This window comes from Enhydra lutris, unplaced genomic scaffold (assembly GCF_002288905.1).
Source record: "Enhydra lutris kenyoni isolate GAN:26980312 unplaced genomic scaffold, ASM228890v2 scaffoldscaffold13, whole genome shotgun sequence".
Classification (NCBI taxonomy): domain Eukaryota; kingdom Metazoa; phylum Chordata; class Mammalia; order Carnivora; family Mustelidae; genus Enhydra; species Enhydra lutris.
In genome coordinates, this window is record NW_019154097.1 from 23,956,126 (window position 1) to 24,100,304 (window position 144,179).

A 144,179-nucleotide genomic window follows, 5' to 3' on the forward strand; every position below is an offset into this window, starting at 1 on the left:
TAATTTCAATTAGAAAGGTTGGCTACTGAGTCCCTAGCTCAAGACATTGCTCAAAATAGATTTTCCCAAAATACTTACTTATTCAATAACTAAATCCTTTTTATGGGGGTCCATTAAGATCACCAAGCTGAAAGGTAATGGAACTACTAAAACAATCCCTCCAGAGGATTAATGGTTTCTTATGACTTTTAGAATCTTTAACCCATTTACTCTTCCTAATAATAATCATTGTATTTCCATGGAACAAAAGATAACTGGGTGGGTGCCTGGGTAGCTCAGTAAGTTAGGCATTTGACTCTTGGTTTTGACTCAGGTAAAGATCTCAGGTTTATGAGATGGAGCTCCATGTCAGACTCCACTCTCAGTGCAGAATCTTCTTGGGATTCCTTCCATCCACCTCTCCTGCTACCTCTCTCCCTGCTCAGTCTCTCTCTCTCTCAAGTTGATAAATAAAATCTTAAAAAAAATAACCAGCTGGGTGACTGGGTAGGCAGGTATGGGAGACAGTGCACTCATGGAATGGCCTGGGCTATTAGAAAGAAAGTAAATTTGAATAAGAAAAAAAATCAATCTCAGAAACTTTAAAAGTGTTTAAGTGTTTTTCAGATAAGGGGGAAAATAAGTTTACTAAAATATCCTAAGGTGGATGTACACATAATCAGCTCTCAAAGTTCTAGAAACATCATCTTACTCAAACTCCCTCCTTTAGGATGTTTAAAGACCATTCAAAAAACAGCTTTCAGGACTACAGAATGTCACAGCTGGACACTAGATTTAGAGTTAAGGTAACCTGCCCACCCATGTGTCAGATGAAAAACAAGAAAGAATAAATAAGCTTCTAAGGGCTTTTTCTACCAGATGATAAAAAAAAAAAAAAGTAAGTTTTTCAACATATACTGCTGTTTTGATACCATATTTTATAAAAAGGAGCCATTTTGGCAGGAGCTGACCCAAGAAAATAAACAGAAAACAGCTTTATTTTTCCTCCACAGACCATTCAAACACAATCCATGGACATAACCCTACCCCCACTTCTTGTATGCAATTTGGGGAAGGTACCAGATTTTTCATCCTTTTTTTTTTTTTTTAAGAAAATAGAGTAGTCCTTTGGTAACTTTCAGTTGCAAAATTAATCTACTTTCAGTAAAATCTACAGCTCAACGCAATAATCCCAAAGCTGCCAAATCTTAATTAATTTAGAAATTTTCCCTGTGAAATTTTATTATTTTATTTATACACACACACACACACACACACACACACACACACTCACACAGGTTTTCAGCTTATACACCTATAGTAGGCAACAGCATTGTGGTCAACCGATTCTCCTCTTTGCTGCTTCTCATCTTTCTCTTTAAAGCCTTGGTTTTTGATCCCTCTGTAGTAAACCTCAGGAAAACAATGAAAGCATGGTTTTTTGGTGGCCAGGTCCATTGTAATCTGTTCTTGGCTGATACTGAGAGCTGTCTTTTTCGTTCATGGGGAGTTTTAGGACCTCTAGTTGGAAACTTCTTCTACAACTGGTCCATAGTTGAGAGTTGCAGGGATTGGGAGGGACAGGTAAATACATATAACAATAATTCTCAATAAATTCATCCTTTGGGGTCTCTTTGGTCTAAGTACTTGTAGAAGCCAGAGTTGGTAACACTAGCATGAAAAAAACTCATAATCTTTTAGCATTCCCCCCAGTTGGTCCACTATTTCTCTTTGAAATGTGAGGATTCTGGGCACCTGTAGGTAAGTTCTCTGATCCTTAGCAAGTCAGATGAAACTGAGATAAGGAACAAGAACTCCTAAGAAGTCCTAATAAGAGTGGACATGCTGTGAGTATTTTGAAGATCTATTATGGTCTATTATAAGGTTTGTAAATGGATTTTAAGGAGGACATTTAGGTCATCACTCTCCTTTTTGAATAAATAGTTATGAAATCCATGCTTTTTTACTTATTTAGAGTTCAGGCATCTCTTTTGAGAAAGTGATAAAAACCATGGGTCTATACCCTGGGTCAGCAAACATAAGTACTGGTTTTTCAGAAAATTCCAGAGGTATGGTATATAATACAACTCCTCAAGGTCTATCCATAGACACTGGGAAAAAAAAAAAAATCTATGACTTGGCTGCTATTCTTTCCCTTCATCTCCCCCCCTCCTTCCCTCCTTCCCTCCCCCCCTCCTTACCTCCCTTCCCTTCCTTCCTTCCTAAATAACTTGTTAAATGTCATTAGCAGTGGTAGCTGGGCAGAGGAGTAGAGTCCCAGTGAATACCACACAGGGCAGTGGCCCAGTGGATTTAGGATTAATCAAATAAATAAATATATTGAACATAATGGGGGTCATGTTTCTAAGTGCTGGAAAGGGAGTTACAAATATGGAAAGGGGGAATTATAATAATCCCTGTGATATTGGATTAGAAATGAGTAGAATCAGTATAAGCTATTATATTACTTGTCTATTATTGCTGTAACAAATTATACAACCTCACTAGCTTAAAACAATGCAAATTTATTATCTTATACTTCTATAAGTAGGAAGTCCATCATGAGTTCTCATTGGGCAAAAATTAAGGTGTCTGTAGAAGTAGGTTTCTTCTGGAGCTTCGAGGGGGAATTACTTCCCCTACCTTTTCCAACTACTAGAGAACACCAACATTCTTTGGATTATGGCCTCTATTCTTCACCTTCTAAGCCAGCATCTGTGGGTCAAGTCTTTACTCTGCTTCAATTCCACCTTCTGTTGTTACATCTCCTTCTAACTTCCACCTTCTGCCTCCAACTTCCATTTTTAAGAATCCTTGTTACTGAAGGAGAGGCTGGGAATATGGCAGAGTAGAAGGACCCTAAGCTCACCTCCTCTGAAGGATAAAACTAAGTAACACTCACATTAGTTTAAATAACCTAGAAAATGATCCAAAGACTGGCAAAACAAACTCCACAACTAGAGGTAGAGAAGATGCCGCATTGAAGAAGGTAGGAATGGTGGAGACAAAGTTGGGAGTGAAGGGGAGCAGGCTGTAGGCTATCAGGAGTGAGCAGGGGTGTGGAGCATGGTGAAGGGCAAATACAGACTATCAGACTGTAGAGCCTACAAGGGAAAGACAAATCTCCAAAATACATGGCTTAAGATAGAATCTTGTGAGTTCTTACAACTAGTGGGACTTAAAACCTAGAATTCAAAGATCAGTAGGTTCAGCTCTGAGAGAGCCTCAGGGGCTTTAGGAAGTTGAGTCTTCATTCTTAAGGAGCTAACATGACAAGCAGGTAGCAGAAATACAGCCTAGAGGTAGTTGTTTCGAAAATGCCTGGGGCACATAGGAGGGAGAGTTATTTACTCATCTCAGACCATGTCCCAGAAAGGCATGTATTGCATGAAGACCTCTTCAGGAACAAAGCAGCTAGCAGGCATCATTTCCATCCCCTGCCCCCAAGTATGAACACAAATACATGTGCAGGAATGAGTAAAGGGTCAACACTCCCTACCTAATTTACTTACACAAAGCCCTGTCCTTCCCTCCCACACAGAAAAAAAAGGGGGGCAGAAAATTGATTTGGAGAATTAATAGCTGAAACCTCCCCTAATCTGGGGAAAGAAACAGACATCCAGATCCAGAAAATAGAGAGATCCACCACCAAAATCAGCCCAAGGAGGGGAACACCAAGACACATACTAATTAAAATGGTAGATAGTACTAATAAAGAAAAAAAATTAAAAGCAGCAAGATAAAAGAAGACAGTTACATACATGGAAACCCCATAAGCTATCAACAGATTTTTCAGAAGAAACTTCACAGCCCAGAAGAACAAGGCATTATATATTCAACACGGTGAAGGGGGAAAAATCTGCAGTCGAGAATACTCTATTCTTCAAGGCTAACATTCAGAATAAAAGGAGAGATAAAAAGTTTCTCAGACAAACAAAAACTAGGGGAGATGAAGACCACTAAACCAGCTCCAAAAGAAATATTAAAGGGTAATCTTTGAGAGGAAAGGAAAGATTGTGAGAGTATGAAAACTAGGAAATAGAAAAGCAATACAAATAAGTATATCTGTAAATATCAGTCAACAGATTCACAAAATAAAAAGATGTAAAATATGACTACATATACCTAAAACATATGGGAAGAGAAGTAAAGCATGGGTTCAAGCTTAAGTGACCATTGCCTTAATATAGATTACTATATACAGAGGATGTTATATATGAACCTAATTGTTACCTAATGGTAACAAATCAAAAACCCAGTAATAGATATGCACAGAGTAAAGAGAAAGGAACCCAAACATCACCAAAGAAAGCAAGCAAACCATGAAAGAGAGCAAGAAAGGATCAGAGAAAAACTACAAATACAACCACAAAACAAGTAACAAAATGGCAATAAGTATATATCTAACAATAATTACTTTGTCGTTTTTTAAAATAATTTATTATTTATTTACTTATTTATTTTGGGAGAGAGAGCATTGAGTAGGGAGGGGCATAGGGAGAGGTAGAGAGAGAAACTTAAGCAGGCTCCATACTCAGCACTGAGCCTCATGTAGGGCTTAATCTCATAACCTTGAGATCATGACTTAAATCAAAATCAAGAGCTGGATAGCTTAACTGACTGAGCCACCCAGGCACCCCTAGCAATAATTATTCTAAATGTAAATGGATTGAACACTTTAGTCAAAAGACATAGGGTGACAGAATAGATTAAAAACAAGACCGATCTATAGGCTGGCCTACAAGTGACCAATTTCAGACCTAGAGACACCTGTAGATTCAAAGTGAGGAGATGGAGAAACATTTATCTTTCAAATTTATGTCAAAAGAAAGCCAGAGTAATAATACTTATCAGAAAAAACAGACTTTAAAACAAAGACTGTAACAACAGATAAAGAAGGGCACTATATAATAATAAAAGGGACAATCCAAAAGGAAGATATGAAAATTATAAATATTTATGCACCCAATATGGGAACACCAAAATACATAACATACTTAATAACAAACATAAAGTAACTAATTGATAGTAATACAATAATATTAGGAGACTTTAATACCCTACTTAAATCAATAGACAGATCATCCAAACAGAAAATCAACAAGGAAACGATGGCTTTGAATGACACACTGGATCAGATAAATCTAATAGATTTATTCAGAACATTCTACCCCAGAACAGCAGGATACACATTCTTTCAAGTGTACATAGAACATTCTCCGAATAGATGACATATTAGGCCATAAAACAAGTCTCAAAAATTAAAAAAAAATATTGTCATACCATGCATCTTTTCTGATCACAATGCTATGAAACTAGAAATCAACCACAAGGGGAAAAAAAAAATCTAGAAAGAGCAAAAATACATGAAGGTTAAATAACATGCTATTAAACAACGAATAAGTCAACTAAGAAATCAAAGAAGAAACTTAAAAAAATTACATGGAAACAAATGAAAATGAAAATGCAATGATCAAAAACCTTTGGGAGGCAGCAAAAGGGGTTCTAAGAGGGAATTTTAGAACAGTACAGCAAGAAGAAAGAAACACCACAAACAGCCTCACCTTAAACCTAAAGGAACTAGAAAAAGAACAACAGCAGCAGCAACAAACCCTAAGCCAGAAGAAGGAAGGAAATAATAAAAATTACAATAGAAATTGATAAACCTCTAGCTGAGGGAGGGGTAGAAGAAGGGGGAGGAGGAGAAGGAGATAAAGTAGTAGTAGCAGTAGTAGTAGTAATAGTAGTCATAACAGCAGATAAATTCCTAGAAACATATACCTACTGAACGGAATCAGGAAGAAACAGAAAATTTGAACAGACTGATTATAAGCAATAAGATTGAATCAATAATCAAAAAAAAAAAAAAAAAAAACCAAACAAAAGTCCAGGGCCAGATGGTTTCACATTTACTTTATTTATTTTTAAAGATTTTATTTATTTATTTAATTGAGAGAAGGAAGTGGGGCACGAGCTAGGGGTAGGGGCCGAGGGAGAGTGAGAAGCAGACTCCCCACTGAGCTTTGACCCAAAGTTGGGATTGATCCCGGGGCCTCGAGAGCATGACCTGAGCTGAAGATAGAAACTTAAATGAGTGAGTCACCCAAGAACCTCTCTACCAAACATTTAAAGAGGAGTTAATACCCATTTTTCTCAAGCTATTTTAAAAAGTAAAATAGGAAGGAAAACCAATTTTATCAACATAGTGCTAGAAGTCCCAGCTGTGGCAACTGGACAACAAAAAGACATAAAATGCATCCAAACTAGTAAAGAAGGAGTAAAAATTTCACTATTTGCAGATGACATGATACTATATATAGAAAACCCTAAAGAATCCACCGAAAAACTACTATAAATGATAAATGAATTCAGTAAATCAAGTAGAGAAATACGTTACATTTCTATACATTAATAATGAAGCAACAGAAAGAGAAATTAAGAAACCAATCCCATGGGGTGCCTGGGTGGCTCAGTGGTTAAAGCCTCTGTCTTCGGCTCAGGTCATGATCCCAGGGTCCTGGGATCGAGTCCCCCCTGGGATCGGGCTCTCTGCTCAGCAGGGATCCTGCCTCCTCCTCCTCTCTCTCTCTGCCTGCCTCTCTGCCTACTTGTGATCTGTCTGTCAAATTAATTAAAAAAAAAAAAAAGAAACCAATCCCATTTACAATTGACCCTGAAAAATTTTTTTTTTACCTAGGAATAAACTTAACTGAAGAGGTGAAAGACTTGTATCTGAAAACTAAAACATTAATGAAAGAAATTGAAGATGACGCAAAGAAACAGAAAGACATTCTAAGACATTCTATGCTCATGGCTGAAAGAACAAATATTGTTAAAATGTCTGTACTACACAAAGCTATCTACAGATTTAATGCAATCCCTATCAAAATACCAACAACATTTTTCACAGAATTAGAATGAGCAATCCTAAAATTTGTATAGAATCACAAAAGACCCTGAATAACCAAAGCTATCTTGAAAAAAGAAAAAAAAAATTGGAGGTATCACTATTCTAGACTGCGAGTTATATTGTGAAGTGGTAGTAATTAAAACAGTAATGGCACGGGAATGCAACCAGACACAATAGATACATAGATCAATGAAACAGAATAAAAATCCCAGAAATAAATCCACAGTTATATGGTTAATTAATCTTCAACAAAGATTAGAAAAATGAACATGCTAAAGAATGAACCTGGACCACTTCTTTCACCATACAAAAAAAATTAAACTCAAAATGGATTAAAGACCTAAACTGGGACCTGAAACCATAAAATCCTAGAAGAGAACACAAGCAGTAATTTCTTTAACATTGACTGTAGTAACATTTTTCTAGATATATCTCCTAAGGCAAAGGAAACAAAAGCAAAAAGAAACTACTGAGACTACATTAAAATAAAAAGCTCTGCACAACAAAGGAAACAACTGTCAAAACTAAAAAGGCAACACACTGAATGAGAGAATGTATTTGCAAATGACATATCCGATAAAGGGTTAGTATCCAAAACATAAAGAACTGATATAACTCAATATCCCCAAAACAAAACCCAACTAAAATACCGAAAGAACACAAAACAGACACTTCTCCAAAGAAGACATCCAGATAGCCAAGGAACACATGAAAAGATACTCAACATCACTCATCATCAGGGAAACGTTAAATCAAGACTTCAATGAGTTACTACCTCACACCTGTCAAAATGGCTAACGTCAGCAACACAAGAGACAGTGCTGGTGAAGATGTGGAGAAAAAGGAACCCTCGTGCGCTATTAGTGGAATATGAGCTGGTACAGACACTGTGGAAAACAGTAGGGAGTTTCCTCAAAAGGCAAAAATAGAACTACCATACAATACAGTAATAGCACTATTGGCTACTTACCCCCCAAATACAAAAAATACTAAGGGATACATAATCCTTAGGTTTGTCACAGCATTATTTACAGCCCAAGCATCCATTACAGATGAATGGATAAAGAAGATGTGGTATATATACACAGTGGCATATTATTTAGTGATTAAAAAAATTAAATCTTGCCATTTGCAACGCATAAGTCAGTCAGAGGAAGAGAAATACCACATGATTTCTCTCATATGTGGAATATAAGAAACAAAACAAATGAACAAAGGAAAAAGAGAGACAAATCAAACAGATTCTTAACTGTAGAGAACAGATGGTTACCAGAGGGTAGGTGGGTGGGAGAATGTGTGGAATAGGTGATGGTGATTAAAGAGTACACTTATCAAGTTGAACCCTGAGTTATGTGTAAAATTGCTGGACCACTATATTGTACACCTGAAACTAATTTAACCCAATATGTTAAATTATGGGAATTAGAATAAAAAACTTAAAAAAAAAAACAAAAACACCTGAATTGTTACTACATTGGGTCTACCCAGATTCTCCAGGTTAACATCCCCATTTTAAGATCAGCCAAATAGCAATTTTAATTTTTCTACGATCTTAATTCCCCTTTGCCATATAACCTAACATATTTATAGTTTCCAGAAATATGGATTTCTTTGGAGGGCCATTTTCTCCTTACCACATTTGTGATGTTCAATATAGAGATAATATAAAGAGAGAGAGCTAAACATATACACAGAGGAAATGCATACACATATTTCCGAGCTCTGTCCATTAAGAGGGCATGAGCACGGTGACATCCCACACCTCCTAGGGTTGTATTCCCTAGAAAGCAGACTTTGAAATAGGACATTTAGAAGGGAGTGCTTTGAGAAATCACACTTGTGAAAGGAAGGGAAAAGCAAAACTGGACAAAGAAAGAAGTTAACCTAGTATGCAGACTCAACGAAGGCTTTAGCTAGCCTCACAGAAGCTCTGGAACTGAGATCATAATTCAGAATATTCCTGACTTGAAGCATACTGTGGGGGTATCTCTAATAGTTAAATGACTTTGGGCAAGATAGCTTTCTTCAGGTGGTCTCCGAAGGGGATTGAGAGTCAAGGGTTATTTGAGTGCAGCATTTCTACAGCAGCTGTATCACATCACCCAGCACAATAAGTGCATCTTATATCCAGATCTTGGTTTCAAACTACTACCCCCAACTAAAAAGGAGGAGGAATCTTTGAAAAATTGGCTGACTCCAAAGCTGGGGTCCAAGAAGTACAAGAAGTGCCTAGAATGTCTTACTGTGCCAACAGTAAAGTAGGCCCAGAAAACCTTGGAAACATATTAAAAACAAAATCAAAAACAAAAACAGAGGAGAATCCATCTCAAGGAGGTCTTACTAGCCAAATCCAATATAAGTCAAATAAAATAACTGATTATTACACTTTGAATACAATAGGGATCAATAAGTTCATACTGATAGAACTTAAATGAACAAACTAGAAGACAAGAAAGCTTTTCTTTACAGTAAAATGCCAAGTAATAGACTTCAAATAAATGATAGAATTTCAAAAAACACTACTTAAAGCATTCTTGTAATAATGAAGTCAGGCAAATAAAAATAAATGAATGCTAAAACTGGATAAAATTCTGAAAATAAATGGGATATTTACACATCTTAAATATCTCTGCACAAATATTTATTTTAAAGAGGAAACGAATAATTCTGCAGAAGAGAAATTTGGCAAAAATCACATTAATCAATGGTTCAAATTGAAACTGTGTACCACCCAACAGAAAGCAATAAGAGCACATTAATTCTGTCATATCTCTGTCTCTTTCCCCCAAACTAAAAGGGCTTAATTTAAATCTAAGTATTTGAAAAGATCAGACAAATCCAAATTGAGGGATGTTCCATGAAACAACTGACTTTGTTCTTCAAAACTACCAAGATTATAAAAGTCAAAGGAAGACTGAATGGTTCCACATTGAAGGGACACGTGGGTTGAATGGAACATGTGATCCTACACTGAATTCTTCTGCTACAAAACATGTCACTGGGGCAACTGACACACATCTAATGTGTTTTGTATATTCAACAGTAGGAAGCAGACCGTATCGGTATTAACTTCTTAATGTTGATAGCCATACCTTGACCATATTTGAAGGAAGACATCTTGAAGTATTGGGCAGTAATTGGACACCACGTCTCGAACTTGCTTTCACTTGATTCAGGGTGGGGGTGGGAGGGATAGTTGGGAGAAAAGCTCTTTGTTGTGCAAGTTTCAAAAATACTTCAAAATAAAAAGTAAAAAAAGAAAAAAATGGACTTAAGTATTTCTAAGTAAATAAAAAATGGTCATTTCTGATGATTTTGAAGAGGTTGTTATGAATGTTAACATCTCTGTATAAATAATGGGGCCACCAAGTTGCAAAGATTGGTAACTAGTTCTTGGAAGACATGGAATTGTCTAATACTTTAAGACTTCTCTGTCAGGCATTAGCAAGTCAAAAATAAGAAGGAAAAAAAGGGTAAAGGAATAAGAATAAACTACTCTAATATCTAATATTCTAACATCTTTAGCCTAATATTAAAAATGACATGTTTATTTTGTGATAGCTTTCCAGGTATGTTCAAGTACAATGATAAAGAAAAGGCACTGATGAAATGGGAAAGTATTTAGTAACAGTGTTTGATTCATGCATCACCTCACCCCCCATACTATAGATGGAAGGGTAATTATAGCCCATTACCAAATTACTTACAGTTATCCCTTGATCTTGTAGTTAATACAGTGAACCTTCATTTGCATAAATGTTATTAGCATATTTCACACCACATTCTGATCTTTTTTAGGAGAAACTGTTGCCTAGTTAAAGCATATCAACTTGTTTTTGTTGTTGTTGCTGTTGTTTTTGCTTCCTTCTTGCCATTCCTGGGCAAATTTTGACTTTCAAATCTGGTAGACAATTCAGAAAGAGAAAGGTATTATAGCAATGTAGAGTATGAGCTGCTAAACTATGAGCTTTTTGAGTGTCGAAAGTGACTTTCATTTATTTCTCTATTGACAGAACATAGCATAGCTCTTGGCAGGCATTTCTGGTGCATTATGTTTGTCATGTTCAGCTGGAAATCTCAGTGACATCTAATTGACATTGTATTGGTCCAATACTAACTCGTTATTTTTCCAAGTCCAAAGCCTTCTCTTCTTTGCGAGGAAACTACCATCAACCTATATCTTCTAATGCAAACCCTGGAAGTCATCCTCCAAAGCATCTTTCGCTCTTACCAACCACTTACCATCATATCCTATTAATCCGAACTCCTGGATATCTCTCAAATCCATTCAATCCTCCCCATCTCTCTACAAACCAACTTAGTCTATGCTATCATTTCACATGTGAACTCATTTAGTAATATTCCAACCAAATTCCCTATGTATTATTTTTCTTCCTTTCTTCATATGGTACAGTTATCCTTTTGTAACACAGATCTATTCTAGCCGATTCACAGATTCTCAGTATACTCCAGATAAGATATGAATTTTTAATCACATCCCTGTGTAATATGGCCCCAGCCTATTCCTTCAACTTATACTTCTTTCTCCCTTGTTCTTATTTCCTTTGCCACACCTGAATATTTTGAGGTATTCTTGTATGGTATTTGTACTTCTCTAATGTCTTTATTCATACTTTCTATATTTTAATTCACACATGTGAATCCTATTTATCCTTCAAATCTCAGATCATCAATTATTTATCTTTCTCCAGCTATCTTAGGTCAGTTCCCATAGTTTGTTCTCACTGCAAACTCATCTTGTTTTTTGTAGAACTTACAGCAACTCAAATTAATTATGTAAATATGTCTGTCTCATTCTCTCGATTAAAATATACTGAAAGAAAGAAATATCATTCATGACTTATTCCTAGTGTCTAGAAGAGTTCTTGGCAAGTGGATTTCAATAACTATCTAATAAATCTATGAATAAACTAAACATTGCAGATATAGTCACCAGAAAACTAAAGTTCTGGTCCTGAATGTGTCTATAATTTTTTAATGACATTGGGAGATCACACCCTCCATTATTGTGGGATCATCTATAAAAGGGTACTAGGGTATAATCATGGAATTTGAGATCTGGAAAGTCAGAGGATAATATGAAAGTCTCCCTCCCTAAATATACTAACATACCTGCTTCTATATCCATGTATGTTCTTTTATTTTCAGTTCTAATAGTCTAGCTGTGCTTTTCCCATCTTAGGTTAACCCTTCGTGGCTTACTCACCAAAGGACATAACTTCCTCATTGTCATATTTTTCCTTTCTACTAGGGCCTTCCCATCAGTATACAGTCATGCTGTGATATGAGTTAAAACAAGGGGCGCCTAGTGGCTCAGTCGGTTAAGCGGCTGCCTTTAGCTCAGGTCATGATCCCAGGGTCCTGGGATTGAGCCCCGTGTTGGGCTCCCTGCTCAGCAGGAAGCCTGCTTCCCCCTCTCCCACTCCCCCTGCTTGTGTTCCCTCTCTCACTGTGTCTCTCTGTCAAATGAATAAATAAAATCTTTAAAAATAAATAAATTTTTTTTTTAAAAATGAGAACAAAATTTAAGAATAAAACCCTTCCTCACAAGAATTGTTCATAATTTCCCCGTCTTCTAGCTTCACTGTTCTAGCCACTCTGTTCAAACTTCATTCACCAAAATGCACTGTAACCACTTCCGTCAAGTCTTCTAAGAACATCCACATGACTACTAAATGACATAGTAATTTCTCAATCTTTGTCTTATTCTTTTACCTGGACAGAGTTGATCACTTTTTCCTTTTGATATATGTTTTCCCTTTGGATTCTGGAGCATTGCTTTCTCTTGTTTCCCACCTATCTCACTGGCCATTTCTTTTTTAGTTTCCTTTTTGCCCTGATCAGGAAATATTAGAGTTACCCATGGTTCAGGCCTTAAACTTTTCTCTGCATTGTTTACCATATTCTGTACATATGTATATTTTTAAGCATTTTGTAGTTTTAAATGCTGAAGTTCCACATATATTTGTATATTGTATACATTCAAGTCTTATTAAGATAAGAGATGCATACAGGTGATAGCCTTTGGGGCAAAGAAAACTCATCCACCAGTAAAGTATGGCTCAGTAAAAGCCCTGAACTCTGATCAATCAAATCAGCACTTCCTTCTCTCTTTGAAAAGGAGATGACTATTACAAGGATAGGAACAACAAAAATGAGAATAGGAGCAATGAGGCACCCTCCATATGACAGTAATATCTCAGAACCAACAACCTTGGAACTTGTGTGCGTAATCATTCCCATCCTCTCATTTTTTATGAGACTATGCAATCTAACACTTTTTGTGTTGGTAATGGGTCTAAGTCATTAACTGGGAAAAAGGAAGAAAAGTTGTGATGGAGATGAGAAAGAAAGATGAGAAAAAGAAATAGAAGAAGGCTTGACCTTCAGTGGAACTAAGATGTTTTTCCTTCCTTGGTTCACAGATTGCAGAGGCTTTTGAAGGGCTTTCCCCATGTATAAATTTTTCTTGCTCATATGGTTCTTTTTCTGATGAAAATGTACTACCCTAGTTTTCTCATCCTCTGTAGTGCAACCTGATAGATCGGTTCAAGCTAATAAGTTGGTAACTGTAGTCGTCAGATCTCAAAGTGGACAGTGAGCAGGTCCTGCACTAGGACCTGAGCTTATGTTCCAACTGAAGATCAAAGTTAGGACTCATACTAGGTTAAGTCATCAGATCTCTCCAAGCTTTGGTTTCTCATTCCTAAAATGGGAATAATATTCCTAGCTATTTCTGTAAACACCAAATGAAATAATAACTCATGTTAAATTGCTTTGCAGTCTGCTATAGGCTTCTATAAGTTCTAAACCCTAGCTACAAATAAGACTCACATAGGGAGCTTTTAAAAATACACAATTTTGAGCCTCACCCCGGAAATTCTCTACAGATGGTATGTGGAAATCTATATTTTTAAAACAAATCTCCCAGGTTAGTGAGCTGTGTCTGGCCTGTCAAATTTGTTGTTTTTAAAGAGGATTTTAAAAAGTGCATTATAACGCTTGAGAGATGAGGTTATTTGAGGATAATAGCATGCAAGTTTGTTTCTTCTCCAGCTGATATCTTTATAAGGGATTCTTAAGTTCAGGAGAGCAGGCTTCTTATCTCAAAAGAAGTGACACTCCAAGGCCTGCTGTCATTCCACAGGGTCATTCTGGAGGTCCTGATCTGGAGACTTGGGCTGAAAGCACCAGCTTGTCCTGACTGTAGAGCGAGCCACAGGATTGATGTTGTCTTGTATAGTGTCCCCAGCTTTGAGAGAAGCTGTAAGACTTTTAATGGACTTAAAAGCTTGGCTCTGATAAAGTACCACTTAACACAAATTAACAGGACAGATGAATGATCTCAGAGAAACAGCCTCTTCACTAGGCTTTTGATAGACTCAGAAGTTGAGAAACATGAACAAGGAATTTCAAGGGGGAAGAGGTCAGCTGAGATAAGACTCTAATCCAGTTGTTCCTGTTCTAACTTGTCTCTCTGATAAGAGTTCACAGTCATTCACTCAACAAACACTCACTGTGACTTGAATCTAATCAAGCCATGCTTTTCACTACTGAAGGCTTATTCCTTGTCCTCAAATTGCTTACAAGCCAGACGGGGTGATGAGGCATGTGCATACATACTCTTAACCAACCTTAAAAAGTGATAAGTATTCTAAAAGGGTGGTGCAAAGCAAAAGATCACATCCGTTTGGATGGATGGAAAGCAGGAAAGTTTAGTCAAAAAGTAGAAATCTGAGCTCTTCTTTGAAAGAATAGTACATTTTATAAAACTACCAAATCTGGCTCAAACAAAATGCAAGGACTTGTTAATACAGAGCTATGGAAATATACTCCCCAGGGCAGGGAGAAAAGAAAAGCTACTGGTTTATGGGTAGGAGGTGATGGGGGTAGGCTGTGGTGGTTGGGGGGTGGAGGGATCTGAAGAAGCCTCAGAAAGAGTTTTAAAGTAACAATGAAATAAGTTTAGTTAGAACTCAAGAATGGGAGTGAGATAAAAGCAGAAGAATTTTGTTTATTTTTGGTAGAGAGGGCATGTGGAGGAAAACTGGAGATGGAGAAAAGATAGGTATCACTATAATTTTTCACAGGCTAGAGGTTATGGTTTGAAGAACGACTTTTATATTGAAGTATACCTGTGTAAGAAATTTTAGTATGGCTTTGCTTATCTTCATGATGCAGAAATCTTTGTTTAAAAAAAAAAATGCATGATTTTAACAAATGTGCCCTTTGAGGAAAATCTCCTGCTATTTCCCTCACTATCATGGAGTTGGTAGACTAAATAAACAGGAACATTTTTTTTTCTTTTTAACAATCTTAAAATATCTTTGTCTAAATGGCCTAGGGTAGGTATCTGAGCCAATGAGAAGATGTGCCATGAACAATGGTGACCTGGTAACTGAACTAGGAGGAGTGTTTCTCCAGCATGGCTAGGAGACTAGGGAAAGTAAAGAGCACATTGATTGTGCTGCAGGTATTAGGAAAGCTGACTATTTTCAGAGTTGCTTTGGTAGAAAGGGAAATGGGAAAGATACATGGAGTAAGGTGGAGCAAGGGAGGCAACCGCATGGCCTAAGCATTGTAGGCTGGGCCATTTTGGAAGGACTTCACAAATTATGAGCACTATCAGCTTCAGAGATTAAATGACAAAACTAAAAAGTCAAAAAGCTAGATAACCATATACGCTAAACCAGGACCAAGGGCTAGATCCTCTGTCTCCAACATTCTTTCTACTCTGGGTTATATGAGAGGAATCAGGTAGAGGAAAACAGGACCATTCTTAGGAGATTTAGAAGGTCAGGGCCAGCTTCATGGACATGTGACTCGTGCAGGTGCACAGGACCCCACATTCAAAAGCCTCTCATGCTATGTTTAATGCCCCATCGTTGCTCCGGTGACATTCTCAGTGATTCTGTAACTATGTGCCTTGCATTTTTATTTTTCTTTGGATCCTGCAAATTATGCTGCTGGACCTGCCTGATCTACCATTTTGACTTTATGGGATTCAGCATGCTGAACCAATAGGAGATAGCTCCAGCACACTGTTGACCGTAAATACATGCACCTGGCCCCTACAGATTAGGAAAGTGGGGAGGCAGCAAGGCTGAGGCTTATTCCTAACTTAGAAAAGATCTGTCCATTTTATCACAGTCTTGAATGGGTATTCACGGCTGAACACTGCTTAGAAAAAGCTTTGAGCGGGAGCATCAAAAGATCTATCCTACTGAGATTCTGCTGAATAATTTTGTACAAAATAAATTAACCTTCTGATCCAGAGTTGGTTTTTGTTGTTTGAGGGTTGGTTTTTGTTGTTTTATAAAAGACATAATTAAGAAAAAAACAACAACAACAACAACAACAGTTGCAATGAAAATAAAAAGGCAACCATCTTGTAAGCTATAGCATATAACAAAATTATCACCAAATCATCCCATTATTAATATTTCTGTGGAATTGTGAAACTTGACAGTTAACATAGTCATTAAGGGCATAGGACTCAGGGGCAAAGAAACACAAGTTCAAATACAGACTCTGTCATCTAATCACTGTGACCTTGGGTTAATACCCAAGCAGCCTGAGTCTCATTTAGTTGATTCGCTGGTAAAATGGGAATACAAGTTACTACCCAGAAAGGTTATTTTTAAGAATTAAAATGAAATAGTTTATGTCAAGTGCTTGGCTTGGTCCTAACTCATAGTAAGAATCTATGAAATGATAGCCATATGACTAATAGTAAATTGGCATTTGATCTTGATTCATCTCCTAAGTATTGGAATTCAAAACCCCTTCATCCAGGAGGCTTATTCCTGGCCTCTGAAATATTCCTCAGACTTTCTACAAGGATTGGTAAGCATTTTGAGTAGAGTGAAGAGAGGAACAGAACATTTATTTCCACCAAGTGGGAGCATTCTCCTTTCAGATCCAGGATTTTGCCCAGCAAGACCTGCTATGCATATTCACAGCACCCAACAGCTTGTTCTGTCATGCCCAAAAGATGAATTATTATACAGGCCCCTGACATTCCACTTGCAAGCTGTCCATTCCTATACAAAAACCTGATTGGGACTGTGGCAGAAGGTGTGGGGGGATGTTTAGAATTGGGGGAGGCAGGGATGAAAACAGATGGTGGTTTGGCAGAGTGATTAAAACACTAGATATCTGTTTTAATGAACTGGCCACCCAGCAGATAAAATACTGCAATAGTGAATTCCCATCTTTGCAGCTAGTAACTGGTCTTATTTACAGGGTGTTTTTGCTGCTGGTAAAGCCATGCATTTTCCGCTGTCTCCTTGAATGTCATGGGATGCAGAATTATAAGGGCAGAGAAGAGATACTTAGATAAGCAGAAGAAATAGATGGACCAGTTCCTTCTAAAGCTTGCACCAATGTGGAAGATCCACAGAACAGTCAGATTTTCTGTGTGACCTTTGGTGAGTCACTTAACCTCTCTGGGCTTCTTTTCCCATGTTAGAAAAATGCAGTTGATAATCTGGTCTCCTAGCTACCTCATAGGTAAGCAAAAATGAAAAATTAAAGTTCAGGTCATAATTCACTTTGGAAGAAAGGTACTATGTTAACCATTACACCATGCTGTAGTGACCAGCAGGAAACCAAAACAATCTGATATGCAACTGTTGACCTTCAGGCTTCGAAAGATTTTTATGCATTCGGGAGCTAATATTTCCACCTGCAAATTAGGAACTATTATGTGTAATAATGATTTAATGTCCTCCACTTAGCAGGAGGACAAGAAGAAACCCGCTGACATTTCCCTGCCTGCAAAAGCTAATTTGGAGTTGTATATTAATTAACTGTATTGATGCAGAACAAACCAATTGGAATTAAGAATCCCAGGTTAATGCTAGTTTTTCTGATTTGGTAGCTGAGGTAATTCTCCCTGGATTTGTATGTTTCTAATTTTTTCTCTTTCTTTTCTAGGTGCAATAACCTTAGAATGATAAAATTGCTAATAAGCACAATTTCTCTTATCTCCTGCATTTCCTTTACGATTCTCAGCTTCTTTATCTGTAAAATGGGAATTGCTGAGCACATTACAGGATTATTGAGGATCAAGTGTAACAGGCATGAAAATACTTGGTGAATTATAAAGCACTAAAGCAAGACTAGTTATCTGGTCATTTTATTTTTATAATTACTATCAGATTTTGGGGTGAATTTTAAATGGGATTGAGTGAAAGCCAAGGATTAAATAACTATGTTGATATTTGAAGGTACTTTTAAATTATGACTTTATAAAGACAGAACCCCACAAATATTATGTGATAAGTGAATAAATCAATCTCCTAAATGATCATATTGTGGCACGCTAGTGAGACTTGATCTGTTGTGAAGAGTATTTGTGTCTTAAATATAATAATTAAACTATAAAAGTTTGCAATAGCTTACTTTTTATGATCATGTACATTTATGTTTATGCGTTACCACTGTCACTTACTTGAATTCTGATATGCTTTTCTCAGTGAGGAAGAGGTGGATTTATAGTTAATTGGGTGGCAATTTCACACAACCTTGAGTAAGATCTCAAGAATCTGTTTCATGTTAACATTCAGAACTCATGATCTAGTCAGTTAAGTGAGTTATATAACTTTGAAGATTATTAGTTTCAATTATAACACTATAAAAAATCTAATGGGTCTATTAGGCTGATAGGCAGGTTTTGTCCGAGAATAGTTTTCATGTCCCCTTCTGCATAACAATAGTTTCAGAAGAGAAGTAACTTCTAGCTTACAAATAATAATAGCCCTAAGTCACAATTCCTATTTAAGATGATTTCATGGTATTTAGACAGATTTAGTATTTAGTATTTACATAGATCAACTTCACAAAATTTGGTTAAACAAAACACCAAACTTAGGTCAAATGATGGGAACCGCACTTTCGTGTCATTGATTTGTAGCTGTGTGACCTGAAGTTACTGATCTGAGGTCACTGAGCCTTACCACTCTTGATTATAAAATGTAGATTATGGATTTGGGTTCAAATTAAATATGAGAGTATGGGACACTGCAAAATGTTATGGAGTATTACTATCTTTCCAATAGCATCAGTGTTTTTCAGAGACATTTTCCATGAATTGGGCTTAACTAAGGGAAGCAAAGTTAGAGGGTTTTGTGGGAGAAGAGGTTTTGATAGTTATTAGATGGGGAGGTAATTTAGAGTGAGGGTATGTCATTCAGTGCTGCTCTGTGCAGGTGGAATTCAAAGTGTGTTTGTAGACATTTCTCATTTTAGGTGGTCATAGTCTTTTCTCAAAGTACAATTGCTCTCATAGGTTCTATTAAGCAATAAGTCTTCATCCAGCCATTCCTGGAAAGGTTTGAAGGTGGATAAGAGAAGTTCAAGTATCCTGACCTATTGCTGTTATGATGTTCTCTTATTCCTTTCTAAGCTCCAAGTAGAGGGGATTTGGTTTAAATAGTATCTACTTGGTTATAATAAATCATCTGCCTTGATCATAAGCACTTTTTTCCCCCCAGATATTTCCCCAACCAGATAATCACTCCCTTCCCTGTGACATATTTCTAATATATACTTATTATAATATAATTGCCTATTAACATAACTGTCCTCTCTATTAGACTATAAGCTCCTTGAGGCATGAGCCATAATTTAATTTTCTTCAATGCCTACAATATATAACACATGTATTATAATAGACACCCAAATCTTATTTGATGAATGCAAATTTATGGGGTTCATTTGTTAGCTGTCACTCAAAGATCACTGGCATTTTGTGGCAGACACAAATAAGAGACCTAAATGAAATAATTCAAACATTGAATATTGGCTGCAATGTCTCCTGATATCCTTAAATTGAAAATAAAATTAGCTTGCTCTAGCTACAGATTTAAAAGCTAAAATTATTTCCCACTTTTCCAGGAAGAGAAACATAATCTTATATACTGTGCGTTCAAAACAATGTTCACTAAATATGTCAGTGAAAACCATGAGATAAGAATAATAGGTATATAAGAATTTACCAGCATTTGTTATCAAGTCAGATGTAATGGGGAAAATATTTTTAAAAGGACCCCCAGGTCAAATTCATTTGTGAAATGCTAAATAAGAGTGTTTCAACTTCTTAGAGAATCCAGATGCACATTAAAGACCCGGTGACTGCATTTCCTGCATTTCCTAAGCATTTTTTACTGCTACATCAGTTTTTTTTCAAGTAATAGACCAAGGAGTTTCACAAACCATGCTTAATAATGAGAAAAAAAATCAAGGCAACCATAAGTAATGTGCCCATTGATATTCATGCTAGTGAGGTACATGGGTAACACACACATGTGTGCATACATGTGTGTGCTATGTTACAGAAGGTGAAATTTCTAGATTAAATGAATTTGGGGATTCATTCTTTCCTTGCATAAGTCACAAGACTGATGAACAGAAACATTTCAATAGGTCTAGGGTGATGTTTCTGAAAGTTGGAAAACACGTTTTGGACCTAGAGCACACGGTCAACCCTTCCTGTGGAGACACAAGGTAAATAAAGTTCTCCACAGTGCCAGCTCTAGCACCTTCATTCTATTGTTAGGGGCCTATCACAGCATTTCGTCAGTCACAGCAACTCAAGAAATATTTGTGGAATGAATGAAGATATACATTAGGGCCATTGTATTCTGTGGTCACAAAGTTGCCCACTTATCGCCAAACAAAAGCTTAATTGTCTTCTAAGACCCAGGTCCAAAATCACATTCCCTAAGTACAGTAGAGAAAACCAACAAATATCTTTAGCGTGATGAAAAGAATAGTAGAAATGTGTATGGATACTGTTTATTGAGCCACTAATATGTGTCAGACTTTCTAATACAGTCACTTTAATTCGTACGACATCCTTAAAACAGATTCTGTTCTCCAGTTTCCCTTTTCGGAAAACACGCATCCCACAAAGGTAAATGATACGTCCACATTTACATAGCTAATAACTGATAGATCCAGGATTGGGAAATGGTTTTTCTGCTTCCGGACTGTACTTTTCCAACTATGCCATCCTGCTTCCCACAGGTTGAAAAGCAATGTAATACACTATTTTATCTTATTTTTTATTATCTTTTAAAAGAGTTTATTTATTTGTTTGACAGAGATTCCAAGTAGGCAGAGAGAGAGAGGAAGAAGCAGGCTCCCTGCTGAGCAGAGAGCCTGATGTGGGGCTCAATCCCAGGACCCTGGGATCATGACCTGAGCCAAAGGCAAAGGCTTTAACCCACTGAGCCACCCAGGCACCCTAAGTAATACACTATTTTAAATAGGCATCATTTGCATTATTGAGTAGCTTTGTGGCTCTCCAAATTGATTTGTCTTCCAGGCTGCATGGAAAATAGTATCTAATCCATATTAATTATAAATACATAGCCCTGTGTTTTTAAATACTGGCTAGTTGATGAGTAGTGCTGAGCTGATTTTTTAGTAAGTGATAAAGGTTAGACCTTTGACAGGCAATCATCTCTTAGCAAAATGTCCAATATTAATACTGTGGTATTTAAAATCTTGAAGGGACCATAAAAATACTTGGCCCCGTGTTACTTAGAGGCTGTTTGAGGTTTGGGCAAGAATGACCTCTGTTGTGTAGGTCTGAAAAGGGACTAATATTTAGAGTCCTTGCCATTCCTCCTCTCTCAAGGGGAGGAATTACAGCATTACAGTCGGTCATTACAGCAACCAGAAATGCTCATGTGAAAGTGAGTCTACCGCGCATTTGAGATGTCCCCGGCTGACTGTCTAACTCCATCCTGTGTGTATCCCGTGGTGTCAGAGATTATTGGTGATTTGCAAGATTATTGGCGTCTGTGCAAGACCACACTGTAGGGAGCCGAGCCAGGACGATTCCATGTAATAACGACATCTACTGTTTCCTGAGGAATTGTGTGCCAGGCCCTATACTAAGAGGCTTACATTACCACCTTCTTTGTTCCTCATAACCGCACAATGAGCACGAAAGCACCTCACAGTGATTTAAAGCACGAGCTCTGAATTTAGATGGCCCAGTACGGTCTCTGCCACTTACTAGCTATGTAAACTTGGGTTAGTTGCTTTCCCTGTGCATCATTTTTTCTGTAATAGAAAGATAACATCCTAGGGTTGCTGGGATTACACTTGTCAATCTTGAAAAGTGCTCCGACTAAAATCTAGCACAGGGTCAGTGCACAGTACTTCTGGCTTCAGACAACCATGTTTTCCCAGAACAGGATTGGGAAGACACAGAACAGAGAAGCAGCAGAAGAAAGAGCTCATATCTTGAGCTTACATTCTGGTTGGAAAAACAGTTAAGAAAATAGTTTCTTACTAAAACTGTAAGTGCTCACCTGATGAGACAGTTGATTTTGAGTCAGCTGTGTTGAGATGACAGCTATCAATAGGGGCTAGAGAGGTCAGCTCTTTAAAAAAAAAAAAAAAAGAGTGGGGCGCCTCGGTGGCTCAGTGGGTTAAAGCCTCTGCTTTCAGCTCAGGTCATGATCCCAGGGTCCTGGGATCGATCCCCGCATCGGGCTCTCTTGGCAGGGAGCCTGCTTCCCTTCCTCTCTCTCTCTGCCTGCCTCTCTGCCTACTTGGGATCTCTGTCAAATAAATAAATCAATTAATTAATTAAAAAAAAAGGAGCTGGAATCTTACCTGCTTTGAAAATATGGGTGAGAAGGATGCTAATGAAAAAAGGAAAGGGGGTAGTGGATACATAGCAAGAGCAAAGGAATTTAAAATCAATGTACTGTAAGTTAGGGGTGAGTGTGAAATGGAGCGGCAGGTGGAAGACAGGTAATGTTCATAGGAAAGCAAAACGTAACTGGACAATGGAACATGAGCAAATATCAGAATGTACAACAGATATGGGGCTGACTTGGGGGAATTTCATTTGCTTCCTTGGAGAAAAGAGTTTACCCATTCATGGCCCTTTAACCACAATCCCAAGAATAGTTAAGAGTGAAACTAATCCCAAGATACTGAAGAGACGCTAATTGTTTGAGTCATTGTAGCTGATAATTTGGGGGTATGCTCAAAGGATTGGATTCCTTAAGAAAAAGAAAAGAACAATGTTTGTAGAGATTAAAGCAATAGGGAGGGGAAAAAATCTGGGTGAATTATACTGGAGACAAGACAGTGTGGAGTAAAGAAGGTAGGGAGGGAAGGTAGGGAAAAGAAGGGGGGGCATATAGATATACATGTAGGAGATGAACAAAAGGGGTGGGGAGAGAGGGGTTGATGGAGCCTGGCATTGAGCATATATTTCTTTGTGCACAGCACAGTAGCAATTGTCCCTAGAAACAGGGAATGTATAGAATGATGTAGATGTGGGTCTCCATTCTTAAGAAGCTTACATTCTTATAAAGTCTAAATAAAGATGTAAATAAATCACTTGAAGTGACAACTGTACTGGTAGCTTACTGGAGGGAAAAATTGCACCCAGCTGGTCAGAATACACTGTAGGTCATCTGCCCATTGAAGAGAAACAGCACTGTTTAAGAATATATTAAATATGCATTCATATCCCAGTTCATTCGGAGCTCCTACAGCAGATACATAGCAGTGTGTCCCTTCTCCATAACCCAGTGATTTAGTGTTGAGTTTCTGATACTCTGTTGTTTTGATCTCAGGTTACACATTAGCATCACTTAGGGAGCCTTTAAAAACAACAATATGGAGCCTTATTCCAGATCAATTAAATGAAGATTGTAGTAAACTGGGCTCAGGCATGGGTACTTTTATAAAAAGCTTCCCAAGTGATTCTAAGGAGCCACAGGTTTGTGAACACTGTGTTGTAGTTTGCTTGCTAAGGTGGCACAGAAGTCAAGCTACATGATGTTTAAAGTCACAACTAGTTCCTAAATTTTATCGCTCTGTTAATTTTTTTTTGCAGATTCCTCTATCCTTTTACAGGTGAAGATGCTGAGATTTAGGTAGGGACTGTGACCTCCCTAAAGGCAAGCAAGCCACATGACTACAGGGTGACAGAGTCTGAATGGGGACTTGCCTCCTGCTAACTCTGCCTTCCTCCTCCAACACTTCGCCAGTCATTCCCCCTGATGGATTCTGAGATTGTTACTGAGGGGAGGGGTTTGGGTAAAGGCTTAGTTTGTGAAAGCAAAATGCATGTTTTCAGCTCTTTAGAGCTGAAATTTTGCATCAGTGGTAGCAGTTTTAGGGTTATCAAAGGGACAACCCAAACAGCACGGTGTTTCTCCCATTCAGCCCTTCTCCCAGGTTTTGCCCTATTTGAAGAGGCAATCAGGCACCCTTCAACGCAGCTGGGACTAAGCAAACAGAGAAACGTCTTGCTGATTCTCTGGTTGAACAGCGGAGGGAGACAAACCTCAGAGATTGCCCTAATGGGCTTTTTGACCACTTAGGTCTAGTTTTCATTTTCTCTGAAATATTGTTTTTATGAAAAATATCTGTAAATGACCCTCACCTCAGTGTTACAAAAAAGATTAGATTAAAAATGCCTCAGGGAGACGTGGGTGAGCGATCCCAGAGTAACTAAGTTTGGGAAGGGAGGAGGAAAAAGGAGACTGGAGACCCAGCAGGGAACGGGCACAAAGGCTATTGGGGTGTCCACCAGTCACCAAAAGTGAGCCCATGAAGGTATGTGTGCCCCCAAGTAAAAGGGGTGAGAAGGCTCTAATATGGGAGGTGAACTGGTATTGATGAATATGGGGTAACATCTGACTTCAAGTTTTTGGTCTAAGAGTAGAGTGTTTCATGGGACTGAAGTCATTCTGATTTTTCTTTACCCTCTGCTAGCTTTCCTCAAGGGAATTTCTTATTAAGTGTGCACTAAATACAGAGTCGTGTGTTTCAAGAGGGCTGGGTGTGCCCACTTGCCTATCAGCCCAGGAGCCCTCTCTTTTTAAAACTGCCTCAATATTTATATGCCCCATCGTTACAGGAAAGCAAATTATATATTTGCCTCTATGATAACAGAGCTTCTTCACAGTCCTCATGGTGTGGAGTTCTCCTATGGTGCTTTTTGTTCTTGCTACTTGTCTGATGCTGATCTCTGCTCAGGGTGCCTTTCATGGTCTGTGATCCTGCAGTGTTTTAATCTAAAGAAATCACCTTAATATGGAGGGCACGTATTGCATGGAGCACTGGGTGTGGTGCATAAACAATGAATTTTGGAACACTGTAAAGAAAATAAAATGAAATAAAAAAAAAAAAAAGAAATCACCTTTATTCTAGGCAACCATGGTTCCCAGATATATTGCCAGTCTTTCTGCCAATTTGTGTTAATTTTCACAGCCTCTAAACAACTGGCAAAATAACTGCTGACCCAGCAGCTGCTGTAATGCTCCCAGGTAGTTCAGGCACTTCTACATGTTACTGATGCCATCTGAGCTATAAACAGTCTGTAATAATGGATACACTACATTTCTTTCATGCATTCATTCAACAAACATTGATTGCCAGATGCATCTGAATATTTAAACTTACTTTCCCATTAGAAAAATACTGCCTCTTAAAAACATGACTTATAAGATATGAAATGGTCACTGATAGAGAATCCTTCTCTGAACAATTAGTGGGAGGCTCTGCATGAGACCAGGATTATGTAGTTTTTGCTTGTTTATTGATTGGTTTCTGTTTTGTTTTGCTTTACCTAGGAGAGGATGGTGACAGAAAGTCAACACAGTTATATTTATAAGAATAAAATCATTTTGAGTTCATGAAAGCAGCATTCTCCCAATCTCCCCACATACAACACCTTAGAGAGGTCTGAACAGCCCCTAGGAGGATGTGTGTGGATTCCTATTATCTGAGAAAGGGGATGAAACAGGACTGTTAGGATTTCAAGGGTTGGAAAGGTGATACATCACAAGTCCTGCTGTGTGGACCCCCCGGGGAAAAATGGGGAAGTATTTCTTAGTTTGCAAGGGATGAAGACAGAAACCAATTAGGACATCATTATTGAGAAGACCAGGCTTCCAAGGCATGAGTGCATATGCGAGTGAAAGAAGCAAATACAAGATGTGCAGATCTAAGAACTCTAGTGAGGGGTCCCCATAGTTGGTTGTAGCACTGAAGGATTAAGTAGAACGAGCCTTCCTTGAAAGTCTGAGAATCTGCTCAGGGAACTGGATCAGCAGTTGACGGACATCATTTGTGGGGCTGAGTCTCTTTATTCTTACAAGACTGTATGTGGTAGTGACTGGAACTGGCAGTGGTTGACTTTCTGCTCAGGAAGTTAGACTTTTCTTTTGAGCTGTGTGGGTCTCTACATTTCCTCCACAATCCAGGTGAAGTCAGAAAGCTCTGAACAGAAAATATGGAACTTGCTGCCAATTTTCAATAGGGGTCTCAGTCTATTTATTTGAAAATTAAAAGTGATTTCCACACATTGGAATCCTGAGTCTATAGAAAAGTTCTTACTGGATATAGGCAAACGTTCAGGCAATTTAGGTAAATTTAAATTTGTATTAATGAGGGTCTCAATGACCTTGTCCTTAGAATCATGTTCCTCAGATATTGCCAATCTTGTCACCATTTTATCTGCAAGTCCTCCTCTTACTTCACTTCCTCCTCTTGTTTGTTGTTGCTGATGACATTCTCCTTGATGAAATATTTTCACTCTTTGATTCCTAGGACATTAAACTCTCTTGATTGCTAGTTTCCCTTTCTTGCCTCTCCTTATTTTGCATTATGATTCTTTGGCTTCTATCCAATTTTGAAGTCATCTATGATCATCTGACTTGGTTTGGCCAACACAATCTGAATGGATGTGACTCGTATATCTTGTAGCAAGCAGCTTTTAACACCCTGCCATAGCAGTGGGCAAAATCCAGGCAGCAGTGTCCATCATACTAAGACTTGGATTGAGGGGGGCATGGAATTGAGCCCTTAGGTGACCTGAGGTGGACATGGAAAATGAATGAAAATAAGTTTCTGGCTTAATTCACTGTGAGTTTTATATTGTTGATTCCTGAAGCACAACTTACCTCATCCTGACTGATGTAGCAGAGGGTATCTAGAAACCAGACACTCCTGCAATGAAACTCTGAAATATGGGGCACTGGCCTGACCTAGTAATTGTCTGATAGGTGGCAAGAAAAATGATCAGCTTTTCAAAGGCAAAACATTTGGCTTAAAAAAAAAAAATCTGTGGTAACTTGGGGGAAAAAAAATCATGTATCTTATGAACTCGTGAGTTTAAGAGAACTAGCCATGAGAAAGAATTTAGTACTTCTGAATCCATCTGGTGATGTATTAATAAAGAGATGGTTTCAGAAAAGTATCGCCCAGCTTGTAGGTGAAAATAGAAGGGAATAGAGAGAATTCATTAATTCAGGGATTTTTATTTTATTTTTTTTTAAATATTTTATTTATTTATTTGACAGAGAGAGATCACAAGTAGACAGAGAGGCAGGCAGAGAGAGAGGGAAGCAAACTCCCCGCTGAGCAGAGAGCCCGATGTGGGACTCGATCCCAGGACCCTGAGATCATGACCTGAGCCAGAGGCAGCGGCTTAACCCACTGAGCCACCCAGGTGCCCAATTCAGGGATTTTTAGAACTGGAAAAGGAAATTACTTCTCAATACCAAATGGCAAAGAATAAAATTGAGAAGGCTTTTGAGTAGTAAAGGCTGATTAAAACTCAGACTTGCAGCAAGGATAAAAACGAAAGATATGACCTTTGTACCCATTAATATAACCTCTGAAAGGATGAAATGTTTGAAAGGTTTAGAACCTAGTAAAGATGTTATACAGAGTAAATTCATTCAACTACATGAACACAATGGCTTGGGGAAGAGTATGACTCTAAGAGGCCCAGAGCACACATGATTAAGCTGAGAGAGAGACAGAGGGGCTGGGAGAGGAGAAAGAGGACAATATGGAAGTGAGACAATAAAGAAGAAGATTGTATTTAATAAGTGTGTCTAGAAGAAAAATGTGTATGTTGCTACTGGTACATAGAACCGGTGGTGGGTATTATGGAGGGCAGTATTTCATGGAGCACTGGGTGTGGTGCATAAACAATGATTTTGGAACACTGAAAAATTTTTAAATAAAATTTATTTTAAAAAAAGGAACTGGCAGAATCAAATAAATTAAAAACAAACAAGCAAACCAGTTTTTAGTTTTTGAAAGGGCTGTGATATCACAATGAGTCACAGGCCTAGAAAACAATCTCAAGATTATGTTACTTAATAAACCAGTTGAGGAAGCTTAAAATGTTAAGCTTAAAGAAGACTAGGTACAATATGATATATATTTCAGATACATTAAGAACTGAAATTTAAAGGAAATACCGTGTGTTGAAATGGAGTCTAGAGTCTATTTTCCATAGAACAGGGAGTACCTATAAGCACTAGCATATTTAAACTCATTGTAGGAAGGCCATTCCTAATGAGTGCTCTCCAGCAACTGAGTAAGTTGCCCTAGAAGAATGAAGCCATCTATCTTTGGCTTGGCCAAACCAATGCCGACTGCATAGCTTTGGGAGATGGAGAGGGGTAGTGTACAGTATAATTCACTAGATGAAACTTTAGCAGAGTTATTTGTACCTTCCATAGATTAATACCAGCCAGGCACAGAGCTAAATGATTTCACATACATAATTATCATAGCTCACAGCAAATTCATGAGATTCCTATCTACTTCATATAACTAGCAATATTCAGAGCTAGGGTTTGAAGCTGGCTTTATTTGAAATCTTCCAGCTTATGGCATCCATGAGTCCCTTATTCATAGCTTCTGTGTGTTGATGTTTTCCAATTGTTTGTTTTAATGAAATGGCATAAAGGATTCTTATTCCTCATTAGACAAGGCTTCTCAGCAAAAATGTGGATGGATCTAGTAGAAGGAATTTTGGAATCCAAATCAGAAATCTTAACATTCTTGGGCCTACCATGTTTTACTGGCTGGCCACAGGCTGAAATGTGAACCTGTTCTCTGTTTCTTAATTTGTAGGAGAGAGTCTACCATCTATTTCTGCCTTTCTCACAAGTTTCCAGTGAAGAAAGGATCACATTTCGTGAACAGACTCTTGAAAAAGAGAATGTGATCTGCTGGCAGAGGTTTCAATTAAAATTTTCATAGATCACAATGGAAATATTTTAAAAGAAGTACTTATGGTCTAAATTCTGTGTCTGCCATATTTTAACAGACCACTTCTCTCGTTTCTTTTTGGCAAAGCGAGGCGCAACCTGCAAGTCTTCTCAGCTAAGGAAGAGGACCCTTCTTTTGTTTCTTAGTGTAATACCTTCTTTACATTCTTCCTTCAGCAATATCTGCCAAGATTTTCCCCTCTTCCAAGTTCTCAACTATGTTCTTAACCAACATAGGAGAAATTGGCCCTAAAATATTCCATTACCATTTTATTAAGCAGTTAGGTACCGGGCATGTTGATAGATTTGAGCAAATCAGTCCCTTGAGTTAATCCTCACAGTAAGTATATAAATTGGGTATTATTTTACAAAAGAAGAAACCAGAGAGATTAATAACTCCTCCAGAGTCCCACCACTAGTAAGGATCAATCAGACCCCAAAGCCTGAGTTATTTCCACTACAGATGGACCACTTTCTCTTCTTCAACCAACCCACATCTATAGCTTCATTTTCTATGATCACTTTCAGAGGTCATATCATTATAAGGCACATTCTTCCCTGCACCGTTACTCTAGTTAGGAAAATCTCTATTGATTCCCATGGCCCATTAGCAGGTTTTAAGAATAGCACTAATGGGTCACCATGAAATTCAAACTTAGGCTGGAATGGAAGGTTTTCCAATTGTCCAACTCTAGTATAATTCCACACAACTACTCTTTAATTCATTCTCTGCTTTAGCTGAATGGAACTGCAAGTTCTCTTCCAACTAGAATGCAAATGCCATGAGAGCTCAGAGACCTTTGCCTGTCTTATTCATTACTGAATCCCCTAGCAACTGTCTCAGAGTAGACATTCAACCACTGCGGGAGAAGTGAGTAAATGAATATGCTGTTCTATCCTACCTCTGGACATCATCTGGAATGCCTTACATTCATCTGTACCTAAATGACTCCTACTTAATATTCAAGGTCCAGTTAAAAAGCCATTCAATTCTTAAATTATCAGCCTGAAGCGATCAATACTGTGTTAGTGTCTTAGTCCATTTGGGCTACAATAACAAAAATTCCAAAGCCTAAATGGTTTAAATATTTCTTTGCCATAGTTCGTCAGGATCACAATAGCTGTATTCTCACTGTGTTGTCACATGACAAAAGGTTAGAGAGCTCTCTGGGGTCTCTTTTATAAGGGCACTAATCCCATTCATGAGGGTTTTACCCTCATGACCTAATCATTTCCCAAATTCCCCACCTTCTCATACCATCATACTGGGAGTTAGGCCTTCAACATAAGTTTTGCGGGATGCAAACATTTAATCCAAGATGTCTAGCAAACATATAAAATTTCTGATATTAGATTGGCTTCTACGGGTTTGGAGGTAGGAAGTCGCAACACATACGCAACGTATCTCTCACCAGTGAATTCCCCTCTTTAGCTTTGTAGGTTGACAACTTGGAGGCCGCCAGGAGACACTGTCCCAAGGCCACATAGACTGCAGACAGTCACTGGCAGGGACGGAAAGAAATTCAGAATTCTGCCCTCAATCCAAGTTCAGGACTCCTTCCCACTTACCGAAAGAGTAATGAATTATAAAGCTTCAACACTTTTGAGTGCTAAAGGCGAATCATTATGTTTAAATGCATATGAAGATACAACCATATGGTCTATTTCCATAGGTCACCATGTAAGAAAGTGCAAGTGGGAAGGAGCTTAGATAGTTCATTGGAAAGACAATCTGTCTGTATATGTGATGAGGATGGTAAGAATGCAGCCAACTATAAGCTCCCCCCTTCCCCCACCGCCTTTATTTCCTCCACTGCCTGAAAATCCATGACAGACATGGTCGCTGATAAGGCTAAGGAGCAGTGGGAGTCTGATCCAGCATGTTTGAATGAAAGGATAAAACAAATGAAACTTTTTGAAGCCAGAATAGCTGTAATCCCTCTTGTGTATGCTTTAGTGAATTTGGCCTCCCAGACATAAGTTTGTAAAGAACAAAGTAGCAGACCATGGATGACAATGGGAAAACCGGCTTATAGGCAAAATCTCAGAAGAAAGGTGGGGGAAAGGAAGAGCAGGGATTCAGTGTGGAGGATGGTTTGGGTTATCTGTAGTTCATGGTTTCTGTTTCCTTACACACACACAATTCTATTGTTCTGACAATATATTGTTAGAAGAATGATCCTATATTTCATATGAAAATGAGAGGTTACAAACTACAACTTTTAAAAAAGATGACAGTATCTTACCTGTGAAAATGTACAGGCTACAGAGTGCTATTTTTAAGTTACAACCATTATCTCATTTGATTCTCACCAATACCATGAGGAAGGTGTTACCCATTTTTGGGGAGGGTCAGTGGGTGAAGTTTTAAACTTATTCTGATGCTATAATGAAGGAAACTGAGGAAGCAATGTGGCCACCATAGTTGGGCAAGCATAGCCATACAATTTCAAGTCTTATAACTATGCTATGACATGAGACCAGCACAGTGGTTCCCAGATCTGACCTTGTAACAGACAAGTGTTAACTGGTTCCAAAAATGTAAACTTGACCATTGCCTTGTTCCCTTCTATCCCTTACTTCCTGACTCCCCTCCTGCTTTTCTCTTCCCTCACATTCTCTTGCACAGGAGCATTCTGGCTTCCTTTCCATCTATGTTATTCTCTCTTCTCAGTCTTTCTGTCTCCACTGGGAGAAATGAATTAATTTAATTAATTATGTAGAGAGGGCAGAGGGGCTGAGAGAGGGGGAGAGCAAGAATCTTAAGCAGGCTCCATGCCCCAGTGCAGAGCTCAGTGTCAAGCTTGATCTAACGACCCTGATATCAAGACCCGGGCTGAGATCAAGAGTCCAACGCTTAACCAACTGATCCATCCAGGTGTGCCTTCCATTGGGAGAAATTAAAGTACAAGATTTTTTAAAATCCAACTTTATACGCTATGATTTGGAAATTTTAAAAGGTTAATGATGTTTCTTCTAGCAGTCCAGAAAAAAAAAAAAAATCCAGATCTCTAGATGTATTTACATCCTATAATATGTGACCACCATGATGTTTTATTTTCATGTCATGATTAATCAAGAAAAATTGGTATGATAAATACAAAAGCTACTTGTACAAACTCTATTCAGAGGTTGGAGTGATTGTGAGAGGATGACATAATGAGTCCCAAAGAAATAAAGTGAAAAAGACTCTGAGAAAGCATTGAGGCCTGAAATATAAATGGACATTCACCAAAAAACATTTCTCCTATCGAGTCCTTTAGGTTATTGCTAATAAAGCATGTACTGTGTTTCTGCAACTGTAGGTTCCTATTGATATTTTGATCAGTCAGAATGGCATCAAGAGCTGAATTTAGTGCATAGTCCTGAAGTTCCTTATAAGGTAAGCAGAAGATCAAAGAACTCTGGCCTGCCCATAGAACTAAAAGGACAACAAAGAGATAAAAACAAATGCACTATAGGGTAGCACTTATACTAGAGATCTAAAGAAAAGTCCATTCATAGTAACAGGGTCGAGAAGTGGTAGCCAAGACCTAGGAGGTGGGAGAAAGAGCTGGTGGTAAAAAGGTATAAGCTTTCCGCTATAAGATAAATAAGATCTGAAGTTCTAATGTGTAACATGGTGACTATAGTTAACAATATCATACTGTACCACTGAAATTTGCTAAGAGAGTAGAACCTAAATATTCTCAACAATATTTTTTTATTAAATGTGCCAGTGATTTCTGCTCCTTTTTTGCTTTACCTGGGAAGCTGGGCCACCTTTGGATGCAACTATCCAGAGCTTTAAAATCCAGTCATGCATTTGTAAGGTCACAGACTTTAAACCGCTAAGAGATAAAGTTTGTAATTCTTGGCCCAAGAACAAGGAAATGTACTCTCCACTTGTTAACTGTGAAGCAGACAACTTGGAGCTCTCTTCTTTAATCCCTGGAGAGAGACAGAGAGAGAGAGAGAGTGTGTGTGTGTGTGTGTGTATGTGTGTGTGTGGTGTTGCTGTTGCTGTTGCTATTATGGCTCCTGTCTGGAGAAAAGGAAAGGCAGCAGCTGGAGGACACTTTTCCCCAGTTATGAGACCATCTTAAGCTCAAATGCCATTTGCAAATCGAACTCACATATACCAAACTTGTGAGCGAAAAGATGTGTCTACAACATTTGGGAATTTGACACAAATTCACAGGATAGGAACAAAGTAGCACAGACAAGAATCTAATGCTTCATGGTCTAACAGAATCTCCAAAAGCAGTAGATACTGTTTATTAGTGGAATCCATGGGTCACCAGATATGGTATCTTCAGTTTCTACTCATTTTCTCCGTCATTGGTATGCAAGGTATTTTGGCGTGGCGGTTTCATGCATGCCATTTTATGAGTTATCAGAGCCAGCTTCTTTTTCCTCTCTGTACTGTCTACAACCTGGAACAAATGCAAGTAAGAACACACTGTGTCTAAGGAAAGCGCTCCAACCAAGCTAGAAGTGTGTGGACAAGATCGCAACCTGAACTTTGGGAGCTGTTTTTATTTCACAAGCTGCTGTTGTCTTAAGCACTTATGATGTGGCCTGGAAAAGACAAATAGTCTTCTGAAAATATCTCTACAGGAAGAGCCTTCTCCCCAGTACCTATAAAACATTCATAACACCTTCATTGTGCTGTAAATCCTTAGCAGGAGTTGATAACAGTGCATGAATTTTTAATGTAACATTTATAAATGGTTATTAAAACTATCCTTAAAGTAAAGTGTCAGTTTATTTTTAATTAACTGTTGGCTATTTAAGCTCCCAGATGGCCTGGGGAAAGACCAATAGGCCCACATGTCAATTATCCTCCCTGATGCTCCATCTTTAACACATTGTGGTCTGCTGTCATGAGGAACAATGCATGTAAGCTCTAAGGACTTAAATAAACTGTAGATGCGGTCTTGGGAACACTGTATTTCTTATAAAATAGTCCTGGAATATCTGTCAGCTACCATGGCTACCACAAAACCATGAGGTAAACACTACTTGTTCTGAATGCTCATGGGCCAAACCCACCTCCACATACCTATACCAGCAAGAGAGGAAATCAGGGCAAAGAAGAATGGTGCCTAGATTCTAGAACACCAGACCCGAGACTGAGGATTCTAACTCTGGTTCAGTGGCATTCTGCTTTCACAATATTGAGCACATGCTGGCTTCTTGGAATGTACTTCTCTATCTGTAAAGGTAGGGATGGATCAAACTGCTCTGCTTTTCTCAAGAGGTTGTACGCGTCAAATTAAAAGCTAGGTATGGAAATATTTTCAAACCATAATAAGCAGTCCACACACATGGTCTCCTCTATATTGTCTTTCAATTATTGATCACTGTCCTCAAGGACTCCTAGTATGGATTCCCAAATTCTGAGTTTGCCACTTCCTTCTAGAACCCAGAAATCAGGGAAACCCATTGTGTCCATATTAGAACATTAGAGTTCTAATCTTTCCTATGGCTGGAAAGATTATTTCACCCAGGGTACAAATTCTTTCTGGATTATCCCCTGACAATGACGGTGCAGCTTCTGATCACAGTTCCAGGGGCAAAGAGCTTACCACACATTATAATTAGAAAATCCAATTGTTAGTGAGATCACTGTGGCTCCTTTGGGCCTCAGATTCCCCAGACGTTATGTCTTCTGCCAATTTCCTCCAAGGTGCTTGGAATAGACTCCACTGCCAGTCTTCCTGGCTGTGACAGTTGGCCTATGTTATATCACATGCCCCAAGAAGCACAACACCCAACATTTCAGTCTTTCCTTCATTTGCCTCAGAATATGGCAAATTAACCCAGTCCAGTCATGGGAAATATAAAAATTGGATCTCATAAGGTACATGTGAAGGCATGAGTGTATGAACACAAGTGTATGTGTCAATAGAAATATTCAAGTTTCCAATGTTAGACTGAAGGATACGCTTTAGTGAATGGAAAATTAAATCTGGGCATGCACCCAAATGCCTTAGAATAATATTCAAAGCCCTTTATAGTCTAGACTGGGATGCACCTCTAGTTTCCTCTCCCATCACCCCAACTCTGCCACTTGGGGCTCTATGAGGACTGAATTATTATTTCTCTTAGTGAACCACACTTGCTTTATGCTTCCTAGAATTTTTACATACTACCTGTTCTGCCAAGAGTTGTTCTCATGTCCTTCAATACCTGGAGAAGTTCTAATAATTCTTTAATATTCTACTCAGGTGCTGTCTTCTGGGAAGTCTCCCCTACCTGTGTAGCCTCTTGTGCTCACTTCTATTATGGCATTTGTCACATTACATGGTAATTTCTTGCTTACATTTTTGTTTCCTTAAGAGAGCATGAGTTCTGTGAGAGCAGAATGAACGTCTTATGTGTCCATTAGCCAGGTTTAACACAGTGCTAGACACAAAGGAGACACTCAGTAGTCACTTGTTGAGTAAGAGTGCAAATTACGTTCGAATTCAGACTTTGCAAGTTCTACTGATCACATTTAAAGGCAAAATGACTAATTCTCATTTGGATTATGCTGCTGAATATTAACCAAGAGTTTATTTTGTGGTCAGAAATTTAGACAGTACACGGAGTGTTGCAAAAACAGTGAGTTCTGCTTAGAAGACATTTTGTATATAGAACTGGTTTGTGCTGTGACTGTATATGCAAGTCTTCTCTGGGCATAAAATGACTAAATGCTCATGAAAAGGAAAAAGAACATGGGAGAGAAAACTGCAGCCTTGGAGTTAAACATAGTAGTAAATTGAACTTTCCCCACTCTAACTGAAATGATGTGACTGACCAAAAAATAACTAAATCTGTGGAATCAATGGAATAAAAAAGAATGAGAAGAGCTGGTAAATAATGAGGAATGTCAATAAAATTACATTCATTGAATAACAAAAAGTAGAAGTGCATGGATAAGTAGTAACTGACTTGGCCCGCCAGGGGAATTCTGAGGGACTGGCATCATGGAAACCTGGAGGGAGTCAGGAACTGGAGGTATCATGTAGCAGTAAAGTTGGGGATGAATGGTAGGACTGGTAATTTAGAAGGCTGGCTGAAAGTGTGTAAGGAGCAATTAGACCCTTAGACAAACTCCTCCAAAAACCTGAGTCTTTTCCAAAATTTAGTCCCTTAAAAATTGAATCAGAAAGACTCTAGTCTCAGGGACACCGGGCACAGGTGAGAGTAGGCAAAAGGCAATCCATGGGAAGCAGAAGTACTGACTGGAAGTCTACCCTCCTTGGCTTCCAGGATGCTGGGATTGCAGCTTATGTCTCCCAGACATTCGCCTCCAATAAAGTGACTGGTCCAACAGAAATAAAATCTATGTGAGCAGACATCTGTCGAGGCTAGCTCCTGCCCCAACCACCTCTCAGTGAAGCCCAATAGGTTGGCAGGCTGCTCCACACACAGTGCTCTAAAAAAATTCGTAGTGAGATAAATAGAGCTATAAAATTAAAGCTTATATGAAAAAAAATCAAAACAAATTTCAAAGAAAAAAACAAACTCCAAGGAAACAGAAATAACGTAGAGAACAAAAAGAAATGTCTAGAAAAATACAATTGCTCCTTTGAGAAAAAAAGACATTTGATCATTGAAACAAAAAATAAGGTTGTAAAAATGTTATGGAGAAGAAAAAAAGAGATCTCAAAACTCAAAAAATGGTAGCAAAAATTAAACACATTTATAATTCAAATGAAGGATACATTAGGGTCACAAAAATCCCCCAGAAAGTAACTATAAAAATAAATAGAAAATAAGAGCTAACATAGAATATTAATACAGCAAGTCTAATATCTGACTAAAGTAAGTTACAAATAACAGACAAATGGAAGAAAGGTATTTACCAAAGAAATAATTCAACAAAGGCTCGTGGAGTAACCGGCATATCAAAGCATATCATTATAGGATTTCAGAACATGACAAATAAATCAAATATTCCTAAAGCTTCAAAGAGATATAAAACAGCTCATATACAAAGGACTGGGAATCAGAATGGCATTAGGCTTTCTAAAGACAATATTGGAACCTGTCAGTAGAACGATACTTTAGAAATTCTGAAAGAAACTGATTTCAAACATGGAATTCTATACACAAATCATTATGGAATATTAGTAATATTTCAGACATGAAGGAAGTGACTCACATACTTAACCCCTATGTACACTTTCTGAGGAGGATGGGGGTTGCATGCCTCCTAAAGGAGGGAGCAATCCCTGAAAGAAGAAGATGCAGGAAACAGGAAATAAGCAATCCCTCATGCAAAAGGTGAAAGTGAGTCTCAGTACAATGGCTGAGGAGAGTCCTGGGTTAAAACCAGGGACCAACAGTGCTGACTAGAAGAGATGCGAGGCTCCTGGTGGATTGCTTCAACACAAAGGGAAGGTAAAGGAAACAATGCATTAGTATTACCTGATGCATTTCACCATATTGAAAAGAACATTTGAAATGCAATTACTGATAAGAACATGGAAAAGGAAGCCAGTGGAAAAACACAAGTCGCTTGTTAATTTTAGGAGAATATATATATGTGTATATTCATGTACACACACGCACACAATTGGAATATGCTGTATGCTTCAGCTGTGGTTTATACTTATCCTGTCATAATACAAGCTATGAACATAAATTTAGCATAAAATTGATAAAACTATATTGGGAAGATGGAGAAAAGAATTTTAATTGATGGCTCAGCTAAGAGAACCAAATTCTTTTCTTTCAGAGGATGATTTCAAGACAGCTACACTTTTTATAAACAGAACCCCAACCCAATGTTTTAGAGATGAGATAAATACTTGAAGAAACCATTAAAAAACGTTGAAAGAAGTTCATTCAGGAGAGAAATGAGGGAAGGGTAGAAGACTATTTTTTTTTTAAACTTGAATTATTGACTTTAGAAACAAATATTTTGTTTAAAGGCATTAATAAAGAGGGGAAAGAAACATCTAGAAAGATGAAGGTATTACCAGAAGGTAAACACAGAATCATAAACAAACATTCTTATAATATGGGAGGAAAACATGTGGGGAGGGAGATCCACGGTGGAAAGGGCTTTTGAGATCCAAGTCCAGTGAGGACTAAACAAACACTGAATTTGGCTACTAAAAGTTCATCCTCCGCTGTCAGGAAGGTCGCCTGGAGCTGCTTCAGATTCCGTTGGGAAGGGTTTTCAGATAAATCACTGATGGAACCCCTCCCTTCTCCCACCCTTCTGCTCTCACAACACCATTCACCAGAGCAGCTCAGCCACAGTCTCTGAGAATGTTCAGATCTTGCAGGCAAACAAAAGAGAGACAGGAGTCGGTCATACTCAGGTGAGGGAATTGCTGGTTCTCCCAGGGATCAATCCATCAACAGTGTTTATTTAGTGCTCTGTGTACTGGCTGCAGGAAAAGGAAAAACAAGACCAGAAACAAACATGGTTTTCGCCCTCATGGGACATATGCTCTATTTAGAACAGAATGGCACACTCTCAGACGAAATAAAAGAACACAAAGGGCATGAAGAGTCAAGTGATAAAATGTGTAATGCTGACTGGACCTGCTATAAAGGCTCATGGGAGCTGACACAGCTGGGAAGCTCACAAAGGAAGTCTAGTTTTGAACAGAGACTTGGGGGTACCATGGAGTGACAAAGGGCATTGGGGAATGAGGGCAGGGAGAGAGTTGCTGCAGGAGATAAGGCTGGATATGTCTGTCTGCAAACACTGCAGTGTTCAGATAACAAACTCCTTTCTGGGTGAATGTGAACCTCTCCTGTCTCAGCGCTGGCCCTGCAGTAACAGGAGTTTCAGCGAAGCCAACTTGCCTAGGTTTCAAGGCAGTAATTACACACGCCTGCCTTAGGTGATGGCACTGAGGACTACATCATATAGGGAAAGGGAATTTTTGAATTGTAAATTGGTGCCAAAAAAAAGCAAGCTGTGATGGAACTTGGGTGTTGGGAGTCTGTGACTATACTGCTCATTTATTCATTTGATTCATTCAACACATGCAGGTTAGGTGCTCAGGCTTTGGAAGGGAGTAAGACACTGTACTGAGGCTGACACTGTACAGCTAATTACACAATTAATTGCGTAGTCCCATAGCATGGTCCATTGGGGTTGGCATTATCTGGTTTCCAACAGCTTCACACTCTCATGAGCCGGGGCTCATGTGGAGTCATCACACGGACCTTCTCTCATTCCATGAACACACGCTGCTTCCTTCCTGCCCAGAGACTTTGTGCCCCTCCCTCTGTTCCTGTTCCTCTTCACTCCTCATTTTCCTTCACATCTTAGTGAAAATGTCCATACACTGGGGATGCTTTTCTTGATATCCCAGCTGAGGTCAGGTCACCCTGCTATCATCACAGCATCTTAGGACTCTAGTGCAGCAATCAGAAAAAGTGTAAACACAAACTAAATATGTGGTTTAAACTCTACAGTTCCTTGACGGAATGCATACTTTATGAGCAGAAATCTTTTCATTTTTACCACCGTAACCCAAGGACTTGTTATGATGTCTGGCTGTCACAAGGCTTCGACACACATTTTTCAGACTGACTGGTCAGACATATGTAGAAGCCATTTTCAAATGTTGGTCATGGAAAGCAATTTATTCTCATGAATCTCTAACTTTCTTTAACAACCTGTTACAGACCCATCTTCTGCAGGTTTATCCAGCCATCCCTGATTCTATTTTTATGTACTTGTAAGTTCTTTAAGTTATCTCAGAAATGCCAGACTCAGAATCAAATTACATAATCTTTGTCCACTGTCACCAGGAATCAAAGCCTTTTCTTTTCCTGTTTTTCAATTTACTTGTAAAATCAGGGGGTGAGAGGAAGGCTACTCAAATAGGGACATTTATTGCAGTATAGAAATAACTGATAATTATGCTCTCCAAATGAACTTGACTCTATGGCTGGTGTCAGGTTTTGCTAAGTGCCCTGGGCCCAACTGAGACTAATTAGGCTTGCATTAAATATTAAAGCTTTCTGACACCCAGGTTTTGATGGTGACAGAAGAAAAGAAATCCTGTAACCTAATCTGCACCCGACAGGAGTAATTTATGTTCACTTCTTATGACAAAAGAAAATCCAATCACGAAGATGGCTGGAAGATATATTTAAGGGAGAAGTTAATGTAAAAAAAAAAATTGCATAAACACACAGAGTACATAAAATAACACAAAAATGTCAACCGATAGTTCCTGTTTGCCACCAACTACATCAAATGCCTGTTGATTTTTCTCCTATAAACTTATGCTTGCATGGGAGATAGCTTTTTGCCTATAAATGTGCTTAATATAGCATAGGGGCATGGAGTCAGCATGGACCTTTAGATGGCGAAACTAGGATAATGTCATTTCCACATAGGAAATGTCTATTGTATATAGAGTTCATTTACAATCTATCATATGACCATAACTTTTTGTTCCTTCAGTTATTGAACTTATAAAGGGCAACTTGCTTTTTCTTCTAGATGAGGGACCGCTCAAGGTTAGGAAATGTGGTCTATGTCCCAGGTTGTCTCTAGCTGAACACGTGGTCTTAGACAAATCATAGAGTCCTCTGTGCCCTTTGGTGACACCCATCTCTGAGAGTGTTAGCCACAAATGAGAAAGCACAGTGGTTTTCACCATCACAAGCTCCAAACTTTACTGTGTGTGTACAGAAACAAAATCAAACCAGCGGGCAGTATTTCATCGGTACAAATAAAGTTTATAAACTTTATTTGTTTATAAAGCTCTTTACCTGTCTGGGAGCTCCTCAGGAGTGAGAAAAAACTGTTTTTAATGAAATGTTTTTATAAATGGAAGAGTTGAAACATATAAAGATAGAAGCCATGGAACAATAATCCCTGAGGTGCTCACCACCAGATTTAATAATCATCAACTCATGGCCAATGTCATGTCATTTCCCCTCCCTGACACCCCAGAGTTAGCAGATCTCCCCTCACTATATATTGTCTTTCATAAACATTTCAAATTTACACTGAAAATAGGAGGACTTCATTAAAAAACTGATGTCAAATGAAAAATTAACATTAATTCCTAAGTAAAAATGGGGTTATTTTCATGAATTAAAAAAATATAGGAATGGGAGACTTGAAGAAGTCATTATTACTGGGTCAACATCAGAATCCTATTTGATTTTTAATGTGAGAATGGAAAATTCTGATAGCATAGAAAAGTAATTTTAAATAGTAACAATCTTTCCAGCAATGCACCTGACAATAAATATCAAGCATATCTTTTAAGTGACCAAGATTGAGGAAAGAACTTTCAAACAAGTTAACTGAACAGCTAAGGTTAAAAATCAAAGTCTTCTTATTTTGTTAAAATGTGGCTTATAACACTGGAGGTGCATGTTATTAGTTTTGTTGTTGTTATACTTCTCACTAGGCTACTAGGTGTTTTATAGAGGCCTTGTATAGGACTCTGTGCAGAGTATGCCCTCAGTAAGTATTTATTCATTGAAAAAAATTAATAAAAATATTTTAGTTAAATTATCTGTGCAACACTGAGACTTCTATTGATAATTCTTGACAGTGAGTTTTTTAAACCACTGGAATCAGGAATACTTGGCTAGCTCGGTCAGTGGAGCATGTAGCTCTTAATCTCAGGGTTGTGAGTTTGAGCCCTACACTGGGTGCAGAAGTTACTTTTTTTTTTTTAATCTAAAACAACAACAACAAAACAAACCACCAGAATCAGAGATGAGCAAAAAGTCTCAACAGTGAAATGAATAAATCTATGATATCTCATTATTATTTCATTGTTATTAGAGTTAGATTACTGGATGTACGCTACTACCCATTATATTTACCGAAGAATATTGTATTATAAATCAGGAGACCTGAGTGTCCAGACCCTCCTTGGCCATTATTGACCTTAGTTATCTTGGATGGTCATTTCCATCTAGAGGACCTAGTAATATAACACAATTAACAGCTGAACAAGATAACTGCCCTTGCCTCTTATGATTCTCAGTTCTATGATTGTTAGTATAAGAATTTTGAGGCTTGAGGAAGGTTCATAATTTGGAAAAATAACTTTCCAGTGGTATTCTAAGAACCTATCTCAGAAATTGGGGACAACTTAGAGTTGGTGTTGGCCTGTCTCTCCAAATCGCGCTACCACACTCATGTTAAACATAACTAGAATTCGGGTAGTCCTAGAGCTCTTTCAAAGGGCAAAGCAAGGAGGGCCTTTCTAAATTTATTGGAAGAGAGCGTAATTTTCCTGTGAAAGGCAGTATAATCAACTTGGAGAATATTACAACCCTTTATTGCCTGCCATGAGTACAACAGATTTAGAGACAGACTTATTTATTTATTTTCCCATTTTTTTCCCCTGCCCCCTCCACTGAAGTACATTATGCAATTATGGAAAAACCATTTTCTAGCCAAAGGCAGCTGGTTGCCACGGGTTACAAGAGCCTTATCAGTCCCCAGGGTGATTTGCTGACTGATACCATTGCAGGAGGGAGGGGCCAAAGAAGAGAGGCAGAGGGATACAGGCCAGACCTAATCCTGCACACCTGTACCCTTCTCTCCTCCAGAGTGGGTCTCAAACCAGCTTGGGATGGAATGGGAACTTGCCTGGGGCAAGGTAGTTGGAGGGACACAGGGTAAGGGAGTGGTCTATGTGGTGCCTAGAGAGGTGCTTTGATGATGAGTTGATTAAGAACATGTTGGAAGATGGAAAGCAGTTCATTAAAGACTGGATATCTCTCTTTCTGCCCCCTGCCCTTTAAAATACTAGCAAATCAGAGTTGAAAGTCACTGTAGTTTTTTATCTGATACTGAATTTCTTCCACATCCCCCTACATCCATTGATCTCTCTTTGAATTCTTAGACTCACAGAGAACTCATGCCTTCTTAGCCACTATGTTGTAATAAGATTATTTGCATTAATAGTAATGGCATCTAATACTTAATGGCTTCTACATCTTAGGGTCTGGACTAACTGCTTTCATTTAATCTTAACAATTAATGAAGTTGATATACCTGTTTCTCAGATGAGAAAACCAAGGCACAGTTTATATATCCAAAAACTAGAGGGACTTGAATTTAAATTAATGTTTGTCAAATTCTAAGCCTAGAATCTTTTGATTGTGCATGCTTCATTTTCTCTCTCTCTCTTTTAAGATCTCTATCTACATTATACCAGTTTTATGTTTTCATTTCCCTTACCATCCTGGGACCTCCTGTGTCTCACTCTGCAAATATGTTCCTTAGGTTAGCATGTCCTGAAGTGTTTATTTAATCTATATTGTCTGATCACACATGTTCTCCATATTCTACTTCTGTTAGTTCGTTCCAAAACAAATATGCTTTTTCTGATCTCCACATGCATTATATTCCTGAAACCTGAGTCAGCTTAAAGTCTGGAGCCTATTTCGCCCATGCTGAGTTTAACTTATGTACTTCCCATCTTCTATACTTTTTAAGTGAATACTGGCAGGTGTTGTTTGCATTTCTTCATGTGAAATTCCATTTAGTTGGTTACTTTTATCAATCCAGGTTATGGAAACCTCTTTAGATACGAATCTTTTCCTGTAGCCTATTTGATTCGACCAACTATGACTTAGTCCATGCTACAAATTAAAATATAATGATAATGATAAAGAACGTAGACAAGAATGTAGTCTCACATACAGAAATCTGAAATCGGCAGGGGTCATACACTTCTCCATCCAGATTAGCAAAGAAAAGGATATTGGGAACAGGTCACTGAAAGAAGATGTGCTGTGGGGAGAAGAATGGCTAAGAAAACCATCTGTTTCCAACAACATCGTTGCTGGTGGTAAGAAGGGTAGAGGAAGTCATCCTGAGCTCCTGAGCTCTAAACCAAAACTACAAAGATCAGAACCTCTACAGACACCTACTCTGCTTACGTAACACCAAGTCTATTTTAAAATTACTTTAGAAATCAGATAAACATTAACTGAAGCTGGCAAACAAAAGTACCTCTCAGGTAGGTATTCAAGAGGGTTTTTTTTTTGTTTTTTTGAATCATCAATTCATTCCACATTTATCGTCATAGGTGTTGCACTGCCCTCATGCAGCTCACGGTCTAATGACGGGATAAAAGCAGATCCACAAACTGACTGTGATAAGTACTATTAACTAACATAATTGGGTTTTTAGAGAGACAAGAGGACAAGTGGAAAATTTAGATAATTACAGACTGCTTCTCTGAAGGAACAAGTTTTGAAGTGAGACTTAGAGGACACATAGCTTTATTTGGATGGGGTGGGGAGGGTTGATTCTGGTAGAATGCTTTGAGGAAAAAACAAACTTTAAACAACTAAAAGAGGACCAAAACAGCTGACAGGTGAGCTGTAAGGTATGAAACGCAGACGGGACCAGGTCACCCTGGGCTTTGCCTAAGGAGGGTACATTTCATTCTAAGTCTAATGAGAACCTACGGAAGGGTTTAAGGAAAAGATACAACTTCATTAGGTTCCTTTTTAAAGAAGGTAGTTTTGCCTGTGAGGTAGAAATAAGTGAAGGCAGTTAGGAATGAAAACAAGGAGATCAGTGAAAGGACACTGCAGGGCCAGAGATCAAGGGAGAGAGGGACTGCTTACATTGGAGCAGTACAGTTGAAAAGTGGGCGATACGGAGAACTAGTTTGCAAGTAGATTCTATGGCATTTGGCTTTGGATTGTGTGTGGATGGTGAGTAAAATGTCAAAAATCATAAAACTCCAATAATTACATTTTTTTCCCTTAAAAATTTATAGCCTTAGCAGGGAGGGAATAGGTTCACAAGTAAGAGACAAATGTAAAAGGGTTTGGAGGGTAAAGAAGAGGCCTAGTTTGTACTGGAAGATCTCGAGGAAGGATTCAAGAAGTGATGATATGTGAGGCAGTTCCTCACCTATGGCTATGTCAGGATGTAGAGTAAACACAATTATAACTGGTCAGATATGGGAGTACTTCCACTTCTATAGACTTATGTCATCATGTATTTGGTGCAATATACTGAATGCCTACAAGAATTTTATACATTTTATAAAGAATTCTACCAAGAATTTTATACATTTCACCCAACTTTCAGTGTGCAAGTAGGTATTTGTTTTTAACCATTTTATAAAAGAGACAGTTACAAAGTTTAAGTAAGGTACTCAGTAGTGCATGACCCGTACAAATGATTGAGCCTGTTTTGAATCTAATTTTGCTGGACTTAAAAATTTTAAATTTATAATTGCTGCATCTATCCCCCCCATTCAGATGCCTTTTTCTTCACACTACTTATACTATCCAACATAATACATATCATTTATTCGCTTTTATTTGCTTCTATTGTAAGCCCTGTTGTAAAGGCCAAAATGTTCCTGTTTTATTCACCACTGGATCCTCAGCACCTAGGTAGAGACTATACTCCAGTTATTCAGAGGAATGAATCTGAAAAATGGATGATTCTGAGCCTATTTCCCTCCGACTAACCAAGGTCTTCCATTAAAGTATATCAGTTTTTAATGTTATTGATCTAGTTTTACTAACTCAATCCATATTTGATGTTATCCTTTCTTTTTACTACACACCAGTCAGTCAAAACTAATTTACTGACCCATATGCTAGGCTCCAGGGTGACTATGAAGACATACAGGACAGACTGTGCCCTCAGGGAGCATATGATATATTTGAAGACACATGACATAATCTTTTGAAAGGTTAAGTAATACTAACACAGTGATATAATCAATATCACAAGACTGCATCAAGACCAAATTGAAGTGCCAAAGAGAACAATAAGGATAATAAATATTATGGGAGATAAGAAGACATTATTGAGGATTGAGTTGATCTATTTTTGTTTCATAGAAGAAAAGAACTTTGACCAAGATATTAAAGACGGGTAAGATCTTCTTAAAGAGAAGATACTAGGATTAGCCAGGTATTAGGCAGAAACCTATAGGTGAACTGAAATAAATTGGAGGGCCAATGTATAGAAAGAGCTGGCTGGTTCAGAGAATGAGAGAACATGAGTTTCCAGGATACTAAGCCCCACTGTGAGATCTGAAACTGCTAAAATGAGGTTTCCAAAAACAGATCATTATCACATCCTGACTTGCGATGACCTCTCCGTTTTACTTCTGAGCAGCTTCATTACGGCAAGGTAGGTGAAGACACTACCTCAACATCAAACATTAAGGGATGAGGGGCAGATTTTAGCATGGAAACTTACAACCTGAAGGTCAGAAAGATCTGCTGTTCTGTAAACATCATGCAGAGAAGGGTCTTGCACCTGAATAGTTTGCTGGAAATATAATTGGTTTGAGTCTTAGGGCAAAGGGCTTGTTCTCTTACTACTATACAGTATGAGAGAGGACAGTTTTGAACAAGAGCTGCCCCACGGGCATTCTGGGTCCAATGGCAGCTGTGCAGGAACTTGAGAAGGGCAACCCCCAGCCCCTATGACCTTGGTAAACATAGATTTGAGTCACTGGGCAAAAGGTGCTCCCTGTTCCCTTGGGAAACTGGAATCAGGCACCTATTTCCAAGTAATCTGAGTCTTTAGGGATAGTCCCCAAGGAAACCCTACATCTCTCACCAACATGTTGATGAATTCAGCATCTCAGACAGGCTCTCTTGACTTAAAAGAATGTTGATTGATACACTTCTTTATTCAAAAATGTGTATGTTGTACTTCAGTGTAAAAGCATTGTGACTACTATGTGACAAGCACTAAGAGATAGGCATCAGGTACACGTCAGTGAATGAGGTAGGACCTCTGCTCAGGGATGATAATGAAGTGTGGCAGGGTGGGGATGGTCTAATGACTGACGAGGAGGAGGGCCAGGAGATGTTCACATGCTGGACACTGCGACAGGTTGAGGAAGGTACATCTTGTCTGAACTATAAAGAGGAGCTGGGGATGGACTATGGGAAGAAAGGGCTTTCCAGGTGGAGAAACTGGCATGAGCAAAGGTCCAGAGCCCGTTCACACAGCTGCAAGTGACTCAGTGCAGGAGGGGCATAGGGAGAGATGAAGATGCAAATGAGGCCCATATCCAAAAATGCTCAGGTCATGCTAGGAAATTTGACCCCTGTCCTAGGGAAACATTGAAGTGCTCCAGTCAGGGGAAGAGAATGGCCAGATTATGTTTTTAAAGAGTCTGCCTAACAGTGCTCTTCAATAAAAATAGAATATGAACCAAAATGTGAGTGACATTTTTAATTTTATATGTTCTAGTAACATTCAAAAAAAGGAGGTAGATTTAAATAATTTTAATATATTTCATGTAATTCAATGTACCTGAAATCTTATTGTTTCAACATGAAATCAACAGAAACATGATTAAGGAATGATTGTACGTTCTTTGGTTTATACTGAGGATTCAATATCTAAGGTGGATTTGACACTCAGGGCACAGCTCGGATTGAACTTTTCAAGTGCTCAATAGCCGCATGTGGCTGGAGGCTACTCTAGGCAGTGTAGGTATGAAAGGTGATCGACTGAAAAAAGTTTGGGATAGAGAATGGCTGAGGGTGGGGTGGGGACAAGACCTAAAGGGATCTGGAAACATGATGCTTATCATGGGACAGACTCAGGCACGAGTGGGTCTGCACAGAGTTGGTTCTGGGCAACAGATCCAGCTAGATGGAAGCAATCCTTTAGGTTGAACTAAGCATTGGGCAGGGACTGAAACCAAAAAGATCCTGAGTAATAACCACTGAAATCTGCTTCCAGAAAGCCCCCATATTCTGTTGTTTGATCTTGAGTAAATTTCAGCCTCTTGGAGTGTTGCCACAGCAGGGAGAGAGGAGAAAGGAGCAGGAGTGAGCTGTGGAAGCAGGAAGGCAGCAGCAAGGTGGAGTGCAAGCCAAGCACAGGACTGGGTCTCAGGACAGGTTGTCACACCCTGGAAGGCAGAGTATGGCAAAACTATACCAGGAATGTCTAGAAGGAAAAGAGAAGGCAAGGCAAGGGGGAAAATTAAAAAAAAAAAAAAAAAAAAAAGAAAAAAAAATATATATATATATATATATATATATATAAAGTTCGAGTACTTATGTGCCAAATAAAGCAGCCAAAACATAAGATCACAACAACCTATGCTGTTATATATGAAAAACCACCACTCCCTCTCCCACACGCAACCCTTCACCCCAATCATCTGTTTACAGTTATGGGTCCCTACTGTATTCCAGCTATTTTGAGTGATAATCAAACCTGAAATCCACCACGCTCACTACCCTCACATTGCAGAAGTGCAAATTCTGATTTCACAGAACCCTGTTTTCAAACCTGTCTTTGCTGTGAAGGGAGAAGAGAACAACCACCCTCCCTCTGTGTTGTTTTGAGTTAGAGGGAAACGCACAGTAAGATCATGCAGCTGGAGGAGTTGGAGCTAATGCAACATCTCCCAGTTGATGAGTACAGCCCTTCCTTCCCAGGGGCACGCCTGCTAACAAGGTGCCTTGGTAAGGAAAGGCTGAGCAGAGTCACAACAAGCACACCTCTCCAACTCATCTTCATTCAGACCCTGTTGCCCAATCTGGTTAATCTCCCTAGATTTTTCCCCTGATGAAGAGAAAAGAAAGCTCTCTCAGAAGATACACAGACCCTCTCTAGGATTTGCCCACTTTAGGTGTGCTGTTTTCCCCACACCCACGGAGAACCGCCAGCTCCCATGCTAATCCCTGGATCCAGCCAGGTGCCGTGTGAATGCAGACTGAAGTAGGACCCTCAATTCCACATGCCAGGAAGGTTTTAACCCCAGTTCTGCTCCAATCAAAATACCTGAATGCAATTTTGTTTGTTTTATTCCACCTTTTCATTTAAGGATGAGAAAACTGAGGTGCAGGACCATTATGTAACATGTCTGATGCAAGAATGTGACAGATGAAGTCTCCCCTACTCCACCGTCCTTTATTTTTCTCTTGGACAACTCTGTCTTGGTATTCGGAACAGATGGAACAAATCAAGGATACAGCAGCAAAAGTGGGGCACACCGTGGTGATAAGGTCCAAAGCTTAGGATTAGAACTGAGTTTCAAAGACAAGACAAAGAGAACATTGAAGGAGGGACTGAATTCTGAGTGTTAGAGTACACCGTTAGAATTCCACAACCATCGTTCTATTACCATGATGTTTAGAAGGATCATGATTTAGTAACACGATGGTTACAATCTCAGCTGGACTGAGTTTGAATCCTGACTCCATCATTTGCAGGGTGTGTGGCTTGGGGTAAAGGACTCAATCTCCTTTTGCCTCAGTTTCCTCACCAGTAAATATGGGAAAAGAGCACCTACCTCATAGAGTTTCAGAATGAACACCTGTTAAAATTTTATTTTAAAAATGTCTAATGCCAGAACAATGGAATTCTGACTTTAATGAGCTGGAGTTACTGCAAAGCTCACAGGCTAAGAGTGGTCTTTCAAGACTGCCCTCACGGCAGACACAGGCCACAGCCACAGTATCAGGGCTTCCCATCCCCCTTACCCTTCTAACCAACTGGCTATAGATTCGGGAGTTTCCACTATTTTGTCGGGTTCAGTATTCCCTAGAGCAACTCACGGAACTCAGGAAGGCACTGTATTTATGATTACTGTTTTTTGTTTTTTTGTTTTTTTTTTAAATAAAGGATACATGTCAGGGCAATCAAATGAAGAGAACATAGAATGAGATCTGAGAGAGTCTCATATGCAAAGTTCTATGTTCTCAGGATGCATTGCCCTCCTGGCAAACCAATGTGTACCTGCAACCGAGAAGCCCATATGCTGGTGTTCCTGGCATGGCCAGTCCCCATCCAAAAGTTGTCCTGGATGCCCCCATAATTCCATCTCGGTAGCAGAAATTCAGTTATGGGCCGAGAGGTTCACCATGAATAAATTCCAAGGGTTTAGAGGCTTTGTCTAAAAAGCCAGAAACAAAGGCCAACAAAATTCTTTATTATACAACAAGCTGATATCCAGTAAATGCTACATGAATATTAATATATACCAAGGGTTGGCAAACATTTCTTTAAAGGGCCAAACAGTAAATACTTTAGGCTTTAAAGACCACGGAGTGTCTGTGACATTCTTGACTTTTTTTTTTTTTTTTTTATAGCCCTAAAAAATGTAACGCTCATTCTTAGCTCAAGGACCATACAAAAACAGGTCATGGGCTGGCTCTGGCCCACTGCCACGGTTGGCTGATCCCTGATATATACCACTGTTAAGTTAATGTAGGCTACTAATAAATACCATATAATAAGTACTTTTATTATTGTCGGATTGATGCTGTTGCTGTCATCATCATCATAATAATTATCATTGAAGCAGGGGCAGGTTTTCAAAGAACATGGCAGAGAAGATTGGGGAATTCAGCCAACTATCTATTTCAACTGTTGAATTCTTGTCATTGTGTGAGGCTGGTGCCATTCCAGCCACATGCAACTCTGGGTCATGTTTTGATAGACTGCCCCAGCTATAGTTTGGAAATAAGATGTGTAAAGAGAAATCATTTCTGTTTCATGCATTGTCTGACATTTTACTTCTTGTTCTATCGTACTGGTTCACTGAGTAACTTCATCTAAAAGGGAATGGCATTCTGCAAGTGCTGTCTGTTGTCAAGAAATGATTTTTGAATTCTCTGGTTACCACTTTGGCTGAGAGAGGCTTCTCTTCTGTCTTTGACATCTCTGAGACTGCCCTCTTCGCACTCATGGTTTCCTTCTGAAAGAATGCTCCATTCCCCGCTTTGCTCAGGTGGAAGAGGAGAACAACCATGAATCAGACACCAGTGTTTCACTCCTATAATTCCCAGGGCTGGAACTGGTGCAATAGGAACATTAGCAATTGCTTACCTCAAGGCTCATGTAAATTAGCATTAATAATGAAGAGGGAGAAAAGGAATGGTCTTTGAAATTCAGGGACTGCTCAAAATTTTGGCACAGGGCTCTTTGCAATATTGACTAATGAGCAAGAACTGGGGAAATCATTTTAAAGATTTAAACCACTTGTTTTTTAATTCATGTGCGCATCGGTCTCATTTCATTCTTAAATATTTGCCCTCCTTCCCAGAAGCCAGATTTGCTTCAGGAGTGGACAAATTATGTGGCATTTGTCTAAAATGATAGGTCTAATTACGGCTCTAAAATTCTGAAATATTTTTGAGCTCCTGCTAAAAAGTCAAATGCAAATAATTCATAATGATTTTAAAATTGATTTGAGGTCCCATCCCTCTATGCTGAATCTGGGAGGGGGAGGATCAAAAACTAAGCAAAAAGGGGAAAAAAAAAAAAAAAAAGGCTTCACCATTGGAGTACCTCCCGAGATTTTTGGGAATTGGACAAGAGTTTGAGAGAATAGAGAAGGCAATACAGAAGACAGAGGACATTAAACACATGCATGTACACAGAAAATGGGTCAGAGTTATTAGACAGGAGATACAGATAGAATTTAAAAATAGGTATTTCTAGAATCTTGATATTTTGTAAATGTAAAATATTTTGTAAATGTAATGTGTTCAATGCAGGTGGGTTCTCCCTTAACCCAAAACATGTTCTTTTACAGAAATGAGAGTCATCATGATTTTATGTCACATCACATGATCCCGGTATCAAGAAGACATCCTATGCTAAACCCTGTGGTGTAATTTCTGTAAAGCAGATGAGTATTTTAAAATGTGCAGAATCAGCTCTATAGTTCCTGTGGTTTGTAAAAATGGCTGTGAAGAAGAGGCTGCTTACCTGAGAAACAGCTGAGCAGTTATCACTAAAGGCAAAGTAGCTAATGTCATCACGGGCTTGGAACCAGGGATGGCATTGTGGATGTAGGTGGTGGTTAAGTCAGAGGCACCTAAGAGCAAGGAGGCTTTCTCAAATCTCTGCGTCTTTACATAAGCTGTTTTTTCTACCGGAAATCTGTTTTCTCTCCACTTCCCCAATCTGTAATGTCCAACATAAGCACACCCTTTAAGACCTATCTCAAGCAATACTACCCTTGCAAGGTATTTCCTGCAGCCTCCAGTTTGATTTTTGTATCTACCTTTCCTTTTTCCTTTTTGCTAGCAGCCATTCCATACCTCTGTCCTAGTGTTTATCACTGTATTGGGTATGTTGATGTCCTTGTCTGTTTCTTCCTTCAGCCTGCTTCAGTGATTTTAACCAAATGTGCTATAGAGTCAATGCTTAATGAATAGTAGATGAGTTAGGTAGGAATGAATGGACTAATGAAGCACTGGATAGATGAAGGGAGTCTTCTACTCCATCAGGTAGTAGTCTGAATCAGGGTAATATAAAAATAACATTTCTACCGATGAGTCCGTGCATATATGAGGAAAGTCTAGCTTGTATCTATTCCCAGGGGAACTGATAACCATAGATATGAAGTTGTGCTTGAACAAACTGAACAGTGATGTAAGAGTTTGTACTCATCACTTCTCCACCCTTATTATCTCTTTTTCATTCCCTCCATATATGTATATTTTTTTATCATTCAGGCCTTCTTTACTCTGTCAATGGCTACTTCTCTTCCAGCCTTACAGAAGAGTCTTGTTTGTAGGAGTCAATATCATAATGTTTTGAAGTTGTTCTTAAAAATTTAGGTCACAGGAGTTTCTTGATCTCCTGAAGCCCATTTGCAGATCCCTAGAGTTCTAGATGTCAAATAAAGAGTACTATAATTTTTAAAAATTAGATTTTTTTCTACAGAGATTTTTAAAAACTATATATTTAAATGTTATATATTTATTACATGTTTCTATATCATGTACATATATATGTATGTATATATATATATGTGTGTGTGTGTATATGCATGTATATATTTCATAATCGGAGAAGAATAGTACCTATTTGCTGAGATAAAAGTATAACAACAATTATCTAGTGGTGGAAGATGATGGAATCAATCTTAGAGATAATTTAAATGTCAAATCTAGGCTGATCACATAGTTAAATTAATCCTGGGTATGGGTGGGTTGCTGGGTACCTGGAAGTATTTTCTGAATTCTTCTCTCTCCAAAAAGAAAGGTAAAAACTGATAGCAGGTGTTTGTACAAAATTAGATGTATGGATATTAGATGGTGGGAGAGTGGTCTTAAACCAATTTAATACTGACACTTGTTTCATTGAATCTCAGTTATCTTATCTACAAAATGGGAACAAATTCCTTTGCCTTGAATAGCCAATAGACCAATGGTGAGATCCAGCGATGAATGTGAAATCATTTTGTAAGCTGCTAGATGCTACCAAGGCTGGTAGAATCATTGACATAAGTTCCTGTTCTCTGCCAAGGAAACAATGACTGAACTTCTGTTCATGTAATAATAGATGTCTGCTGTGTTCATGTAATAACAGATGCCAGGGGGTTCACAAACAATATTGTTCCCAACACTGGACGAGTCATATAGGGCATGTCTGATAAAATTAATGAATCATCAAGAAGGAATGAAATGCTTATAAAGGTAGTGATAGAGATGTAGTAAAGGACCTGCGTTTCATTATTTTGGTGATGTAGAGAGCGAATACAGGAATTAAGCCTGCTTCCAACTCCTGCTTCCTGGTCTCCAAGACACTGAGTAGCGTTGTGTGAGCAGTTTCCACAGCAGGAGGAAATCTAATTGAAAAACCTTGAGAAAATCCTCCAAGTTTCCAAACTCTAAGTTGGGAAAGTGGGAGGAGGTCATAGGATACCACTGAGATTCTGATTAAATTTATGAATGATTTCCACCCTCTCTAATGGTTCTGTACCCAATTCCACCATGGGAAGGGTACCCACACCAACTAGCAATGCTGTGACACCAGCTGGGTTTCCTATAATTCAACTCAATTCTAGCACTATCTACCTGGTGACATCATCTGGACCCACAGGTTAAAGGCTCAGTTCTATAAGCCTGTGCCATTTTCCCTCCACTTCAGATACCAACTGCAAGTCCAGGTTGTCACTTAAACTTCTGACTGGCTATGGCTCACAGGTTACAATGACCTCCTCCTTAGGTTTAATTTGCTAGATCAGCTCACAGAACCCAAAAACATTTTACTTATTAGATTTTTTGGATTATAAAAAGATGTAACTCAGAAACAGCCAGATGGGAGAGATGCATAGGGTATGGGGAAGGAGTGTGGAGCTTCCAGGCCCTGAGGGGACCACTCTCCCAAAATCTCTACATGTTCACCAACCTAGATGTTCTCAGAACCCCATTCTTTTGGATTTTATGGAGGCTTCAATACATAGGCATGGTTGATCAAATCATCAGTCTTTGGTGATTAATTCAACCTCCAGTCCCTCCCGTGTCCCCAAAGGTCGGGGTTGGGACTAAAAGTTTCAACGGTCTAACCACTTAGTAGGTTCCCCTGACAACCAGCTCCCATCCTTAGGTGCTTCCCAGAAGTCATCTCATTCACAGCAAGAAACAACTTGGCCACACTCATCCATTAGGAAATCCCAAAGGTTTTAGGAACTCTGTGCCAGAAATGGGGACAAAGACCAAATATGTGTTTATTATAAATCACAGCATCATACCCTCGAAATGAATCATCATATGCATACATTTTTTTCATATATTTTCAGGCATTTATAGATTCCTTAAGGTCTTTGGAACCCAGATTAATAGTTCTAAATTCCTATAGAGTTTTCACTTCTGATCAATGAAAGCCACACTATATTAAGTGATTCCTATATGTAACACTAAAATACTATACTACACCATACACTGGTTTACATGAGATATAACTTGTAGGTATTATCATTCCCATACCAGCCCTAACTGGTAGGTATTATCATTCCCTCAAATTGCGTACCAGGAGATTGAAGCTCAAAGAAGTACAACGATTTACCCAAGATCACACAGTTGGAAAGGTGGGAATTGAACTAGAACTAGCTGTTTCCAAAGTGAACAAGGCAGAGCTGAGATATTTCTGAGATTATTTTAGAAATCCATGTTGTTACTATATAGAGTGACCCTAAGTGTCCCTGCCTTGGGGAATGAACAGTGGGAGATGAAGCCGGAGGCCTGAGCCGAGCCCTGCCCTTGTTCTCTTTTCCCTCAGCCATGGAAAGAGCTCAGGAACACAAGTAGCTTCATTAGCTGTGCCTCTCTGGGGATGTGTGACAGACCATAGGGTTGTGACTGTGGGTTGGGAGTAACAAAGTAGTCGACCTCTGAATGTGGAGGGGGCATCCCCTGTGTCTCTGAGGGGCCTGCAGGTTGCAGGTGGCACTAATTTCACAGGAAAGAAAGGTGTTTGCCAAAGGAAGGACAGATGGTTCTAGTCACCAGTTATTTATTTCTATAATTAGCTGCATGCTGTGATCTCAGATCATGGAGAAATTACTACTTCCTATGGAATTCCTCCCATCGTTAGGGAAGAAATGGGAATTGGAAGCTAAGGAGGATATCTGTGGGATGGAAACTCCCCACATCTCTGGGCTTGCAGCTAATCTGGAAAGGAGGGTGTGGTCGAGTAATAATCTGAATCATCCAAAAGGATTGAGTTTTGAGTACAACTCTACCATGGTTATGTGTTTTCACAGAGAATTTTCCCTTCCTGGGTTTCGTGTTCTTCATCCAGTAGAGAGGGATATTTTGAGAAGAAAATTTGACCACGGATGTGATAGACTCCTGTTGGCTATATATGACTGGGTCCAAGAAACAGGATCAGACCCTCCCTCCCTTCCTCCACCCCCCAAAAACATTCCTGAATCTAGTATATCAGACAAACCCATGAATCTCAATCAAGGCACCCTACTTACTAGCTAACTAGCTCTGAAGGAGTGGCTTTACATCTCAGACCCTCACTTTCTCTGTAAATGAAATAACTCTGTCTACCTAAGCAGAGGTGTTGTGAGACATGAATGAGAATATACATGACCTATTCTTAAACTAGTGGTTGGTATAAAGTAAGACTCAATAAATGGGCATTAATTTTATTTTAGTGGAGAAGATGGAGATCTAAAAACAAAATATTAATCTTCTTTGACACCGAATAAGTGTCATGCTAAATTGAGCGAGAGACAGTTCATCTAAGATTGTTGAGGGTAAGGAAGGAATCATTAATACTGATAGCATTCTGTGGTCCAGTTTGAACGATAGCTCTTGTTCTCTAGAAATTCTCTTGTAATGATGCAGATTTCTGTGACCAGCCTTGTAGATTGCAACTCTGACACAAACCATCACCGCTTTCAGTATGATCTGGGCTTGCACTCTGCTTGAGAAGTGGGATTAGAGTTTAGAACAAGTCGGGGTCTACACTTCCGATATGCTCCCCAGAGTCCGCACCTCACACATCATCAAATAACAGGGTTTGTACGTGTGGACCTGAATTGAATAAAAAATAACCACCATTTTTATGTAAGCCAAGAAAGAGAAACAAACTCACAAGACAGCAAGCTCCTGTATGCCACTTATTTGTGTATCATAATTGGTATTTTCAAGTCCATTTTCCTCCAAGGAGCTTCAGGCACTCCGCATGTATTTGTTGCAATACCTTCCAATGACTGTGTAGGGCAAGAAAATATTCCTAGTAATAGCACCTTACACATATGGTACTCCATCATGCCATGTCTGTGTCCTTGCTCAAATCACAACAACCCTAAAAAGTGGGTATATGTAGAGTGAAAAGAAAACCAAGGTAACATAGATTATACCTCAAACTCACCAGGACTACGATCTAGCTACCCCTCTCCTACAAAAATCTGATGACCCCTACCACGGTTAACAGAATTCTCATCTATACAGTTGGACAAGCAACACATTTACAGTCTTCCCTGATACCTATCTTTCCACCTATAACCACTCTGGATGTAGTTTGTAGAATGCATTAGAAGGAGGGAAAAGTAAAAGGTGCTGGTATGGAGATAACATAGAAGGATACTGCAAGAGTCTCAACAAAGTGTAATCATGACTTGGCTTTAGGATGTAAGTGATGGACATGAAGAGAAACAGAACTGGGACATACAGAGTTACGTGGTTACATGGCATTGCATTAAGTCCCAAAGCTAGGATAGGACTTAACCTTAGTCCCTTGAACCCCATTCCAGGACAATTTTTTCTCTCTTGACATTCTAAGGCATGTCTTCCAAGTGGAGGAATACTTTGACCAGAGACTGATTTTCAGGTGTTTTATATGTAAAATGAAGCTAATAATGCTACCTAACCCATACGGTCCTTGTGAGGATTAAATCAGATAACATATACAAATGTTTAGCACTTTGCTTAACACATAATAAAAGCTCAAGAAATGTATACATACAAGTGTATCTATGCTTCCGTATCTTACAATTATTAATACACATTAAAAAGATCAAGCAACAGGAGGAAAATTAGCACTGTAAGATTCCTACTGCCCTTTTGCATCTGTCCTTTGCTTTCTCATTTTACTGAAGCCAGAACCCGCCAATCTTAGTCTTCCATCACTGCCTCCCACCTAACACAGAAAAGAGGTTATGAAAGGGCTTTCACTCTGCCCAGTTCTGTGTGTGTGTGTGTGTGTGTGTGTGTGTGTTTCAGATTAATTTTGTGAGACAAGCAGAAGTTGCTGCCTTGATTTGTCCTTGGAAAGAGCCCTGCTTTTCTTGATTAAAGATGTATTTTTACAGCCTAAATGTGCAGGTGAGAGTAATTTTTTGACAGGTAAAATACTTAGCTGTGACTATCCATGAATCTTCTTTTTTTTCCCCCTACATCCCCTTCTCTTGTCCTGTTAATATCTGTTTCCTCATCTTACCGAGGCTCATACCTGTCTATCATTGTCTCTCACTGACCTTCTGTGTGCCTCCTCTCTGCACCTTCTTTGATTCTTATCTTACTGAATGTGGAGTCTGGCTCTGAATTTGCTCTCGGGCCTTGACCTCTTAAGTCCCCGCTTCTTAAATCAAGATATGAGTACCCGCTGGGAGATTTAGGGAGGTGGTGTCACAGTGGGGACTGAAATCACAGGACACTTTACCAACATGTCTTATGACTTTAATTGAATAGTATTTAACTTAAAACATGTACATATCTTCTTTTTTTAATGCAATAAATTCAAGCAAAAAGTCAGCTCTACCATTTACCAGCTTTGTGACCTTGAGATATTTCTTACCCATGCAATTGCAGTATCTAATTCTGCAAAATATCTCCTAGAATTAAATAAATGTATGAAGCACTGATCGTGCTGCCTGGCACAGAGACTTGCTTAATAAGCACTGAATTTTCACTTTAAAAAATCCAAGTTACAGATGAGTAAACTGAGATTCAGGGAGAATTATTTGCCCTAAATCAGAACTGACAAGTGAGAGACTTGAGATTTGAGCATCATGAGGAGCCTGGTTAGTGTAATTCCCAAATTGACAACCCAAACCTGATCCAAATAAACACTATACTTGAGTGGTAGACACTTTGGCCTATGCTCAAGAATCTCCAAGACTATGATTCACTCCTGTTGCCTTTAAGGGTATATGGTCAAGAAGATCTGATCTTAATGCCTCTCTTCCTAGGTAAAACCAACCAGTCATTCAAACAAAAGCTCTGTCAACCTGGAGGATTCCAGAACATAGCTTTTGCAAATCTAACCCTTCCAAGCTTTAGCCGCATCCCCTCCCTCTTGTCCTTCTTCACCACTACTTCCTTTGTAAATCCAACCGCTCCCTTTATATTGCCACCCCCAGTTTCCTTTCTTGTGTCTTCCACTGATTAACAACACATCCAGCTTTCTCTCCTGCAGGAGGCTCCCATTCTATTTTTTTTTTTTTTTTCTAGAACATTCTGAGTGACACCAATTCCTCTGCTTCTCTAGCAAAACTCTGGTACTTTGTATTTCACCATGATACTTCCTCTAGGAAGTCTTCTGTGATTTCTCCCTGCATCCCCACCACAGCCAATACAGAAGCAGGCAGACTTAGATTTGGTGCCTCTCTATAAGCTTATATACCATTGACTCCCTTCCAGCAATTCCCCCTTTGCATTATGTCTGATTACCCATTTTATCCCCAACTAGCTTCTTGAGTCCAGTATTGCATCTTGTTCACATTGGATTGTAGACCACTATCAAAATGCCTGACATAGTGGGTGCTCAGCAAATACTTCTCAATAAATGATTTAAATGTAAATTTAAATGTAAATTTGTCTGCCACGACAGGGTTAAATGTGCAAGAATCTTATTAGGGGAAGTGCCTGTGAGAGAAGATGGAATAATACAGATTATGTTCAGAGAGCTCTCAGACCAAGATACAAATCCAACCTTGAGTGAAGAGAGAGAAGAGGAAGTATCCTGAATTAAGAGAGGCTCAGGAAAGGAGAACTGTGTCTCCCAGGAATGGGCCTGCCTTAGCATCTCTGCTGTGCTCAGTCACTAGCTGGGAGCAGCCCCGGGAAGCATGGCCTGGGCAAGAATGCAGGGAACAGTGTCCAGCACAGCAGCTAGGGCCTCTGTCAGTCACCCTTCCTGAAGGTGGAGCTCTGTGGGCACATTCTTATCGGGCCATGAATACAAAACTGAGGTTATTATCCACTTAGTCACCCTTCCCTTGATTATTCTTTTATTCATTAATATTTACTACATGGATCTCCTATACCAAGACTAACATCATAGACAGATATATGGAAGTAAAGGAAGAAAATACTTAAAAACTCTTAAAAAGTTTACATTCTAGCAAAACAAGACATGCACAGATCACTACAGTGTACTTGCAAGTGCAGGACAGAAGTAACCCAAAATTCTATGAAAACACAGAGGAGGCGTTACCTATGCCAGACCGGTCTTTTAAGACTCTGGAGTTCTGCAGAAGGCAGATGGGGAACGAAGAACATCTGGGTAGAGGAATCAGTGGAACCTCAACCAGTCTGGGTTCCCTAGAGGTTGAACCCGGTGATAATCATAGGCAAGGAGACAATACAAATGGCCAATGGCCAAATTACAAAAGGCCTACCATGATCCACACCCTAAGTTAGGGCTGCAGACACAAAGAGGTCACATTGACCTGAGGCCTCAAGGAAACTCTAAAGAGAGAAGATGGGCAGCTCAGTAACACAGTCTCCCAAAAGTGCAGGAGAGTACTGACCCTGGCCTGAGAGAAAGAGAAGAGAAATCAGGAAGGGTTTGCAGAAATAAGCAGTAAAGCCTCAAATTTTATGTTGTTATTTACGTCCCATTAGGAGACATAAGGCTGTGATCAAGTCCTCATTTATAGAGAGGAGGAAAGGAAGAGATGCAAAGGCCAAGTATCTTTCATGGGGACCCAATCTTATTTGACATTTAAATCATGCTATTCCCAGACTTAAACTCATCACATACAGAAAGACATTCACGCTCCTGATCCTGACCTTGATGGTCATATGTGACCTGCCACTTGCCCGTCAGTCCACCTCATCTCATGCAATTCTCTGCCCCAGCCACACCGGACATCCTAGTACCTCAAACACAGTGCTAACTCTAGAATGCTGACCATGGCTGTTGCCTCTACCTGGGATGAACATCCCCCAGAACTCTACAAGGCTGACTCTTTGGCATTAGGACCTCAGCTTAAATGCAATCTGTCTAGACCACACAATGGAATAGTCATCTGGTTTCTTTTCATTGTATCAGTCCAGTGTATTTTACCATAGCACGCATTACTACCTGGTAGCAGATCTTTAAAAAGAAAAAAAAATTGTGTATTTGATTATTGCCTACTTCCTCCAAAGGTAATCACCTTGAAAATCTCATCTGCCTTGTTCACAGGTATATCTGCAGCATCTCAAATAGCAGCCATCAACATGTATTTATTGAATGGATGAAGGAATAAATATAAGAATAAATGGAGAACTGTTCTCATTTCCCAGGCCCTCTGCTTTTCACGCTGTTTCTATGGGCTGCAGGGAGGAGAAAAGCAATCACCAAAGGGCATGCATGCTCCTGAGAAAAAGCTCGCTTTGAAAAATGAAGTGTTCCTTGTCATTAGCTTTCAGTCAAGCATCACAACAGGGGACTTTTGCATCAGGTGCTGTGATTGGACCTTGAGGGGTCTGTGATGCAGACCTGGCCCTCCTGTGAGCTGGAACAGATGGTTCCTTCACACGCATCTAAATAAAGCTGTAATGGTGTTGGTCTGCAAACAAAGCACAGGCGAACCTTCCTTTACAAAAGAGAAGGTGTTCATGGGCGTTCTGTGAAAATCAGTATCTACAATGCCCCTAATTTCCATTTTAGACACAGTGTATCTTCTTTCAGGGCATCTTGTCAATGGATTGCCATTCTTTCTAGTCTATTCTAATACTAACTAGTCCCCAGGGTTTCTCCCCTCCTGCACCCCCACCAAGATATCTTGCACACTCTTATCAGAGTTATCATCACAGAGCGTCACTCCCATGATGCACTCCTCTCCCTCAATATCTGAGTAATGAGTTGCCTTCGATTATCGGATCAAGATAGAGAATCACACACATGTCTATAATTAGGCTGTGCTCTGATTAGCAAGTTGATGGCATAACCACAGCTGATGCCTTACAGCATAAGAAACATCCTGGAGAAGGAAGCCAGTGGATTGTTACGAAAGCCTACCAGGAAAACCACAGGGTTTTTCACACACAAAAAGGGAGGAGATGGCAGTGCACAAAATTATGATGTATGAAAATAAAATAAGGATGGTTCTTCTCTCTCCCATTCACTCAACTTGTAAGGAATTGGAAGAGTTATTTGCAGTAGCCCCCCAAGGAACCAGGAACACAGGTGAGGACATGTTAGTGTTCAAGTTTGTTTCATTCCCTTTCTTCCTCATGGAGTTGAGAAGCAGGTCTATATTCACTACCATTATGTCCCAATCACCAAGCACAGACAGTAGCACTTAACAAAGTTTCTTGAAATAATAAATAGACGAATAATGGAGGTGGTGCTCCAGTAAGGAGTTGTCTAGTGTCAGAGCTGACAAGAGATCATTAAGGAACAGAAGATGGAGGGCGGTTGGGGAAGGAGCAGCTGGATTCCCACTTTCCCAGCACTGACCACGCCATGAAGGCCTTCCAGAATTAAGACACAGGGGCACAGAGAATCTTAGGTTTCATATTGCACTAGTTAGAAAGGCCCTTTATGTGTTTTTGTTTGTTGTCTGTGAGGTTAGGATTTTAGGGTTTCCTGGTTTATGTTTATACCTCATGGGTGCTAAAGAAACAGCATGTGGAGGTGAGTGGGCTTTGGATGTGAGGATTAAGACTTTATTTCCTGGGGCGCCTGGGTGGCTCAGTGGGTTAAGCCTCTGCCTTCAGCTCAGGTCATGATCTCAGGGTCCTGGGATGGAGCCCCGTATTGGGCTCTCTGCTTGGTGGGGAGCCTGCTTCCCTCTCTCTCTCTGCCTGCCTCCATGCCTACTTGTGATCTCTGTGTCAAATAAATAAACAAAATCTGTAAAAAAAAAAAAAAAGAAGACTTTATTTCATGGCAAATCCCACATTTAGGAAATTTGTGGATAAAAAGAGAACCATAAGCAAGAAAGGAGAAAGAACAACTGCTCTATTAAGTCCCAATTATATGCTATGCCCTGAAGAATGGATTATATCTATCAATCTCAGGCAATTCTCAGAGCAAATTGGACAAGCAGGTGTTTTTTTTTTTTTTAAGATTTTATTTATTTGAGAGAGAGAGAGAGAGAGAGCACAAGAAGTGGAGGGTCAGAGGAAGAAGCAGACTCCCTGCTGAGCAGGGAGCCCATTGCGGGACTTGACCCTGGGACTCCAGGACCATGACCTGAGCCAAAGGCAGTCACTTAAGCAGCTGAGTCTCCCAGGCGCCCCTGGCTGTTTTTCAACAAAGGAATTTGGATTTCAGAAAAGTAAAATAACTCTTCCATAAACAGCACACACAGGTGAGACCTGAGACTAGAATCCAGGTTTCCTTATTCCAGAGAAGTACTATTTTCCTTCTCCACGTTATCCCTAAAATATATTACCAGAAGTGGACTGTAATCTTCTCTTCACACATTACTTACGTAAATCTTTCATGGCTTTTATTTGCCCCAATTTTCCTGTTTCCCAAGGCACAACCAAGGACACTCGGATACAGGAATGGCAAATACCTGGTGCACATGCCATTGCTCCTACTGGAGGACAGACACCACCCATTATGGAGTTACAGAGTCTTTCCCATTGCACTCAGGTTTTCCCATTTGCATTCAGAGCTCCAAATTCAGTAACAAATAAGAATTTGCACACTTGTTGCTGTTCTTGTGTAGATGGTCCTGGGGAGACTGTGAGTGCCTTAGGAAAGGGATCAGACTGGAACTTAGAAAGCCGACACTTCATCATACTGCTCTTGACTTTGGACAAGCCATTCAATTTTCTCTGAACCCCAATTTCCCCATTTCTAAAAAGAAAGCTTTGGGCTAAGTTAATTCTAAGTTCTCTTTCCCACTAAAATTGTGGAGGTGACAGAGGTACTTTAATTCTAGTAAATTAAAAAATAGTTTACTAGTCTTATACTGTATCAAAAGTCTAACTACCTGATAAATTAATTATTGCCAAGGTTTTAATAAGTCCCTTTATTCTATGTGTTCATACCATTATGTAATGGTCTTATATTTCAAAAATGTTTCACAGATATAATGCTTGTACCCAAAAGATGGACTCTGCTGGGGAAATTTCACAGTTTATGGTAAGTGATGCTTTGGAGCAAGGGCACATGGTTCTTTTCTCTCTTATTTCAAACAAATTACTGAGAAGAAGGAGGGTTTCGGGAATTGAGGCACAGGGTACGGATTCCAGTTCCTTATCATGTTTCATAATGTAAGCAAGGATGAAATGGATTCTGTTGACGTTAATGGGCAGAGTTTTGGCTCCAATAATCTCCTCTTAGCCCAAGACTAAGATGACTTTATGCACAGATAAGGAGGTAAGGATAGAGATCACTTCAGGAGGGTCCTATGAGCAGAAATAAACAGTATCAGCAGGGCTTACCCACTTGTAAGTCCAAGCCCCAGGATTAGCATTTATGTCCCCTTTTAGAGTCCTCAACTGCAGCCTGGGCTACTTCCAGACCTGCAAGTCCAATAGAGCAGACAGTGGACACATGTGGCTCTTTAAATTTAATGAAAATTAAAAAAAAAAAAACCTAAAAAATAATTTAAAACTTAAAATTAAAAATTTAGCTTCCCAATTACTCTAGCTATATCACAAGTGCTGAATAGCCAGTGGCTAGTGTCCATCTTATTGGATAGCACAGATAAAAATTTCATCGGTACAGAAAGCTCTGTTGGGCAATGTGTTTCTACATAAAGACGTTATTTGTGATACTCTGGAACATGAAAACTCTGACAATGCTTTTTGTGCTGGCGATATACGAGGTTTGCTTCCCCTCTAAGCTCATGCTCTTCAGTGCTCGCTAAGCACAATCTGGGGTGTACAGTATGGAGGCAGTTTTTGGTGGTGGTGTTCCATTTCACCTTGCTCATGCTCAACAGTGAGATGGAAGAAACCCAAAATATTTCACCTTATATCAACCTTAAAAATGATGCCCTTATAGTGATTATAAAGTCCTGAATGACACTGTTGATTACAGTTTTGCTTCAAATACCATTATTTCTATCAATTATCAATAAATGCCCTTAAGCTTACAAAACATTTTAAGTGAACTCATTATCCAAGGTTTTTAGGGGGCCAATAGAGTAGCATTTCCCACTAAACTAGTTATAAGTTTATCTCATTTCTCTAGGAATGTTTTGATCTAGAAAGACATTTCCTTTCCCTGCCAGGTTTTCTATTGGTGGAACACTGTGGTCACATCACCCTCCCATCTAAATCTCATTTATATTTCTACCCTGGGCCATTTCTCACTCCATTGAGCTCATTCAGAACAGTCTCCCATTTTTCAGGAAAAGTTGTTAATAAAGAAACTGGGAATTGGTTTTGGCAGACATATTTTGGATACCATACTTGATCAGTAGAATCTAAGATTCCTTTACTATTTATTTTCCTTTCTTCTATGCACATTACAGAAGAGAGCAAAATTACAGAACTGTTAAGACTTAAAATGTCTTACTGGCAGATCAGCCTCCTAGTTTTCTCTATACAGTCCTCACCCACCTACCTACCTAATAGGCGTGTTTGTAAGATCCCAAGAAATGGCTAAAAGTGACCCAAATTCAAAAGTAGTCCTGAATTTTATCTGCTATCAGCTACAATACAAGCTCCAGACACAATGTGAAGTTCTAGATGGTGCGATCCTTTGTGCCCATTAACTGCTCAGATTTCAAGAATTTCCTATTTGCTGGTGAATTTCGACACCTCATCACCAGTATCAGTACAGGAGGGAAGTGGGGTGAACTGTACCAATGATTTTCAATTTACTTGAGGGGCAGACTAGCATAGTCATTAAGAGGAATTCTGGCCTTCCAATTCCAGTCTTGTTCATATATAATATATGATCTTGAACGAATTTCTTAAACTCCTTTTCCACAGTTCCCTCATCAGCTAATGGTGATGATATCAATACTATTTACCACATTGGGTTATGAAGATTAAATGAGTGAATACAAAAACTACTTAGAAAAGTTCCTGGTACTTGGTAAATCATCAATATTATTAGCTATTATTATATTACTTGTAATGTGAGAATTCCAGGAAAGAATCCCAGGGAGCTAGGGTAAGATTAGTTGATTCATATCTCCCAAATTTAAATTATTCCACAACTGCAAGATAAAGGAAAAATTCTGACATTAGAATAGACTGAACTAGTATAGCTCTTCCTTTCCACGGTGAAAATCATAAGTACTAAAAAAAAATGGTTTCACTTATTTGTGGAGCAAAACAAATAACATGGAGGACATGGGGAGATGGAGAGGAGAAGGGAGTTGAGGCAAATTGGAAGGGGAGATGAACCATGAGAGACTATGGACTCTGAAAAACAATCTGAGGGTTTTCAAGGGGCGGGGGGTGGGAGGTTGGGGGAGCCAGGTTGTGGGTATTAAGGAGGGCACGTATTGCATGGAGCACTGGGTGTGGTGCATAAACAATGAATTCTGTTACACTGAAAAGAGATAATTAAAAAAAAATTTTAAAGATTGTATTTATTTGGGGGTGGGGAGGGAAAGAGAGAGAGAGAGAGTACAAGAGCAGGCAGAGGGAGAAACAGACTCCCCACTGAGGAGAGAGCCTAACTCCACTCTCTGGAGCCCAGGGCTGGGATCATGACCTGAGCCAAAAGCAGAAGCTTAACCAACTGAGCCACTCAGGTGCCCCACAAAAATGTTTTTAAAGATTAAGCAGAGTTTTATTAGGGGGAATGTGGAGGTGGGGGGTGAGGGAGAAAAAGACAGAAAAATACTTAGTGGGCAGATACAAAGAAATAACTTAAAGCCAATGTAGTAAGCAAGAAAGGCCAGTTTCCCTAGAGTGGTGTTGAATATACAGATGCAGTTTCTAAAGACTGGCAATCAGGACTTACCTTCCCTTTGAAAAAGAAGGGGTAACTTTGCAAAGTTCCAAAAAGTGGCAGAAAGTAAACTGAGACATTCCATAACAATAAAGCCTGCATATATCTTCTCTTTATTATTGAAAGGGGATAAGGAATAGTCTACCTCCCATAGTCTAAGAATCAGACTATTGGAGGAAGAAATTTCCTGAGGTTCTAAATGGGTAGAGGAAATCTGTAATTAATCAAAATTCCAGCTCAAGGTCTTATGTGGACATGGAGTCGAAATTCACATTATCCATATTACATTGGAATCTCAATATCAGAAAAACCAAACCAAAACAAACAAACAAAAAAACTGGCTGAGGATCAGTAAACCCTCAGATCCTTACTCAAATGTAAAACCACTTTATAAAAACACTTCGACGACAAAGGTACATGAGCTTTCATGGTACATGAGCTTTCAGCAACAATTTGCTAAAGATAAGCTCAAATAACAAAGAAAACCACATGTATATTCTGAAGGGAGAGAAAGAAAACACTAAGAGAATTAGAATACCATGAACATGAGATAATAGAAAAATCTGGGGATGATTATAAAATAAGCATAATTAAAATGAACAGAGGTAACAATAGAAACAATTAACAAAAGGGGCACCTGGGTGGCTCAGCGGGTTAAAGCCTCTGCCTTTGGCTCAAGTCATGATCCCAGGGTCCTGGGTTAGAGCCCCACCTTGGGCTCTCTGCTCAGCAGGGTGCCTGCTTCCCTTCCTCTCTCTCTGCCTGCCTGTCTACTTAGGATCTCTGTCAAATATAAAAGAAATTTAAAAAATCTTAAAAAATAAACAATTAACAATAGAAACAATTAACAATTAATAGAAACAATAGAAGAAAAACTGAGGGGCACCTGGGTTGCTCAGTCAGTCAACTGTCTTCAGCTCAGGTCATGGTCTCAGGGTTCTGGGAGGGAGCCCTGCTCTGGGCTCCCTGCTCATCAGGGAATCTGCTTCTTGCTCTCCCTCTGCCTTCCCCCTCGCCCCCAACCACCACTTGTGCTCTCAAATAAATAATAAAGTCTTAAAAAAAAAAAAAAGAAAAAGAAAAATTGATCAGAGAACTCTAACTCAAAAAAAATCTAGTCGCAAAATTATGAAAGCAATATATAGAAAATTATAAGATCAAAAAAAATTTTTGTGGGGGGGAGGGCTGGGAGTGGTGGGGGGGAGAGAGAGAGAGAGAGAGAATCCCAACCAGGCTCCACATCCAGCAAGGAGCTGGACAAGGAGCTCAATCTCACAACCCTGAGATCATGACCTAAGCCAAAACCAAGAGTCGGATACTTAACCAAGACACCCAGGTGCCACTAAATTTATTCAAAATTTAAAAAATTATTTCAGGGCGCCTGGGTGGCTCAGTGGGTTAAAGCCTCTGCCTTCGACTCAGGTCATGATCTCAGGGTCCTGGGATTGAGCCCCGCATCAGGCTCTCTGCTTAACGGGGAGCCTGCTTCCTCCTCTTTCTCTGCCTGCTTCTCTGCCTACTTGTGATCTCTGTCTGTCAAATAAATAAATAAAATCTTTAAAAATAAATAAATAAATAAATAAAAATAAAGTTATTTCAACCTGGAAATATATAGAATAAGTTTTAGCATGTGAACTGCTTTAAGCCTGTTTTCCTCTCCACTTGTAACAACGTTCCATGCACATATGTCTATATATGTGTACACAGACATATGTGAAGTAGCTTTAGAAGTAGTTTTATAATTAAAGTATTGTCTACACTGAAAAACTTCTAACGGCAGTTGATATATCTTCTGATATTTGCTCATACATTTTGGTCATTTGTCTAAAAGCTCACATAACTTATTTGGATTTTCTTGTATCAGTAAGTCATTTCCTCCTCTTGGTATGAAAAATAATACTCCAAAAACTGTATCTGTGCAAATTTTGTGCGGGTGTATGCTTTGCTAGAGGTGAAAATACTGGAAATAGAATAATTGTGTCAAAAACTACATATATTTAAATTTTTGATAAAAATGTACAAATTGGACTAAAAAAAAAAAAGCTACTTAGCCTGCACAAAGAAGCTCTGATCATACCGGTCTTACATTGCTGAATTCTGAAAGAGCTTTTGCTTAATAAAATAAATAAAAATCTGGGGCTCCAAGTAGCTTGAAAAGGTACCAAGTCAATTGAATTTAAGGTCTCTTCCAACTTTGACAGAGTGGACATAGTTGAAGAATGGGGTCAGAAACTCCCTCTTCTCTTTGCAGGTCCATGAAATACTGGTGGGTGAAAAACCACAAAGGGGCTTTTTAGCATCTACAGTTTATTCCATGTGCCTCTTATCTTTGAGCTTCGCTACCACCTCCTGTGCTCAGCTCAGTAAGCTCCAAAGGGCTTGTTCTCCCCCCATAAGCAGCAACACACTGAGTCTTGCACCTGCGTCTCCTTTTTCTGGACACTGGAGACTCCTGCTCGGCCACTGTGCTGCGTGGCTTCCAACCTGTTAAAGCCAGCCAATGTCCCTTGAAGGAGCAGTTCATCTGAAAGTGATTCAGAAACCAAAAAAGATGGCAAATCACTTTATGGAAATCAGCTTTTAATTATTCGTTGGCAATTTGACTGCAATCCGGCAGGTGTCCTGATAGGATGAGGATGACTTGATAAGTGGATTTATTTTTTCCTCTGTAAAACACGTTCAATTACATATCTCTCCCAAAATCCACCTGTAATTTTCCAACTTGAAGAGGCCACGGGGAAGAACCAGTCCATTGCTTCCAGAATGAGTAATTCAGTAAAGATATCATCATTCACTTATTGAATAATTTTTATCATATGCTAATGAATTGTTTGTGGAAGAGACAAGAAAAAGGAATGATTTAAAGAGAAACAACATGAAATAAACTGATGTAAGGTCATTTTTTCACATTTCCTCCACCCATATCCTAAAAAATGGCAGGCAGTGTGGTATTATGGGGGAAAAAATGAATTTTGAATGGATAGACCTGTGTCTGAAGGAAAATGCCCCCAGTCATTGGCTGAATAACCCCAACAAATCAATCTCTGAGCCTCTATTTCCTCATATGCAAATATGAGGGCATTAAAACCTTGAATGAAGAATGAAAATATAACATGTGTGCCTGAAAACTTGTCGGTTTTTATAAACGATAGTGGATATGATCGTTACGCAGCAAACTGTTCTTTGAAGTGTCTCGGAAGGCTAATCTCTAGCTAGCTGGGGCCTGAGGGCATATGGCAGTTTACAAAGTGTCTATAGGCCCATTTACATCTGATTTCATCTGGGAGGTTGGGAGTGTGGAATTCAGAAACTACTCAGTCATCTTTTCAACCTCCCCCTAGTAGCAAAAGGCCTCTTAAATGAATGGCCTATAGATTCAAGCTTTGGAGATAGAAGGAACCTCCCCCATTCCCTTTAATTTTATCATTAGGACCATGGCCATGAACAGAATAAAATAGGGCATGGAAGAAATCTTTCCTAAGCTTTGAATTGTTCTTCAAACATAACAGTGGCATCCTTGGATCTTAAACTTGGTACAGATCTGATTATTACTAATTGTGGAGTGTCCATACATGAGAAGATCAAGACAGGCATTCCTAACTTAACCTCTCTTAATATGTTGGTTTCAATTTATTCCCTAATGAGACTCTTCACTAGCAAAAATCCAGTTCATTCCTGTGATCCTTTCCTCTCTCCCATTTATGCCCTTTTCTTCCTTCTATCCTCTCAGTGCTCCTGGTTCTTTTTCATAGAGTGAAAATTGTTTTGTGAAAATCTAAAAGGGGACAGAAGAGAAAAAATAGTTTGGTCATTTTGGTATATGAAACATTTCACACTTATTTTTGTTCATCATCTAACTCCTTCTTACCTCTCTAGCCTAATCTTTCACTGTTATTTTACTCAGGCCATTTGCTTTGTGAGGATAGAAAGAGTCCCTGATCTATCAAGTTACTTTATTATGGATCTTTCTGAAGCTCTGGAGAACAGACAAGCAATAAACTGCATTCCAGGTTCCCTGAACCCCACCCATGCTTAGTCTGGTGCTATGTGCAAAGTCTAAAGAGGGAAGGCATCTAGTAAGGACCAGAAATCTGATAGGAGGAAAGGTAACATCTATCCCTGAGACATGGAGAACCTATGAGGACTATGCAGTTTTTGTAAGGCAGATGCTCCTGCATATCCCAAAGGGGGAAAGAGGACTGGGACTGAGAATATGTGCTTTCATGTGACTCTCTGCATATCTGGAAACTTTTCCCTCTTTTTCTTGAAGAAAATAAAAGGCCTTGGAATTTTCATAAATAAGACAGAGGTGGGGGGCATCTGGGTGGCTCAGAGGGTTAAGCCTCTGCCTTCGACTCTGGGCATGATTCCCCGCATTGGGCTTTCTGCTCAGTGGGGAACCTGCTTCCCCTCCTCTCTCTGCCTACCTGTTGTGATCGCTCTCTCTCTCTGTCAAATAAATAAATAAAATCTTTAAAAAAAAAAAAACACAGAAGGGGAGGCTAGCCTATTTCTATTAGGAGACAATAAGAAGAAATGGTAAGAAAGAGAAAAGCAGGCAGAGAAAGAAAAAAGGAGAAAGAGCCAGAGAAAAAAGAAAATGGGAAACTGGGAGAGGGACATGTAGAAAGAAATAGAATGAATGAGGAAGAGAAGAATCATGAAAGGTAGATAGAATAAAACAAAACTAAGCAAAAAGAATCATTAAGATTCTTGGGACAGAGGGTAAGTGTTTCAGCAAAGGATCAAGGAAAATAATACTGTGTCAAAGTCAACACCAGATTAAAAAGTTTGGGAGGAAATCGTGGTAAAATTAAGTCTAATAGAATAGAAAGAGGATGGCAAAAAGGAGAGGCACTAGACAGCTGGGGACTGAGGCAGAGAGCACAATGAGGGATTGAGTGGGGGAGAAAAAAAAAGTCAAATGCAAACCCTGGAGGGTGTTTGGGTTTGTTGACAGACAGCATGAGGTTAAGAGGAAGGAGACTCCAACTCAGATCAAGTGTTCTAATTCGTGACCTGTTTGACCTGAGCAAGTTGAGTCAACACTAGGGACCTCTGTGTTTTTATCTGTGAAATATGATGGATGGTCTAGGTAGATGGTGAGGTCCCTCCTAACTCAAAGAAGGTTTTGAAATCTCAAAGCTGAGACCAATGATCCAAGAAGGATGGAAACTCAGGATGATGTTGCAGATGGCATGATAACCTGAGATGTGACAAGAGCCGGACTGTGTGGAAAGCCCTCCTCACAAAGGGCCTCAAGTACAAGCTGACAGTGAGGTAGGAGAAAGAACGGTTAGACTCGCAAGTTTGGTCTCTGCCAGAAACTGTGTGGCCTTGGGCTCTGTTTTCTATGTGCATGATACATATGGATTTGTGTGTTTAGTGTCGGGAGCTGGGAGATAGATGGATTGGACCAACTCCTAAGTAGCCTACGCCATTGCATGCCAGGGACAAAGCAGCCAGGCACTGCAGAGAACCAGGAATGGCGTACCTTGCCTTAAGGCGGGGAGTGGTTGGCACTTGACTTCAACTAATTATACACATGGGTGTGAAAGTCAAGCATTACCAGACCTTCTAATGTTTTCAAAAGAAGTCTGAATTTCTGGTATATGCAAAGAAGTGTAATGGTCAAAAAAACCTTAAGGAGTGGGGTGCCTGGGTGGCTCAATGGGTTAAAGCCTCTGCCTTCAGCTCAGGTCATGATCCCGGTGTCCTGGGATCGAGCCCCGCATCGGGCTCTCTGCATGGCGGGGAGCCTGCTTCCTCCTCTCTGCCTACTTGTGATCTCTGTCAAATAAATAAAATCTTTAAACCCCCCCCCAAAAAAAAACCCAAAAAAAAAAACACCTTAGGGAGGATTTCAGCCTAACAAAATATGAATGGAGTCATCAGCTTGTAGCATGCAACACCTGGAATAAATGCTCTTCTAAAAGGGCTGTTCATGGGTGCCTGGGTGGCTCAGTGGGTTAAACCTCTGTCTTCTGCTCAGATCATGATACCAGGGTCCTGGGATGGAGCTCCGTATCAGGGTCTCTGCTCAGCGGGGAGCCTGCTTCCCCTCTCTCTCTGCCTATCTCTCTGCTTACTTGTGATCTCTCTCATTCTGTCAAATAAATAAATAAAATAAATAAAATCTTTTTTAAAAAGGGCTTGACACACTTAAAAAAAAAGGAATAATAAAACCTCTACTCATTTAAAAATAAATAAAAAATAAATACGCTGTTCCAGGTACTCCAATTCTATGATTCCCTAACATAAGGAAGAGGGAGTCCTTAGATATGAAAATCAAGGGTAAGTTATAGAGGGAGTAGATCAGGAAAGATGCTTAACGCCATTTTCTCTTCTATTCTTTGCTTTTGTCCCCATGATTAATTGGTTTAATCCTCCCATTTCAGTCCAATGCTACCAGTAGCAGGGCTTCTTCCATGCTACTCACGACTCCTTATGTTCTCTACTATCCTTGGCTCTGTCCTTTCCCTCTGACAGCCTCTCCTCCATTTTAAAATACATCCCTGTTTCGCATTCCTGGTCTTTTTCTCTTTGTTGCCTCCATCCCCCTGCTCCTGCCCTTGCTCCCCATGACTCAGAGCCCTGGGGTAGAACCAGCTCTGCTATCTGAAGGCAAGTGAAATTCTGTTATATGGGAAGTTAAAAGTATTTCTGTGGTGGGATATTTAATCATTTGAATCCCTGATAGGGATAGTTCTTTTTATGTCTTCCAGCAATAAATCCAGGCTGTATCTAATCTCTGATCTTAGAGAGAAGAGAATTAACCAGCTGAGAGTGTGACTAGAAATGAAACCCACAGAGAAGGGAGTGAAAAAGAGACTACTTTATCTATGTGTGCGCACAGCATAGTAACATAGAATCTGTGAGCACGGGAGAAAAGCACAATTCTCGAGCGCTCTTTCCTCATCAATCTACAGCACCTCTTAAAATGCCTGAGATTTCCCTTCTTCTAAAATTCTTTTTTTGCCCCTCCATCATCCTTCCTGTACCTGTAAGAAACCCCCTGATTATCATGTTCTACTTACTTAGATGGCCTTAGTCATTTCTTTGTTTTCGCTTTCTGGTTTCTCTCTCAAAAGGTACTGTTTTTGTTTCCCCCACCAGATCATAAACAGTATCTGTCTCACTCAACACTGTATCTTCTTTGTTTATTGTGTGTCTGGGGGGAAATGGGTAGTTACTGGTTTGCATAAAATCTCCCTCTCTCACATAAACACACTACACTGATGTTCTCACCTGACTTTGAGTGGTGTTCATAGTCTCCCAGGATCAAACAGGACTTCCATTGAAAATGCCTTATCTACTGTAACTGGCTCGTCTCTACTGGGATGTTAAAGGGTAGCGACTAACACCTTTATTTCATCCCCTGCCCCAAACACTCCTTCGTTCATTGTAGAGAGTCAGTTTTTTTTTTTTTTTTTAAGATTTTATTTATTTATTTGATAGAGATCACAAGTGGGCAGAGAGGCAGGTAGAGAGAGAGGAGGAAGCGGCTTCCCGCTGAGCAGAGAGCCCGATGTGGGGCTCGATCCCAGGACCCTGAGATCATGACCTGAGCCGAAGGCAGAGGCTTTAACCCACTGAGCCACCCAGGCGCCCCTAGAGAGTCAGTTTTAAAACAAATTTCTTGGGAGTAAAGTGACTTGAATTCTTATACAGTTTGTTCCTCTCCTCATCGACATGAACTTGGCTAACATACTAGAACTCTCTGAGACAGAGTTTTCCCACCACTAACGTGAAGACTTCATGATCTCTCATACCTATTTGCATGTTTTAAAATACAATTTTATTTTGATTTGGTCATTCTATTTGAATATTTTTCTTGTCTGAGTTTTAGAGAATTCCTCCTAATAAATAAAAGCAACAAGGATCTGCGGCTCTGCTCCACTGTTCAAGAGTCATCCCACTTAGGAGCAGGAGGAGAAGAGAAAACAAAGTTAAACACAACAGAAAAGTGATAAAGCCACAGCGATCCTTTCTGTATACATCCTGCTGGGAAGAAATACTGTTCCAAACAGCAGAGCAGGGGGAACTAGGAAGGAGTGTGTGTGAGGAGAGGAAATGAGAGGCCCTGTCTGTGGCCTCTCTCAGTAAGTCTTACTCTTTTTGTAGGGGCTCAGGCTGTTTCAAATGTAAAATGAAGGCTTATAATAAGTGATCTCGGAAATTTTCTCTGGGCTCTGACATTCCAGGATTGGAAAAAAAGCAGTATTAAAGTGAATTATCCTGATACATGCATCATAAAGTACCATGTCGCAAAGGAAACTCCAAGTTGGGGGGCTTTACCAGCCAATGTAGGTGTGCACACTCTGCCCCCCTCCTGATCTGTAAAACTCTTTTTCCATACGTATAGATCCGCTTTTCTTCTCCCTTCCTCTTGTCTTACAGAAAATGACATCTTGTTTACTTCTAATACTTGAAATAATTATTTCAGATGCACATTCTCTTTGTCAGCACACTTAAAAGAACACGTTCAATACATCAAAGGCATCAGCTAATTTAAGAAAAAAATAATACACCAAGCAGACAAAGGTATCTTTCCAGAAATACGTTTTCCTGCTCTGATAAAACAAAAAACAAAACAAACAAAAAAAACCACACTTTAAGTATGCATGGATACATTCCAAAACCCCCATGTCTTTACTTCTACTCTATTTGTATAGAGTTAACATAATATCCATCTCCATATATCTTTTTTTTTAACTGCATTTTTCTTTTCTCTGTTTTCTGTATCTTTTTTTCTAGTTCTTTTCTCCATATGAATTCCTACTCTCTGTATCCTCAGGTACGTAACGAGAAAGATAAATGAACATATAGACATGAGGCAATGAGGCCAACTTCACAGTTGTAACGTAGCTGTGCCTCCATAGACTGAATAATCTACAGCAAAGCTAAGAACATTAAAATCTGGTCCCTCCTGCTGTCTGGTAGAAAACTATACTCATCTCTCTATGATCCAGCAATTAATTCCATACCTGGTTACGTCCTCGACATAAAGACATGCAACTGAAAGTTCACAATGACACTATCTGAGATGGCCAAACAATAGAACCCATCAAAACACTTCTAAAAGGCAAGGTGAAAAGTAGTTTCATGGTCTCACAATGGATTAGGATACAGCAGTTAGAGTAACCAACAAACAACATGGTACAGGACTTTGATTTAAAGCCCTGCAAGACTGTGGGGCCTCACTCTCTTTTCTGGCCTCCCTTGACTCCCCTAACCACTGCAGCACTCAGCAGATGCTGTGGGGAAAAGTAGCCTAGCATTGGGTCACTTCCCAATGTAAACCTCTCATGCCAACCCAGAGAGCTGCCAGAAGTTCCACTTGCTTTCTTTCTGCTCAGCAGTCTATGGCTAGCCTTCTCTCCAGTCTGTGCCTAGACTTGAGAAATGCCCCCAGGAAAGAAAGCAGGGCTTCTGCTAGCCTAGGAAACGTTTTCTTTCCTCTCTGGAATTTAATTTCTTCTATACTTTTTGTCTTGACAGATTTTTTAAATCACATTTTAAAAAGATGCTATCTTGGGGGATGCCTGGGTGGCTCAGTTGGTTAAGTGTCTGCCTTTGGCTCAGGTCATGATCTCAGGGTCCCGGGATCAAGTCCCCATCAGGGTCCTTGCTCAGCAGGGAGCCTGCTTCTCCCTCTGCCTGCCGCTCTCCCTGCTTGTGTATGCTTGTGCTCTCTCTCTGACAAAATCTTTAAAAAATAAAAATAAAAATGTTATTTTTGTGCTTTGTAGGGTTTTTTTTCCCCCTTTCATCATTATGAAAGAGGCATAATTTGCTGCTACCTTCTACCTCTTAGAAGCAGTCTTCTCAAGTTTGAGTTGAGTTCTACTTATTAGCTTTGTAAATTTAGGCAACATCTCTGACTTGGTCCTTCATCTTGGGTGGGGGAAAAAAAAAAACAGATAAAACAAGATCTCCTCCATAGGGCTTGTGGGAAAACTCAATGTGTTAAGACATGAAATATGTTCTAAATGATGCCTGGCATATGATAAGAAGTCTTTTTAAATGGCATCCATAAACTTATCTAGATTTATAGATACTAAAAATTATAGAATTTGGTGGGCCTACTTTAAAACAAGCATACAAAATTACAAACAAAATAAAGAATTCAAAATAGTATTTAGTTAGAAAAGGAAAGAACACATAATAAACTCAAACTTTTTAAAAAAGCCCCAAATCTAGAAAATAATATTTTTTTTTTACAAAATTAACTTTCATATTTCTATAATAATTTTAACTCAAATATTTTTTTTCTTTTGGCTTTATTTGATCATGTCTTTTATGATGATGCTTTTGTAACATTCTCTGTAGAGAGAATAAAAGGTAATTTGACCTTTTCTCTGATAATATTGCTTAAAATCTGTTTTCCATTAAAGATAATTTAGAGAAGTTTCTTTGGGCTTCACTAATTATTGTAATGTCAGGTAAATTTTTAAGATTCTAGTCAAATTTATGAAAACCTTTAGAAAGTTTGTTTCATATAGGAGCTGTCAAATGTAAAAGCATTTGAGATTTTCTTACATGCTTTTTGAACTTACAGCATTAAGAATGTTACTGAAAGCCATTCCTACCCTGGAATGACTAGAAATAACTTCTATGTACACAAAAGTGACTCTGAACCCTGTAAATATATTTCACTCAGACTCACGGAGTATCACCAACTCAGCTTCTCATTACGCAGACTCCAAAGACGCTTACAGCTACCCAGTCACCAATCAACCTCAGAGAAAGCAATACATGATGGAAATTATAGCCATAAAGCTGTTTTAATCAATGACAGTTAACACTTACTGCTGAAAATTTTACAATAAAATATGTGACCATGTGAAAAACTCCCAGAACCTTAGATGAACCCAGGCAAGGGAAAAACACTGGAACTTAAGCTTCACTAGCTTCTCAGTAAACCCACCTGGGTTAGGAGCTGTTATTTATGACTTTTCCTTCTGTGAACAAAGCAAGCAGACCCTGTCCTGCCTGCCTCCACCTGCTTCCCCAGGTCCTGCCAGCTTCTGACGGTTTGCCCAGTTGTTGGTACAGCTGCAGCAGGTTCCTGAAACACTCTCTAGATCTGTGCTGTCTACTAGGGTAGCCACTAGCCACATGTGGCTAAATTTAAATAAGAAATTAATTGATTCACAATTTAAACTCCAGTTCTTCGTCCTACTGAACACTTTTCAAGGACTCAACAGACACCTGTGGCTAGTGGTTACCAGACTGGTCAGAGCAGATAGAGACATGCCTATCCTCACAGAATTTTTTAATTTTTTTTAAAGATTTTGTTTATTTATTTGACAGAGATCACAAGTAGGCAGAGAGACAGGCAGAGAGAGAGAGAGGGGGAAGCAGGCTCCCTGCTGAGCAGAGAACCCGATGTGGGACTCGATCCCAGAACCCCGAGATCATGACCTGAGACGAAGGCAGAGGCTTTAACCCACTGAGCCATCCAGGCACTCAGAATTTTTGTTTTTTTTTTTACACAACTGAATGCTACTTTTATTCCACAAAGCGAATAAAGTCTTGATTCATGCTGTACCACCATGAACTCTGAAAATACTAAATGAAAAAAGCCAGTCACAAAGATCACGTTTCCATGTGTATGAAATGTTCAGAATAGGCAAATCTGTAGAGGGAGAAAGTAGAATCCTGGTGGCCTTAGGACAGAAGGGCAGGGGGTGGAGAAGGATGTGTGGTTAAGGAAAGATGGGAATGGCTGCTAATGGGTACTGTGCTGGGTTGAATAGTGCTCCCCTCCAAATGCAGAAAAAATGTTTTAAGCTGATTGTAGTGAGGGTTGCACAACACATCACAGAAAGTTCTCCGTGGGATGCTGTCACTCTACAGACACCCAGCAGACAGGCGTTCCACTGTCAAGCGGATTTGGGAAGTGCTGTGTAAATATCTTCCTTTGATATCAGTAATATTGAAACATGAAACTCCTGCCATGAAAAAACCCACCTAGTGTGGTTTTTCCCAAAGCTATTGGATGATGGAATTCCCCTTTTGGGGGGCTTTTCAGGTTTTTTTTTTTTTTCTTTTTTGGCACATCTTACTCATATTTCTGGTCTCACAATTTCTACGAATTCAGATAACATAAAAACAAAAGAGACAATTTTTTAAATCATTACCTGACAACAAATCCCTTGCATTCATTATATCTCATATTCCTCATAATTTTACACAGATACATCCATAATTTTATGTCATATATGGGGTAAGAGTGTCTGCTGGGTTAAGAAACTTAATTATGATGACACAACAAATAAGTGATAGAACCAGAACCTGCCCCCTGAGTCCTTCCACTATCCCCCGGGCAGTCTTCTTTCATGTTTGACCAAGTTTCAGAAGAGGCAGGAGGTTGCAGGCCACACAGTGAATCCAGCAGGTGGGAGTGGCTGATTCACAGAATCCCAAAACAGGTTCTGATGGTCTGGTTTTTGGTGGTGGTGGTGGTGGTAAGGTAAACAGGAGAAAAGAGGTCATTCTAGAACAAATTTAATAGTACTAACATCTTCTTAGCTTTCTGTAATGTTTTATGATTTATAAAGTATGGTTTTTCCAAGTTTTTTTTTTTTAGCATTAACTGCTTAACACCAACTCTCAGATTCAAGGATTATTGGTTGCTATCCTTTTACTTCTAGAAAGGGAGGCTCAAGAACAGAATTCTAGTAGAGAACTGGAACTTAAATTCAACAAGTGGTTTTCAGCACTTTTTATTTTTTTAAAGATTTTGGTTATTTATTTGACAGAGAGAGAAAGTGAGAGGGAGCACCAGCAGGGGGAGCTAGAGTGGGAGAAGCAGGCTTCCCGCCGAGCAGGGAGCCCAACGTGGGGCTTGATCCGAAGCAATGTGGGGACCTGGGCCCAAGGCAGATGCTTAATGACTGAGCCACCCAGGTGCCACTTTTGGTAGATATGCAACACATTCTGTTCAAATAAAATTTTCAATTTGAACATAACGGGATGGGGGAGCTGCTGCAGTAAGCCTGGTCTTCTCCCTCCCTCTTGCTCCCAGTTGCTCTGGAACCCTTCAAGGCCTCAGTGACTCACCAGGATTTCACGGAGTTTGGAAACGATTATAAATAGATTCTGTAGCCTCTTTGCTACTTATCCCAGGAAGTGTCCCCAAACAGGCTAAAACTTAGGAAGGAAAAACCTAAGAATAGCAATTCAATTATGTATTCTAAAAAGATATTTTAAAGTTTTTGATGAGTAACCTGAAAACTTTGAAACATTCTTGTCAAACCAATGATTCTTTGGTTACCCACTCAGAGACAGAATATGGGGCAGAATAAAACGTGCAATTTACCCAAGGGATCATGACCTTGATCTCTAGGTCAATGCCTACTTATCAGAACTTTTCAGAACTCCTAGGCCCAGAGGAGATTTATGAAAGGTATATGGTTGAAAGACGATGTTTCTCAGGGTGAGTTCACATGGCAAATAGTGAATCTAAAGGTATATGAGATTAAAAGCCTGAAGACCAGATGTATGTTCTGCATCTAAAAGATCCCAGCTAACTAAATTAGTGGAACTTGGTCAGCCTTTCTGATATTAAATAGAACACCTTGCTCGCTCTTTTTCTCTCAGACACACACACACAATCTTGCTCGCTGCCTCCTCACTCTCTCACGTCCTTCAGGCTTGAACAGCTTATCACTGGAGAGTAAAAGGGGATGGCATGCCTTATAATCTGTAAAGAACTAGATAAAGGTGATCTATCTTTGCTGTCTTCCGGCTCTTTGGTACTAGAACTCAAGTCAACACTGTCAGGAAGGTGGATTGCCTACAGGCAAAAAGTCCTGGTTACACAGGGGTTTGATCTGACCTGTATTTGACACAACTTGCCTTGGGCAGTAAGTTTGGGGATGACCAATGTAGTATATCTTGAAAGCCCAGGAAGGGATTTTTTTTCTTAAAGACAAAGATAGTCCCTTCTGTACCACCTGCCTACAACTGAGGAATTTTGTTGTTTGCAAGGTTATCCAGGGAAATAGGAAATTGCCAGAAAGAAGGCGGCACTGAGAGTGAGGGGTTTTGTGCAAGTCCTGTGAGTATGTGTGTGCACGTGCTTTGACAAGAGGGGGCATTGTGATTCCTTTGTTCTAAAGGGCAGTTCTCCTTAGAAATGGCCAATCAGTCACTGTCACCGGGCAAGGAGGAGGTGCGGGTGCTGGGGGGGAGGACATGCCAAGTTTGCCCAGAATACTCATTGCACAGGACAATCCCCACAGCTGTTGCACACCCAATGTAAATACGGACAGCCCCATTCATCATGGGGCTCCCTTCCGCAGCACATGTCCAAAGTACAGCAATGATTTAGTGCCTGCAGCTGGAACTGCACTAGGTTTCTCCAAAACAGCAGCGTTTAAAAATGAGGAGGTGGAAATTGAGAAGCGGCAGGGGTTACAGAGAGGGAAGGACTAATTTCAGCTTTCTGAGAAGAGGAAAGAAGGGTAACAAGGGTGAGCTCTTCCAGTAGACCACCCCTTTGCTTTAACTTCAGTTTTCTCCCCAAATTCACTGGCTTTGGTGTAACTCAAGCTAAAACTTTTGAATCAGTGTTGCACCTGCCATATTGCTAGCTCTTGGCCCTGATCGTAGGTGCACGGTTGGTACCAGAACCTCTTCTATACAGAGCATTGACCCAGATTTCTTGGCATCTTCTGTGTGGACAAACAATGTATAAACTCAGCAGGACAAGAAGACAAATAGCTTGATTTTTTTTTTTTTAAGATTTTATTTATTTGAGAGAGAGAGTGAGAGAGAGCATGAGCGAGGAAAAGGTCAGAGAGAGAAGCAGACTCCCCGCGGAGCCGGGAGCCCGATGAGGGACTCGATCCCGGGACTCCAGGATCATGACCTGAGCTGAAGGCAGTCGTCCAACCAACTGAGCCATCCAGGCGTCCCATAGCTTGATTTTTTATTAGAAATGTGAATTTCTCATTTGCTCACTCACTTACTCATTCAACAGATAGCTTGTAGCATCTACCATATGCCAGATTCTCTACAGAGCACTACGGAAATTAAAAAAAATAATAATAAACAAACATAAAACCTGATTTTGAGACCTTTATACTTGAGTAAGGGCAACAGATTCAAAATGTATTTTTTTTTATGTCCAGCACATATAGATAGTAAGTGAATCTGAAAGATAAAGAGGTTATCAATTAAAAAAAAAAAAAAGATTTATGAGCAAGAGAGATAGAGGGCTTGCACCAGTGAGGGACGGGGCAGAAGGGAGGAATGTTTAAGCAGACATACCTCTAACTGCACAGCCCAATAAGGGGTTTGATCCCACAACCCTGAGATCATGACCTAAGTAGTGACCAAGTGCCACCCAGGTGGCTGACCAAGCCACCCAGGTGCCCTGAGAAGTTATCAAGTTTTGTAGAAAAAAAATAACTTTTTGAAGATAGAATAACCTTTTTAGAAGAGTTATCTAAGTGAAGATGGAACAAAGTACATTTCAGATTCTCTAAAGTGAAATGTGTCAATACAGTGAAGGAGCCAGGAGAGATTTTGAAAGGTTTTCAAACGAGTTATAACATGATCACAGTGGTTTGTTAGGAAATTAACTAGACTGTAGATGTGAAGGATGAATTCGAGGGGGGGAAAGCAATAGAGAAGTCAGCAGCCTCTGTTTGGACAGTCTGGACAAGAAGATGTTGAGAACCTGCACTGGGGTGAGGTGACAGAAAAACAGAGGAGGGACATTCTAGCACTGAGTCAAAGGAAGACTTTTCATGAGTTGTTGATCCTGTGGATGTGAAAGCTACAGTCTGAGTTCCAAATCTACCTCTTATGATGCTAAGACTGGATTTTGAAATTACATTTTTTTCCGATATCCAGCTTTCTGGAAGGTTCTACCACAATAGAGTACAAAAAGGCATGAGGCAAAAAGAAGGAACTTGCTTGCTTCTTTTTTTGCTTTCTGTTCTTGCTTTCAATGACCCAGAAATTACACTTGATCCTGGCAGCACAACTGGTTTCCAACTCCAGCTTCTTGGCGCATTCACACTATCCCTTCTCAGAGGTAATGGCTTGCCAGCACCTTGCTTTTCGGTGCTCCCCAGAGTTGGGGCTCTGGCCATCTTCTATCTGAGGGCTTAAGTTATAATCATGCCAACCTTTTTTCTTTGTTCTCCTACCCAAAGGGATAATAGAGGATTCCTCCAGCCTTGAATTCGGCTGGCATCTGTACACTTTCACAGTTTTTCTTGACCCCATACCCTTTCTCTCCCTTCTCTCCAGATCCAGCACTTATATAATGAAAACCCTATATTAAATCTCTTTTTAAAAATACCTGGTGTGGTATATGTTTTCCAGACTAAATCTTGACTGATGTAGGAGTCACTGATGATTCCAAGGAGACCAGTGGAGGGGTTTTATGAAATGTGAAGACATTACATTTACATTACATTTATGTTACAAAGATGACACAGGACAGCAGTTTTGTCAAGGCAATGCAACGAATTTGACTTGACATAGTCCTTATGATGGGCACACACATGGGTGTGAAATGGAAGAGAGGTATTATAGTCGGAGAATGATAATACAAGTATATAAAAAATCAAATCTTTAGAATAAAGGAGGATGCCCTGAAAGATGGGTTATTTTGACAACATCATAGAAATGTGGAATAAATATTGAAACCATCTTAACGTAGTGTGTTAAGGCTTCTGACTATGATTTAAATAGTGCAGCAGTATTCCAATATGGAAAAATGAGAAAATTGCCCTCCTATTTTAGAGTGTGTATCTTGAAGGCTTCTAGCTTTATACAAAGTTAATTGATCCCTTCTATAGTCATTCACTCCTATTATTTAGTTCTCTCTGCATCCTGCAGGGAAAGTTTTTCGAGTGTTGCATTCTCCCTTTTACAGTTGAAAACTGAAGTGTCCCATTACATCCAACAGCTAGAACTCCAAATCATATCATCTCTACCTGCATCTAAATAATACAGGTATTTCTCATACAGCAAAGAGACTGATATTCCAGAATGAAATCTCTGGATTAAAAACAGACTTTGAATAACATATGTAGACTTGCAAGATAGGGATGGAGTACAGAGAGACTTCACATCCAATCCAGAGGCTTGGATTCACAGGACCCTGTTGACTCCACCATGGTAGCAGCCTTCCAGAAAGATTAACCCAGCCTTTAGGAGGATGGGATTGTGTGGAGGAAGGAGAGACTTAGAACAGTTGCGCATCGTGACAGGTACGCGGGAGGTCGTTGCAATAACCATAGCCTCCAATAAAGGTGCTCTCTCCATTAATATTGGGAGAGCAGAAATTAAAATCAAGTAGATATATGCGGAATTAAGTGTTGGGATGGCTAGGTGACTCAATGTATGCAGCCTTTAAAGGAGAGAGATTGGTCAGGTATAAATGCAAGGTTTTAATACTAATTAATAGGGAGATTAAAACTACCTTCACCAAGGGTTGCTGGAGGGGAGGTGGGTGGGAGAATGGGGTAACAGCGTGATGGACATTAAGGAGAGCACATGATGTAATGAGCACTGGGTGTTATATAAAACTGATGAATCACTGACCCTACCTCTGAAACTATTATGTTAATTGAATTTAAAATTTAAAAAGTGAAAAAAATAGACATTTTTGATTCAGCCTTTTCTTGTACACAACACTGAAGGAAAACACAACCTATGCTAAGTGTTTCAGGACAAAGAGAAGAATATATACTTTCTTGATTATCGTATTAGATAACTATTCTTTAATGTGTAAAAACATACATTTAGAAATTTTTTCTTAAATTTTTTTATTTTTATTTTTTTTTAAAGATTTTATTTATTTACTTGACAGACAGAGATCACAAGTAGGCAGAGAGGCAGGCAGAGAGAGAGGAGGAAGCAGGCTCCCTGCTGAGCAGAGAGCCCGATGTGGGGCTCGATCCCAGGACCTGGGATCATGAGCTGAGCCGAAGGCAGAGGCTTTAACCCACACTGAGCCACCCAGGCGCCCCTTCTTAAATTTTTTAAATGTATTACAGATTTAAAAGAAATTAGCCAAATGTATAATTCTATAAATCAATAAATGAATCAATAAATATGCCTTTCACTGAGCCTGGAGCTGGTTTGTTAAGAAAGTTTTCAGGGGTGCCTGGGTGGCTCAGTCGTTAAGCAGCTGTCTTCCGCTCAGGTCATGATCCCAGGGTTCTGGGACTGAGCCCCCATGGGGTTTCTTGATCAGCGGGAAGCCTGCTTTTCCCTCTTCCACTTCCCCTGCTTGTTTCCTCTCTCACTATGTCTCTGTCAAATAAATAAATAAAATCTTTAAAAAGAGAGAGAGAGAGAGAGAGAGAGAAACTGGTTTTTCAGAGACAAGCTGAGTTCAGGTTTGCAGATGTAAATTTTGAGTTGGGAAACTGACAGTGCTGCATCACAGTGGCAAAGTTTGATAAGTCATTGGAGATGCCTGAATCCTTTGTTCTTTTTCAAAGGAAACATCTACTTTGTTTCAACCCTTACTCAGGTGCACTGGCAAGAATGTGTGCAATTCCCCAACTTCCTCATTTAGGGTTTGAGATAGTGGGGAGACAGATCCCACTTACAGAACTTTAAGAAAGGAGTTGTTTTAAAGATTTTTACTTTTCCCCCGGAGTGAATCCTATTAGAGATTCCAGTATGTATGACACCAAAGCAGAGCCGTTCTGATTGAAGCGGGGGGGGGGGGGGGGGGGGGCGCGGGGAGAGGAGGCTCCTTGAAGCCCTTTCTGTGCAGCATTAGCAATATACTCTGCTCATTCCCTATCCACTGGACATTGAAAGATGCACTGAGACCTTACGATGGAACCTTTACCTCCCCCAGAACACAGCTGGAAAGCCACTGAGCTAAGTCCAATTTTATAGAAGTTATCAAAATCCAGAGAAATGAAGTCAAGTTGCCGTCATCTGAGTGAATTGGTAAAATCTAAAAAATCTCCAAAGGAGACCCAGCATTTTGACTCAGGGCCATCCCTTTCTGCCACCCAGAATCAAACACGCATATACTGAGTTCTGGGAAAGTGTCATTCTTTGTGTCAGGTGGGTGTGCTCCTGAAAGAGCAGGGTACCTTTCCTCTCCCAGAAAAGCAGTTCTGACCACTTCAAGCCAGTTTATTCCAAGCACCATATCCTCCTACCAGATTCCAGTCAATGGCACGAGTCACCTAAGTCATGATTGCCAAAGCCTCAGTGATCGGGACTGCTTCTCTGGGAAGAATGTTGGCGCTGTTAAATGACTAATGAGGGCCATTTAAAAAAAAATCTATCCGGGTGACTGTCAGACAGATGTTTCCACATATGGTGGCAGAATGGAAAGAGCAGCATGGGATGAAGGAAAGTACACGGAACTAAAAGCTGCAGGACCTGGATTCAATCCCAGCTCTGCCCTTACCATATTAAAAAGAAAAAAAAAAAAAAGCTATGAATAATTAGCTCTCGTGTCATACATGGAAATCTGCACATAAGGTGAATATTAAGATAAATGATCACCGAACACATTTTGTCACCCAAAAGGTTTTGAACTGATGTCAAGCTTCGTATCTTCTTTTAAAGAGCATAGAGCTTGGGAGAAACCTAAAAATGCCACATGATATGATCTATTTGAAATGCCCAGACAGGACGGTCCAAGAGGTGACCAGCCCTAGGTAAGTTTGTGTTTTAGTAAAAGGGCCATAACCAATGTTCTGTTCCTGATGACTTTCCACTCTAGTGCTTAAACCCTGAAAAAGCTAATGACGATGTGCTTTGAGATCCTTCATTTAACTTACATCTTTAATGCTTACCATGTGTAAATTTCTGAGATCCTTGTTACAGAAAAGACAAAGATAAACAAAATCAGATAGGATTCCCCTGATTAAAGTATCAGAAGGCAACACAGCCTAACTTTAAAAAAGTGGGGATTTTGAAAGACTATTGGGTATCTCCTCAAATCCAAACTGTTGAATGACTAAGACTCAGGAGTAGTGGGGAGTGAGGAAGTTAAGATTTAGGGAAAAAGAATACGATTTTCTCTGTGGTATTACCATCAATATGGCTCATCTCTCTCTGCTTTTGAGATTACAGTTTTCAAGAAGAGAGAGTCTGACTGTTCCACAGAGTCAGCTCTTCACTTCAGGATAAGACAGCTATGGCCAGAGGTGTGCAGACAGATAATACAGACATTGCAATTGGGTCTCACACCTAGGAGTTTCCAGAGATTAAAGAATCATTAGGAGCAAGGAAGCTCCTCTCAAAGAGGATCTAGTTCAATACGACAGAGCACCTGCCTTCTAAAAACTTTTTTTTTTTAAAGATTTGAGAGAGAGAGGGAGCACATGCATGCACACATGGCACACACAAGCAGGGGGGAGGGAGGAGCAGAAGCAGACACCCCACTGAGTAGGGAGCCAGATGTGGGGATCCCATGACCCTGAGAACATGATCTGAGCCACAGGTAGATGCTTAACATACTGAGCCACCCAGCAGCGCCTCAGAGCACTTGCCTCTTAAGGAGTTTATTATCTACTCAGGGTGATCAACATGTAAAAAGAACTATAACAGAAGCCAGAAATTAAAAAAAAAAAAAAAGGACTAGATCAGCTCAAAGTGGGGAGAATATTTTTGAAAAAGGAATCAGAATCTTTCATTCACAGATGTCTCTAAAATTTCTCCATTAATCCGAACACCTAGAATGTAGTTCTTTTCAAATGTTCTCTAATTTTCCTTTTAAAAAGAACATGGGGAATTATTTTACATGAGTAACATTTGAGAGCCTGGGCCGAATGAAACAATCCCAATTTGCAACAGCCACATTTACAAAGCTATTTTGAATTAGAAAACCTATCTATCCCTTTAGAGCAATCCAAGAGAAAAATAAAGACAAAAAACAGCACGTGAATAAGACAATAAAGAAACAGGAAGAACCGTTTAGCAGAAAAAGGAGCTGCAGCACAAGCAGAGTGGGTAGCGGACCCGCAGCAGTCTTGAAGGGTACTCTGAAATCACCCTTGTAGTTGGGAGGAACGGTAATTAGCTGGTGTTGGAGATGTGGCCTCAATCTCTGCAATGAAATAAGGTCAATTGTTTAAGAATAAGAGACATGCTGCTCATGTGCTCAAAATCTAAGATTTTGAGATAATGGGTATATAAGTGGAGTTCCTAGTCGGTACTTAAAGCACCCCCTTCCATTCTGATCCAGAACTTTCATTTTCTGTAGGAGTGAGGATCACCACAGTATTTGACTCACCAACATGACTCCATTTTCTCCTACTGGTAGTCCAGACCACTCTTTGAGAAGAATCTGCCTTCCTTTTCAAAGCCTTCCACTGTGCTCTCCATGTTAATGGAGTCCGAATTCCAAAAGCTCTAATAACATGGTTCTTAACTACATTTCTGGTCTTGTTCCCACCACAACGTTCCATGAATACTAAATTCTTGCTGTACTTTGCATTTTCACCCACTTCGATTTTGTTCATGTTGATCTCATGAATGGAAGTACCTTTTTTTTTTTAAGCAATTTTTTAAAAGATTTTTATTTGAGAGATAGTGACAGAGATAGCCAGAGAGAGGAGAAGCAGGTAGGAGAGGGAGAAGCAGGGTCCCGCTGAGCAGGAAGCTTGACAAGGGGCTCAATCCTAGGACCCAGGGATCATAACCTGAGCCGAAGGCAGAAGCTTAAACAACTGAGCCACCCAGGCACCCCAAATGGAAATACCTTTTTATCAAGTTTTGCAACTGTGGTATTATGATTTATAAGAAATATATTTGGGGGCACCTGGGTGGCTCAGTCAGTTGGGTGGCTGACTTTTGTTTTAGGCTCAGGTCATGATCTCAGGGGTTGGACTCCTGCTGGTCATGGAATCCCCCTACCCCACCCTGATGGAGTGCACACACTCTCTCTCTCTCAAAAAAAAAAAAAAAAAAAAAAAAGTGTTTTTATATACTTGGCCTTCATCCTCATTTCTGGCACAGAGCTCCTAAAACCTTTGGAATTTCGTAAGGAAGAAAGTAATCAAGGTGTCTTTTGTTATTTAATGAGGTAGCTTCTGGAAGACAAAATCCCTAGGGTTGGGGGCTGGTTTCCAGGGGACCCAACCTTGTGATTAAAGGGCTGGAATTGTCAGTCCCACGTTCTTCTGGGGAGAGTAGAGGAGCTGTCAGTTGGAGCAACTGCCAATGTCCAGTGATTTAATCAATCATGCCTATGTAATAATAAAGTCTCCATAAAACCCTAAAAGGACAGTCAGTATTCAGAGAACTTCCAGGTTGGTGAACATGTGGGGAGAATGGTGTGCTGGAAGACAGAGCTCAGCAGCCCCAGGCCCTTTTCCAACACTTTGCCCTATATGTCTCCTTGCTGGGGCTCTTCCTGAGTTACAACTTTACATAATCAACTAGTAATCTGGTAAGTAAAATGTTCCCCTGATTTCTGGGAGCCAGTTTAGCAAATGAATCAAACCTGAGGAGGGGAGTCAGAAGTACAAGTAACAACCTGGGTTTGTGACTGGCATGTGAGGGTGGGGGAGGGGTACAGTGTTACTGGATTGAGTGTTTAATCTGTGGAATCTGTTTTTATCTCTGGGTAGTGTCAGGGTTGAATTAAAGGGCAGCCAGCTACTCCCTGGAGAATTACTTGTGCTATGTGGAACCCCCTGTCCCCCACACAGGAACTGGTCTCAGAACCATAAGGACTTAGCGAGGATGCTTCGTCTATGAAATTATTTTATTGTGTCATAGCCATTTGTGGTTGTTCTACTCTGATTGCTTTATTTTGGTCTTTTCTGTTTGTTTGTTTTGTTTTGTTTTTAAATTTCTGGACCTCCAATGAACCTTAATCTCCCTGAGTAGGGACTGGGGACTGTACTGGAAAAAGAGACACGCTTAGACTTGCATCAGGGATTTTCCATTCCCCGGGTGTAGCACCTTTAAAAGGTCACTTAATTTCTCTGAGCTTCCTTCTGTTTCCTTTGCAAAACAGGATAACAGCAGATTCTCAAAGATGAAAAAGTACATATATGATTCCATATGATTTTAATTACATTTTCATATAAATGGAACTATCAAAAAATTTTAAAATTCTTATTTCTATCCTAAGTCTGCTTTGGTTCAAATAGAAGGGAAACAGATCAACTAGCTTAAGGAAAGCTAGTATCATTCAAAAATCCAAGTTTTAAGTAATACAACTATTGAGAGGGAAAAGATGCTCATGAGCCTCAGTTACGATGGGGAACAGATGCAAATTCCACCACAACTTGGTTGGCCTGACTTAAATCAAGTGCTTACTGCTGACCCCCAGTCAACTTTGGCCAACAGAGTGAAAACCCACTTGTCTTGTTCTGCGGAATGGGAACACTTTCTAATAGAAGGATTCTGAGCAAATAATAAAGACCTATCAGACGATCCAAGAGTGTCTTACACAGAAATGTAATAAATACTAGTAGTAACCATGGCAAAACAGGCAAGGTATTTTTTTCGTTTGGTTTTTCATTATTTAGAGGAAAAAATCTCCATAAGAAATAGAAGCCCTCTGAACCTTTTATAATCCTGAATATAATTGTAGCGATGGGGGTCAGACTCATTAAAGAAATTCTCCTTGGAAGAAATGTTGGTCAAAATTTCAGTTATACAAGTTCTGGGAGACTGAATATACAATAATGGGACTATAGTTAGTAATATGGAGTATATACTTGAAATGTGCTAAGAAGATAAATCTTCAGTGTTCTCACCATAATAAAAATAATGCTAATGGGCAGTAGGGGATGGGCAAAATGGGTGAAGGAGATTGGGAAATACGGGCTTCCAGTTATAGAATGAACAAGTCATGCAAAGGCTTGGCATAGGGAATACAGTTAATGATACTGTAATAGCATTGTATGGTGACAGCTGGAACCTACTTGTGTGGTGAGCATAGCATAATGTATAAAGAAGTTGAATTGCTATGTTGTACACCTGACACTAAAGTAACATGTGTCAACAATATTCAGATTGTATAAAAAGGTAATTATATGAAGTGATGTATTATTCATTAGCTTAACTGTGGTTCTTTCCCAAAAATGTGTATATGAAATCATATTGGTCACTATACACACACACACACACACGTATAATTTTAATTGTGAATTGTACCTCAAATTTTGGAGGAAAAAAGGAGTGCATTTACGTGTTCAGTTGCTTTCAGAACAGCTTGGCCTATGCCCTGCCTCTTCCTGAGCCCTTCCCAAGAGAGTCTTGCCTGCTCAAGATCACCTGCTAGGCCGGTTTACAGGTAGACTAAATCTGATGCAGCTGCTTCTCCAATACGCAGTCTGTGGATTTTTGGTTGTCTAGGTTTCTCTTATCCTTATTTACAGTTTCTAGAGGTCTCAGCCATTGCTTCTTTCTTAATTGTACTATCAAAATGTAGTTCTGATAGGGGGTGCCCCAATCACTCTGGTGTAATAATTAAGGACACATTTGGGTTTCAGTTCTAGCTTTGTCACTGATCAGCTTTAGGCTTTTTTTTTTAAATCTTTCCAAAATTCTGGGTCTAACAGATAAGATGATTCTAAAGGCTCATTCTGCTATGGCCTCTTTAGTTTCTAGACTTTATAGTCCTAGAGGAAGATATTATGCATACACCCATTTAAAAATCTATTGAGCATCTCCTATATTCCAAAAAGTTTGAGGCTCTAGAAATACAGAGATAAATAGGAGAAGGTTTGGTTCTGAACAGTCTTTCCATTTTCCTTTGCTTTCTCTCCTTAACAGCTGGCTTACCTCAGGGGCTTGAGAAAAACACCTGGGTTATAAGGTAAAAATCATTCCTGCCTTCACTAAGCACAATCTCAGGGCATGAGCCCTCTGGAGTTGAATAAGTACTCTATTTCTTTCCATTTGTATTTTTTCCATCTGTTCTAATTATATCCCCTCCTTGGGAGTAAGAGAGCTATTACTGTCTGTTGCAATGTAAAGGTGAGAAAGGTTAATTAACAGTGAAGACAGATCCCAATTGCCTTACATCACATCCCTGTCCATATGCATCAGAATGTGAGAGGGTTCCCTCCCTTCTGTGACCCAATACTGCTTGTGCCTGCTCCTCTCAACCTCTTGCATGGCTCCCCTCTTTCTTGAGTTATCTCCAGAGCGTGGCATCCAAAGGCACTCATCCATGTTAATGTGACAAAACACCTTAGTCATAGGGAGGGGAGGATGTCAGGTCTTAGAGTAGAAAGGGCCAAGCCAAACTGACTTCAGCATGCTCAGATCCAATGGACATTAAAGTCTGCAGCCTGAGTGAGTTACAGTCACACAATGGCTTAGAAAGAGACGATGATACCCTCACTTTGCAGACTGAGGTTAAGAGACTGAAGGAGATACAGTGATTTACCTTTGGTCCCACACCAACAAGAGCCAGATTCATACCCAATTCAGTGTACTTTCCATTAAATGATGCTTTTTGTCTGCTTCCAATTCCCCTTTTGTTTTATGCCTATGGTGCCCACCCCTTTTGCCTTCTTCCTTGGTTTCTATTTTCCCACTACTTTCCATTATGAAATGCCCTTGGTTCACGTCTCATAGTCCTTGTTTCTTCCTACATCACATCTTCAAACTTTCTATTAAATATGTTCAATACAAAAACCAACCAACCAACCAACCAAAAAAACCCCTAAACTATAAATGCTGTGAAAACAGGGACTTCATTGTGGTTCGCCACTGAATTCACAGCACCTGGAAGGTACATAATTAACAATTCTTCATCGAGTGTCTTTAATAAAGGCAAACTGTTATGTTATTGATATGAAATGATATTTACTGAGTACATAGAGCACACTGTAAAGAACCAGAGAAGACGTGGCTAAAGGATTTTAAAGTCAACTTAAGAAGATAGCCCAAATATAAAATTTAACTATCAATTATTCTTTAATTTACTTATCAAACATATATTATCCTGTGCTGAGAAATATGGTTTTTGATTGGTCTGAAATAATAAACAAACCCATGTTTTTAATCTTATTTATAGAAAAAGATAACGAAACAGAGTATTAAACTCTGGACAGACAAACGCTAAAGAAGAAGCTATAAATGGGGCTCTGGAAGGAAAGAGCACAGGTGTCAATCCATTATTTCAAAGTCAGAGAAGATATCCTGGAGAAAGATGTGTCTAAGAAGAGGTAGAAGTCAAAGAGGCACAGAAGGGTAAGGGCACAAATCATTTCCAGAAGAAATAACTTGTAATAAGAAGAAATAACCAGAAATGAAAGAAATAACATGAATTATTTAGCATGGCTAGAGGGTAGGGTTTAAAGTGAGGAATCCTAAGAGATGAAAATAGGTAGGTAAGTAGTGATCACTCTGGACTTGCTTTTCCCCATGTGGTCCTAGAACAAGCATCACCAGCATCACCTGGGATCTTGGCAAGTACATCTCAGGCACATCATTTAAGGAGGCCTTCACTCTCAGGCTCATGCCAAGTATAGGATTGGTACCAGCACTGCCCTGATAATGAGTTCCTCCTTAAATCGTTCACCTGTGGGGTTTCAACTAGCCCTAGTCCTGGACCTGCACCTGAGACACACTGGATTAAAATTCTAGTTTAAAAAGATGGCCAGGAGGTGGGTATGCACATTACATTTGAGAAGAACTGCTCTAAAGGCTTTGTAAACCATGCTTATGTTTGGAGATTGTCTTGGGAGTAATGGCTGTTATTTATAGGCATTTGATGGGTGAGATTCCTTGATTTATAAAGGTCGGTGGCTGTGTGGGAAAGCAGCAGCAGCCAGTTAGGAGGCTGTTACAGTAAGTCTTTAACAAATTAAATCTTAAAGATCTGTTCCTTCTAAAATTCTACTGCAATTCTGTAAGTATTATTACAGTGATCCAGGACTGGAGTACTCAGATTTGAGGGTTGTTGGAGCAGATGTGGTGGATGGCTAGAACTGTGGAGGAAGGACGAAGGAGAAATCAAGAGCACCTGGCTCAGGCTGTAGCAAGCACGCGGCGGGAAGTACCACACACTGAGGTAACGAAAGACCAAAGAACGGCATGTGGAGAGAGAATGAGGAGTATACAGGCTTGGAGATGTTAAATTTGATAAATTTTAGATCATACAACATGATAGGTGGGTGTCCAGATCAGGAAGAGATAGGAGGTACAGAGATGGATATTGGAACTATTGTCTCTAAAAATGATAATTAAACCTGTGGGAAGAAATAGGAGTTTTTAGAGTATATAAAAGAGCCTTTTTTTTTTTTTTTTTTTTTTTTTTAGTGTGGAATACTGACATTTAAATAATATCTGAAGGGGCGCCTGGGTGGCTCAGTGGGTTAAGCCTCTGCCTTCGGCTCAGGTCATGATCTTGGGGTCCTGGGATTGAGCCCCACGTCGGGCTCTCTGTTCAGCGGGGAGCCTGCTTCCCCCTCTCTCTCTCTGCCTGCCTCTCTGCCTACTTGTGATCTGTCAAATAAATAAATAAAATCTTAAATTAAATCTGAATAATTATTTTCATTTTGCAAAGTATTTTCACATCCGATGCATCATTCAACTAAACTAACTTTTTTGAGGTGGGGAGGTAGGCAGGGAAAGATTATCATCTTCATTTTTGATGAAGAAACAGATAAAGAAACTGGGGCTTGCAGTCCTGAAGGTGTTTTGTCTAGTAAATCACCGAGCTGCACACACACCGGGAGCAGTTCCAGTTGCATTGCGGGGCATGCAATTAAGAGAGAAACCAAGAAGAACTGACATAGACCACAGTGGTTAGCAAAGACTTCATGGAAGAAGTATCCATTATTTTGCTAAGTGTAACTTATGAGCGCTAGAGCTTTTGCCCAGATAGTTTATGGTGTAATATTTTAACATTTAGTGTTTTTGCTAAATGTTTGAGAGTCTGGAATAACTAGTGGTAAAAGAAAGGTAAGTGCTCCTTTGTCTATCCCAGTATTATTGAAGATTTTACAATGATCTGGGCAAGATATTAAGAACTAGCTGTTTTTAAATCTTGATTGACAAAATCTTGACAGAAACACCCTTAGTCATCCTATCACTTGATGCCAGATTACCTATGATGGTACAAATGTGTACTTTGAGGCAGAACAGCAGCTAATAATTCTACCTACATAGGTAGTTATTTGGATAGGAGAAAGATACAATAACTGATTTATAATGTGAGCCATGATTAAGAGGAAACTTTTGACTATATTAATCTTACCCACAATTCTTAACCTTGGGTGACACAGAATCAACTAGAACAACATTCTGAATTCTTATAAACATTTTCCATGTTAGTCACAGAATTACAACTATACCTTCATCTCTTTTAAGTGACCAAAGGTTCTAGGAAGTATAATAATTGCCATTAACAATTATATAGTTTGTTACATTTTTAAAGTACTCTAATACAGAGTGTTTAATTGGATAATCATTAAAGTCCTATAAGGAAAATGAGATGGAAATGTTATTCCCATGTTTTATTTAAAAGATGGGAGAAAATAAAGTTTATGGAGAATGAGACTTGCTTGGGTTAAAATAATAATAGCAATAGTTTTAATATAAATAATTTATTAAGAGCATAAGATATGCCAGGAATTGAGCCAAGTGCTTCACAATCATTATTTCACTTAATCCTTACAATGAGCTATGTATTATTATCCTCATATTACAAATAATGAACCCAAGTCTTGAACAAGTCAAGAAAGTTGTGCAAAATTGAACAGAATATGTAATGGAATGGGGAAATGAAGCTAATTCTAAGTCACCATTAACACTTGGCTCTTCGAAGTCATTTAATAATCCTGCTGAATATCCATTCCAACAGGGGTACAGTTGGGGACACTGGATATCTATTAGTTTTCAAAAATATATAGGGAATATTAGGATGTTAAATAAAATGAACAGATTCCTTAAAAAATATATAAAATATGACATGTTTCCTTTAAGAACTTACAGTTTGGAGGTCTATAAAAAGATAATTTCAAAAACAATGGGAGTGCTCTAACAAAAACTGGAATGGAGGGGAAACAGACTCACAGATTACATCACAAAGGTCTTACAAAGACAGAGCACAATTTCTTAGTCCACAAAGAGTGAGCGACCAATTCTAGACAGGTCAGCATATAAAGAAAAAAATGCATGTAATTATAAAACTGTAATTCAGAGAAGAAAACGTTTTAAATAATTGCACCATGGTCTTAAGGGTGAAACAACAGGAGATTAGGTTACTGGAACCAGATTATCACACTTGCTTTAGTCAAAGGAAGGGTAAGAGAGACCAAAACAGTAAATGAACATGGAAGTCTGTTTCTTGGAGAGCCAGGTGACTTCTTGGTGTCCGGGAAGCTTAAGAGGGACCTGTTATGGATTGAATGTTTGTGTCCCCACCCCAAATGTCTATGGTGAAATCCTACTCTCCAATGTGATGGTTTAAGGAAGGCGACCCTTTGAAAGGCAATTAAGATCAGACTGGGTCATGAAGGTAGAACACTCATGAATAGGATTATTGCCTGTGAGAGTCACTAGAGAGTTTGCTTCCTCTGCTTTCTACCATGTGAAGATACAAAAAGAAGTAGGCAGTATACAATTCTGAAGAGGGCTATCACCAGAACCTGACCATGTTGGCACTCTAATCTTGGACTTCCAGCCTCCAAAAGTGTAAGAAATTTCTGTTGCTTGTGGTACTTTGTTATAGCAGTCCACACTGACAGGACGGTGCCTGAGAGAGAAGATAAGGGGAGTGGTTTGCTAAGAAGCAATCCAGGAACCAGATAAGGAGGGCCTGACTTAAGGCAGTTGAGTGGGCACAGAATTGAGACTATGTGTTTGGAAAGTCTGGATGAACAGACTTGGGTACCAATTTGCCAGCCTTCCCACAGCAAGGCTCAGTAAATCTAATTCCTACATTATTATGTGCCCACAACTCTTATTTTTATCAATATTTTCCTGGATATTAACGGTTTTTTTTTTTTTTGGAAGCCTCTCTTGATAGCTTTACCAACTAGATTCAACTTCTCATTCTTCTTGTTATTCAAATTTTATACTTCCTCTGGCAAGGTGCTTAGCATGGATTCATTAATTCCCAAGTTATGTTTGTCCATATCTTATCATGACTGGTCTGATTAATCTCAAATCCATCACAAACCTAGCTCCACGTCTGAAGTACAGGTAAATATTAAACACTGGTTGCAAAATGAGCTATTATGCAATTCTTACGCACTCCTCCTAATGATGTCATCTTGAGCTTTACAGGAAACTTAATTCCTGGCTAAATGCATTTGATATCCACTCCCATAATACTTTATAACCCCAATCGTAATACTCATCATTATTAAAATTTATTACTAGACTCTTAATTCTATGATGATACACACATTTCTTACAATGTTTGAAATATCATAAATGCTTAAATAATTATTGAATAAACAAGCCATTAATTATTTTGTCTCATGCGTTATGCATTTTGACTCCCAGATCTTCCATTTGTGCTCTACGTAAGCGTATGTATCTTTGCACTGCCTTTCTGACATCTTCAGCCCTTTAGAACGTAATCAAAAAACACAAAGGAACGCAGAGAGAGCTCTATCCAGTGAAAATGGACATTAAAACATCCATTTTGACCTCTTCCCAAGTTATATTAAGTCTGAAAACACAGCTACCAAAATTGGCATTGCCATCTTAATAAGTTCATTTGACCAGACCACACAGGGTGTCAGTGTCCACCAGAGGTTAGACAAAAGTCTCCAGGCATTTTACCATTCTGGCCCACCAACACATAGGCTGTCCTGAGAATGTCTAGGGAAGTTCAAGTTAAAGAGAAAACTCCCTGCTGTTCGGTTCCTGCTACCTTGAAAACACTACAGACAGGCACATAGTTCTGTGATGTACCAACCAAATTAACACATATATACTGGCACTGGATTTACTTATGAAAATGGGAAAGTTACTTTAAGTGAGGAAGTTGGAATAACAGTCTAAATCCAGGTAAGAGGTCTTTTGGGTCTTCCTTGCCCACTTCACACAGCAATCACACAGTTAATTCCACCACCCGTGTCCTCTTAAGAGCTGTTATCCCAGGTGTTGTCATTCCGCTCAGTGTCACCTTTTACCTTCCATTGTTAAAATGGCATCCTTACTCATCCCTATCGATATAGTGTCTCCTACCCATGACCTGAGAATTCTTTTGAGGTTTTATCTTATTCTTTCCTTTGAAACATACTCATCTGTTTCTCCATTTTGCTTGAATCTCTGTGTTTTTGTTTTTAAGATTTTATTTATTTACTTGACAGACAGAGATCACAAGTAGGCAGAGAGGGGTGGGGGGGAAGGAAGCAGGCTCCCCGTTGAGCAGAGAGTCTGATGCGGGGCTGGATCTCAGGACCCTGGGATCATGACCTGAGCTGAAGGCCGAGGCTTTAACCCACTGAACCGCCCAGGCACCCCATCTGTGTTGGTTTCTATGCACTAGATAAAAGCACCACCTCTCCTGCTCTTATAGGAGTAACCACCTATAGGAGATGGCCCTTACCAGTCCATCCTACCCTAGCTCTTGGTTGTCTCTCAAATCCTTTTGAGTGTCCAAGCAGTGTGTTTTATTTTTAATGGCTCCTAGTAGCTGAGGGTGTGCCAAGACCTGACCGTGTTCCAAAGGGGAGATGCTGTCAGGCAGTAGCTTTTAGGCATGCAAATATACCCAGACCCACGGGACCACAAGCCTAAGCTCCTTTGGTTACCCGTGCCAGGTGATCTACAGGTGTTCCTGGGCACCAGCTGCCAAAACAGGGGCTCCAAAGGAGTGTATAATATAAGCTCCATTCTGGGAGACACAGTCAAATGACACGGAGGCAGAGGGGGACTACAAAGAGGACCACACTAGCTTATGTCCTGTAGACCTCTAGAGTGAGCCAAACCTGAAGCCCACCCCTTAGGCTGCAGGATGAGCAAAAAGACCAGGGAGTGGGGGTGGAGGAGTGTTTCACTCCACCATCTGTGCAGCGCCCTCTGGGAAGATGCAGGCCAACAACTGTCCCTGACTGGTCCTCCCTGCAGGCCCCAGCCCCAAAGACGCAGCGGACTCACGCAGACGGTGCTCCAGAGGCCTTCAGAAAGGATTACAGCCAGCTCTTACATGTTTAATTAGAAGCCTGCCGCTCAGGCTATAGCCACAGTAAGTTTACTGGAACGCACCCAGAGACTGAGCTCTCCTGGCCTCGTGCAGGGCCCTATAGAAGCTCTCTCTCCATTGGTTACAGGCCTGCGGGGAAGCACGGCGAAGCCCCGACGGCGCCCCCTGGCAACAGGGGCAAAACCCCGCACCAGCCTCGCGTAAAACTTCCTGCGCCCCGCGGGCAACTGCGCTCTGGAACCAGGCGAGGGAGAGCGTGGAGATGGCGTCCACGCGGAAAGGAAGGGGTAAAAAATACCGAAAGAAAGAAGGGGGGGGGGGGAGTCTAGAGTTTCGAAAACAAAAAGGTGGTATCCACAGGCTGGCGCTTGGCGAGGGAGCAGGAAGATGGCACCTGCCTGTCTTTGCCCAAGAGGACACCCTCCCCGGCGGCCTCCAGATACTCTTCCAAGCACAGCCTGCCTCTTAGGTCGGCGCTCCAAGACCAGCAAAGGAGCATCCCCCTCACACACAGCTGAGTGCCCTCAGGGCGCCTGGCGCTGGGCCTCGAGGCCGGTGAGTCCCGGGGCCGAAGAGCCCTTCCTCAGAGCGCTGTTGGTAGCTGGGGTCTCAGGGAAGGGAGCCCCGGGGATCTTCAAACCTGGACATTTAGAGGCATGGTTCTCGGGTGCCGGTAGTAAAAGTTGGGGATGCCCAGTGTGGGGTTCAGTCCCTGTACCTCTGAGGGAGAAGCTCTGGGTTTGGAGCTCCCGCTGGACTGTGGGTTGCTCCCCGGCCGCGTGGTGTGGAGTTTCCAGGGGTGGGGGGGGACCTGTGTCCCAGCCTGGCTTACCTGCTGTCACGTGGGCCTTCTCGCCTTCGGGTAGGATGCACAGGAATCATTCAGACAGTTTTTAGATGAGGAACTTATTCCATATTTAGCTGTGGGTTCTGAGTTTGTGGGAGGGACTGAGCCCAGACCCTCTCGGGTCGCCATCTTGAACAGGAACTGGACAGTTTCTTATATAGGCTCCCCTCCCCCCAACCTCCGGATAAGGTTTCTCCTATTTGCATCCAATCAGGCCATACACCTGCTCAGTTGTTTGATCATGGCTCCCTTATACCGTGGCTTAGCATGTGACTTAGCACGTGACTCAGCAGTGCCTCTTGCTACCAAACTGCTTAAAAAAAAAACAACACATTATTTTTGTTTAAAAAACAAAACAAAACAAAACATTATTTTTGCAGACCTTCTTGCCGTTGCAAACAATATTCTCCCTGCCCGAAATAGCCGTCCCTCCGTTTGTTTACACTCAGAAATCTAACTCATTCTCCTCTGCTCAGACATTGCCTCCTTTGTAATGTCTTTCCTTATCAGCTTATAAAATGAGAGGGGTAGACATGCTATTTTCTTAACCATCTATGGTCTGAGGATTGTTCCTGTCTCTGTAACCCCACCCAGATGCTAAGGCACTTAAGTGGGGGAACCCTGTCTTTTCAACTCATACTCCTCTGTGTTCAGATACAAGTGTGAGTCTAGAGTAGAAAACTATTTGCTGAATGATTCTATTCACATCCCTATGTCAAGTGTATCTTCACTTGCACATAGAGCCCCAGTAAGATGTACCTGTGCCAGTTGTCCCCATCTCTAATAGGACAGGTTCTGAGCATCCATTATTCTGTAATTTCTGGGCGGCTCCCATATTTCAGCAGATACAAAGTCAGCCTTCATATAGATGGCACCTCTGCTCTGGTGTGGTCACTAAGAAGCCATAAAAAGGAATTAGTCAGCTTAGGTGGATAATTGATGGATGTCAAGTGTCCCTTTGGATAAAAGACTTGCTTCTAGACTGATTGCCTGAGGGCTCAAGAGGCTCCTAGTAGACAATCCAGATGCCTTCTTTTTATTTCCTGTGAATATCTGCATTTTCATCCAAAATTAAGGCACCAAGGACAGCTTTGAATGAAGTAGTGGCCTCGGGGCTAGTACATTTAATGAGAAATCTTTTCAAGGGTCATCTTCTGATACCTTGTGCTAATGACACAGGGCCTTGAAAGGATGGGATTGCTGTGTACCTACTGTACATTAACAAACAAACAAATAAACAAAAACACCTTACAATTTACTAAGACTTACTAGTTTTAGAGGTTTTTGACAACTTGATATGCTTCCTCTTAATTGTGACAGGCCCCAGCAAGGCTTACTGCTTCTACTCAAAGCTTATGGCTTTGAAATATAGGCTGTAAGCTCAGAGTGGTTAGGAAAAGCATAAACAGGGAAGTAATATGTGTTATCCATAATGAAGGGCTCTTCCCTCCTCCTCTATCATTCAAAGAACTGTAGAAGGTATTTTTTTTTCTCCTATGGCCTGAAAAACAGTCTAGAAGAGTTAGAAGTGCTGTAATCAAATTCACGAGTGATGTTCGTTGCTGAGTGAAGATGACAACCCTTGTTTTTGACTCCTAGTCCAAGGTTCATTTCACAAAACACTATGCTGCCTCTTGCAGAATTCACCTGTTAAAAGTTAAAGGGGATAAAATGCCAGTCTGAAGCTCAATAGAATGACAGGGGAGAAAATAGGCTGAAGAAGCAGCTGAACTTGTTGATTAGTATTGCTTAATGCGGCTACACACCCCCTTACATTCCCCCAGCCCACTGATCAGCATTTTCCTTTTGGGCAGACTTCATAGCCAAGAAATCAATACATCATTAGCCTGCAGCATGTTGTTTTCTGGGTATCAGGCGAGCTCCTGAGAGCATTATTTGAGTCATAATGACAGGGGTTGGGCTATAATGAAAGTCCTGAATTATGCCACATTAAGGATCTTACCCCCATGAAGCTGGTAAGCTGCTCAAATATTCCCATGTGTGGCTCCAGACGCAGCCATCAAATATTTAGCATGGATTTTGGCTAATGTGCCTTCCTTATCCCCAAGATATTCTAAAGCAGGTAGCTGGTATTAATACCCTTTAAGAGGTGAGGAAAGAGAGCCTTGAAGAGATTAACTGGACAAGACTTGCATCCTGGAGTAGCCAAATCAATCCCTTAGACCCCTTTACTATACTAGCCACTCCCTGCTTCCTTTGGCTTTGAGAACCAGCAGGGTTTTGAAAATTTTCTTCACGGACTGTCTCCAGCTGCTCTGTCCCCAGCCAGAGAGCTCATGACCACTGGCTGGCATTAAACTTCATCATTCTCTGCCCTCCGCCGCTGCTGTTCCTGAGTCTGCCCCTTCCCAAGACTCAGAAGTCCCCTCTCACTGGGCCTCCCCCAGCCCTCACCTCCTTCCTCTCCTTCCCCCTGAATGACTCATTTTGTTTACTGAGCAGAGAAGCTAATAGAAGGCAGCAGAATTTAAGCTTCCCTGGGACTTGCTTTACACGCTGACAAAATCATTCTTTTCTCTCTCTGTTAAATATTCATGGCTCTCAGATTTTTAGATACAAAGGTACATTTTGTTTTAAAATGTGCTGATCCAAGACATACTGGTTTGCATTGATTTCCTCCTCTTTGCATTTCTATTGCATTGGAAATAAAGAGGTCCTCATTCACTTCTTCTGAAATATGGACCTGAATTTATCTTTGGTTTTCTTTTTTAATTTGGCTGCTATTTGGCAAAAGGGCTGATGTTGGTAGACATTTTACATGTTTTGTGTGTTTTTCTCTTCTGACATTGAGTGCGGGCGCACACACAGACATGCAGACATGAGGACAGGAAAAAAACACATTCTCTTTTCCAGGCATCACAGTCTAATGTTAATATCATTTGAAAGGGATTTTAACAAAGGTTTGAGCTGTTACAGATTTCAAATATTTACAATTTGGAACAAAAATAAAGTAGAGATAGATTTACAGAGATGAAGAATAGACGCATCCTAGCACAGTTCAGAGATCTACAGAAAATGAAATGGGGTCAAAAGTGCCTCCATCTTAGAAAAAAAAAATGGAGAGAAATTTACTGTGGTGTAAGAATTATGGAAAGAGAATAAATGGGGGTGGGAAGGAGGAGGGATTAAAATCCTGATTAATTCATGTCACTTGACAGGAGTCTTACAATGTATAGTGCAAATGAACAAAAGTAAAAGGCTTTTAGATTCTGGGAGTTACATGTTTTTATTTTTTGTTTGTTTGTTTTTTCCCAAGCTGGTCTCACACATATTGCCATATCAAATGAAAGAGAAAACAACCATTTGATAAGAAAAAGGGCTGAATTTCTTCTTAGAATAGTAAGGGGATGTACTATCTTGGCAGACTCTTTGTAAAGTCTTGGTGTATGGAGGATCAGTTTAGAATTTTTATGAGATTTTGGAGCCTTTTAGTGAAAATATGTGATTGGGATTGGGTAAGGATTCTGATGTAATTGTCTAGGATTGGTGAACACTTTGGTTGGAAGAATCTTATGGGGTCATAATATTATTTAATGCAACGGAAGTGTTTAACCCTTTGATGTTTATTTAAATAATCACTTTTGTAAAGAATCTGGAATGAACAATGAAATTATTTGAGATGTTTATCTTCCTAGGCAACAGTTTCTTGGAATAGTAAAGTCATGTTGATGAAGGCAGTGGGTTAGTAAAGTCATGTTGATAGAGACTATAAGCTGTGTAAGTGTAGGAGATTTGGAATCTTGATTATAAACTCTCATAATTAGGAAACACCTAAAAGCCTATCTGATCTACTCTCAACGTGATTCTTGAATTCCTTTATTACATAACGGCCACCTGCTCATTCAGCCTCTCAGAGACTGAAACCAGTGTAGTGGTGTAGAGACTCTGGCGGAGAGCACTGGTGGATATTTACTCAAGGTTTCCAAAATTAATAAAATTGAGGTATTCTCTGGATCTCTACTTCTCTTTCCTTTTGTTAGTTTACTAAAGACTGGTTTCTTTGTCCTTTACTCTCTCTTTCCTCTCATAGTATGTACTTACTCATAGGACCTCATCCTCATCCTATAACCGCCCCCCCCACCCCCACCATGTTCTACCTCATGGATTTTATAAGCATTTCCATCTTTGCTTCTTCACAGATAGCAATGATGTCCTCCAAGTATTTGCCAGTTCAGAGGCCCAGAGTGGAAGGCTAATTTGTCTGGCTTCTCCTGTATACCAGACCATTTCATGGGCTGCTGACCAGTCTGTATACTGGCCTGTAGAAGGACAGGTGGCCTACTTTGATCAGTCAGTTGTGGCCCTGCTGGCTGGGTTCTGCAGTAGGATACCAGTGTGGTGGCTCCTGGAAAAGACTGTTCTGGGGGAGTTTCTGCAAGGAATACTGTGAGTGGAAAGATTTTATGATATTTTTTAAAGAAAATGAGGAGGATATCAATATCATAGCAAACATATCTAAATCAGAGGAAATTTACCTATTTTGACTGTTGTGAACATTGGTCTTGGAAGACATCATGTTTTCAAAATTTCTGCCATGAACATAGGGGAGATGATCTTCAGCCCAAGGGCTTGGATGCACACTGGGGAATCTGTCAAGACACCTTACAACATTATGTGTATACGTGTTTATTATTATAAAGATTTCTCTTTTTTTTAAAGATTTATTTGAAAGATAGAGCACGCGAGTGTGCTTGTGTGAGCAAGTGGGTGGGGGGGGGGTAGAGGGAGAGAGAGAGAATCCCATGCAGACTCCCCACTAGCTCTGAGCCATGCTGGGCTCAATCCCACAACCCTGAGATTATGACCTGAGCTGAAATCAAGAGATGCATGCTTAACTGATCGAGCCACCGAGATTCCCCTGTTTAAGTGTTTATTAGAAGCACCCGAACAGCTTAGCAGTTGAAACTGAACCCAGAATCTCTGAATACCTTACCTTCTTTTATTTTCAGGTACAATTTTTTTTTTTTTTTTTTTTTTTTAGGCTTCCATGCCACTAAATCCTATGCCATCCTTCATAGCATTTATGAAAATCAGTTCTGTTTGTGGGTTTTTTTCTTCCTATTTTTTATTTGAATTTACCCATAAATTAAGTCCCACTATGGCAAGGACCTTTACTGTCTTGTTTGCTTATTCCCAGTGTATAGATGCCTGTTGAATAAAGCAAAGTAGAATCAAAGAGAGAATACTGAGGGGAGGGGGAAGATAGATTAACGTATGTCCTGGAGGACTTCATTATTCACATATGGTCACCAGGTACAGTCTGTAACTGAAGATGCGAAGTAGGATATTCAGACATAGTATTTTCTACTCTGGCAACTTTTCTTGTTAAGGGTTTAGTGTGGGATTCTTTCCAAAATTGCACTGTTACAGGAACATAGATCATAAATACAAAACTTACTTGTGAAGAAAATAAATAAGGAGAAAAATTCCCTGCTTCCTGATTTCAGAAAATCTTCTCAAGGGGACATTATTTGAATGTTTTTCAGTTAGAGGTGAAACTGAACAACAAATCCTTCAGGAAAAGTAGAAATAACCTACTAATTAGGGGCCGAGATTTTAAAAATAGTTGTGCTTTCAAATCATGGCTCTACCACTCATTATCTGCATGATTGTTCACAGATGGCTTAACCACTCTGACCGTTACCTTCTTCATCTGTAAAATGTGCATCTTACCTACCTTACTAAGAGAGGTAAATGACACAAGAAAACGCCTGATATATGGTGGTAAATAATGGCTACAATTTTATTGTATATTCCGTGTTATTTAATCTTTGCCTCCTTAACCAACTCCAGCGACACTAAAAACATTGTTTTTTTCTTTTTTATGTGAAACACTGAGGTTCAGAAAGTTCAAGCAAGTTGCTTGAATGATACATCTTAGAAAAGACAGTGCAATTTTGTGATTTATAAGAAATATTTATTTGGTCACTCCTAGGACTAAGATATATTTCACATATTTGCTCTTTGATTTTTTATGTTTGATCTCCTCCTACAGTTCCTGGCTCACGGTTCCCAAGACCCTAGGAATTTTCTGAGCAATGGGAACATCAGTTGTTATTATAGTTGGTCTCTTGTCCTCAGTTCCCGAAACTCTTCAGAGCCTTAAAGGTGAAATGGGTGTCTTATCATTCATAACAAACCCCTTTCCACCACAACTGGGTTTATGTTAATGAGGTGACTTTTGGAAAGCACCTCAGGAGGGAGGCTAGTTGTGGAACCAGTTTCATGGAAGGGTGGAACTTTCAGTCCTGCCCTTTGATTTCTGAGGATTGAAGAGAGGCTGGAGTTTAAGTCACTCATCTTTGGCTAGTGATTTAGTCAATCTTGTCTATGTAAAGAGGCCTCCATAAAAACCTCAGGAAGGAGGGAGTTTACAGATCTTCTAGGTTGGTGAGCCAGAATGCTTCCATGCGCCACCTAGCTGAGTTCCCAGACTCCATGAGGGCGGAAGCTTCTTCGTTGCACGCCTCGCACCATGTATTTCTTCATCTGGCTGTTGATTTGTATCCTTTAATAATCTTTGTACGAAACCAGTAATCTGGTGAGTAAACAGGTTTCCTGAGTTTTGTGAGGTGCGCTAGCAAATTAATCGAACTCAAAGAGGGAGTACTGAGAACATCTAACGTCTAACATCCAGCTAGTCTGTCAGAGTTCAGGTAACAATTTGGATTCGGGATTGGCATCCAGAGTGGAGAGAAGTCTTGTAGGATGGAGTGTTTACCCTGTGGACTCTGATGCTGTCTCTGGGTAGATGGTGTCAGAATTCAGTTGAACTGTATGACATCCAGCTGGTGTCTCAGAATTGCTTGGTGGTGTGGCAGGATTCCTGCCCACACTGAAAATTGGGTGAACTCCCAACAAGGAGGGGATTTAAATCTATTATTGATAGGGGTGAGGGGAAGGAGAATGAGGGAAATGAAGGGGTATGTGGTGAGGGTCTCAAATCCAGTGGTTTATAAGTTTTAATAGATAAGTCTTATCTTTGCAACAAATGCAAACATCCATTCCACCAGTTAAATATCTCCAAATCTTAATTTCCACAGAACCTCTGGGTGACTCTGATAACATTTATTCAAGACTTACTCTACCAGGTGTTGTTCTAAATGGTTAAGTGCTTTGCTCAATGTCTCACAGCTGGTAGGTGGCCAAGGCCGGATCCAATTCCAGAGGCCATGTTCTTAACTACTTAGGATACCCGGCTGGCTTCCCTGAATCAGATAGTTGTGCATCACATTTTGAGAAGACATAGAAATGACAGACTGTGGAAGCTCAGAGACTGTGGCTGTTGTGGTGCGTGAAACAAATCAGGCAGCATGTAGCCAAAATTAACATGAAAGGCGGCCATGATCAATGAAACCAAATGCATAACCTAGTACTTGGCACAACATGCTCAATAAATATTTTTTGGATAAATAAATACTTATGAGGATGATAGCAAGCCTTCAGTCTTAGGAAAGACAGACAAAACATTCATTTAGCCATGGGATTACTGAAACTCAGAATAAACTTCAAAAGTCATCAAGACCTAACTCTCCCACCCCATGGATGCTACAACTCTCTCACGATATTTCAGTCCCATTGTCAGTCAGTTAAAGAAAAAGCAGCCTCTGGTTTGCAGTATAAAAATAAGAGAAAAGACCAGAAATATGACCCACAGAGAAGTAAGAGAGCTTTAAATGCCAGAGTCAAATAGAGTTCTGTTTGTAGCCAGCTCTCTGACAGACAAGAGGGAGAGAAGTAAATACTGCAGCAATGATGTCTACAATCACAGAAGCGATTCTCCAACAGCAAAAAGATGCCCGTGGTCCTGGGGGGCCAATGTGAGCCTATTGATTTCTCTCCCAGTTCCTCCTTATTGTTCATCATTTCCTGTTCGTTCATGCAGCCAGGGTCTCAGGGACTGTGGTCCCTTGTGGGCCTGCCAATCTTACTGCTGTTGAGTGACCATGAACTATGAAGGTCCTCGAGCCCTTTAATTGGACAAGCCCCAGGTAATAATGCAGGAGAGGAGCTGAGCTTGGAGTAGGCAGCGGAAGAGGGAAAGACTGAATGAGGAAGGAGACAGAATCCATGAATTCAGTCTTCACAGAGAGAGGGGACCAGAGGGAAAAACAGTCACTACAGAAAACTCCTTCCAAACAACACTGGTGGTAGATTTCACTTGAGGAACATGCTATGCAGGTGGTCAGGGAAATGAACCTCTCCTATCATTTGAGATCAAGATTATCTCGAATCAGGGATTGCTGGTGAGATTGTTCATAAATACAGTCTACTTGATGCTCACCGAGTAGAAAGAACAATTTTATACTGATTATTGAATCCCTGAATTCAAGTGATCAGGTTATCACGCTTCTAGTCAAGAAGTTCTTTTACTTAAAATGTCATTAATTAAAATGTAAAATTAATGTACTGACTGAAGATCAGTCCAAAATATAAAATAGCCATGATCTCCAGAGAGATTGGCTTATTCCTGGTTTAAAATAAACAGAGAAATGGCAGTCATAAAATTTATAACTGAAATATCAGGGTAGTTGAGAGGCGTTTAACACACTTTATTAAAAACAAATAAACCAAAGCTGACATTTAAGAAATTTATTTGCTTAGCTATTTAACAAATGGCAAACATTTACTTCATCTAAAAATGTGCTGTATGCTCAGGGTTCAGTGATGACAAAGGTGGGCACATTCCCTGTCACTGATAAGCATTTGGCTTACTGTGGGGAGGGAAAGAGGAGAGTAAGCAGAAATTTGCTGTATCAGGGGATACGTGTTATGAGAGAGCAAGCATAGTGCCTTATGAGACCACAGAATAGTATCTTAGTCAAATGTAGAGATAATTAAGACTTCTAAGAAGCAGCCTCTTCTAGACAGAGCCGGACAGTGTTAGTGAGTTAGCCAGACAAAACAGGGTGTGGAAGAGCATTCTGGGCAAAGAAAATTTTGTGTCCAGAGACTATGGTACATGTAAGAAAAGTAAAAAATTAATCCATTCTTTTTTTTTTTTTTTTTAAGATTTTATTTATTTTAGAGAATGTGTGTGACAGGAGGCTGGGAGGAGCAGAGGGAGAGGGACAAAGGGACTTCACACTGAGCACAGAGCCCCACACGGGGCTCGATCCCATAACCCTGAGATCATGACCTAAGCTGAAATCAGAAGCTGGTCCATTAACCAACTGAGCCACCCAGGTGCCCCTAAAGTTAATTCATTCTTATGGCAGTATTTTGGACTGAAGGTTTCTGTCCCCATAAAATGTGTATGTTGAATCCCTAATCCTCAATGTGATGGTATTTGGAGGTTGGCCCTCTAGGAATTAATTATGATTTGATCACATCATGAGGGTAGAGCCTCCTTGATGGGATTAGGGCCCTTCCAATAAGATGAAGAGACCAGAGGGCTCAGCCTCTGCAGTTTGAGGATGTAGCAAGAGATAGGAGGAGCGTCTCACCAGAACCGAATCCGGTGTGGCAAATTGATTTTGGAGTTCCAACCTTTAGAACTCTAGGAAATTAATGTTTGTTGTTTAAGCCGGCCAATCTTTGGTTTTTATTATAGTAGTCTGAGCTGACTAAGACAGGTACAGTGAGAGAGATGCAGAGGTGAGGCTGGAGGAGTGACCACAGACCAAAGCCTGAAATTCCTCGTGAGTCCTGCTACGGCATGCCTTTGCAGACCTTCTTAGGCTCTCTTACGTCACTCCCTAATGGCCCCTGTGAGGGACACTTCAGCCCTACTATCAAGACAGCCTTCCTGGGGCCTGGGAATCTAGATGTCTGTTCCATCTAACAGATGGATGTCTGTTTCCATCAAACCCCTATTCCATCTAGTACCTGAGATTCTGCCTTCATTTGAGCAAGGGCCAATAGTGCACCTCTGGCTTACAGTCCCCAGGTCCCAGTTGCCCGTGTTTGGGTTCCAGCCATGAAAAAGTCAGAAGCATCCACCTCAGACTGAGGTTCTCCATTTCTTTTCCTGGACCTAGCAGAAACAGAGTCCTGTTCCTGACTCATGGCCTTGCTGAAGTTTACACCTCTGACTGGTCATTCCCTGCCTACTCCGCCAAATAACCATTTATCACCAACTCACCTTCTTTTTTTTTTTTTTTAAGATTTTATTTATTTATTTGACAGACAGAAATCACAAGTAGGCATAGAGGCAGGCAGAGAGAGAGAGGGAAGCGGGCTCCCTGCCAAGCAGAGAGCTCGATGCGGGGCTGATCCCAGTACCCTGAGATCATGACCTAAGCTGAAGGCAGCAGCTTAACCCACTGAGCCACCCAGGTGCCCCTACTAACTCACCTCCTGACATTGCGTCCCGCCCGCCCATAACACCCATGGGACCACCCGGGTATTGACCATGCTCACCCTTAGCCTTCACTTATCCCTCCATCTACCCATGCCTGCTTTTTCCTCCAGCGCCTGCAGCTGAATCCAACTCTTTCGGCCTTCTGAATGTCCTATCAAGTCTCTGTTTACACTGTCTAGTCTGGCCTGACTACAGTGTTTCTAAATAACTTTTTTTTTTTATAACCTTTTATGAAGCACCACAAGGACAGCTAAAATATTGCCTGAAAATAAGAGTCTTCAAATACCAGACAGGCAAGGAAGGACAGTAAAATAGAGTAGGTTTGGGTAATTCATAATGTTTGTGAATTAAGAGACCGGGTGAATTCTGTTGTGGTCTAGCAGAGAGATGTAGTTGAGACAGTGCTCCCATTTGTTTAATCAGCAGACATTTAGAGGATAACTGCTTTGTACCGGAAACTACTTTAGGTTCTCAGATCTTGGCTGCAAACAAGATAAATTTATGTGGAGATTCTAGTCTAGAGGACAAGGGAAATCTGAACTTTGAATTGTCATCTAGGACGGACTAAGAATGTTCTAGTGCATATCTGCCCAATCTGGCTCTTTAGAAGCCATCCGCTAAACCTGGTCCACAAATGATTTTGAGATTTCAGGCAATCCCCACACCACATGTCCTCTAAGACCCCTTTCAGCTCTGAAAAATCTCTGTCCTGCTGGGTTCTTTTTGCCAGGAATCCTAAGGCAGAAGGCACAGGTCAGAGAAAAAATACCCCCAGAAGAATTGTTCAAGTTGCTTGCTTAGAAATATGATGCCGCAGGTAGAACCAGAAACAACAGCAAGGCAGGGGAGATGGATATAGCAGGAATGTTTCTACTTTATCTGTTGCTCTGTTTGGTGACATCTCATCCCTCATGGAGTCTGTTTTTGTGAAAATTTTCCTCCCATATATATGAAGTAGAGACATTATTCAATGATTGTCAGCAGTGAGAACTGCATGGAGGGATAAAGAAAGGAGTTTGCTTCTCAGTGACAGTGAATAGGGTCTATTTCCTTTATCACAGAATCTGAGCCCTAATGAATGGATCCCATACTGCCTATCCATCATCTGCCCACAAAGCATAACAAGCCCCACTACCTGGTTAGCCAGCTACCTGGACCTTCTCTACTGTAGATGACTGTCCCTTCTTTGCTCCTGTGCCCCAAGTATGTTAGTCTAAACAGAGAGGAGAAGAGGCCTTTGGAGCTGCCAAAATGGTGCAGTGAGGAAGTTTTGGTGCTAACCTGAAAAGGGTCAGCGTTCTCTTCTAGAACATCAACTGAGCTTGTATCCTCAGGCTGGTCGGTCTCTTTATTTTGCTCTTTCGGATCAATCCCCTTCTTCCTCATTTGAATTTAAGAAAAATATTTTTCATGTGTTTATAAAAATAAGTTAATTCCAGATAATAAGGCAGCTGGGAATATTTACTTTAAAAAATTATCAGTATATTCTAAATGATAGATCTTCAGCAAGTGGCTCTCTAAAAGAATATGTTTCTCTAAAGTTGCTACCAATGTGGGAGCGTAGATTAGTATCACCTTCTTGTAGGGTGATTTAAAAACATTCTCAATAATTAAAATATAGATAGGCTTTGTTATTGCAATTCTCTTTCAAGAATATCCTGAAGAATGTTTCTCAGAAATGTGCAAAGATATACTTACAAGAATATCCATGGCAGCATTTACAAAGCAAAATTGGAAATAGCCTAGGTTTTTATCGATAGCTAATTCATTAAACGATAGCTGTTCTGTACAGCCAAATAGTCTGTAACCATTAAAAGAAAATTCTAGATCTATATATGCTGAAATGGAGAGATCACTAAGTTATTTCATTCAGTGAAAAACCATGTCTAGAAGGGAACTTCTGCGATTCTTTTTGTTCTCTTTCTTGGTCTGGATCGAGCTGGTTACATCTGCACACTGAGTTTATAAAAAATCAAGGAGTTACAAACTTAAAATGCATATGTGTTTCTGCATGCATGTTATACTTCAAGAAAAAAAGTTAAAACAATGTACATAATATTATATGTAATGTCTTGTAATTTCAGAACAGTATAAATTTGTATACATTTGACATGTATACAAATTCTAGGAAACAAGATGCTATACAATGATAACTTCTGGAATGGAGAAAGGAAGTGAGAACATGTAGACTTTTACTTCTGGTTTTCTGTCTTTCATGCTTCTTGATTTGTTTCATTTTTTTAAAAAAAGAAAAAAGGTAGTTAATATTATTTTAAATACTGGTACACATTCCTGGAAACAGTAAAATAACACTCTATCTTCACTCAAAGTCAGCTATTGAGCTCTGTGACAGTTTTTCTTTGCTGGACCTTTTTTTTTTTTTTTTAGCATATTAATTTTATTTTATTTATATTTGCTTTACCTTTGCTCCCTACTTCTAGAATTCATCACAATGCATCTGCAATGCCCTGTTCTCTTCTTTGGCCCACTAGCCTGTCTCTCCACATCTTTCAAGGCCTCCATTCCAAATCTGAGTGGGTGAGCATCTGTTAAGCAGCTGCTACGTCCAAATTGAGAAGGGGCCACATTGCAAGCAAGAGGCCAGGGCAAGAATCATTCCGAGTGGAAAATGGCTTGGCAGGGTCCAATGCTCTGGGACCCATCTGAGAGGAAAGATCATTAATGTTAATCTAACTGAGCTCAGGGTGGGAGGAAGCGAAGTTGTAGTTTCTGGAGGAAACGGCTTGAACTAAGGGCTGGTTTCATTTGACAGAGACAATGAGGAATCACTTGCCTGTGTTAAATGGAGACACGATTATCCATAATTGATACATGATTTTCAGCTGCCTTCTTTGTTCTGGTGCAGAGGAACGGGAAAGAACAGTGAGGAAGTAGGGTCACGAAGCTTCAGAATGCCGGAGTCTGTGCCCAGGCATGAGGGTGGGATTTCTGTTTTGGTTGGAGGAATTATAGGGCTGCTTACACAGAGCTGTTTACCTTTAGATTCTTAGGTAGCTCTAAAATCTTATCAGCTGAATACTAGAGATTCCATTACCCATAACCTCTAGTGACTGAGAGCAAGGGATTTAGAATCAGGTTGACTGACTCATGCATAAATCCTGATTTTAACACTGGCTTTGTGACCTTAAGTAAGCATCTGAACTTCAGTATCTTCATCAATAAAAGGAGAATAATATATGTCTCATAAAGTAGTTCTTAGTTATTGACTTTGCTGATGTTAATGTTCCTTACATTTACAAAGTGCTTATATTGTGCCACAGTACCTATGAGGTAGATTTAGTTATAATCATTTTGTATGAGAGAAAATGGAAAATATAAGGCTATGGCTCAGATAGAGCAGGGATGGGATTGAAACACAAGTCTGGCTGATGCAGAATCCAGTGGGCTTTGAACCTTACTTTGTGCTGGGACTGTGTAGGTTAGTCCCATCAAAATGACCATGTTCTGCTGAGATCTCATGAGACCAAATGTGCTTAATGCAGGCCTAAGTCGGCCCCTCGAAACCGTGACATTAACCCCCATTTATAGCTCCATTCAGAATCTCCAATGGCTCAAAACATTAATAAAATTCTCATGGACCAAAAACATTAAGATTGGTCCCCGATGCACTCTCGCATTATTATAATAACACCCAGGTAGGAACAGTTGACACTGACCCATTGTTTAGACTAGACCAGTGCTTCTAGAAGGGTCCTCTGCAAGACAGGGGGCATCATTATCTACCTGGGAGCTTTTAGAAATGCAAATGACAGCCCCACCTCAGACCTACTGAATTCAAATCTAATTTGAAAGTTGGATGGCCGGGATGTGCTTTGGTCAGCTCTGCATGTGATTCTCATACACACTAAGGTTGGAGAAGCACTGGGGCTGAAGCAAGGTGTTAGGGCAAATCACTAGCTATAAAAAGGGAAGGAGAGAGATGAAGTCTGTGTCTACGTTATTAGAAGAGAGAATCTTCTTCCTTAGAGAAACAGCCTGGTCCTTTTCTCTAGGTAATTTCAGCCGTAAACTCTTCCTCTTTTATATGTTTTTTTGGGGGGAATGGAGGGAGGATGCTATGGGCAGGAAGAGGGGGAATTACAGTCAAATGCTTCCTAAAATCTGGAGAGAGTTTTTTTCAAACACCAGTAACACTTTAGATAACCTGAAAAATATTTTTTCTTTTATTTTCTTTTTAAACAAAAACTTTCTGAAAGTGTTCTGTAGAGACAAATGTATGCTCTGGATCTAGAATCAGGAATCTGGGATCCATGATCTATTTTTCTTTCCCTGTCCCATCGCCTTCAGCATCCCAGACCATCTCCTCTCCTCTCCTCAGCGCCTTCTTCTCTTTCTTAATTCCTGTGAAGTCACTGGCCTGTTTGGGGGATTAATTGTGAATACATTAGGCCATACCCCTACCCCGAGGGAGAGTACAGAGTAGTGAAGAGATGGTGAAAAATAAATACGCAAATGTAAACCAGTGTGCTCCCGGGAGTGATCGGAATGAATAAGAAATCTCTTTCCAGAGAAAGGGTTGACTAGAAAAAGCCTTGGGCAGGGGCAAAGAAGTTAAAAGATAAAGAAGGCTTGGGTACCTAGGTGGCTTACTCAGTTAGGCCTCCAACTCCTGATTTTGGCTTAGGTCATGATTCCACAGTTGTAAGACTGAGCCCTGAATTGGGCTCCTTGCCCAGCATGGAGTGTGCTTAGAACTCTCTCTCTATGTACCACCCACCATTGCAAAAAAAAAAAAAAAGAAAAAGAAAGAAAGAAAGAAAAAAAAAAAGAACATACAGTGAATTTTAAGGTCTTTTGGTTTAAATAGAAGAAAGCCATGGTGCTCTTCATATGAAGCCTAGGAAACTAGCAGGGGTTGGAAGTGGGGGGCCTTGAGCAATTAAGAAACCTCCTCTCTCCAGAGATAGATGTCATTTGTGGGATGGGGGAGAAGAATGCTCCTACTCTCCTTGTATTCCCTCCTTCTCAAACTAGGATTCATCAAGGGAAGTCAGTAACAAAGTTTCTGACCCATAGCATTTCTTCTTGACAAGAAAGGAATGCACCTGTAAGAAGTTAAGTGAATTTAGGGGTGCTTCAGTGGCTCAGTTGGTTAAGCATCAGCCTTTGGCTCAAGTTGTGATCCCATGGTCTTGGGATCGAGCCCCACGTAGGGCTCTTTGCTCCTCAGGGATCCAGCTTCTTCCTCTCATATGCCTGCTGCTCCCCCTGCTTGTGTTCCCTCTCTGTCAAATAAATAAATAAAATCTAAAAAAAAAGTAGTTCAGTGAATTTGAAGTTCAGATTTCTAGTACCACTTTCTGGATGATCTTTCTCAAGCCTGGAGACCCATAGAGCAGGGCAGCTTAGTAGTTACAAATATGAACTTTAGGGTTAGCCAAATAGAGATAAATAGCTTCAAATGGCTGGGGTGCCTCTTACTGGGTTTATATTTTTGTGCAAGGCAAGTAAACCTCTCTGACTCTCCATTTCCTTATCTGTATAATGCAAATAATAAAACCTACCTCTAAGACTGTTGTAAAGATTAAATGAGATAATATATTTTTGGCACAGGGCCTGGGTGCATAGTAAGCTCTCGAGGGTTCTAATTAAAAATATTCCTTGTCCTTTTATTAATTTTATTGATGAACAAGTGCTTACTTTCTCCTTAGTCTATAAAAGAGTAAGACGATCCTTTCTCTTAGCTCTGGAGGCAATGGGTAGGAAGAACATGATAAATTGTGAAAAGTGAGGCAGAAACTGTTCTTTATGGGAATTTAGAGATAAGAATGCTAACTACTGGCTGGAGAAATGGATTTATGGCAAAGGCATCATTTGCGTTGAGTCTTGAAGGATATACTGAAGAGAAAAAGGAAAAGAAGCAAGAATGTGTTCTGATGAAAACCCACAGTTTATTGAGTGCTTACCAAGTTCTGGACACTGTTGTAGGCATGATACGTATACCGACTCATTTACTTCTCACAAAAACCCTAGGAGATGGATACCATTATTATCCCCCATTTTGTGGAGTGAGAGACAGCAGCATAGAGAGGTGAAAAAGCTTGTCCAAGGTTCTATAACTATTAAGCAATAAAGCCAAGGTTTGATTTTAAGTAGCCAGTCACACAGGATCTTAATCACTAGACTCATGTTTGTGTTCTAGTTAATTAATTATGCCTCCATTTTTATCCCAAATTAACTTAAAAAAGCAAATAGTTTGACTTGGCTGGAGCATAAGGTGCTTGATGGGGATTATTTGGAGAAATTGGAGATTATTTGAAGAAATTCAAGCCCCAGAGAAGGGGATTGAAATCTCTTTTGGGGTACGGAGGTAAGAACAAAGATTTCTGAGAAGAAACACTGAGAAATAATAATAATTCCATGTGGTAGCAAGAAGCCCTCTGGTGCCCTTATTTCATTGCCTTATGGTTTTATGAACTGAAATACATTCCACTCACACAAACCACTTCAGGATCTTTTATTTTTAATCTTTCCGACATAGGAGAACAAATTTAACAATGAGATTCTGTTTCTGTTCTGTACATGGGGATAATTAAATTTGCATCCCACTTCAGTGTTGGATCTGCTGTTTGAAGGGAAATGTATCAATTGGACACATGCCCCATGATTTCTAGTCTGCAAATAAGGCATTTGGAGGAGGGGGAAAAAAGGCTACATTTTTCTCCCAAGCAGTAATCACAGTAAAATCTTCACTTAGTGACAGCTTGTTTGTGGTTGGATTAATTCCCATTTGAGAGGGGCCAAAGGGCAGGGAATTGAAGGGAGGAAGCTAGAGAGAGGCAGGGCATAATTATGGAAAGTCCCAGAGGACTCTGAGAACAGAAGTTTGCAAGGGAGGCCAACTGCACATACCTGAAAACGATCTTGGTCAGGAAGCCTCAGAGACCTCTTTCAGTCTCTGGTTTATTTCCAAGGTCCTCATATCCTTTTTCCATGTAGAACCCAGGGACTTGGCCTGATTCATGGAAGTTACAAATGTTGTGGAGTACAATTAATTGATGTATGAGTCTGGGCATGAGGAGATGCACTTGGGTATAAATCTCAGTCCTGCCACTCAGTGTATCTGTGAGACCTCAAGCAAGTTTCTTGCCATCTCTGAGATGCTTTCTTTCCCTGTGGAAAAATGCAGGATTGCTAATTCTACTTTATATTGAAGGTGCAAATTTAAAAACAAAAACAAAAAACATGTAGAAAAGCTCTTGACACATATTAAATCTCAAAGATGTTTTCCTAACTTTTCTTTCCATTTAGTATCACTCCTGCACTTCCATTTCTTGATTGTACTGCTCATTTGTTTAAATAAAGTCTACTTCTGAGTGGGGGGCAGTAGGGGAGAAATCAAGGCATAGGGAGAAATTCATTTAAGTGGTGATAGTCTTGGGTATTGAGATGATTTCACTAGTAACTAAGGATGTTGTATGTAACAACAACAAAACAATTTCATTCTTCTACTGACCTCAGCATAGCTTCCTTTCCCCTGGCTCTTGCCACAGTTCCAAGAAGTTAAATGAGTAAACTTGAACAGTTTTTATTTCCTAGGAGCCTGTAATTCGCATGAGGGCAGAGACTGTGTGTGACTTGTTCATACCTGTACCACTCTTTCCTAGCCCAGGACTTGAAATGATTTCAAAAAAGCGTAGGTAGCATGAGTGAATGAATAAGTAAACGATTTTTTTTTTTTTCCTGTCTTAGAGTCTTCTAAGCTTTAGGTTTTTGAAGGAACAGGGAGTGGAATCAGTAAAGATTATTTGGTCTGTGTGGGATGAAGGGAAGTCCAGTTCTTATTTCATCAACCAGAGGGACATTTGAACCTGCCCCTCCTCATCCTAAATTCTGGAGATAAGCCTTTTTTGTGGGGGTGAACATAAATGTGTTTTGAATGATTTGTGCTAAGTTAAACAGTAGCTAGGTCTGCAAAGTACATAAATAATGACAATAACAGGGGCGCCTGGGTGGCTCAGTTGTTAGGTGTCTGCCCTTGGCTCAGGTCATCATTCCAGGGTCTCGGGATCAAACCCCACATTGGACTCCCTGCTCGGCGGGAGGCCTGCTTCTCCCTATCTCACTCGCTCTGCTTGTGTTCCCTCTATCTCGCTGTGTCTCTCTCTGTCAAATAAATAAAGAAAATCTTTAAAAAAATAATGACAATAACAATATTTTCCATGATTGAAAAGCATTATTTGCTTTGTAAACACATCAAGCATTTTATCTTTCTTGCCTTCTCTTCTGTCTTCTCACTGTGGTGTGGAGAATGAATCAGGGAGACCATTCAGAGATGATAGCAGTATTCTAGAGGATTTATGATGGTAGCCTTGACTAGAAGGGGAGTCAAGCAAATAAAAACGTGATACATTTGAAATACATTTTTGGAGTAGACCTGAAAGAACCTGAAGAACTTTGAATGTAGAAAATGGGAAAAGGAATGAATTAAGGTTGACTCCTAGGTGTTTGAACTAACAAGTAGGTATTGGTGCTTGTCCTTTCTACCTACCTTTCTTCCTTCCTTCCTTCCTTCCTTTCCTCTTCTTCTTCTTCTTCCTCTTCTTCTTCCTCCTCCTCCTCTTCTTCTTCTTCTTCTTCTTCTTCTTCTTTTAATTAACATATACTGTATTATTTGCCCCATGGGTACAGGTCTGTGAATCATCAGGCTTATACACTTCACAGCACTCACCATAGCACATACCCTCCCAATGTTCATAACCTAACCACCTTCTCCATACCCCCCTTCCCCCCGGCAACCCTCAGTTTCTTTTGTGATATTAAGAGTCTTTTATGGTTTGTCTCCCTCCTGATCTCATCTTGTTTCATTTTTTCCTTCTGTACCCCCCAAAACTCCCACGTTGCCTCTCAAATTCCTCATATCAGGGAGATCATATGATAATTATCTTTCTCTGATTGACTTTTTTCACTCAGCATAATACCCTCTAGTTCCATCCACATCATTGCAAATGGCAAGATTTCATTTCTTTTGATGGCTGCATAGTATTCCATTATATATATATATATATATATATGTATATATATACCACTACTTCTTTATCCATTCATCTGTTGATGGACATCTACGTTCTTTCCATAGTTTGGCTATTGCGGACATTGCTGCTATAAACAATTGGGTGCACATGCCCCTTCGGATCACTACATTTGTATCTTTAGGGTAAATACCCAGTGTACGGTTGCTTGGTTGTAGAGTAGCTCTATTTTTATCTTTTTGAGGAAGCTCCATGCTGTTTTCCAGAGTGGCTGCACAAGCTTGCATTCCCACCAACAGTGTAGGAGGTTCCACTTTCTCTGCATCCTCGCCAGCATCTGTCATTTCCTGACTTATTAATTCTACCCATTCTGACTGGTGTGAGGTGGTATCTCATTATGGTTTTGATGCCGAGTGATGTGGAGAACTTTATCATGTATCTGTTGACCGTCTGGATGTCTTCTTTGCAGAAATGTCTGTTCATGTCCTCTGCCAATTTCTTGACTGGATTCTTTGTTCTTTGGGTATTGAGTTTGATAAGTTCTTTATAGATTTTGGATACTAGCTCTTTATCTGATATGTCATTTGCAAATATCTTCTCCCATTCTGTCAGTTGTCTTTGGGTTTATTGACTGTTTCCTTTGGTGTGCAAAAGCTTTTGATCTTGATGAAGTCCCAATAGTTCATTTTTGCCCTTGTTTCCCTTGCCTTTGGTGATGTTTCTAGGAAGAAGTTGCTGCGGCTGAGGTCAAAGATGTTGCTATCTGTGTTCTCCTCAAGGATTTTGATGGATTCCTGTCTCACATTGAAGTCTTTCATTCATTTTGAGTCTATTTTTGTGTGTGGTGTAAGGTAATGATCCAGTTTCGTTCTTCTGCATGTAGCAGTCCAATTTTTCCCAACACCATTTGTTGAAGAGACTGTCTTTTTTCCTTTGGTCATTCTTTCCTGCTTTGTCAAATATTAGTTGACCATAGAGTTGAGGGTCTATTTCTGGGCTCTCTATTCTGTTCCATTGATGGGTGTGTCTGTTTATGTGCCAGTACCATACTGTCTTGATGATGACAGCTTTGTAATAGAGCTTGAAGTCCGGAATTGTGATGCCACCAATTTTGGCTTTCTTTTTCAACATTCCTCTGGCTATTTGAGGTCTTTTCTGGTTCCATATAAATTTTAGGAATCTTTGTTCCATTTCTTTGAAAAAAATTGATGGTATTTTGATAGGGATTGCATTGAACATGTAGATTGCTCTAGGTAGCATAGACATTTCACAATATCTGTTCTTCCAATCCATGAGCATGGAACATTTTTCTCTTTCTTCCTCAGTTTCTTTCATGAGTACTTATAGTTTTCTGAGTACAGATTCATTGCCTCTTTAGTTAGGTTTATTCCTAGGTATCTTACGGTTTTGGGTGCAATTGTAAATGGGATCAACTCCTTAATTTCTCTTTCTTCTGTCTTGTTGTTGGTGTATAGAAATGCAACTGATTTCTGTGTATTGATTTTATATCCTGACACTTTACTGAATTCTTGTACAAGTTCTAGCAGATTTGGAGTAGAGTCTTTTGGTTTTTCCACATATGGTATCATATCATCTGCGAAGAGTGATAGTTTGACTTCTTCTTTGCTGATTCGGATGCCTTTAATTTGTTTTTGTTGTCTGATTGCTGGAGGCTAGGACTTCTAGTACTATGTTGAACAGCAGTGGTGATAATGGAAATCCCTGTTGTGTTCCTGAACTTAGCGGAAAAGCTCTCAGTTTTTCCCCATTGAGAATGATATTTGCTGTGGGTTTTTCATAGATAACTTTGATGATATTGAGGTATGTACCCTCTGTACCTACACTTTGAAGAGTTTTGATCAAGAAAGGATGCTGTACTTTGTCAAATGCTTTCTCAGCATCTATTGAGAGTATCATACGGTTCTTGTTCTTTCATTTATTAATGTATTGTATCACATTGATTGATTTGCAGATGTTGAACCAAACTTGCAGCCCTGGAACAAATCCCACTTGGTTGTGGTGAATAATCCTTTTAACGTACTGCTGGATCCTATTGGCTATTATTTTGGTGAGAATTTTCGCATCTGTGTTCATCAAGGATATTGGTCTGTAATTCTCTTTTTTGATGGGATACTTGTCTGGTTTGGGGATCAAGATAATGTGGCCTCATAAAATGAGTTTGGAAGTTTTCCTTCCATTTCTATTTTTTGGAACAGTTTCAGGAAAATAGGTATTAATTCTTCTTTAAATGTTTGGTAGAATTCCTCTGGGAATTCCTCTGGCCCTGGGCTCTTGTTTGTTGGGAGACTTTTGATGATTGCTTGAATCTCCATACTGGTTATGGGTCTGTTCAGGTTTTCTATTTCTTTCTGGTTCAGTTGTGGTAGTTTATACGTCTCTAGGAATTCATCCATTTCTTCCAGATAGTCAAATTTGCTGGAATACATTTGCTCATAGAATGTTCTTATAATTGTTTGTATTTGTTTGGTGTTGGTTGTGATCTCTCCTCTTTCATTCATGATTTTATTTATTTGGGTCCTTTCTCTTCTCTTTTTGATAAGTGTGGCCAGGGGTTTGGCAATCTTGTTAATTCTTTCAAAGAACCAGCTCCTAGTTTCATTGATTTGTTCTACTGTTTTTGTTTGTTTGTTTGTTTGTTTCTATTTCATTGATTTTTGCTCTGATCTTTATTATTTATCTTCTCCTGCTGGGTTTAAGCAGGAGAAGGTAAATTCTTTGCTGTCCTTTCTCCAGCTCTTTTAGGTGTAGGATTAGGTTGTATACTTGAGACCTTTCTTGTTTCTTGAGAAAGGCTTGTATCACTATATACTTTCCTCTCAGGACAGCCTTTTCTATGTCCCACAGATTTTGAACAGCTGTGTTTTCATTATCATTTGTTTCCATGAATTTTTTTCAATTCTTCTTTAATTTCCTGGTTGACCCATTCATTCTTTAGTAGGATGCTCTTTAACCACCATGTATTTGAGTTCTTTCCAACTTTCCTCTTGTGATTGAGTTCTAGCTTCAGAGGATTGTTGTCTGAAATATGCAGGGAACAATCCTAATTTTTTGCTACTGGTTGAGACCTGATTTGTGACCGAGGATGTGATCTATTCTGGAGAATAGTTCCATGTGCACTAGAGACAAATGTGTATTCTGTTGCTTTGGGATAGAATGTTCTGAATTTATCTGTGATGTCCATCTGGTCCAGTGTGTCATTTAAAGCCTTTATTTCCTTGTTGATCTTTTGCTTGGATGATCTGTCCATTTCAGTGAGGGGGGTGTTAAAATCCCCTAGTATTATTGTATTATTGTCAATGTGTTTCTTTGGTTTTGTTATTAATTGGTCTATATAGTTGGCTGCTCCCATGTTAGGGGCATAGATATTTAAAATTGTTAGAACTTCTTGTTGGAAGTATGATATAGTGTCCTTCCTCATCTCTTATTATAGTCTTTGGCTTAAAATATAATTTATCTGTTATAAGGATTGCCACCCCAACTTTTTTTGGTGTCTGTTAGCATGGTAAATTGTTTTCCACCCCCTCGCTTTAAATCTTTTGGTCTAAAATTAGTTTCTTATAGATAGCATAGTGATGGGTTTTGTTTTTTTATCCACTCTGATACCCTTTGTCTCTTGATTGGGGCATTTAGCCCATATACATTCAGGGTAACTATTGAAAGATATGAATTTAGTGCCACTGTATTTCCTGTAAGGTGACTGTTACTGTATATTGTCTCTGTTCCTTTCTAGTCTACTACTTTCAGGCTCTCTCTTTGCTTAAAGGACTCCTTTCAATATTTCCTGTAGGGCTGGTTTGGTGTTTACAAATTCTTTTAGTTTTTATTTGTCCTGGAAGCTTTTTATCTCTTCTTTTATTTTCAATGTTATCCTAGCTGGATATAGTATTCTTGGCTGCATGTTTTTCTTATTTAGTGCTCTGAATATATCATGCCAGTTCTTTCTGGCCTGCCAGGTCTCTGTGGATCAGTCTGCTGCCAATCTATTATTTTTACCATTGTATGTTACACACTTCTTCTGAGCTGCTTTCAGGAGTTTCTCCTTGTCATTAAGACTTGTAAGTTTTACTATTAGATGATGGGGTGTGGACCTATTTTTATTGATTTTGGAGGGGGGTTCTCTGTGCCTCCTGGATTTTGATGTTTGTTCCCTTTGCCATATTAGGGAAATTCTCTACAATAATTCTCTCCAATATACCTTCTGCCCCCCTCTCTCTTTCTTCTTCTTCTGGAATCCCAATTATTCTAAAATTGTTTTGTCTTATGGTATCACTTATCTCTTGAATTCTTCCTTCATGGTCCAGTAGTTGTTTGTCTCTCTTCTGCCCAGCTTCTTTATTCTTCATCATTTGGTCTTCTATATCACTAATTCTCTCTTCTGCCTCATTTATCCTAGCAGTAAGAGCCTCCATTTTTTATTTTTAATAGCTTTTTTTATTTCAGCTTAGTTAGATTTTCATTCTTTTATTTCTCCAGAAAGGGCTTTTATTTCTCCAGAGTTTCTCTAATATCTTCCATGCCTTTTTCAAGCCCAACTAGCACCTTGAGAATCATTATTCTGAACTTTAGATCTGACATATTACCAAAGTCCATATTGATTAGGTCCCTAGCCTTCAGTACTACCTCTAGTTATTTTTATTGTGATTTTTCCATCTTGTCATTTTATCCAAATAAGAATAAATGAACGAAAGAATAAAATATTAAAAGGGTGGCAAAGACCCCAGAAAAATGTACGCTAACCAAATCAAAAGAGACTTTGAATTGGGGGGAGAAGAAAGGGGGCAAAAAGAAATTTTAAAAAATTTTAAAAATTAAAAAAAAAAATATATATATATACACACATATATATATATTAAACTGGTGACGAGAACAGAGCCACCCACTTGATTTCGGATGTATTTGGTCTCTTAGAAGAAACTACCTCCCAAAATTTTAAAGAAAGAAAAACTTATACATATACAAAAATAAGGGTAAGCATGATGAAGGGATGGAATATGACTGTAAAGATGAAAATTTAAAAAAAAAAAGATTCTAAGAAAGGAATTGATAAGTTGGTTGGAAAAAGAAAAAGAAAGTGGAGAGAATTTGCTTAGGCTGGAGACTAGAACAAAGCCCTGTGCTGGATTTAGGGTATGTTTTCATTTATTAGAAGAAATTGTATCCCAAAATTTTTTAGAAAAAAAAAAAAAACCTATAGTATACAAAAAATAAAGTTAGATATAATGAAGGATAAAATATGGCTATAATAATGAAGGTTTAAAAAGATTTTTTTTTAGAAAGGTATTGTTAAGATAAACTAGTTATAGGGCACCTGGGTGTCTCAGTGGGTTAAAGCCTCTGTCTTTGGCTCGGGTCATGATCCCAGGGTCCTGGGATCGAGCCCCACATCGGGCTCTCTGCTCAGTGGGGAGCCTGCTTCCTCCTCTCTCTCTCTGCCTGCCTTTCTGCCTACTTGTGATCTCTGTCAAATAAATATATTTTTTAAAAAAAGATAAACTAGTTATAAAAGGTTAAAAGAGGAAAGAAGAAAAGTTAAAAAAATAGAATAAGAAAAAAATAAAATTAAAAAAATTTAATTAACTTTGCATGACTAAAGAATCATGGGGAGAAAACCATGAATTCCATGTTTTGCTTTCCCCTCCTCTGGAATTGTCCTATTCTCCTTGATCAGTGAGCTTGGCCTTTGCTGGATGTTCTTGCTGATCTTCTGGGGAAGGGGCCTGTTGTAGTGATTCACAGATGTCTTTGTCTGAGGCAGAATTGCACCATCCTTACCAGGGGCCAGGCTAAGTAATCTGCTCGGGTTCATTCTCGGGAGCTTCTGTTCCCTGAACACTTTCCATAGAGTTCTGGAGGAGGAGAATGAAAATGGCGGCCTCCCAATCTCTGGCCCAGAGGATCCAAGAGCTTGGGGCCCCACTCCTTAGTGCACCCTTGGAGAAAAGCGGTCAGTCACTCTTGTCTCCCTGGTCTCTGGCCACACTCCAAGCTCACCTGGCCTGTGACTGAGTGTTTCTGTCTCTGGCACAGAGCCCTGTTTGGAGTCTCCAAACCCAGCAGATTCCTGCTGCTTTGCTCTTCTGGCGGAGGAATGTGAGTCTCTCCAGATCTTCCACTTGTGGGGGTCCCTGCTCAAAGAACAGTTGCCTGACTGTGCTGCACATCACAGTTTAATGTAACTCCAAGCTGAGAGCTCACTGCTCAGCTCCATCTCTATAGCCAGCTTCCCTGCTCTGATACCTGCTAGCTCTGCGACACTCAGATACCCAGAACCTTCTGTGAACCTGTGGGACCTGAGACCACAGTGTCCCCATGAGGGCTCCATCCCCACTTAGCATCTGGAGCTATGTCCCTCGGTGGAGCAGACTTCTAAAATTTCTGATTTTGTGCTCTCTTGCTCCACTGCTTGCCAGGAGCTGGCCCCTCCCCCTGTGGTCTATCTTCCTGTCCCTTCAGATTCACTTCTCTGCTCGTTCTACCTTTCAGAAAGTGGTAGATTTTCTGTTCCTAGAATTGCTGCTCTTCTCTTCAATCTCCTGTTGAGTTTGTAGGTGTTCTGAATGGTTTGATACCTATCTAGCTGAACTCCTGCGACCTGATGTCATCTCTGTTCGCTACTCCTCTGCTATCTTGACTCTCCCTCCTTCCTTCCTTTCTTCTTCCCTCTCTTTCTGGTGGAGGGAGGGGGGCTGCTGAAATATGCACGTCACTTTTCTTTAACTTTTTCTACTCAGAAATACTGTTTGTGATGTCTATCACCTTAAAGAGAAAATTTCTATTTGGTAGTTCACCTTATGAATCTAGAATTCAGAGCCAGATTGGATTGACCATGAATTTGAACTTGTTCAGCATAAAGGTAGTGTTTAAAGCCGAGATATTGGATGGATCTGCTTCACTGGAAATCTTACCCTCTTCTCTTTTGAACATAGACTGGTCTCAAGGTAGACTCCTATCCCTCTTATAATGAAGAGTAATATGTAACCTAAACTCATGGATTCAAGAGAAAATACTGGGAGAAGTTAAAGATTTGAAGACAATATTCCTGGAGCTAACGTTTAGGAATGGCTTTAAAGTTTGTGAAATATCTTGAGACTTAAAGAATCATAGAATATCAGAATTAGATGATAGTTTAAGGAAATTTTGGACTGTTATCCCTTTGAAGAGTAACTCTATACAATGTTCTTGTTAAGTTCTCAAAGTCTGTGCTCACACACTTTTGTGGTTAGGAGTTTACCACCTTGTGATACAGTTTGATTGCATTTAATTTTATTATTTGGATCATAAGGAATTTGCATAATTTTTCCCATGATAATGCTGTAGATATTTGAAGACCATGATTATATCTCTCTCTTTCCCACCAGCATTCTTATCCCTATGTTTTTTCCAGCCTCTTCTTCCACATTATGCTCATTTTAGTCTCTTGGTACCCCCTCATTTCTCTCTAAATTTTAAGTGTTGTACATGGCCCTCAAAGTCTTTGTATTTTAAGTTGTGTTATGATTTAGTTTACACCATTTCTTTTTTTTTTTTTTTTAATTTTTATTTATTTGACAGACAGAGATCACAAGTAGGCAGAGAGGCAGGCAGAGAGAGAGAAAAGAGGAAGCAGGCTCTCTGCTGAGCAGAAAGCCCGATGCGGGGCTTGATCCCAGGACCCTGGGATCATGACCTGAGCCAAAGGTGGAGGCTTTAACCCACTGAGCCACCCAGGCACCCCTGTTTACACCATTTCTGGTGGTCAGCAGATAGAACATTTGGTTGAAAGAGACTCTTGGAAGTATTGTGTGATGACAAAGGGACATTGAAGGTCACAGACGTAAGTCAAATATTTCTAGATCCCCTTAGAACCATTATAGTTGTATGGTACAACTCATTTTCCAGTTGTGGGGAATATTTTTTGCTGCACATCTCATGTTTTGGCTTCAGTCATAGAGTTGGAATTTTCTGTCCTTTAACTTTCTGGTCATCTACTTTTTTCTCCCTGTGGGAAAAAGGAGACACCAAAGAACTACATTTTACAAGTAAGCAGAGACACTAATAAAGATTAGTGTTTATAAATGGGATCTCCCTTAGCTTCTCTTGCCTTTTATTCATGTAGTGAGAAACTCATCTTGGGTGTACAGGACTGAGCAGTGTTTTGTTTTGGTTTTTTTTTTTTCTTTCTGATTTTTGCCTTTGAATGAATCATCAAGACAGACCTATGTGCATTTGTGCAGCTATCTAGACAATAAACTAGGTGACTACTCCAGAGCTTCCTTAGTTTGCTCTCCTTTTGAAGACATGTCTGAATATATAGATTTCAATATAGAGCTTTAAAATAGGAAGGAGGTTGGAGATCTGGCTTAACTTCAAACCTAAGCTATATTCTTATACTTTCCTATCTGCCAGAGCTTTACAAAAAGAGACCTGCATGTTCATGCAGTGATTTATAAACAGGTGTTTTGGTTCCTATTTAGTTAATTTTCTTTTAATATCTATGGCATTGGTCAAAACTGCCAAAGGCAGACCAGTGAATAGTACTCCAATTTCCCCCAACAAGCATGAAACATTATTTTCCATCTTCTACAAGTGAACCTTTATTGATAAACCTTCCTGATTTACACAAATTCCCATTGATTTCCTTTCTCTGTTTTCTTTGTCATTTATAGCCCATAACCATAGGCTTAAGTGCTAAGTTATTTTCTGCCTCAAATATAATAGTAATTGTTTTATGCCCCCTAATTGAATTATAATATCCTTGAAGGTAGGACTAGTTACTGTATTTGAATACATTTTTTTCCAGTCCTTTATTGGGCAAACATGGAGCTGACTTCTATAAAATCCATAAAGACTTCTTGATACTATTTTTTTAAAAAATCATCATTTGATATTAAATTCACAATGCTCACAGTGTTTAAAATCTAGCTTTTTCCTTTTTTAATGTAAATGCTGTTTGCATCTATAAAGTCATGTACTAATAAATGGAAGCCATCAATAAAATGTCTGGTGTGGGGGTTTTGAGGATGAATTGTATCAAACTTAAGATAGGCTTTGCACATTTAATGTGAAAAATTACTCTACCTCCAGAAATCTAAAGATGATCATTATTTCCTTATTTTAAGGCAAGCATAGCCATCTCCTCCAGCTCTTGCCTCTCACTCACTCCTTGTGTTTCTTATCCCTTTGCTGACCTGCTCTACTCCCACCATCTCCTTTGCTTTCCATACCTGAATCACGTGATACAGAGATGCATGCAAAATATTTCTAGTTTGCAAAATACAGTCCATCAACACTTCTTATATACTGCACAGAAATGAATCCACTTTAACTGGGGAAGTAGATACATCACTTTAAGTGGATGATTTTTGACAGTTTAATTCAAATTAAGTCCACTTTGTTCAATTAGAGGGGATATGAGAAGGTATATAGGAAGATTGGAGGGGGGTAGATAAGCATGTCCTATTAGAGGAAAACAAATGCATTTCTCCACATTAAACTTATTTGTGGTGATTTTTAGCTTAAAAAAAAAAAACGGCGACATCATAACAAGTTGCTAATTTATGTTCCCTCAACAAATGGTGAATTACTCACTTCATTTTATATTGCTCCTTCTTTGCTTTTCGCTGGGTCCTGACAGTGTTGAGAGATGACAGGGAGGAGAGAGGCACAGACTCTCTTCCAACTTTGGAGTTGGCTACACTATGTTGGCCATGTTTCATTTAATGAAGCTTTTGCTAAAAGGCTAGATCAATGCATAATAGCATTGACATTTTCAGGACCAGAGTGCTGGACTTGCGATGAGCAAGCCTGTACCACCCAGTACGTTCAGGCATGTAAGATTTTTGGTCTGTCCTAATATATGGAGCTCAAATAGTGTTTGTCATAGTCAGACTTCTGAAGATAAATCTGACATGCAGCAAATCTTCACAGAAAAACTCTAAGGCAGCAATCAGAAATAATAATGCCCATAAAACTTGAGAAAATAAAGTGATTGAGGTAAACAGACTAGAGCAAGGCAGTAGGGAGGGTAGGGGCTGGGTAAAAATGGGGAGTCTGTGTTTCATGTGTAAGCAGAAATGAAACTGCACTTCTCTCTTGCTCATTGGTGTCATGGGGAAAGTGCAAGAATGGTTTTAGTGGATCTTCCGGTCTTCCAAGAGAATATAAAAAAAATTCAGATCCATGTGAAATCTTCCAGTTTTTAAAGTTGGTGCAGACCTGATGAAACCAGTGTGGGCTGAATTTCATTTATGTCCCTCATTATGAGCTACTGTTCTAGAGGTAGCAAATATACACCCTGTTTGACACCGATCCTCTCTCCTGTGCCCGTGGCAGATGCTACTCATTGATCATAGAATTATTCCCCACAGAGTCTAGACATGAATTTAGAATTCTTCCCAACAGGCTCTGCAAGTCATCACTACCAACCATGTGGAGTTGGTGTTATAAGAAGAAATCCCAGACAAAGGAGACTTTAGTCATTGTTGTCAAAGCTTTTGCCATGTATGATATATTTTAAAACTTGAATAAAGAACTAGGCCAGACACTAAATTACAATAATTATGCCTCATTATTTGATCATCTTGTTCAACTTATAAATCATGTTCAAATGTAGTTTTTTAGTTAGAGTCACTATGATCTTTATGAATTAGGACAAAGATCGTGTCTGCATAAAATGGGAGAAAACAAATGTTTAGAGAAGTTAAGTGAGTTGCCAACAATAACACATTTAGAAATTGGAGGCATATAAAGTAGTTCAGGTAACTGGAGAGCTTTATAAAAAAAAAAAAAAAATCACAGGGGCACTTGTATGGCTCAGTCAGTTAAGCATCTACCGTTGGGTCAGGTCATAATCCCCAGGTCTTGGGATTTAGCTTTGAGCTCCTTGTTGAGCAGCCAAGAGCCTGCTTATCTTGCTCCTTCTGTCCCTCTCCCCCCACCCCACTCATATTCTCTCTCTCTCAAATAAATAAATAAAATCTTTTTTTTTTTTTAAATATCATAGAAAAATCCTGAGGGGAAGAAGAATTAAGCTCGGTACTGAAGCAAAAGGAAACAGTGGAAGGTTCCACTGAGGGGTTTGTTGACTTACCTGAATCCCCCTTAATTACCAAGTACAGCTTGGGGAACAGATTTGCTGAGCAAACCTACATTTTCGGAATTGGGTGACCATTCCTATGCTTTTTGGTTTATGGATGTTTCTCAGGGAGAGGGTTGGGACAAGCAGTACGAAGACCTTCATACTAGGGAAGATGGCACTTCCATTGCTCCTTATTCCCCACCTGGGTAATTGCATTGCCCATCTGTCTACCCTAGTGACCATTCAAGTGTTTTTCTTGTGTTATTTCTAAGATAATTAGCTTGGTTCCTCTCTATATCTGTGAGAGAGAACCCTCTGATGGGGGCATAACTATCCTTGGTCCTTCCAACAAAAACAGTTGCTCTTACCCTCATTACCATTCCCCAATTAAAATGCTACTGTCATGAGGAGGAGGAGGATGAATGGTTATATTCCTCATCCTTCCTATGTGTGCATTTTTAATGAACTATAACTTGCCTTCACATATTGTTTTCCCTTTGACTGTCACAAAAACCCACTTAGGTAAACAGAGCAGGTAGTATGAGTGGTAGAAAGATCGATACTTGCAATCTTCACCAATTAAATGTCAAAATCAAATCAAATAAAAGCAATAGCATAGGCTAACATTTGCAATGTGGGAACACAGGGAGAGGGATCTTAAGACAAATAGTGGGACACACAGTAGAATTGTACAACGATTGAACAGCTGTTAGAACCCTAAACACATACCCACTCTCTTTGGTTCACTGATTCTTGGCTTTTCAAGTTGATTCTTTTAGAGTAATAGCCCTTATGGTTACTAGAGGTGATTATTTTAGGACTAGCCAATTGCCATGCTGACTTGTAGACAATGTGGTGCTATTCGTGCACAGGGCAAGATAAGGAAAATTTTAAATGTTTTTTCCTCAACCTACATTTTAAAATTTCATAGTTTTTCTTTGTGGGGGGGGGGCATTTTTCACTTGTGCTGAGGTCCTGACTTCACCAAATCCAGAAAACTGGAATTTGCTTAGCTCTGTAATGATTATTATTTATAGAGATGGTTTTGCTAATGAAAAAGTAGACTTGATTACGTTCAGCCAATCCATTCATTCCAAGATATCTTCTCGGACATTCTGGCATTGCTCCTGCCAACTCTTGAGTCCCATTTTATTGAAAACCTTTCTGTTTGATACTTTGAACTGATATCCAGTGTTCCTTAAATGACCTTAGAGTACTTGCCCTGTTGGCCCACAGCACAAATATATTAATGATTTCTTACGTAAAAAGCTATAAGACTTGGGGCGCCTGGGTGGCTCAGTGGGTTAAAACCTCTGCCTTCAGCTCAGGTCATGATCCCAGGGTCCTGGGATCTAGCCCCACATTGGGCTCTGTGCTCAGCAGGGAGCCTGCTTTCCTTCCTCTCTCTCTCTGCCTGCCTCTCTGCCTACTTGTGATCTGTCTGTCGAATAAATAAATAAAATCTTTTTAAAAAAAAAGCTATAAGACTTTGTTCTAAAGTTAACATCACTCTCTTCTCTATTACTAACTCATGATCATTTTGTCTACTATAATTATTTCATTTATCCTTCTTACCAGCTATGCATCCATCCATTCAGTGTCATACTGTCACTCAAAAATACTTATTGAGTGCTGGTTTTAAGTGAATACCTGGTGAACAAAATATAGTCCCTGCCTTGAGGGGTTTACTGTCTAGTATATAGATCTCAACTGAAGTAGTATATTAGAAGTATGTGAGGATTTTTAAAAATGTGGACATGTGGGTTCCATGCCAGAAATTCTGATTGGGGTTGTTTAATATAGGGCTCAGGCATTTGAACTTCCAAAAATCAGATGACTTGATGTACCACCAAAATAAGAAACATTGCATTATTAATCGTGAATCAGTAATTTACATTAGTATTCCCATTTTTTTTTCTGTGATAATGGAAATGTGGGATGGCTTAATGAAGTTCTCAGGAGCATAAGCTAGGGAAAATGAAAACAGCTGGCTTTGATGAAGATATTTTTCTTTCATCTACAATGATATTTTTCACATTATTTTTTCTATCAAAATGCCACTTTCTATACCTGCCAACATATCAAACTTGAATATGATCAGTCTATATCAAACTACTCATTTATGCAGTATACAAAAAATCTAGAAAAAATGTGAAATATCACATAATATAGTAAGTATTCAGATTATGGGAATTGCTATATAACAAATTACCTTTTTTTTTAAGAATAAATACATTGTGTGGAAAAAATATGGAGGAGCATCCTATAAACTAAAAGAGATTTAGTAATAGGCCCATCCACCAAGTGTAACATATGGACCTTATCCCGATCCTAATTTAAACAAGTTACAAAACAAGATGAAGCAATTAGGAGACTTAAGACATTGACTCATCTGATGTTATTAAAGATTTTATGTTAATTTATTCTAGGGGCAAAGTAGCACTTTGTTTTAAAAAGCCCTTATTTAATTAAAGATACCTATTAAAATATTTATAAAAAACATACCAAGGATGTACTTTAAAAGAATCTAAGTGGAGAATAGGAGTTAGGTATATTGTAAAATAGGATTGGGCATGGGTTAAAAATTGTAGAAGCTAGAGCACTGATGTGAATGGGTTTCTCTCCACTTTTGTATGTATTTTGACATTTTTCATAATAAAGTAAAAGAATAAAAAATAAGTAAAATAAAATTAAAAAAAAAATAAATAAAACACTACTCCTTATGCTGCCTAGAAGGAGAATAAAGTCTGTTTGAATCTGGGGCCACGGGCAGTGACTAGCCCCGAGGAAGCAGACCAAAGATTCTGAAATTTCATTCAAAATGATTCAAAATGTGATTTTCTGTCTCTTCTCCAGGCCTCCCCACTCCTCTCCCCCTAGTTGCTCAGGCCTGAAGTTTTGAGTAGCTGGAGTAAGTCAAGTAACACTTCAGTGCTGGAGGGGCTCAGTCATTTCTACATATGTGGTTTCCTCAATAGGCTCTTCGATGTACATCACCGCCACCACCACCACCACCAGGCTGGTCCTCAAGCTAGTCTATGGAGTCTTTACCTTTTTAAAAAATTTTTACTTTGCTAAATTGGTTTTCCTAGGTACGCACCAGGGAGCAGGAACTGACCTTATCTCTGTGGAGATGTGCTTTAAAAGGAAGTCGGTAACACATTTTAGTTTTGCAAGTTAAATCTCCTGCAGTATATGTGTCTATATTTATGTAGGTATGTGTACGTGGAGGGGAGGTAGATGTTTGGGTGAGGATACGATAAATAAAAGGGAGAAGAAGTCTGCATATTTTTTTTTTTCTTTGCTAATGTCAGTAATTTTAGCCTGGGAAATAACTCAAAAGTATTTTAAATTTATCAAATGTTGCCTGGTTACTCCTATTCCTCAGGGATTCAGCATGTTATTCTCTCTGCCTTTCAAATCTTTGTTTTCTCCTCCCTCCTGCTCCCCTCCCTTTCTCTGCTTCCAACGTGCACGTGCATGCACTCACACACATGTGTGCCTCTTTTGATTATCATCCTTCAAGTCTGGATTTGGACGACGGTGCATAGTGGTGAAGAGTTCAAAATCTATGGACAGATTATCTGATACTAAGTAGCTAAGTCATCTAGGGCAAGTTGTTTAAGCTCACACAATGTCTTCATGTGCAAAATAGGGTAGTCATAATTGAATCTACTTCATAAAATTATGAGAATTAAAGGATCTATATATAAATGTGACCAGTGCTTGGCATCTACAGCCTCCTGACTGCAGGTATTAGAATCCCTTTCCTGGAAGTTCTCCCAGTCCCTGGTATGGTCCTTAGTAGGGACAACTTTCATAGCACTCATTCTTTTCTTTCCCATAGACCGTAATCAGAAGAAGGAACCATAGAAGCCAAATGAAAACTTAGCATAGTGCTGGCCACATAAAATAGGGAGAGATCTTGAAGATCATCTCCAACCTCGTTCACGTTTTTACATTGTCCCTTCTTACCTCATCTTACAGCTTGACCACCTGTAGTGACCATGAACTCCATGCCTTCCAGACACATTCTTACTCAGCTTTAATTCCCAGAAGAGTTTTCTTTATATTAAAGTCACTTTTCCACATAGGTGCAATTTCTCACCATTTGGATTAGGTTTATCTTCAGCCTCTCAGACGATCTTCAGCATGACATTTCTTCAGAGTTCTAATGGTCAGTAGTGTGTTTTACCAGAGCCTTTCCTCTGGTAGATTAGCCACTCAAAAATTTTCTCCATCACATCTCATTCTACATAACTTCAAACTCAAGAATATCGTGTATTTCCTCCATAGATGTCCCATTATTGATTTTGGTAATGTGCATGCAAGTACAACAAATTCTTCTTTTTTTTTTTTTTTTAAGATTTTATTTATTTATTTGATAGAGAGAGAGATCACAAGTAGGCAGAGAGGCAGGCAGAGAGAGATGGAGAAGCAGGCTCCCCGCTGAGCAGAGAGCCCGATGCGGGGCTCGATCCCAGGACCCTGGGACCATGACCTGAGCCGAAGGCAGAGGCTTAACCCACTGAGCCACCCAGGCGCCCCACAACAAATTCTTCTATGTATATTCTAGGGAATGGTATTTTCACAGATGTTAGAAGATATGGCCAAAAAATTAAAGTTACACTATGCTTGGGAAATGCTGTGGTAAACATCATTAAATGATGTGTTTGTAAAAGCATTCTTAGATTTTTTTTTTTTTAAGTATTCTAATGTGCTTTGTGAATCTACAAAGGCTCTTGCTGTATGCAACTTGTCTCAAGATTATTTGACCAAAGAGGGGCGCCTGGGTGGCTCAGTGGGCTAAAGCCTCTGCCTTCAGCTCAGGTCATGATCCCAGGGTCCTGGGATCAAGCCCTGCATTGGGCTCTCTGCTCCACAGGGAGCCTGCTTCCTCCTCTCTCTCTGCCTGCCTCTCTGCCTAGTTGTGATTTCTCTCTGTCAAATAAAAAAAAAAAAAAAAAAAAAAAAAAAGATTATTTGACCAAAGAAACAATTTGTTATTTTCCTAGGGCATGTTCCAAGACTACTGTACCATAGAAAATACATTTAGAGATCCTGAACCAATATTCATGTAAACTCTGATTAGATATTCTAATAGCTTCTTTTAAAAAAAAAAATCATTTTTTAACTTTCAAAAAAAGATTTATTTTTTCTACTTATTTATTTATTTTTGAGAGAAGGAGAGAGAGAGAGAGAGAGCATGCAGCAGCAGGGGAGGAGCAGAGGGAGAAGCATACTTCCCGCAGAGAAGGGAGCCTGATACGGTACTCAATTCCAGGATCCTGGATCATGACTTGAGCCAAAGGCAGGCACTTAACTGACTGAGCCACCCAGGTGCCCATTAACATTTTTTTTTAATAAACTCTTAAGTTTAGATATATAGAATTGTTGTTAAGGTAGTACAGAGAGCTCTTGTATACTGCATGCCTATTAATATCTTGGACTAGTATGGAGCATTTGTCACAATGTACAAATATTATTGCTATGTTATTAAGAATTAGAGTCTATGCGTTATTCAGATTTCCTCTGTATTTCTGTTATGTCCCTTTTTTTTTTTTCCTGTTCCAGAATTCCATCCAGAATATCCTATTACATTTAGTAGTCCTACTTTCTTAGGCTTCTCTTAGCTTTAATACTCAGATTTTCCTTATTTTTTGATAAACTTGACAGTTTTTGATGAACTTGACCAGGTATCTTATAGAATGTGTCTCCATTGGGATTTATCTAATGCATTTTCTCCAGCTTAGACAGGGGCAGTGTGTTTTTGGAGGAAGACCACAGCAGTAATGTGTCATTCGCATCATATTCTATCAAGGGTACATACTATCAGTGTGTCTTATCACCCAGATAACTTAGCTTGAGGTAATGTTTGTCAGGTTTCACTAATGCAAAGTTACTTTTTTCCCACCAGAGTAAGGAGTTACATTCTATTATATTAAAGGCAACTTATTATATAAACTATTTGTGATTTTTCTGTATGGGTTTTTCTGTATGAGTTTTAGTATCCCCCATATATTCATTCAGTTATTCAAATATTCATTCAGTTATTTATATCAGTATGACCTCATGCATATTTATGTTGTACTTTGGATTAAAACCTAATACTATTTAGTTCTAATCAAATGTTCCCACTTTGATCATTGGAACTCCTTGTATTGAGTCCTGGATCCCCTTGATAGAACCCCATCGTCGTGTGTTGGGTGTTGTGTTTTGAGGTGTGTGTTTTTTTGGTTTTTGGTTTTTCTGTTTTGTTTTGTTTTTTAGCACTTTCTTACTTTCTAGCAATTGAATATGCTACAAGCTCATCTTGTGTATTTTCTGCCCCACTAGATATGCTCCTTTTCACTGAGATGTTCTGGCTCAGCTTCTGTATTTCCTGTTTTTGTCCTAGAACCAGCCATTTCTCCAAGGATTCCTGGTTTCTTTTATTACAAAATGAGATCAGGAACCAAGATCTGGGTGATAAGTATGCTTGTTCTACTGGGATGTCATTGCTTCCGGGCCCCACAGCTGTCAGAGCAAGGGAACATGTGTATATGCTAACCTATATAGATAAATGTACTCTTAAATATTTCTGTGTAATTTGTATCTTAATTATGTTAAGCTAAAAATAGTTCATATTGCTGTCTCCAATTCCATTCCATTATTTCACAAATCATTCTAGCCTTCTTCCCTTGTTTATCACTAAACTTCTACTCTCACAATGGGTAACTTGATATGGATTTATCATCCATAAACATAATTACTCAATTCCAGTATCTATGTATAGTGTCTTTCAATATTTTAACCTATTTACCTGTGGGAAGCAACTTTATCAACTAAAGTCCAGTGCTGGGTACACTCATTGCTCCTGTAGTCTTACAGAAAACACTTATTTCCGAAGTTACTTAGGTCAGCAACTTTTCTATCACCCGTCCTGGGAAAGTGATGACTGGCCATTGTTCATTGCTATTGAGGCCCAAATTGAAATACTGATCTCAAATATTTTAGCTCTCTCTCTCTCTCTCTTTTTTTTTTTTAAGATTTATTTATTTATTTTAGAGAGAGAGAGCAAGCACATAAACAGGGGGAAGAGCAAAGGGGGAGGGAGAGAGAGAGAGAGAATCTCAAGCAGACTCTCGCTGAGCATGGAGCCTGACACAGGGCTCAATCTCATAACCCTGAGATCATGAACCAAGCTGAAACCAAAAGTTTGTTGCTTAACTGACTAAGCCACCCAGGCACTTTTATCTCCTAAAGCAATTCCTCCCTTTCATGCATACACAATTTAAATGTTCTATGAAATGCTTATTGACTTAAACTTCTCTTACTTCAGATTTTTCTCTGCCCCCAGCTATTAGGAAAGATCTGGCTATGAAGGGGATCTGTGATCATCAACAATAGAAAAATTAATGAGCTTATGTTCATGTGTGTCAATATGCTGTTAAGGCTTAGCACTGATTTTATTGAATGATGAAGTAGGGGTTTTGCAAGATGATCTGAGATGCACTGCAGAGCCTCCTTTCTCTGTAGAAACTTCTTATCTATTTATCTGTATTGTTGATACTGCCTCCTCCATGCTGATCTGAAGTATTCTTCCTCGTAACTACTTTTCTGATCCAATGTATTTTAGAATGAGGTACCTCCAAATGTGTATGGCATATCTTGAGCAAAAGAACCCTAGCTTACTGAATGCATGCTCAGCGACAACACTTTGCTGGGTAGTTTGCTTTAATCAACATACACAATATGCAAATTAGTTTATTGCAATGGAACCTCACCATACTCATTTACAAATGAATTGGCAGTTTAGAAACATGGAGTAACTTGCTCAACTTACACGGCTACATAGTGGTAGGGAAGAGATACAACACCATCTCATTCCAAATTAACTTTATGTAGATCAGCCATCCTGCCAGAACATAGGAAACTATGAAATATGAAAATCCCTGTGAGAGTCTGTTTAGACCTACAGACTATATGTCTATATCATTGCATTTGTCATATTAAATCTCTCTTGAGAAATCTTTTGACAATTTATATTCTCAGTGCCTAATATGAGATGTAGAATGTAGATACTTCAGGAAACTCCGTAGATATGTATTGATTATATGAGTATTAAGCTCCTATAACTTAGATTTCTCTCATAAAACTTGCCTTGTGGTAGCCATCTTGGCTTTCTTGGTGTTCTTTTAACAAATCAAGCTTGCTTTATGCAACTTCTTCAGAACCATAACATTTTTTGTCTGATGTGATTGGAATGTGCTTCTCCAACCTTCCCATCATTTGCTCACCTCATTCAGGTTTCTACTCAAAGTCATCACCTTGGAGGGGTGTGTGTGTGTGTGTGTGTGTGTGTGTGTGTGTGTGTGTGTAGGTGTACCTTATCCAAACAGTACCCCTCTATCATTCTCCATTCCTTTACTCTAATTTTTACAGTAATTAACACTATCTGTTATGGACTGAATTGTATGCTCCCAAAATTCACAGGTCGAAGCCATAATCCCCAAATGACTGTATTTGAAAACCAGACCTTTAAGGAAGCAGTTAAAGTTAAATGAGGTCATAAGGATGGGTTTCTTATCCAATAGGATTAGTGTCCTTACAATGAGAGGAAGAGGCACCCGCAATCTCTTCTCATGCCCAGAGAAAAGACTATGTGAGAACATAGCTTGAAGACACCATCTGCAAGCTAAGGAGAGAGGTCTCATTGGGAAAAAACCCTGTTAGCACCTTTATCTTGGACTTCAAGCCTTCAGAACTGTGAGAAAATAAATTTCTATTGTTCAAGCTACCCTATATGCAGTATTCTAACATTATATTATGTTTATATATTTTCCTATGTTTTCTAGAATATAAGTTAAGAACAAGGAAGCATCTCTTGTGCCATTGCTATGTCCTCAAAATGTAAAATAGTGGCCACAGGTATTGCATGCTTAAAAAACTTTCGTTGGAAGTATAGATAAACACATGTTAATTGAAATTATTTATATTGGCCAATCAAGGGAGTTATTGATTGTGGCTAATTTCAAATAAACATAGGCCAGTAGTTTTAAAGGTTCTTAGATGTCATTTGGTCCAGATTGCTTTCCCCAAAGAAGGTTGTTCCTTGTATGACTATCTCCAGTGAGGAGGAGTTACACTTATGAAACAAGGCATTTCATGCCACTATATTATCATTTTTAGGAAAGAAATTCCTTTCGTGACTTGAAATGCCATCTCCTTCCTCCAAACCCAGATTCGACTAAAAATTATCTTGCTAAGTTCAACAGCATTTTCTAATTCAAACCCACTGAGCAATTTGCTTGACTCTTCAGTAACACTTGACACTGTCACCATGCCTCAGCTTTCTCTTCTTAATGCCATATTAATCTGGTGCCCTCTGGCTTATATGATCACTAAACTTACCAAATGCCTTTACTGACTCTTCAACTTACTCTTTCCCGTTGAGTAATGATGTTACCCTTGGACACTTTCTTATTCCCCTTCTTTGCTCAATCTGTAAGTCCTTGAGCAATTTAATCTACTCTTGGATTCCTATTGTCTATAAATCTGGCCACTCCTGAAAGTAGGCTCTTTGTCAAGATGACCTTCTTTAGGGCACCTCAGTAGCTCAGTCAGTAAGCATCTGCCTTCAGCTCAGGTCATGATCGCAGGTCCTGGGATCAAGTCCCAAATCGGACTCCTTGCTCAGTAGGGAATCTGCTTCTCTCTCTCTCTCTGCCTGTTGCTCTCCCTGCTTGTGCTCTCTTTCTCTCTGTCAAATAAATACATAAAATATTTTAAAAAATTATCTTGTTGAGCTCTCTGTCAACATAAACAAGTTCTTTTTAGGTATCATCATAGGGATGCTCCTGCTAATGTAAGGACTCAGCCGATATTTCTAGAATGAACCTCATTATCTTCACTTTCCCACTCTCTTCTGTTGCTCTCATCCTTACTCTCTGGTCTGCTAATCTTATGCTCCCATGTATTTCCTGCCCACTCATTGACATTATCGGATGCAGGAGTCAGAGACTCCTTCTTGTCCAGGGCTCCAAAATCGTCCTCCACCATCTGCTTTAGAAACAGCTATTAAGTGTTCCGCTCCACCATGAGGACTCCAATTTTCTTGCAGCTTATTTTCTTCCTCAGTGAATGCCAACTTTAGTTGGTTCCCTATCCATTCTGCAGTTTCAGTCACAGGGATCAGAACTCTGAGGCAACTCTTGGGCTTCAAAGCTAGGGCAAAGCAAGCCGTTGAATGTCAAGAATTCAGAGAAAACCTGGCCATTCAGTAAGTTCACAAGAATATTCCAAAGTCACCAGCGACCCTTAAAGCCCCCAGAAGGAAAAAAGAACTAAGCTTTATCTGGATGAATATTTGATAAAAATAATTTTAAAGATATTTAAAAATTTAACATGAAAAATTTCATTTTTTTCCCAACTGCAAGGAGTCCCTTCAGTTGTCTTGACAGCACTGACTGAATAATTGAGCTGAAGGGGTGAAGCGGGAGGAGTAGCTTTGCTTAATACAGTTCTCTCTTCCCTTCCCCCCACTCCTGAGACAGCACATTAATCAGCCTCAGTTGACTGTCTGTCTCATTCCTCTCTTAAATAATACCTGTACCAAATGTGAAATGATGCATGTGTGTAATTCCTAGAAGAGATGGCTCCAGATATGGAGTTCATGGGAGAAAGGATGCAATTATAGAAGTGTGGTCAAAGGAGGTGAGGGTGTCTGTGAGGTTGCTGGAGTTTTATTTCTTTTGTTTTAACTGATTCTTTGGGAGTCTTAAAACATCAATTCTCAACTAGTACAGCTGGAATAGGCCTTACAGAAAACTTCACCCAAACCCCTGATTTTACAAATGAGAAACTGAGGCCCAGAGAGATAAGTAATAGTGTCAGCACGAGGGACCCAGATCCTCTGAATGTTATCCCAGCAAACAATTTACTAAACCATGTCATTTGAGTGAAATAATAGCTTTCTACTTAGGATCTATTTTCTCAGCATATAATTTTTGCTCAATTCCTTGCCATTTGGCCACTACTTTATTGAAAATACTCTCTTAATTAATGACAAACTCATAGTCCCCAGAATCATTCATTCTTACTGGGCATCCTGAACAAGTTACCCAGTAGACAGTTACATTTTTCATGATGGTTTCTTTTGTGATATTCAACTACCTTAGCTCACTCTCTTTCTCTCCTTTTTTTTTTTTTTTTTTTTTTTTGTGAAACTACTCTGGCACTGTCTCTTAAAGTTCCTGTCATTTATATTCAGTAGTGTACCAATAACCATTTAACATCTGGCTCTCTGGGTTGGGGCCAGTGGGGGAGGACCTGATTTATAGGATGCTGATGTCCATGGTTTAAATACTCCCAGGGGTTCCTGGGTAGTGCTGTCAGTTAAGTATCCAGCTCCTAGCTTTGGTTCAGGTAGAGATCTTAGGATTGTGAAATCGAGTTCTGCGTCAGGCTCTGTGCTGAGCACAGAGTCTGCTTGAGATGCCCTCTCCCTATCCCACTGCCACTCCCACTTTCTATCTCTCTCTAAAATAAATAAAATATATCTTTAACAATTTTTTAAAAAGTACTCCCAATATTGCCTAGTTTAAGCTACCAATGTGATGTCTATGAATATAGAATTAAAAAGGAATACACAAAACCATTCAGGCAATCCTGGCTGAGTCAGGTCCAGCTACATGACTACAATCACTCTCTAGTTTCATTCCCTATAGTTCTCATTTTTGCTTCTACTCGCACATATATACAACCATTTACGTACTTGTTAATTTTGTTTAAATGACTATAATTTTTTAAAGATTTTATTTATTTATTTAACAGAGATCACAATTAGGCAGAGAGGCAGGCAGACAGAGAGAGAGAGAGAGAGAGAGAGAGGAGGAAGAAGGCTCCCTGCTGAGCAGAGAGCCCGATATGGGGTTCGATCCTAGGACTCTGGGATCATGACCTGAGCTGACGGCAGAGGCTTTAACCCACTGAGCCACCCAGGCACCCCTAAATGACTACAATTTTTTTTAAAATATTTTTATTCTACAATTTTACTACAGAATTTCTCTTCAGCTTCCCCCCAACATTTCCACCCACTGTCTGCTGTCCACCATAAGTTATGTTTGCACATGACTGAAATCACTGGCCTCCTTCTAATTGGCCGTCTTCAACATTACAAACATTCTTATCAACTAGCTCAAGGTGCTACACTCTTCACTCTTGGCTTTTTATTCATTCTTGCCATGCATTTAACCAATCTCTGAGCCCTTTTAAATCTACATACACATTAACCATGCCATCCAACTCTCACTTGCTCAATACATGAGCTCCAGTTTACTTGTGTCCCTGAAATGGAATCTAAAGTATTCTGTCTTAGGTATCTCCTTTAGCCAATGGATCATTCATGTCTATAAAGAACTATTTTTTTTTCCCTGAAAGTAAGAACATTCCATTTACCACACTAAAATACCTCACACAGAGCATCCCTTCACCTGTTGTATAAAGGACACACTGTTTTGTATGTCAGAAGTCTGGCACATGGTGGCTGGATTCTCTGTTCAGGGTATCACAAGGCTACAAAGTGTCACTCAGACTAAGTTCTATTCTGGGATCTCTGGGGATAAAAAAAAACAAACTAACAAACAAACAAAAACAAAACTAATCCTTTTCTAGCCTCATTCTTATTGCTGACAGAATTCTGTTCCTTGTGGTTGTAGGAGTGAAGTATGTTACTTGCTGGTTTTCAATCAAATATTGCTCTCAACTTTTAGATGCCCCCTGTATTCTTTGCCACATGGTTACCTCCATCTTTAAGCCAAAAACAGTGCACCAAAATTACTAACTCCTCTTCTGCCAAAAGCCAGAGAAAATGTTTTTCTTTAAAATGACTTGTATGATTAAGCCAGGCTCATCTGGATAATTTTCCTATCTTAAAGTCAACTGATTTGAAAACTTTATTATATATGCAAAGTAAAACCCTTCACAGCAGTACTTAGATTGGACTGCATTGAATGACTAGGAGAAAGTCTGTGTACATACATAACATATATGAGATGCTTAGACCATCTTAGATTTTTGCCCACCACAACATTTGTTGTCCTTTGATCACACCACCCCCTTCCTTAAGATTCTTTAGGTCAGAACTTCAATATCACTTCCACTTGTATGGAAGCTCCTTCTTCACAACCCTAAAATTCTATCTTTTTTTTTCAGTACTGCTTATCTCTGCATCTTGCCTGATTTTTTTCACATTAGTTATCCAAATCCATAGTCATTTCGTATTTTACTTGTTTCTTCTTTTTTCCTCACCAGATACAAGCTCTATGAAGGCAAAGAAAAATTTTTGTCTTATTCAACATTTTATCATTCACATTTTATACTGTAAACCCTTAATAAATGTTAGCAAAATTATTAAATGTGGGAATAAGAATTTAGTTTTTAATAAATACACTTGCTGAATCGTTTAATGCTTGATGATGACAAGTGAGTGTGCAAGAAATTATTTGGAAGGACACTCCTACTTTTCATAGAAAGTTCCCTCATATTGTCATCTGATTGGTTGTAGTCAGGGTAGGAGTTAAGTACATTTTCCTTTTTTTTGTTTTTTGTTTTGTTTTTCTATTTTTGTTGGGGAAATTTTCAAATGTACATGAAAGTATAGAGGGCAGTGTAATGAACCTTAATATATATAATTCACCTTCAGTAATTATTACTGGTTTGCCAATCTTGTGTCCTCTAAATATGAATTTTTTTTAGATTAGTTTAAGCCAAATCTTGGACATCAAGTCATTTCTTTCATAAATACTCTGCTTTTTTTTTTTTCTAAATAACAAAGATTAGTATTTTCTTAGTATCATCAAATATTAACCAATGCACCCAATGCACGTTCAAATGTTCTAACTGTAGGTATATTTGACTCAACATAAAAATAAGGTCTACATATTGCATGTTAGGTCTTCTATATCTTTTATTCTATAATTGAGGTGTCCATTTAAAAATCGTCTTTTGATTTATTTGGTCGAATGTCACACCTTCCAAATTCAAATGACTTCTTCCCTTATGGTGATTCTACTATATCTATCTCAGTTCTCTCTTGGCTGTGTTGTCATGGCTCATAGACTTTTAAGTAGACAGAACTGAGAATATTTTAAGTAAAAAGTATCACAATTTCATATATTATTTCCAATTCAAGCTTAAAATTGAGGGTTTTTACACAACTTCTTTGATTTTATATATATATATGTATATACATATATATATATATATTTTTTTAATTTCTTTTCAGGGTAACAGTATTCATTGTTTTTGCACCACACCCAGTGCTCCATGCAATACATGCCCTCCTTAATACCCACCACCTGGCTCCCCCAACCTCCCACCCCCCTGAAAAACCCTCAGGTTGTTTTTCAGAGTCCATAGTCTCTCATTGTTCACCTCCCCTTCCAATTTCCCTCAACTCCCTTCTCCTCTATCCAGGATCTATAAAGAACTTCTCAAACTCAACACACACAAAACAGATAATCATATCAAAAAATGGGCAGAAGATATGAACAGACACTTCTCCAATGAAGACATACAAATGGCTATCAGACACATGAAAAAA